General features: G+C 33.4%; 1 protein-coding gene and 1 pseudogene across 4 annotated transcripts; both read left to right on the forward strand.

The window, feature by feature from the left end:
* The first annotated feature begins 6,543 nt into the window (after positions 1 to 6,543).
* LOC120597226 (uncharacterized) lies at positions 6,544 to 6,662 on the forward strand (annotated as a pseudogene).
* Positions 6,663 to 8,864: 2,202 nt separating this feature from the next.
* Positions 8,865 to 118,253, forward strand: KYNU (kynureninase). Of its 4 annotated transcripts, none has more exons than XM_039855287.1 (14): positions 8,868 to 9,082; positions 14,636 to 14,817; positions 40,337 to 40,409; positions 48,769 to 48,851; positions 56,813 to 56,874; positions 58,445 to 58,516; positions 59,722 to 59,796; positions 62,132 to 62,278; positions 79,056 to 79,154; positions 79,940 to 80,013; positions 105,389 to 105,441; positions 107,268 to 107,353; positions 112,938 to 113,168; positions 115,098 to 118,253. In XM_039855287.1, exons 2-14 carry the CDS (start codon positions 14,649 to 14,651, stop codon positions 115,233 to 115,235), a joined length of 1,362 nt encoding a protein of 453 aa, XP_039711221.1. In that variant the 5' UTR covers positions 8,868 to 9,082; positions 14,636 to 14,648; the 3' UTR covers positions 115,236 to 118,253. The 4 variants fall into 4 exon arrangements, with proteins under 4 accessions (XP_039711222.1, XP_039711221.1, XP_039711220.1 ...); XM_039855286.1 differs by having other exon boundaries at positions 8,876 to 9,082; positions 40,289 to 40,409; XM_039855288.1 differs by lacking the exon at positions 58,445 to 58,516 and having other exon boundaries at positions 8,865 to 9,082; positions 40,289 to 40,409.
* Positions 118,254 to 144,179: the final 25,926 nt, after the last annotated feature.

A 144,179-nucleotide genomic window follows, 5' to 3' on the forward strand; every position in this document is an offset into this window, starting at 1 on the left:
TATTTCCATCCTGTGTTAGAGCAGTAAACTCAAAAGTCCATTCTTGAAGCACAATAAAGATACAGAGTTTTCATGTGAAAGGATTAATTACAAGGCATTTCTTAGAGAAATAATTGCAATGAAAAGTAGCAGTTAGAGGATATATAAACTGCCTTAGTGGAAAGTAGGTCCTTTGTAAACCACATAGGAAATGTAGCTAGTTGCTTACTACTCTACAACTAAAGAGCTGATGCTGCTGACCCCACAACAAACATCTAGACCATAAAACCCCTTTGTCATATAGAACAGCCTGTAGATGATCTAATCAATACAGTGAAGGCTATAGGGATCTGAACCTGCTTTTTGAAGCCTTTCTCAGATGAAGAATCATGAGAGTGGATATTTTAAATAGATGTTCTAGAGAATACAATATGGAGTCAACATATGAAGAGTAAATGGATTATTGAGCAGCAATTAGGGGCCAAAGTGAGAGAGGGGAAATTTGTATGGGAGCAATAATCATCTAATTGTTTGTTTATTTGTTTGTCTGTTCACTACTATTTAACCAGGATTGGGGGATTTATATTATGTATTAAAATGCAATAGACCACACGGTGATTAAAAATAAATAAATAAAGAGATTGATGCAATGGGAAGATTATTGTACAGTAAATACAAGAGGAAGTTAGAACTCAGTGATATTAACCAAAGTCCCCACAAGGATGCTAAAGAGAGAGCAAAAAGTTCATTTTAATTTCCTAGCAGCCAGAACAAAAACTAGCATAATTCGGCATAGTTTTCCAAAAACTAAAATCTGAATCATATTTCCCCTATGGTTTCTTAAAGCCGAATCATGTTTTGAGGTAGAATATGCATAAAGTGAAATTCATGTTTCTGCTTCTTTTGTTTCCCATGATTCACATCAAAGCAGAAAGTCAAATTGGAGTACTACAAGAGCCAAATTCATTGAAACAAAAGAAATGGTGTTCAAGTGTGCAATAAGTGTAAATCAAAAATCTTGAAAAGTCACCCAGATGTCCACTGATTTTGCCATGTTCTTTTAATTGCCAATAGTATCTGAGGATATTCGTCCTCAGAATGTCTTTCCTTGCTCCAAGGGTATGTGTGTGTGTGTGTGTGTGTGTGTGTGTAGTGGGGATGGGTGAGAACATACTTATCACTTCTTTCTTGAGTTCCTACTTCCACAAATTTATTTGAATTTATAGATTATCTCATTCTACTAGAGATTGACTCTTTTCCCCTTCAAATCATACTCTGCTGAACACCAACTCTATTATTTTATTCTCACCAAGTATAATATAGATACTAGACTTATAGCTGGGCATTTAGGCAGAAAAAACTCATATTGCAGTACAGTATCATGAATAAGCACCAACTTTCTTTGTCTCCACCTTCTTTTATCTCTTTGCCCATCACTTTCTACCTGCAGGAACCTTAACATTGTCTCGAATTTGAAATGGCAGAGAAATTTTTCTTTCTCTCAGTTCCACTCTAACATAGCTATATTCACTTTACAAAATGAGCTACTTGACAGTAAATTTGTGGTGTAAGTTTGAACTTTTCCCTCTGTACTCAAAGAATTGAGAGATCAGAAATTTACTTTAATCTCTTGAAGATGTTAAATTATTTCTGAGTCATTAAGTACAGTTTTTTGCCTCATCCAGAAGGGAATAGTAAGGTCCAGTTGAAACACTTATGGTATCTGCCCTTACCAATAAATGGATAGATAATTCCATGTTCAAGGAATAAGTTGTTTAAAGGGGTGTGTGTGTGTGTGTGTGTGTGTAAAGGTTTATTTTGTGTTTGAAAGTTCGAAATGTGTCTATATTATGTTTGAAGGTGTGTGTGTATGTGTATGTATACATAGAGAGAGATGTATTAAATAGAAGATACTTGGGCTTTGGGTTCATATGGTGGCAAACACTAAAGACAAACCTGTCTTCTCATTCAGCAATGGATCTGTTGGTGGAAATGACTGTACAAAACCAACAGAGAATGTCTGAGGCAGATCAAGCTTGTGCCAATACCCAAAAAGCACATTATAATAGAAAACTATGCCTTAGAGTCGCAGACACAGCCTACCAAGAGAAGATGCCACATATGCTTTCAAGATGTCCTTTTAAGAACTCGAGGTTGATATTCATTAATCTCCTTGGCCAGTGTGTACACAGAGCTCCTAAGAGTTACATCTCTGTGATAGGCCATTCAGGCCATGTGAGACTACCATCAATACTTCAACATGCCGTCATCCCAAGATATGCTGATTCCTGAATTTCTCTTCTAAAAACATCAAAATTTGACTAAAGATGAGATGGTTAATGTCCTCTTGAAAAGCAGATAGTCTTTGACCTTGCAATATAGATGGATAAATAAATATAAAATGGTATGTTGATATTTATTTAACTAAAAAGCTTTTAAAAGACAAACAAAATAATGTGACACTAAAAGGTTGAAAATAAGGGAAAAAATGTCAACAAAAAAGTGAGTTAACCATTATTAATATAAAAAATTAAATTCATGATAAGTATTAAATAATAAAAGGAAATATTTTCATTGAGTAATATAAACATGAATAATAATAGTTCTTTATATATTAGGAATATTAATCTATATGTATACTATATATTCCAATTATTTTTTCCCAGTTTGTTTTTTGTCTTCAATTATTGTGTGTGGGGCGGGGGAGTGTTTGTTTGCAATGTAAAGAAATTTTCAAAAATTACAAAATCAAATTTATCAAAAATCAAAAAAAAATTGATACTGCATTTTTAGAAACAACAAGGAATCCTTTCTCTTTATCCAAGTTTTAGAGAAAATCAAGGTAAGAAGCAAGTAAAAATTAATCAAATTATTTACCAGCTTTGAACTTAAAACTGCTCTAAAAAATAAAAGTTTACATAAAAATTTAAAAAAAATAGATAAATTCAAAAAGGAAACATTCAAAACCATATAAAACAGAACAAAATATGCTAAAATATGTAATGGAAAATAGCTATAACTTATCTTAAACAGAATTAATATATCCTGAGTAAAAATAAATGATTCTGGAGGAAAAAGATGTCATATTTTCTTATCATTTTTTTTTTAAATTGAAACAGATTTTTGTAGCTTAGACATCTACCCTTATCAAGTATTAGTATTTAAATTAGGATAATTTTAGAAAATGAACAGAAAAGTTCATCTTTTTCTATAGTCTGAAATAGTTTGAATAATATGGGAATCCCATACTCTTTAAAGTTGAGCTAGAACTCAACAATAATGCAAAACTATATGCTAATTCTTTAAACATATTTTCAATCTCTTCTTTAAAATTTGTTGTTTTCAAGTATTTAATTCAATTTTGAAAATATGTATTTTACTAAAAAATGATCTCTTTCTTCCAGATTACAAAACTAATTCTATAGAGTGGGATACAATTCCCATATCTAAGAAAACAAGTTAAAATTTCAATTTTATGGATATCTGTTTCCACTTCTCATTAGCTCTTACTCTTCTCTAATACAATATACTTTCCTTATCTAAAGGAGAGCCCCTTAAAATGATTTTCCTCTGGCTTTTGGGAATTTACCATAACGTTCTGTAGATTCCAGAGTAGTAAAATCTCTTCCTTTGTCTGTAGTGTGGGATTAAGAAAATTTGGGAATTTGCTACACATTGATGAATGTGTATCATCAATGTGGGAAATCACAAATGAATATGAACTGGCAAAACTGGTGTCCAGATACTAGACACACACACAGTGGGAAATTTTATAGCACTTATTAATGGTGCTAGAAACCACATTACTGGTCAATCACAGGAAGAAAGTCAAATGCCAGAGGAAGATCTTCAAGAAATATCTCTAAACAAACATCCGTCACTGCTTCTCTCGATAGTCATTTTTAATATTTTGAAAATTGTTTCGAGATATGAGTTTTTATGGTAAAAGGAGAACATTTGTATCTGTTCTTGTTTTCTACTGTGAAAAACTAGTGTGTAAAAGCTTCACCTTCTAATGGAAATTTGTATTTTGCAAAGAATCATCACAATGTCAATAATGTCATGAAGTCAATAATGTCAACATGGCTCAAGTCACTCTGTGCTTTGTGTTTTACAGGAAACTCAGGGGACCTCTAGTTATGCAGAGGATGATGATAACAGTAACAACATTACTTTGAGAAAAACTATATTATTAAATAAATAGTTAAAGCAACAACTATGACTATAAAATGGTTTGTTTGAAAGCTTACAATGAGAGCTTTACAATCTTTAATGGTCATTTCCTAATTAATCAAAGTTTCATGTATCCAGATGTGATAACTCATTGAAATAGGGCCAATAATGTTAAAAGCAATTGCTTATTTCAAAATTATTTTGAAAACTCTTTGTAGCTAAGCTCTGGTTCTTTTATCCACTTACTATTTAAATACAGAGAAAAATAGATTATTTTGTTAATTCCAACTCTTCGTGTAAACGATCAGACATTTGGGCAAATTGACATACGATTACGTGTAATAGAGAAGTATTTAAGTTCCTTTGCTAGAGTGCAACAGATAAATTACCTTAAATACCTTTATAAATTTAACAGTGAGAGAGAAATTCTGATCTAGGGAAAAGTAAATGTGTTACAGGAATTTTAGTTTCTAAATGAATTTTAATATTCAACTGAAAAATTGTCATTTGCTTATAATGAGCTTTTGTGTTTTTCTCAGAAAAACAGAAAATACTACTTATGGAGGAAAGCAAAGTCCCTGTCCATTACTGGAAAATTTTTCTAATAACCAAAATATATATCTCACGGGAAGGAGAGAACAGATTATCTAAGTATAGCCTAGCGATTTATTGGCACATTAAATTGCTTTGCTTTCTCTGTTATAGAAGTGAGGGAGAGGGAGAAGAGAGAAAAGGAGAGAAGTGGAAAAGAGTGAAGGAGAAGAGAGAGGAGACATGATGGGAGGAAATGGAGAAGAAGAAAGACAAGAAAGGGAGGGGGAGAGTTGGAAGGCAAGGGAAGGAAGAAATGGAGTGAAGAGGAGAGGACAAGGGGAGGGGAGGAAATGAGGAGGGGGATGGGAAGAAAAGGAAAGTGAAGGGAGTAGGGAAGGAAGGAGAGGGTGAAGAGAGGGAAAGTGGATAGTAGAGGAGGATTAGAGAAATGAAAGGGAAGGGAAAAGAGCAAAGGAGAATTTTAAATGTGCATTTGTTCTGTTCTTTATGTTTGTCCCTACCCGTATATAGAAGGTTCTGCATTCCTTGGCTTCGGAATAGAAATTGTTTGATGGGAAAGCCCTTACCTGGCTTTGGAGAAAGCATGTGCTAATCCCATGAGGAAAGGCAAAGAGTGCTGGGGTGTGCAGGGTGGTGAGGAGGGGTAAAGAAAGAGGTAGAAGGGAAGAAAGAGAAGGAAGCTAATTGGCCAGACCCACAGTATTTCGCTGTGAGTAAAATGGGAATTTTTCATCACCCTCTTGAAGAAGGAAGGAGAATCCCAATAATGACTCGGATTAAATTTCCTTCTACAAAAGTAAGAAATGAGCTCCTAAAACTTTTTTTTTTTTAATTTAATTTTAAAAATAGAAAAATGTGAAATTTTCTATATACTACAATGGAGGAAAAATAATTTTTCCTCTACTCATCTGGGTTTTTAGCTGGGGTCCCTGTAATAAAGAACAGATTAACAAGTAAAAAAAAAAAAAGAAGAAGAAGAAGTTTATTAACATGAGTAGGTCCCTCATGTATATAAGGGAGATATCCAGAGAAAATGATCACAGAGGTGTTTTATAATTCCAGCTTAAATCTCATTTTAGTAGAAAAAGGTGAGTGGGGATTAAAACCTCTCAGGGGAGATTAAATGACTTTTTAAAAAGAAAATGGGCCCTTGAAGAATAAAGAGAAGGTGTAAAGTTTGTGACAAAGTTCGTCTGTGTGCAGTGTCTACCTCCAGTCTTTTCTGAGATGAGTAAATCTTTCTTGGTTGATGAAACTCCTGGGAGAGGATTCACGACGACTGAGTTCCTTTAGGAGGCTCTGTCTTTAGGCATAATGGAGGAGTTCGAAGACAGCCTCTCCCTATATTTGCTGTTTTTCAAGTACCTACTGTTCAAAAATAATTAATATAACAAAGACACATATTTGGGGATGGCAACTCCTGAATTCTTACAGTCATATTTTGGGGTGATATATTTTCCTACCCTTCAGCACCTAAGTTTGAGAATGCAGCTTTGTATTTATCCTTTCTCAACTAGACCTTGAGGTTGCAGTTTTCTTTCACTTTTACAAAACACTTTTCATAGTGGGATCTCAATTGGCCACCAAGTTTCACCCATTTTTACTTATAGATCTCCTTACACATTTTCACTTATCAAACGTTTAGCGATAGAGTGTCGCAGTTGGATCTGCAGCCTTGGATTCTTACAGAAACATTGCGCTAAACTAAATTTAATTTGGTGAATATTGCAGCAAGCACGCATTGAAGTCTACTGTATATGCCAGCCACTGGGCTAGCTATAGAGAATTATCCCTGAAAAATAAGAATAAAATTCACGATTTAAGAATTACTTTTGGGTCTACGGCCATGCTACCCTGAACAAACCTGATCTCGACTGATCTCGGAAGCTAAGCAGGATCAGGCCTGGTTAGTACTTGGATGGGAGACCACCTAGAAAGACCAGGTGCTGTAGGCATAAAAAATAAAATAAAATAAATAAGAGATTGTAAGACGACAAGGTCCTTGCAATCTGTGAGGTCTGCGAAGGGTTGCCTCACCTAAAAAATAAATTAAAAAAGATAAAGAATTACTTTTGGGAGACCAGAACCTCCCTTATAACCCCAATTATTAATTTTAATGGCAGGAACTGAATCTTTTTTTTTTTTCAGTTTACTAATTTAACAAATATTTATTTAGCTGCATTCATGGACAAGGCTTTGAGGAAGATAAAATTGGTCTCTGCCACTCAGACATATCATGTTGCAAGTGAGATGATGTTCGTGGAAATTAATAGACAAATCTAAATTAGTACATATATTTATCTTAGCAACATGTTTCTTCTTTCTGTTTCCAAAAAAGAAAAAGGAGAAATAGAAACTTAACTCTGTTCTTTCTTCTCTCTCCACAGCTGGCCATTGAATCTTGCTTTTATCATTCCCCCTACAACTTACCATCTCACAATTCCTTTATATTTTTAGGAGCATATGTTAGTATTATAAAGATTTTGCTCACCATTATATCCCTGGCATTTAGCTTTGTACCTAGTGCAAAGAATATGCTTAGCACTTTTTTTTTTTTTAAATGAATGAAGGTAAAAATTAAAAAAAAGATTTCCAAAATACAAAAAATAGGAGTATAGCTTAGACCTCCAAACAAGTGCTTTAAAAGTGACTATGTTAAATAATAATTTTTGAGATAATATTTTAATGGAATGGTTTTTAACACTATCATAAAAGATTTTAGAAGAAATAGTGTAAAAGCAAGAACTCAGTATATTGATCTCTATCTCTATTTCTTTATCTATAACCATAGTCAGTAATTAAAAGGGTATAATTCTCTTACTAACAATGACATAGATTCCATCCTAGGCCCACTTCCTGGATATTCGAACTTGGTAAATCCTCCAAAGTTCTTACAGCACAAGGAATAAACAAAATAGAAAAAAAAGTACAAATTTCGAGACACCTTATTAAATTTAAAGTTTTACACTTCCAACTTAAAGAAATGAGGATATTCTATGTACTCTTAATAGGATTACTGTAAGGATAAGATTGATAAGATGAAATATATTTTCTTTTCACTGTTCAATTACTTGTATTAAAATAATTGCTTGTGTTTTATTCCCCTCTTTGAGAGACAAGAGGACAGTACTTTTGGTCTGCTTAATTAAAAAAGGAATCTGTCGCTTATTGACTTATGTGTTTTGGTACACTGAATTTCTGCATGCATTTTTTTTTTTTTTTAATATATTGGTAATCTTGTGAGGTAAGGTAATTTTATACCTCCATTTGAAAGACGTGATACTGAGCCTCATTACAGATTAAATGAATTGTCCAGGGTTATACAGTGAACACATGGTAGAAGATGATTAAATCGAATAATGCTTTACCTGGGGTGTAAATCAAATAATGCTTTACCAAGGTATAGGTAGACAAAAGTGATTCAATTATTCAGACCCAGTTTCTATATTTGGTCTTAATTCTGAAACTCTTTGTCCTTGGTTTTTATATCTAAAAGAATATTCACTAAAAGACCCAGGCATGGAAATAAGCAAAAAGAAATAATGGAGGTAGAACAACAGACACCTAACAGGTTTACAAAAATAATTTACATTATGAAGTTTCCCACGTTACTTTCCACTTGATATGCAATACTAACTCTTTCTTCCTTGGTTTTCTTGTTAACTGTCTATATTTATGATCTAAGAGTTTTAAAATTACACCTATTGGACAACAAAGTATATTCTATAACTGAGAGCTTATTTTAAACTTTTGACTGAAATGTTCAACCATTAAATGTCACTCTGCCTTTATACTGGAAACTCACAATGCATTTAACAGTGGTATACTGCCTCAAAATCCAAGGTTCCATTATGTGCAGAGTCGGGGGAAAAAGTTTCTTCAGTTCTTAGTCTATTCCAGGGCCCAAAGCAAGGAAGGGATGAGAATTTTGAAATGTTAGCTCCTGGACAAACTCATTGGTTCAGCTCACAGATGAATGAGGATACTCTACTTACTCTACAGGATTATATTATAGGATACAACTCACAGTTCTAGAGATCTGCATAGTTGGAGGGCAAGGAAGTGTTTACAGGAGTTTAAAGGACAGAGCCGCTTAGGGGAAAGTGGGAAAAGCAGAGCCCCTAGTGTTTGAAACAGAGCAAGAGCGGCATTTTGCTTAAGATGTTTGTAACTGGAGAGCTACAATTTCTTTAGATAGGGTGGGAGGGACTAGGACTAGCTCATGGCAGGAACTAGGTGGAGTCTGAGCAAGTCCCTTGAATTTCTTACTCTTGAGATCTAGCCTGTAAATCAACTAGGAACTCTTGAGAGGTTGCTTGGTTTGTTTTTTTTTAAACAAGACTGGGAGCTGTGAACCCCGTTGGAATCCTAGCCGGTAAGCACTGAGACACTGATCTACACTCTGTACACAAATATATATTCAGTGATTTTTCCAAAGTGATATTCACTTGGCTAGTATCCTTGTCACAATGCTTTAGAAGCTTCTTTTGCCAGTTTTCTTTTCTCTAAATTATATTCATAAAAGTAGTGTAACTCTTTAGTGCCTCCCTCCCCCACCTTTAAAATTTTGTTTCAAGACTATACTTCCAGGGATCATTTCCATAGTTCATAAAATTTTGTGTCAGATGAAGAGATCTTTACCATTGTAGTAAAAAATAATGTCAATAGTACACTGAATTCATCTACAAAAAGATGAACATTTTTGATCAATTAAAATTAATCCTGTGATTACTTGAATTTAAATGGTAATATTAGATCGAAATTAAAATCATTAAATAGGCTTTAAGTCTTTTATTTTCTGGTAACTCTCTAGTCATCCTATGGTGTTATTAATTGTATTAAATATTTATTTAGAGAAGTGAAAGTATCTATTTCTTAAGCAGGTTTTCTTCCCCTTTCATTTTATGAAATATTTGCCTAAGAATGAAAAGTTGATACATTTTTTTCTATATAGCTAAAAGAAGGGTTTCTTTTTTATCCTGCTTTTATTTTAAAGAGCGTGGGTGTTATTTAGATAGTAAATTGTAATAAATGCATTACTCTTATTAATGTGAAGCTCAGCATGTCATTAATATAATCTTAGATATGAAATACGCAGTTGTGACAATGATGTCACTCATTTATCAAATGATAGGTTTAAAGAATGTTGCTCTATGCACATATATTAAATGATGTCTTATTTCCCTCTTTCTCAATAAAAAAGCCACACATTTCCTTTATAATTTGCTTTTCTGGGTTCTAAACTTTGAACTCATGTGTATAATTAGTTCATTTTAGCATGAAACCTGAAACTGTATAAAGATTAACTGTATAAAGATATTAAACATAATCCTCTGAAGAAAGTACAATTTAACTTAATTTCATATAACATTACAGCACAAAAGTTTAGGTAACCTGTCCATATGTGTATATGCCCACCTTCTTAATCAGATTAGCACTAAATATGTAAACTATAAAATTTGGGGGTTTGTTTAACTTGGACTGAATATATTTCATAATAACAACATGCCAATTTACTTGCAAATGGTAAACTTAAACAAAATATAAAATTATATTAGCTGTGGGTTGAATGCAGAATTAAGCAACAATTCTTATGAGTTTATAAGTTGCTTCCTTAGAGTGAAGGCACTGTGGCATCATGGGCACTGACGATTGTGTTTATTTCTGTTTTGAGGCTGTGCATGGTGAAAAGGTGAGGGGAGTACTTGAAAGAATATTCCACCAGAAGGTATCTCACTATCAGTGCCAATGAGGTTGTAACACCTGGGCTGTGACAGGCCCAGAAGTGAAACCAGCTTCTTTAACTTTTGTGAGGCCAGGAAGAGGGAAGCGTTGATTAAAAAGAGTAGATGGATTCATAGCCTGTGGTGCTTTGCAGACTGAGTACAGGGCTGAAACAATAAAGGGAGATAAAGAGAATGGGTGAAAGAAATTTTAAAAAATAAAGAAATTTTTTAAATTTCTTTAGGAAGGAAAAGGCAAGTGGAAATAAATTGAGAGGTTCAAGTCTTGGGCCAGGAACTCTGCTCTGCATATTCCACTCACATGCCATGTCAAAGACAAGTGAAGCTGACTTAGGTCCTCAGGCAAAGTGTAGTGCCAAATAGTCAACTTTATTATGCTTTTTTTTTTTTTCTGTTTTTGTTTCTACTCTGTTTATTCCAGACTTTAGTCCCAAAATGGGGAAAATAATTCTGATCCCTTAGGATTATTACAAGGATTACATAAGAAACAAGTATAAGGAGGTTTATGAATTATTGTGACTATTTTTTAAAATAAGGAAAGTTGAATTTTACTGGAATATGATGGTACCAAAATAATCTGTATATTTATTTAGCAAGCAACCTTGTTTCGAGTTCAGAGTCAATCTCAATGAATTTTCAAAGAGCTGACTCTCCAAAGACATTCTCTTGATTCTGAGACTCACTGGAAATGCTTCTCTAATTAGTTGTCATGTGATTGGAATGAGAGAGCATATACCTCTAGTAACATGTCATTAGTCATATAAAATAATTTACCCAGCTGTTTTGTGTATTCTTATTCAGCTGCCATTTTGGGAGAACACTCGGTCTAAAGGGCACTGCTCAGCAATGGGGTGACTATAAAGATAAATTAAACAAGATTCTGGGCCCTCAGGTGAATAAAATTCAGTAGGATAGACCAGCAACTCAGTCAAGCTATCGTAAGTATTGGGCTTCTAGTGAAGACACACCTTACTGCCTACCAAGCAGGCAGCCTTCCAGTCTTACACATAGTTTGTTGCATGGACAGATTCAAAGATTCTCCAGATTGACTTGTCCTGTCACATTTTCAGAAACCACAGCTGTTCCATCCCTGGCTATTGTGTAACAGTGATTCTTACTTACTGTTGGAATTCATTTCATGCTTTAACAATCAGTGGTTCTGTTTGACTCTGAAAAAAAGAGTCACTCGTGACAATACCCTTCTTAGATTACTCCATTTTATTACCCTGTCTATGATTCTTTTAAAGTTTTGCTCTTATTTCTAAATAAATGAATAACTGTATCTCACAGGTCAGATTCCTGAAAGAATTTGATTATGTGCTCTGTTAAACACCATCATGATTGTTTGGTCTGAGCATTTACAGCAGGTCATTCCACAGACCATTGACAGAACCATTGCCTTCAGTGAGTCAAGGGTCAGGGAAAGATCTAATTAATGATGACCAGGTAACTGATAATGTCAAGTGGTAGAGTCACAGTCATCTCTATTCAGAAGGCAGTTTCCTTCATCAGAAAGTTATAGGTAGAAACCCATTTAGAATCAAATTGTTGGCATGGCAAGCATATTTGATTTTCCCCATCCACCTATGTATTTAAATAAATAGAATACCTGGCAGAATGTACTACTTATCACAAGTATGCTTACAATAAGATGTGTGCTCATAAATGTTACAGGTGTTCACAGGAGGAAAGATTACTTTTAACTGAGACATCATGACAAGCTTCGTGAAGAAAAGTCACATTTCAGTTAGGGCTTTGAATGATGGCTAAGATCTGAATATGTAGAAAGGGAAGCAGAACATTTTAGGTAAAGGGAGTGGCATGAGAAAAATCACAGAGATAAAATTTTGTGACAAAAATAAATAATTTAATATGGTCTGATATTGAAAAAGAACCATCAAGATCAATGTTGAAATCATTGACTTGTAAAAAGCACGATTGTAGCAATTGGAAGCCATTACTGGTATCAAAGCTAAAAAAACATGCTTAGATGAATCTCACTATCCTTATCTGGGAATATAAAGGATGGCTCATCAGGGGAGACCATTAGCAATTGAGAAAAGAAGAGGTCAAATAATCAGAAGAAATGAAGTTTAGCGGATAGGAAGAATGTCTGTTTTACTGGCATCGTGTAACACTCAGACAATTCTTTATTGCCTAATAATAGGTGTGTTGGGGTAAGAGAAAAAGAGGGGGGGGGTAGAGAAAAGATAATTAAATTTTGATTCTAGTGATGCACCTATGCCTGTTTTAGTTGGTCTCTAGGCATTCTAGGCTATGAGTTGAAAACTATCAAACTTATATCTTGTGATCCAATATTCCTGAGCTACAGACTTAAACATTCTATAGCCAATCTGATATTTCTACCCTGATGTTCAGTATTTATCTGAAACTTAACATGTCCTAAATGAACTCTAATTTCTCTCTTCAAAATGTTTATTCCTTGAGTATTTCTTATATCATTGCTTTTAACATAACTGCTCAAATCCCAAAGCTAAAAGTTACCTGCTTTCCTGTCTTCACCAGAGAATATCTAGTTTTTTCCAAAATATATTGTAAATCCAGACACTTTTCCCTCTCTACCTTTCCCTCACCATATTTAATCTACCATCATTTTCCCCCTGAATTACTAAAATAGCCTTAATTTACTTTTCTTTTTTAACTCAAAATCAGAGAGCAGGAAAAGTGACTTTTTTGTAATGTTAAATTATATCATATTATTTTCCTACTCAACATTCTCCAATGATTTCCCATTAAACTTAGAAAAATATCCAAACTCTTTTCTGGCCTTCGAAGTTCTTCATGACTAACTTCTGCCTCTACTGTTCTTACATTATAGTCTCTCACTCCTCCTCCTCCCCTCAGTGCATTAGTTGAACAGGCCAAGTTTATCTCTACCTTAGAGCTTTTGCAGGTGCTGGTATCTTCCTCCACGTTGATGTCTTCACCATAGCATGATTCAGAAATTATATACTCCTGCCTCAGAGAAATGCATGTGAGCCCCCAAGGTAGCTTATTCCATGTCCTAGTGACTCTGTCCCATTACTCTGCTCTGTTTACGCATAGTTCTTGGAACTATCTGAAATTATATAATTTAATTATTTTTTAATTCTTCTTAGTAAAAAGTAAATTCCACATGAGTCACTACTTTTAAATTATTATACATCGTTGTTCCATCGATGTATAATAATTTAAAAGTAGTGACTCATGTGTGCATGGTGCTACATGGTAGACGTGCAATAAAAATTTATTGAAAGAGTAAATGAATGGAGGAATGTAGAAGCAAAGCCAGCAAAAGTATTCATATGTATATCAAGTGAAAAATTTTTTTCTAATACTATTTTTACTCAATTTCAAAAAACTACAACTTTGAGAATTAGAAATGTGTATAAAACTTGAGTGAAGTTTAAAAATATGTATTTAAATCTCCATTGTTATTTATCCCCTTCAGAATGATTAAGTTTTTGTTCCCAAAAGATGTGAAATGTTGAAAGATTAGATGATGTAGGATGTGGTTTTAAGAAACACCAAAGCATCCTGCTTTGTTCTAAGATGTGTATATGATAGTGAAAGAAGTTTCTCATCATCAGCTGCAAGTAGATCTCTTCGGTCTTCATATGCCAAAAATTACTAACATTATTTAAAGTTCTCTTGTTCATCAATATTGTTTTCATTCACAGTAAAGTATGTTAAGGTTCTATTGCATATATCTTCATAATTTTAAAACTATAATCTAAGAACCATCCGGGATGGGACAGTGGAGTAGAGATAGCAAGAAGGACAAGCTAGATGGGGCATTGTTTTTCTATATTTTTCACAAAAGTATCTTTACTGTTATTTTTTAGTAAGGCATTTAGAGGAAGAGATGATAAAGATATATATTTGAAAGTCATTAATTTGGTTCATTTTTCAGAAAATAAAAATGAAAAGAGCTAACATTTATTGAGAGCTCCATTACCTAATTTAGTCCTTTCATCATCCCTAAGTGACTATTACTTTCTTCATTTTATACATAAGAAAAACTTAGGCATGGAGTTTAGTGCTGTTTGGTTAATTATATTATTTCTGAAGCTGAGAAGATGAGAATCTTAGTTAAAACAAAAGATATTTTACCTAAAATGTTAATTTTCTGCAGCAAAATGATGGTGGCTTTATTAATTTTTAATTTTTATCCTTATCTTCAGTGAACAACTTGTAATGGAGCCTTTACTCTTTGAGTTACCCACTAACACACTGCAACGTGTGGCATCTGAACTTAGATGCCATCCAACAGATGAGAGGGTTGCCCTACACCTTGATGAAGAAGATAAGCTGAGGCACTTCAGGGAGCATTTTTATATTCCCAAAATGCAGGATCTGCCTACAGGTGAGAATACTGGAAAGGGTTTTATTTTTTTGAATCAATTTATTAATTTATTTTTACTACTGCAAGTGCTTATTATAAATCTTTGAAAATCATAGTCCCATTCCATAACAGAGCCATTGTAATTGTGTCTGAAAAACAGCAGGTTCCCGGTGCTACTAAATCAACATGTCAGTCTACCTCAGCCTCAGATTCTGTTTCCTCTCTCCTGAATAAAATATTTACATGGTGCTTATACTGTCATCTACTTCTCTGAACAATAGAATGACTGATGGAAAATTATAGGCAGATGCATTTAGTTGTTCTTTAAACTTAGAGCTCAAAACGATTCCTTTTTAATACAGTATTAGAATATCTCCTATTTTGTGGTATCTAGTTTATGATAGCATGACATTTACCTTAGAGGAAATGTTATTTTGGAAGTTGGTATATTAGATTTTATGCAAATAGCCATTTTTTTGTGTGTTGTGAGTAAAGATAGCATGAATAAGACTAACCAAAAAAAAAAAAATTGATGATTGAGAAATGAATACTGCGTTAAAAAAAATAATGGAGTAAGCTGACTCTGTTCTTGGTTACGGGGATGTTCTGTTTAAAAAAGAAAAATAAAACCTAGTAGCACAGGTATAAAAGTATGAAAGAAATTTTCATATTTGGCTTTGCTCCATTTTACATCAATGAAAAAGGCTACCCGTCTGAATGAAATTGATCCACCAAAATGGATTCCACATATTTTGCAATAGAGTCTAATTTCCTCTCTTCTACAGATTAAGCAAGGCAGGTACAGTTTTGGATACTCACAATCTAAAAGAATCAGCTAATATGATTCTCAGATGAGACTGAGTCACATGATCATCTTAATTGGCTTATTTGTTATTGTGTAACATAGGATTCCACCCTGTAGAATTATAAAAGAATGAAATAAGAGAAAGCCCTATATCTAATTTAAAGTCATATAATATCAATTAAGAAATACACTGATACAAATGACAGCTTTATAAGACCAGATAAAATGGGGCTATAAGTGAAGTGATCTGAGATCACAGAAGAAAAATCGTCTAGGTCTTTCTAGAATCTAGAATGACAGGGTATTTTGATTTGAATTGTAAGTGATAAAAAGAAATATTAATATGTGAAAATGAGGAAATTAAGTCTAAGAATATTCTTTCAGTGATAAGAGTGGAAAGGCCAAGTGACATGCAGCATAGAGTGTAGAAGTCCTCAGAAATACTCATGACTCACTTGAGACAAGTCAGCTCTGGTGATCTTGCCCCAATGTACTCTCTAGCCCATAGGCTGCCTGGGAGATTTGCTGAGCTTCTACTTGAGGTATGAAAGCAGAACCCTGGAGTGCCACACAACTTTTGGTCTCTTTCTCAGCATGCAACAAGAACTATATCAGTAATCAGGGCTCTAGAGTTTTATAACATTTATTGGAAGTTGTAATTTCCTCACAATTTAAAGGAAAAAATTAGTTTTCATGAGTGATAAGAACATATACAACAAAGTAAGCAAGCAAAAATTACTAACAAAACCTTTCCAATGAGGGTGGATGGTGGTATTATAGAGAGAAAGAAGAACATAGCATAAACACTGAGGAGAGAAAGTGGTCAGTAGTCCACTGTTGTCTCAGTTTAGTGTGAGAGGTTTTGGGGAAGGATGCTAAATAAGGGCCACATCTAAACACACATTTATGAGCAATGGCTACTTCATGGACACTAGAGTTGATGCAATTAGGTGGGCTTGGTGTCTTTAACTTTGTTTTCTTAAGATGTCTTTATTTGATATAATAGCATTAGGGATTTGAGGTAGGATCCAACCTTGAATTTTCAGGAACAGTTCAAAAGAGACTGTTCAAATTAAGGAGTACACAGAAAGTTAAAATTTGTCGCTTTCTCTGTTACTGAACCTAACACTCATTAACTAATATAACTTTCATCCTCATGTTGCATCACTTCCATTCAGCAAATGTTTATTAGTTACCTTTCCACATTCCTCCACATGCTTTGAAACTTGCTTTCTAATCCATAACTCTCAATCCCAGCTCAATGGATTTGCAGCATAAACTAACAAAAGTCATAATGTGTGACTTAGGAGCCTCTGTGGTCTGAGACTGCTGTGAATTCCTGGTTCTAACTCTAGTTGGGTGAATTTTGGGAAAGAAGTAGCTGTTCAGAACCACAGTTATAGGTCTAACATTTGTTTTAATTAGATATCCAATGGAAAAATTTTTAAAAATTACAGTTTTAGATGTTATTGCTTATTTTTAAAGAAATGTAAAGGGAAAGAAGATGAATTGATTCAATAAAGAATTTAAACAATGTATTTGTTCAAAAAATACAGTTTTGAATGACACTAAAATTTACTTCACTAATCCCAAGCGTTCTTCTAAATTAGGTATTGTCAAAGTGTGTGGCCTCCTGACCAGCTGCATGAGGATTACTAGTGAATTTACTAGAACTTGCAAGTTCTTGGGCCCCACCCCAAAATGAGTAAATCAGAGATTCTGAGGGGAATCTGTTCTAGATGACAGAGTTGGATCAATTAATTCTTATTCTCATTCTTACACTCTGGGGTTTCATCCTTTCAAGAGATAATTTTTTAGACACTTATTCTGTTCAAGACACTATTTTTGAAACAGTTTATCAGTGAACTAAAAAGCTAGGTTGTGACATACCTGAACTTTTATTCTAATATAAAGAGACAGATGATAAACTTATAAACAGTAATATATATTCTACTCTCAAGTAGTGCTCAAAGGGTTATTAGGGTGGCTGGGAAAGTGGGAGAGTGTTGTTTTATCCAGGGTAGTCTGGGAAGGAAACACTGATGAGATGACATCTGATCAGAGATGAGAATAAAGTGAGCAAGTAAGCTCCATGGATATAGAAGGCAAGATGAACCTAGTGGTTGTTCAAGTTTATATTGCACAAGAGCATCAAGGACTCAAGGACAGTTGGTGTTTAAACCTCCTTTTTATTTTATGTTTTTTGAAGAAAGAATTCATCAAGAAATCAGTACTTTCCCTTATTAAAACCTTCCAAGAATATCTAAAAATGATATTGTATCTCAAATTATTATGAGGCTAGCATAATACCAAGAACAAATGTTCTTCAGCAACTGAATAATAAAAAGCAAAGAACATAAACAAGTTTTGAACAAATGAAAGGATCACAACTCCCAATATAGGCTTTAAAAAATACTAAAGAGAGGCTTTAGTTATAGCCTATGGTTTTCTGATATTTTTGATATTTTGCCATTAAGAACGAAGTTCGCTCTGGGTTTCTAATAGAAAGTTTTATCAAAATAAGTTTCTCTCTATTCCTAGATGGTTTCTGAGATGTTAGGGGAAAAGATTAAAATTATTTTTACTCAGCTGGTGTTCCACTTATGTTCGGCATTTTTCTAAAGACCATAGCTAAAAAATAAGAGAAGTTGGAGGGAGAGGACAGGAGATGGAAAGAAAGAAAACATGGAAGGAAGGGAGAGAGGGAAAGAGAAAAGTAAGGAATTCAAGATGAAAATATTGGAAAAAATCTGTCTAATTTTTTTGAAATTATAAATATTTTGTTTGTTTTGTTTCCTTGTAACTAAATCTCTGAGAACATATTGGATAGTCCCATAAGTATATTGCTTTTGCAGACACAAGACAAACAAGTAAATAGATGGTGTGGGTAAATAATAAATAGCAAGGTACATAACAGGGTAAATAGAAGAATAGGTAATTGGTACAGTTGGGTAAATAGAAAATAGATGGGTATGGGTAACTGGCAATAAGGCTGAAGAATTAAAAAGTTCCTTCTTTCCTTCCTTCCTTCCTTCCTTCCTCCCTCCTCTTCCCCTCCCCCTCCCTCCCTCGCTCCCTTCTTCCTTCCTTCTTTCCTTTTCTTAACCTACACTAAGTATTCGAAATGCATGCTGAGTTTATACATAGCTTTAGAAAATATTTAAGCTTGGGAAAACAAAATTATATATTTATGTTACGAATGTTATTTCATCAACAGTATAGAATGAAGGACAAAAATAGAATTAAGAAAGTGATATTGAATATTTTTGCAAAGATCCTAGAGGAATTATGAATGTTTTAGAGGTAAAAGAAAGAGAAGAGATTCAGAAATATTTGAAATACTTATTGAGTAAACCTGAATTCATTACTTATTGAATAAACTATTAAGTAGGAGAAACACAGCACGAGACAGACTTTCTAATTTAGGTAAATAGTGGTAACATTCACTAATATAATTAGCTTATTTGGAAACTGTTCATTTAAAGAGAACTCAGTTTTTTTTTTTCTCTCTTGTGGTCTGCCACTTGTGGCCTTGACCTCTGAGCTGAGAAGTTGGCAGCTGTGTTTCAAGAATTAGGAAGCAGGTGGGGTCAAAGAAGAAAATATAAAAAGTGCATGTGTGCTCTCTCTTGAGGAAGATTTCCAAAAGAAGCCTCATTATGTATCCACTTACATGCCATGAACCTATTGTTTTGTCACAGCCTTATCTCCGTGCAAAGAAGACTGAGTGTAAAATATTATTTTGTGCTTGGAAACCACATGCAAAGCTATCAATTCTGTTAGCATAGAAAGGAATGGAATCTAGGGCACAACTAGCACTGGATCTTAACGTGCAGTATCTCGTGCCTTCCTAGCTTGGCAAAATAATATTCTAATATCTCCAACTTATTATGCTGCTTTCTATCCTTGACTGACAGACTTGAATAGCAGAGTAGTGGGCAACCATGTGTCCTTCTCTAATCTCAGCTTGTCTTCTAACTTTTCAATTATTATTTATAATTGTTGCTTTTCAGTGAAAACAAGAAGCAGCAAATGTAAAATACCTATCATGTATTAGCATCCTGTGATAGATTAGACAACTTATAAATACATGTTTATTTTAGAGGTATATTCTTCTTCATAGTAATATTTTTAATGTGGCATACCTGAATATTTTTTGTTTCTCTGTAAAAATAATGAAAATCCAAAATTAGATATTTGAAAATAATTTAGCTATTCAATAAATGTCCATTACTTAGTTTAACTTAGTATACTTAGATATAAATTGTATACTTAGTACCCCTGCTTGCACACCCGACCTGTGGGTTGACAGGTAGTGAATAGGAGAAAAATAGACCTTTGTGTTTAAGACAGAATGAGAAATGGGATTTAGGGCTTAAAAACGCTGTACCTCTACATTTCAAGGCTGCTTAATTTGGGGTCTGCGTACCCCTGGCAGACCCAGCTGGCTGAATAAAGATGTGTTTCCTATAACTCACTAGTTTCTGGTGGTCCGTGTGTCTTTTGGGGGCTGGTGGCTACAACATTTGGAGGCCCCAGCAAGATCTCAGGGAGTGGCCCTGGGATCTAAGACCGGACTGGCCTCCGAAGCGGTTGCTGTCCCTGTTGCAGATTCAAAGGGATGGTCAACCTGAGACATTCCAGGGCCCTCGAATGCCATGACGGGGTCAGTACAATCGTTAAAGAATCAACCTTTAGGACACACTCCTTGTTCCTGGGCCCGAAGGGAATCTCTGAGGCCTCGACGTCTGGATAAAAGGTACCTTTCTGTTCCTGTTTCTGTTGACCGGTCACCGGGGGTCCGTGGAGAGATTGGATGCAGTCATATCTCCCGGACGGGATGCCGCATCCTGTGCCCTGTTTTCAGATTCTGTCTATTGTCTTTGGTCTTGCCTAGGTAGTAAGTGGCAGACTTCTCTGGGTCCACCTACACCCCAGTAATTGTTCTCATCTGAGTGTCTGTTTTGTGTTTGTGTTTTCTGCACAAGCGATAAGGGGAAGCCCGAGTTCACGAAAGACACCCTTGGGGTGTCTCCTACGACATTTCAAAGAAGGGTTTGTAGAGGGAGCTGACTATGGCATAAAGTTTTTTCCAGGCAGACTAAGACATTGTGTGAAGTTCAGTGGCCGTCTTTTTGATGTAAACTGGTCTCTGGAGGGTTCTTTTGACAGGGGTTTAGTGAGGAATGTTTGGAAGATTGTCACGGGAGACCCGGAACATCCCGATCAGTTTCCTTACATCGATCAATGGTTAAACCTTGTTCAGACATCCCCTCCTTGGCTCCGCCAGTGTGCTCTTTCTCTAGGAACGTGAGTCTTAGTTGTGGGCACCCCGAAACATGCAGCAACTGAATCTCCAAGACAGCCCAGTCCCTTAGTCCTCCAATCTCCACCGGAGGACAATGACTTTCCCCCACCCTATAATCCAGGACAACAGAGGCCAATAGCACCACCTCACCTCCTTGGACATGGGCAGGTAACCCCTATGGGCCTCCTGCTCCCACTCCGGGTGGGGCACCAGCCAATACCACCACCCTGGCTATCCTCTCCTTGCGAGAAGCACCACCCCAAGGGCATCACACAGACAGGCTAGTGACCTGTACAACTGGAAGGCACAGAATCTGCCTTTCTCTGAGAAACCCCAGGCATTAATAGGACTCTTAGAAAGTGTCTTTCAGACTCACTGCCTCACCTGGGACGATTGCCCACAGCTTTTAATTATCCTCTTCACCGAGGTAGAACACGGACACATTCAGACTGAAACACAAAAGATAGCTGTGAGAGGGAGGAGAGTTGAGGAAGCAGGGGAACAGATTGAGAAGGAATTTCCTTCCACCCACCCAGACAGGGGACACAATTCTCAGGCAGAGAGAACGGCATTAGATCGGTACCACCAGATTCTAATTGAGAGAATTAGGATGGCTGCTCGTCAGCCAACTAACCTTTCTAAGGTAACTGAAGTTATACAGGGACCTCAAGAATCCCCTGGAGCGTTTCTTGAACAAGGCATACCGGGTATACACTCCCATTGATCCTGAGGCCCCTGAGAACCAGCAGGCAATTAATATAGCCTTTGCTATTCAGGTAGCCCCTGATATCCGGTGTAAATTACAAAAAATTAGAAGGTTTTGCAGGGATGAACCTATCCCAACTTGTTGAGATAGCCTAGAAGGTGTTCAACAACAGGGAGGCACCGGATGACCCCAAACATATGGCTAAAATCCAAAGCTACTGTCATCAACCCAGCCAATCTGTTGCCAGACCCAGATCTCGAGACCCCCGTTCATGACTGCATAGATTTCACTGATGCTGTGTGTTCCTCGCGGCCAGACCTCAAAGACTTCCCTCTGCCTGAGGCCGATGAAGTTCTGTTCACGGACAGGAGCAACTTCATGCAGGAAGGAAAGATTCTTAACAGGTCCTTCAAAGTGCACAGAAGGAGATTTGGTCCCCGGTTCGTGCTGCCCACTCAGTCCAGGGGACCGACTTCCCCATCAGTTTCAGCCTTGGGACTCTGTGTGGATCCAGAAGTTCACTTCCAAGGGACTAGAACCCAAGTGGAAAGGATCTTTCATGTCTATCTGATGACACTCACTGCAGTTAAAGTAGATGGCATCCCATCATGGATTCATCACTCCCACGTCAAGGCAGCATGAGAGTAGGCAGCTCAGGAAGACGGGCCCTTAAGACTAAGACTCAAGGGTACATAAGTCTAACCCTCTGTTTCTTCCTTTTTTCCTCTTTAGCCCAGGCATTCGACCAGCCACAACTAGAACCAGAAGAACTATTAACGACAATACACAAGGTCATAAATAAGACCACCCCAGACATAGGACAAGATTGCTGGTTGTGACTAAACCCAAAACCCCCTTACTGTGTCGGGGCAGGAACTCCCCTAAACTTAACTGAGCTCAGCAGGCTAGAACTTCAAGTAGATTCACTAGCAGAAGTAGAAGAGGTTTAGATTTATTATTTTTTAAAACAAGATAGATTATGTTTGGCTCTAGGTGAAACCTGTTGCTTCTATGCTAATAACTCTGGAGTAATTAGAGAGAGCGTATGACGAGTACAGAAAAATTTAGATGCCAGGGAAAAACAGAGATTAGAATCAAATAACTGGTTTCATAGGATGTTCAGTTGGTCACCATGGCTAACAACTCTTCTATCTGCTGTAGCTGAACCTTTGTTCCTCCTCCTCCTCTTGTTAAATTTTGGTCCATGTTTCTTTAATTTCTTGTTTGCATATATAAGGAAGAGAATTAATTCTATTAAACTTTTAGTATTACAAAATAGAGGCTATGAGCAAATTCTGCATGAAGAATCAAGGATTTGATTTTCTTGCTAAGGCCAGTGGGGAATGTGCTGGCTGGAAAATTATTGCTTGGCTATTGCCCATGGGAACATAGGCTATCACCCATGGGAACATAGGCTATCACCTATGGGAACACAACATTCTAACAATAAGCTTTCTGCTTCTGTACCCCCGCTTGCACACCTGACCTGTGGGTTGACAGGTAGTGAATAGGAGAAAAATAGACCTTTGCGTTTAAGACAGAATGAGGAATGGGTTTTAGGGCTTAAAAACCTTGTATCTCTACATTTCGGGGCTGCTTAATTTGGGGTCTGCGTAACCCTGGCAGACTCAGCTGCCTGAATAAAGAGTGCGTTTCCTATAACTCACTGATTTCTGGTGGTCCATGTGTCTTTCGGGGGCGGGTGGCTACAACAAAGCCTGGAGACACAGGTGAGCTAGTACTCAAAGACCTGGCTCTCTGATGGCCTCTAGGAGATAGGTTCTATAGAGGAACTCATTAATCATGATGACTAAGGGAGTTGGGGTTGTGGACTCTACTGATTGATCAGAGCTAGGAGATGGTTGATCATTGCATCAAGTCCTGATGTCAGTCATGGAGTCTTTCTGTCTGATTTCATGGCGATGCTGATAGGGTCCTTCCTCCTTCATGGGTATGGAGCTGCAAGATGCTGTCTTTAGTTTGATCTAAACTCTGTTTCTGTGGCCAAGAGATCTGAGGCTTTGCTCCCAAAACTGTTTGATACAGACCTAAGGACAATGATTAAGGGAGTGGTGGGGCAGTATGCAGAAGGATTAGGAAAGAAAAGAAGCAAGTTAGCCCAAGGCCACTTTGAATCAAGGAAAAAGAGAAGAGAAAAAGTCATTTTAAAGAAATAAAAATTTGCTCGGTTATAGAAGCAAGTGTCCTTTCTCTTTTGGAGCTGAAGAGAGTGCAGTCTCATTTAATCAGTAACGATTTTGTTCAGTTTGTAAGCAACCCAACTAAAAGCCGAACTTAAAAGCAGCAATCCATTTTTTTTATCCTTTCTCTGAGTTATCTCAACCATTTCTAAAAACAGCTCTAATAAAGTCACAGCCTGCTACTTAAAGCAAAGAAGCCTGGAATTCCAAGAGAAGACTTACCCAAGTTCACCCAATGTGAAGCGGGGAGCTGGTAAGACACAATGTGCCCTTGTTTGTACCTGGCACCAGATCTGGGTCTGCAGGGTAGTCCTGGGTGGGCTTCTTTGGAATCCAGCTGTACTACACCAAGTAAATGTCACCGTAAGAAATGCGCAAACCTGTAGAGATTTTTTACAAGAGTTTATCTGAGCCAAACTGAGGACAGATGCCGGGGCGGGGGTGGGGATGGGGCAAGATCTTAAAAGCTCTGGTTTGCAGTTTCTTTTATGCTTTTGAAATTAAGGAGGGAACATAATAAAGATTACATAAAGATGGAAGAAAGCAAGGCAGGGATTGGATTACAGGATAGTTAAGATTATTTGTGCTCTTTAGGGTTAAAATTTAAAAGGAGGGGTTTTAAAAAGAGGCATTTCAAAAGAACTTTAACCTGGATGCAAAGAAACAAAGGACAGAGCTTGTTTGCAGGCAAAGATATAAACTATTCAGTAAGGAACTTGTATGCCTGAGGCATGACTACTCACCATGACCCGGTCTGTTAGTCAGATCTCCCTGTGGGGTTACTTTTCATAGAACCTCTTTTTTCATCCAAAATTATATCTTTTTTGGTAATTGATACATTTATCGTTATGTAATATCCTACTTTATCCCTGATAATTTGCTTGCTCTACAGCCTACTTACTTTGCCTGATGTTAATATACTGATCCAGTTTTATTTCGATCAGTGTTTGCATGGCATATCTTTTTCAACATTTTACTTTTAACTTACCTATATAATTGAAATTAAAATATAGATAGTATGCTCATAAGCTTGCTGTAGTTATGTCTCTTTGAATTTATTCTAGCAATCATTGTCTTTCAATTTCTGTATTTATATCATTGATATGATGTAATTATTGATATGTTTATAGGTAAGTCTACAATTTTATTATTTGTTTTCTGTTAACCACTTTTCGATTTCTCTGTCTTCCTTTCTTGTCTTCTCTTTAATCAAATGTTTTTGGTATAATTTTACGTTATATATTGAGTTGGATTATATCTCTTTGCGTAGTATTTTTTGTTGTTGTAATGATTACTCTATAGATTATAATATGATGTCATATGATATTGAAACTGAAGGGCAACCGAGTCCAGGGCTTGTGCTGTCTGCACTGCTCAGTCAATGTTGTAGCCGCCAGCCCCCGAAAGACACACGGACTACCATAAATCAGTGAGTTATAGGAAACATACTCTTTATTCAGCCAGCTGGGTCTGCCAGGGGTATGCAGACCCCAAATTAAGCAGCCCCAAAATGTAGAGATACAGAGTTTTTAAGCCCTAAATCCCATTCCTCATTCTGTCTTAAACGCAAAGGTCTATTTTTCTCCTATTCACTACCTGTCAACCCACAGGTCAGGTGTGCAAGCGGGGGTACAGAAGCAGAAAGCTTATTGTTAGAATGCTATGTTCTCATGGGTGATAGCCTATGTTCTCATGGGCAATAGCCAAGCAATAATTTTCCAGCCAGCACATTCCCCACTGGCCTTGGCAGAAAATCAAATCCTTGATTCCTCATGTGGAATTTGCTCATAGCCTCTATTTTGTAATACTAAAAGTTTAATAGAATTAATTCTCTTCCTTATATATGCAAACAAGAAATCGAGGAAACATGGGCCAAAATTTAACAAGAAGAGGAAGAAGATTAAAGGTCCAGCTATAGCAGATAGAAGAGTTGTTAACCATGGTGATCAATTGAACATCCTATGAAACCAGTTATCTGATTCTAGTCTTTGTTTTTCCCTGGCATCTAAATTTCTCTCTACTATTCGTATGCTCTCTCTAATTACTCCAGAGTTATTAGCGTACAAGCAACAGGTTTCACCTAGAGCCATACATAATCTATCTTGTTCTAAGAATAATAAATCTAAACCTCTTCTATTTTAGAGAACTACTTCTGCTAGTGAATTGACTTGAAGTTCTAGCTTGCTGAGCTCAGCTAAGTTTAAGGGAGTTCCTACCCCGACATAGTAAGGGGGTTTTTGGGTTTAGGCACAACCAGCAATCTTGTCCTATGTCTAGGGTGGTCTTATTTAAGACCTTGTGTATTGTCATTAGCAAAGTTATTAATGCTCCTTCTGATTTTGGTTGTGGCTGGTCGAATGCCTGGGCTAAAGAGATAAAAGGGAAGAAACAAAGGGTTAGAATTATGTATGTTTGAGTCTTAGTCTTAAGGGCTCGTCTTCCTGAGCTGTCTACTCTCGTGCTGCCTTGATGTGGGAATGATGAATCAATCCATGATGGGATGCTGTCTACTTTAACTGCAGTGGGTGTTGTCAGGTAGACAGTGAAGGGTTCTTTCCACTTGGGTTCTAGTCCCATGGAAGTGAACTTCTGGATCCACACAGAGTCCCCAGGCTGAAACTGGTGGGGAAGTCCATCCTCCGGAGCTGAGTGAACAGCACAAACCTGGGACCAAATCTCCTTCTGTATACTTTGAAGGGCCTGTAAAGACTTAAGTAAGACAAGGTTACATGGTTCTGCCTTTTTCTCATCTTCTATTCTAGGTACTAAAGGTGGAGGTTTTCCAAAGAAAATTTCATATGGGGTGAATCCTTTAATATATGGAGTACACCTGGCTTGGAGAAGAGCAAAGGGGAGAAGTTCTATCCGGGTCCCACCAGTTTCTGATCCTAACTGGACTAATGTCTTTTTTAGGGTCCAATTCATTCGCTCTACTTGGCCTGAACTTTTGGGGCCAGTAGGCGCAGTGGAGTTTCTATTGCAAATTTAGGTAGCTAGCCAATTGTTGTGATACCTTTGCTACAAAGGCTGGCCCATCATCCAACCCTAAAGTTCCAGGGAGACCAAATGAGGGAGAATTTCTTGTAGTAGCTTCTTAGTAACTACTAAGGCAGTTTCTTTCCTGGTGGGGAAGGCCTCTACCCATCCTGAAAAGGTGTCTATAAAAACAAGTAAATATTTGTAGCCCCCCACAGTCGGGGTTACTTCAGTAAAATTGACTTACCAGTGGTCCCCCGGATAAGTTCCTCTTTCCCTATGCCTAGGTTCTTCTATTTTCCCCTTCTTTGGATTCACTTGGGCACAAGCTGGGCATCGTGAGGCAATCTCCTCTGCAGTTCTTCTCCCTTCTGGAGCATCTTAGTTCACCCTAGGTATGTGGTCTGATGTAGTTGGTGGGGGAGAGTCCTTCCAAGGGCCCGTAAGAGCCTGATTTTTCCATCTGGGGTCATCCACCACCCCTGTTGGTTCCTAGTGGCTCCCTTGTCTTAAAAATATATGTTCTCTTCCGCTGTATAGGTTGGAGACAGACGCAGTTCTAGGTAAGGGACAACAGTCAGTAGATGTGGTGGGGGCCCCACTGGCCTTGTGGCCACTGTTTTTGTCTCTGCATTGGCTCTTTGGTTTTCTTCAGCCTCAGGGCTATTCCCTTTCTAATGCCCTTTATAAAGAGCAATAACAAGAGCCTTAGGCATCTATATGGCTTCAAGTAAGGCTAAGATCTCCTTGTTCTCAGTGTCCTTCCCAGCTGAAGTCAGAAGCCCTCTTTCCTTGTAGATCACTCTGAGTACATGTGCAGTAGCAGAGGTGTATCAGCTGTCAGTGTATATTGTGACTGCCTTAATCTTTCCCCATCTTAGTGCCTCAGTGAGGGCAATGAGTTCTGCTTTTTGAGCAGAAATCCTATGGAGAAAAGCCTGTGACCAGATGGTACCAGTTAGAGTTACGACCGCTGCCCCAGCATATCTCCTTCCTTCTTGCATGAAGTTGCTGCCGTCCATGAACAGAACTTCATCGGCCTCAGGCAGAGGGGAGTCTTTGAGGTCTGGCCCTGAGGATCACACAGCGTCAGTGAAATCTGTGCAGTCATGAACGGGGATCTCGGGGTCTGGGTCTGGGAACAGATTGGCTAGGTTGATGACAGTAGCTTTGGATTTTAGCCATATGTTTGGGGTCATCCGGTGCCTCCCTGTTGTTAAACACCTTCTGGGCTATCTCAACAAGTTGGGATAGGTTCATCCCTGCAAAACCTTCTAATTTTTTGTCATTTACGCTGGATATCAAGGGCTGCCTGAGTAGCAAAGGCTATATTAATTCCTGGCTGGTTTTCAGGGGCCTCAGGATCAATGAGGGTATATACCCGGTATGCCTCATTCAAGAAATGCTCCAGGGGATTCCTGAGGTCCCTCCTTGTATAACTTCAGTTACTTCAGAAAGATTAGTTGGCTGACGAGCAGCCATCCTAATTCCCCCAATTAGAATCTGGTGGTACTGATTTAATGCTGTTCTCTCTGCCTGAGAATTGTGTCCCCTATCTGGGCAGGTGGAGGGAAATTCCTCCTCAATCTGTTCCCCTGCTTCCTCAACTCTCCTCCCTCTCGCAGCTATCTTTTTTGTTTCAGTCCTAATGCCTCCGCGTTCTTCCTCCGTGAAGAGGGTAATTAAAAGCTGTGGGCAATCGTCCCAGGTGAGGCAGTGAGTCTGAAGGACACTTTCTGAGAGTCCTATTAGTGCTTGGGGTTTCTCAGAGAAAGGCAGATTCTGTGCCTTCCAGTTGTACAGGTCACTAGTTGAGAAAGGCACGTAAACCATCAAGGGCCTGTCTGTGTGATGCCCCTGGGGTGGTGCTTCTCGCAAGGAGAGGATGGCCGGGGTGGTGGTATTGGCTGATGCTCCGCCCAGAGCGGGAGCAGGAGGCCCATAGGGGTTACCTGCCCATGTCCGAGGAGGTGAGGCGGTGCTATTTGGCCTCTGTTGTCCTGGATTATAGGGTGGGGGAAGGTCGCTGTCCTTCAGTGGAGGACTGAGGGACTGGGCTGTCTTAGAGATTCAGTTGCTGCATGTTTCGGGGTGCCCACAACTAAGACTCGTGTTCCTAGAGAAAGGGCACACTGGTGGAGCCAAGGAGGGGGTGTGTAAACAAGATTTAACCATTAATTGATGTAAGGAAACTGATCAGAATGTCCCGGGCCTCCCATGACAATCTTCCAAACATCCCTTACTAAACCCCTGTCAAAAGAACCCTCTGGAGACTAGTTTACATCAAAACACAGCCACTCAACTTTACACAATGTTTTTAGTCTGCCTGGAGAAAACTTTATGCCATAGTCAGCTCCTTCTACAAACCCTTCTTTGAAATGTCATAGGAGAGAACCCAAGAGTGTCTTCTGTGAACTCAGGCTTCCCCCTATCGCTTGCGCAGAAAACACAAAACACACACTCAGACAAGCACAATCAGACACTCAGACAAGAACAATTACTGGGGTGTAGGTGGACCCAGAGAAGTCTGCCACCTACAACCTAGACAAGACCAGAGACAATAAACAGAACCCGACAACAGGGCACAGGAGGTGGCGTCCCACGGCCTGGCCATGGTCCAGGAGATATGACTGCGTCCAGTCTCTCCATAGTCCCCCATGGACCGTCAACAGAAACAGGAAGGTACCTTTTATCTAGACACTGAGGCCTCGGAGATTCCAGATTCCCGTTGGGACCAGGAACAAAGAGCATATCCTAAAGATTGCGTCCTTGAAGATTCTACTGACCCATCACAGCATTCAAGGGCCCTGGAACGTCTCAGGTTGGCCACTCCTTTGAATCTGTAACAGGGATAGCAACCACTTCAGAGGACAGTCTGGTCTTAGATCCCAGGGCCACTCCCTGAGATCTCGCTGGGGCCTCCAAATGTTGTAGCCGCCAGCCCCCGAAATCAGTGAGTTATAGGAAACATACTCTTTATTCAGCCAGCTGGGTCTGCCAGGGGTACGCAGACCCCAAATTAAGCAGCCCCGAAATGTAGAGGTACAGCGTTTTTAAGCCCTAAATCCTATTCCTCATTCTGTCTTAAACACAAAGGTCTATTTTTCTCCCATTCACTACCTGTCAACCCACAGGTCGGTTGTGCAAGTGGGGGTACAGAAGCAGAAAGCTTATTGTTAGAATGTTATGTTCCCATGGGTGATAGCCTATGTTCCCATGGGCGATGGCCAAGCAGTAATTTTCCAGCCAGCACATCAATAGACTGACACAGGAGGTGCGATATTCGGAATAAGCGTTTATTGTCAGAGCATCAGTCATCTGAGAAGGCAGCAGGTTAATACCTTCGAAAACAACTTTGCAGTCTCAGTCCAGCCTAGGGAAATTAAGGGAAAATCTGAGCATTATTCCAAGGGCTACATGGTGGTTCTGAGGGTCTGTCATGCTTCATGGTGGTTCTGAGGGTCTGTCATGCCGTCTCTCTGGCAACGTGGTCCTCAAGTGCATCCCAGGAACACAGATGGGAGTAGTATAGTATGGGAAGAATGCTAGACCAGAAGGATTGAGATCAGTAGGCATAAAGGTATTAAGTTCCAAGGCAATTTTCTATGGCAGAGACAATCTATTGTTAATCCATAAGGGCAAGGAAAAATGAAGCCGGGGATACTGTGAGGCCTGTACTATAGAGGTCCCAATTGAGCCTTTCTTCAATTTAATGTGATATAGACATAATATATTAATTAATAATTATTATAAAAATACATATAACTTTTTAGTCAATTTAACGGCAATATTCCATCACTTCGAATAGGTTGTAGAAACCTTAGCACTGTATAATTATATAATCAGTTCTCCTTATCTTCTCCTATGTTGAAGTTGTCATATGTTACATCTATTGTTAAGGGTGTGGTTCTGGGCAAAGATATGCTAAAGGCCAACTTCTGCTTTTGTAATCTGCTTGCTTGTTTGATGTTAACTAGGGTGTGGCTAGCCTTTATAAGCTGCCTCTTTTGGGTGCCGGAAGCTGATCTCCTCGAACCCTGCATGGTAGAGAGTTAGTAGCGGGACGGCTAATAAAGGCTCATAATTCATTTCAATTGGCTCCGTGGGTCTTAGAATTGATTGTGCCACAATACTATGAACACTAAAATCCCAATCGGATCATGTTAATTTTTCCTTTCAATATTTAAAACTGTATATCATACATATTTTAAAAAATTTAAGAGGAAAGATAGTCTGTTTTACATAGATATTTACTATTTCTTTATTTTGCTCTCCTAAATTTCAAATTATTCTCTAGTGTTATTTCTCTTCATCCTAAAGAACTACTTTTATTATTTCTTTTCTTAGCTTTTTTTTTTAATCTGAGAATGTCTTTATTATGCTTTTATTCCTGAAATATATTTTTGCCATATATAGAATTTTGTACTGCTAGTTATTTTATTTTAGTCGCTTCTTAAAACTTGTGTTCCATAGAGTTCTGGACTCCACAGTATTTAATGAGAAATGTGTAATTATTAGAATTTTGAGTCCCCTACAGGTAATAGGCTATTTTTCTCTGGCTGCTTTATTTTTTATTATTATTATTCTTTGTCTTTAAGTATCAACAGTTTGATTACAATGTGTCTTGGAATGAATTTATCTTCCTCAAAGTTTCCTGAGTTTTTTGAATGTGTGAGTTTAAGATTTTTTACAATTTGGGGGAGTTTTCAACCATTATTAAAACACTTTTTGCACCACACTATCCTTTCCTTCTGGTATTATAACTGGAGAGTGACTAAGTCTGGAGACTCATGCTGCCTATATCACTCAGCCAACAGACGGACACAGAAGTTAGGACATTTAGAACAAGCATTTATTGTCACCTTCAAAAACTGCCTTGCCTTCTCAGCCTAGTTTAGGGTATTTAAGGGAAAATCTAGGCATTCTTCCAGGAGCTAGCTACATCAAGTGTGCTGGTTGGGGTAGGGTGGCGGGGAGGGATCTGTTGTGCTTCAGGGAGCCCGTTCCTCTGGCAATGTGGTCCTCGGGTGACATTAGCAATATCAGGAATAAAGATGGGAGTAGTCTGGAAAGAATACTAGACCAGAAGGGTTGTGATCAGTAAGCATAAGGACATTAATCATAAGTTTCAGGGCAACTTTCTATGGCAGGGGACTTTCCATGCTCTGGGTCAAACTGTTAGCGGAGAGTGGGGATCTTTCCCCAGGTGTTGCCCAGGTTCTTGATGTCTCAAATAAAAAACTGAGCAAGACACTGGAATACAATAGAAAATAAAAGTTATATTAGAAAGGAAATTATACTTCCAGAAGTGAAAGTGGGCCTGAGCAAGAGAAGCGTGGCTCAAAAGGCCTGGTAACAAAGCTTTTGGGGTTTTTATCCTTATTTGCTGGGGGTGGGCTTCCTTGATTAACAACTAAGATTGACAAGACTCGGGGATTCATCATTTTGCTTTCTGAGCATGTTTGTTCCCAGAATTCAGTCTGTTATACTAATCAACTTCCGGGCATATGCATCATATTATAGTGATAGTATAATGAGGCTCAGGTGAGTTGAAGGTTGTTGGAGTCTTCATTGCGTAGGTGCAAGTGACTGGTTTAAACTGGTACCTAATTCTCTGCCTATTGGTTTCTTCGTGTGAGCTAAAAAATGCCTTCTGGTTTGCTTAATTGTGGTTGGATTAGGGCAGACCCCTTCTAGGAGAGGATGATCTCAGTGTCTTTGAAGGCAGACCTGAAACCTCCTAACTTTCCCGCCTAACTCTTTTCTAAGAGCAATGAACCCTCTTATTATTAATATGGATGTTTAGGGACGGGAGGTCTCTTCTTTATTATCTGCTTCCTGCTGAGATTGGCTGTAGTCCCTGCCTACAGGGGTTTCATGGAGCTCTTTCCCTTTCTTTCTCAGTCAGGGTGGGGTCTTGGGTTTCCTGCTGAAATGCCACCTCAGTCCCTAGACAAGGAAAAGAAGATACAAACTTATTATTTAAACCATATATCTATTAAAGAGTAAAAAAGACCTTTAGTCTAAAGTCCCCTCCTCTCTCAGACTCTAAGGGCCTTGTCTGACTTAACACTATTTCTGCTAACAATAGGCTAATGATCCTTCTCAATATCCAGAGGATCTGAGTTGCCAGAGCAATTATCAGGATTTCTTCCCTCCTTTTTACAAAGAAAGGAGGGAAGAAAACTTAACTAGGTTTACTAGAAAGATTAACTCTGCAAGAGATGTCCCATTTCATTTCTTGATAAAAGATTAAATATCTTACAAGTGATGTCCCTCTAAAAGTAGCTGGGGACAATCTATTATTAAGCTATAGGGCAAGGAAAAGTGAAGCTGGGGATGCTGTGAGGACTCTACCATGGGAATCTCAAACAGGCCCTTCTTCAGTATTCCAGTAATACAAATGTTATACCTTTTGGTATCGTCCTACGTATTGTTGAGGCCATGTTTATTATCTTTTGTTTGTTTGTTTTTTTTAATCTGATGCACATATTGGATAAGTTCTATTAATCCGTCTATAATTTCATTTCCTTTTTTTGTCTGCCATTGCCATTCTGCTTTGAGTCCTGGGAATTTCTAAAACTTACTTGTATTTTTTAGTTCTAAAGTTTTGATTTTTTTCTTTACAAATATTTTACTTCTCTGCTAAACTCTTTTTATTTGTTTCAAGAGTGTCTTCCTTTACATCTTAGATCATGGTTATGATACAGGAGGTATAGATGTTATTCAACTTTTTTTTTCTTCTGTAAATCTGTCTTTTATTATAGGAGGTGTCACAGCCAAGAACTCAGAAGGATAAAGGGCAAATTAGTTTTAATCCCCTACAGAATAATAGGCTATACCATATAGCCTAGGCGTGTAGTGGGCTATACTTTCTAGGTTTGTGTAAATGTACTCTATAATGTTTATAAAAGGACAAAATTGCCTAAGGATGCTTTTCTCAAAATGTATCCCCCTAGTTAAGTGGCACATGACTGTATTATGAGACATGGTATCTTTTCAAACTCTTTGATATTGCTTGTTTCCCTTGGTTCGTTTAGCAAGCAATGTACATAGATAAATTCAATTTACAAGGTCCTACCCAGCTACTGTGGATGATGGTTCCAATGTAAATTCAATTTTTAAAGCTTCTACAGTACTCTTTGGATCTGTCCTGTGTGTCTGTTACTTAATTACCAATGTGAGACCTGGCTTTAGCTCTTAACATTGTTACACCGTTTAGGTTTAGATCAACTTAGGCTCAGTACAGGGGTGAACTTAGGAGTTCATGTACAACTTTATACTTAAGCTCCCCCGTTGTAATAGGCTTAACACTTTTCTGATCTCAGGGGCCCACCTTCATTTTTCTTTGACTAGAAAACTAAAACTTTACCCATTTTGTTATACACTTCCTGTGACTCCGCTTGGTTCTAGTTCCCAGCAGCAAGAGGACGGAGGACAGAGAGAGAACAAATGTAGTCAGAATAACCCCATTTTTAAAGAGCCATCCTTTCTCTGATTAGAAAGAAGGGACTCCTTCCTAATCAATTTTGGTGTCTTTGATGCTGTTGCTGTTACAATTGTCACCACTGTGATAGGATTGACTGGTGACTACTATAATAAAAAAATAAATAAATAAAAATAAAATAAACAGAAAAAAAAATCCTACAGAACTTCCCTAGTCTCCTCTCTCTGATCCTTAGTGATTCTCTCTCTCACTCCGACCAGAAATAGGAATAGTGGACTTCTCTTGGAGTTCTTACAGTCCACACTCACCACATAGTTTGGGCTTTCTGGCTGTCTTTGAAAACAAGCCACAAGAAATTTTTTGGATGTGGTGAAAAAAAGAAACTCAATGACAGTTTGGTGGTATTTCAAATTCTGTTTTACTTCCCCAATATACTTGTTACCATTTATTGATTCTTCAGAGTCTAAAATGCTACTCTGCATTTTAGTTACATTCACTGTGTCAAAGTGGAGTGTACTTCTCTAGGTCAAGTTGTGTCTTAGACTTCTCTGAAGTGGAGAAGCAAGAAATGGTTTTCTGTGGTATAAGAAAAAATGCTTATTAAATCTAAACTATACTTTAAAATAAGAAACATTTATTTTAAAATATTTTATAAAGAAAAGAAAATGTTAATAAGCTAGTCTTTCATTCTAATGACCGGAACCAGAACTGGTCCTCAAAAGTATTGAGATGCAGTTCTCTACGTGCCATTTAATAAAGTGACAAGTTCTGATCCTGTTGGTTTGCTTCTGGAGATTATTTGTCTATTGATAAAATTTTGCCTCGTTCCTCAGAGGACTATGGTCTCAGAAATTTATAGACATAAACATCAATTCTAGTTAAGCAGTACTCCAAATTGCCAAAATTAATTCAATTTTGTCAGTGACAACCACCAAGATCTAATCACATTAGTAACTCAAGTATTACTATTGGGACAATTTTACAATTAGACAGTTGTTCTCTAAAAATTTATATTAGCTGCTTGTAAATTTTTTGGTATTAAAAAGACTCCAAATAATCATTATAAATGAAACAAACACAACTGGAATCTCTACGCTTTCCATTACTAATTATAATACCATCAGCAACAATTTTATGTTCACTAATCTGTGAAAACAATGTTTATCTTTGAGGAGGGTCTTTTCTTTTTCTTTCTCTTCTTCTTTCTTTTTATTAATTTAAGAACAGAATTCCTTGTTTTAAAAAACATTAGTTTGTATTTCTCAAAAGAATAATTATAGCATGTTGAAATTTTAGCCTAGGATTTCTAATCAGAAAAGCACTCTAATGATGCCCTAAGCCTCCTAATTACATGGCCTTTTAATGAGATTGGGGGGATTCATCTTTCGGTACATATATGGAAGAAATATTTCTTAAATATAAATTCTTTCAAAACAAATAAACGAACATATTTCTTGTAGGGGTTAACTTCCACAGAGATAGTTCAAAAAAATCACCATGAAAATCTAACAGTCAGTCACAGCAACCATTCCCTGGATATTGCTTACAAAGTAACTTTTGAGCAATAATACTCTTCCTTAGATCATTGGCTGAAGCTTTGATTCAGCTTTATTTCTTTATATTGAATTGTATCATAAGACTTTTTAAGTTTAACAGCCAAGTAGATTCCTTAAATTTGAGGTAAAAAAATCAATTAAAATTAAACTACATTTTAAAAAAAGGAATATTTATATATTTGTAATTAGAGAAAGATATGTAAACAAACTAGTGTTTAATTCTAATAAACAAATATCTAGTAATATTCCAACAAAAAAACGTAATTTTATGTAATAAATCAAAACATTTTTGAAATGCTGAAAGGAAATATTTAGATTTACTTCAAATAGTAACATTGCCATTTTATGTTGGTTTATATATATACAATATTCCCATAACATACATATCAAAAATACACACTGGCACCTGATAGATATAACCATTAACATTTGAGTTCCTATTTAAAACAATTTTATTTTAGAAAATATTCTTTAATTAACAAGTCATTTTTAAAACCTTTGAAACTCACCTTTATTTTTCAGTCAAGCCACAGGGTTACTTTTTGGTTTCCCCTTTTATGTAAAAAGAAAAAAAAAATAGAATTACTTCATTGTTCTGGGTTAATCTTGCAAAAACAAAACTGGATCCTGGTTAGACTTCGAACATATAACTAAACTAAAAGAGTAAGAAAATAAGGTCTAGAGTGACAGACACTTTTGATGCACTAAAATATTCCTCAAAAGCAGTCAATTGAATTTCCAGAATCATGAGCTCTATAGCAATCATGCTGCAACCTTTGTCGAGAGATGAGACCTCCAACCAAATGTCTCTAAAACTGTTGACTTAAGACCTAATTAAGGTGAGACCTGTTTGCAGAAAGCTGAAACTCTAGTTCCTAGACCATTTAAAGTCAAATGAACCTTTGAGGAAGGTGTTATAGGTTGAATTGTGTCCCCTAAAAATATGTATGTGCTGAATTCCTAAACCCTACTACAACAGAGAGTGCTCTTATTTGGAAAGAGTCTTTATAGACATAATCAGGTTAAAATGAGGTTGTTAGGGCAGACCCTAATCCAATACGACTTATTAAAAGGGAAAATTTGGAGACAAGCAAGGAGACATGCAAGGAGAATGTCTGTGAACATGAGTACAGCTATTTACAGGTCAAAAAACTTAGAACAGATCCTTTCCTCACAGCCCTCAGAAGCAATGAACCCTTTCAATAGGACTTCCAGCCCTTAGAATGATAGATAATATTTTTCGATTATTTAAGCACCTAGTTTGTGGGAATTTGTTACAGAAGCCTTCACAAACTAATACAGAGGGCCTATAACAAGAAATAAATATTCCCAACTCAGGGAAAACTTATAGGAGATGGAGACTTGACTGATAAAGGAAATTCATAAATTCTTTCCACATTCCCAACCTGTGCTAGAATTAAGAGAGTGACCCTAGGACAAGAGTCAGCAAACATTTTTTTGTAATAAAGTTTTATGAGAATGCAGGCACATTTATTTATTTACGCACTGTCCTATGGCAGTATGGTCTGGACAGTATGGGTTAAGAGGAAGAAACTGAGACATTTCATTTCATTTATTTTTTCATACCAAATGTGAAATGAAACCAAATACAAAAGATGAAGATCTTCTCAAATAAAAGAAGCAAAGGCACTAAAAAAGAGAAAGGTTGGCAAAAGAAGAGTTGGTCAGTCTTGAAGCATTATGACTTAACCAAGATTTTGGGACCCACCAAAATGATGTGTTAATCAAGCAGAAGTTTATTTTGAAAAAGGAGAAATTGTAGTAAGCTGCGTGTCCTTTGTGAAAAGGCTTTTAAACTAAGAGAGAAAACCAAAAAAGACTATTGAGAAATTATAATGGCTTATGCCCAAATTGGCATCTCTTACTTCAAAGAAAAGAAATATGAATACTATCATTTTAAAAATATATCTTTTAGAAGAACATCAAATCTTCTATATGTTAAAAAGTTGTCAACAGACAGAAAATACCCTAAAGAACAAGAATGACTGGTTTATGTCATTTTTGACTTGAATTTGGAAGAAAGAATAAATGCAGTGAATGTATTCATAAAGGGGATTCTTCCAAGGCCTTGAACACAAAATATTAAACAAGCCATCCAACAGAACCCACAAGATGTAGAATCGTGTAACAACCAGGCCACTGGCACTGAAATAGAAAGAAATATATTCTCATCTAGAGCTCAAACATTCTATATGTATTCTGGAAGACTCTAGACTTGAACTCTACCTGTAAAGAAGCAACGGGTGATTACCAGTAATGATTGATGTGACAATCAATAATAATTGACATTATTATGAATGGGAATACATAAGTCATTGTTGACCCCAAAGTCTAAAAAATAACTGGTATCCTAACCAAGGGGCTCCCCTTGGCACAAATGCAGAACAACCCCTAGACATTTGGGGAACACATGAAGAATCCTATATTTGAAGAAGATCCAGAAGCTGATCACAATTTGAGAATGCTATGTTCAACTTATTTCTCTTCCTCCTCATATATGGAATATGAAAAGAGTTGTTGGCTTGCAACAGACTAAGGAATAGAAGGGAGAGAAGGGGAAAAGGAAAAATAACTTTGAGCCGTATAATTATAAACATAATATCTATGTGCATGATATAATCTTTGTACAGCAGCTGTCTGAGGGCCCTCTCAATACCCTCAAGGGTCCTTTACTGCTGTCACTTGAGTTCTGTATCTCCTCCTCCACCCCAAGCTATCATAGCTATTATTTCTCAGGATTAGTTACTGACAGGGGAGTGGGGGAGGGTAGTGGGTGTACAGTAGGTATGAATGAAGGTAAGATGTGGTGCTTCCTACTTCAGGTACCAACTATCCTTCTCACGTTGCTAACTTATTCTCTTTTCTCTAAAGAAACATTCCATTCAAGAAAAGCTAAGGAGAGAGAGAGAGAGAGAGAGAGAGAGAGAGAGAGAGAGAGAGAAATGAGAATGAGAGTGAGGGGAAAGAGGCTGTGGGGAGGAGAAGGGAGGGAGAGAGAAGAAAATGAATCTGTAAAGAAAATAAATTTACAGGTATAGGGCCTGATGGAGATATCATACAGGTGATTGAATGAGTCTTAAGTGAAATTTATTTGACAAGCAGAAGTGTGATAAAAATAAAGCTAATTCATAATGAACCATATCTTGGGCTGTCATGGAACAAGATAATTTAGTTTACAATTCTGCTTTTCTTTCACATTGAACACCTTTTTAAAAAAATGACTTTCTAAATAAAAGCAACCCACTACCTATTTGTCTATAAAAGCATCAGCAATGAAAGAAAAAATAAGATAATGGGAATAAAGATCCAAGTTGTTGCCTCCTTATCCTAGATCATTGATAGGGCTGATACACCCAGAGAATATGTTTAGTTTTCAATATGTACTTATTTGAATGCTTAGTTGAAATTCGACCCATGATACACCAATTAAAAGCACAGAATTCTAAATAAAATCCTTCAATATTTGTTCTCTAGGTCTAAATGAATTGATTCATTGATTCAATATTTGTTCTCTAGGTCTAAATGAATTGATTCTAAATTGATTTATTAAGAACTTAATGAATCAATTTAAATGTGTGAACAATAATTACGTCTCTTTTATTGGGTCAGGCTTAAGAGATGCAATAAAAAAGATGCACAGTATCTATAAAAGAGATCAGGTTGAAATCGATGGTAGGTCTTTAAAGAGCCTGGAAAGGTTTAATTAGGTAGCCTAAAGTAAAGACAAATATATTACCAAATGATTCGAATGAAATATCAGCCAGGGGTATATTTTTCCCACAGAATTAAAAGAATATTTAGTAGAACACAATTATAAATGTATGCATTTCTGGACTATATTTTAAGCACATCGATTAGCTTGCTGATGAAACTTCATTCATTGCAGTCAGGGGAGAGTTATAAGATAGACAAATCACTAAAGTTCTGATTTATTTGACTAAGTAGATATAGAGAATGATCTTTGTCTATATATGTTTTAATATTATATGTATATAGATATATAGAATGAGAAAAGGTAATAATTCAATATATCTACTTTAGATGTATAAGTGATCAATTAGATTTCTTTAAAGATTGCCATATCTACAACACCAATTAATTCAGAAGGTTAGTACTTGCCTAAATTCTGATAACCTTCCACTCTGACTACATAGGCTGATATACTTCCTTTTTTTAATGCCTTTGGCTATTTATGATTCAGAGTAGTTGCTAATTTAGATTTTCTGGTGAAGGAAAATAAATATGAGCGATCTCGACAAAAGCTTCTATATATGTAAATTATATTTTAAAATATAAGTATAAAAAATTATTTTTTTTTCAGAGAACTTGATGTTATCCTTGGGAAGAATTAAGTTATTTATTATCCTTCTTGGAGTTAATCATATTAATTGTTTGTACTGGATTAACAATGCCAAATGGAAGAACGTGAATTAATTTAATAAGCATTTTTTAAATATTTTCTTCTGTTTCAGTTGATTTATCTTTAGTGAATAAGGATGAAAACGCCATTTATTTCTTAGGACATTCTCTTGGCCTTCAACCAAAAATGGTTAAAACATATCTGGAAGAAGAACTAGATAAGTGGGCCAAAATGTAAGTATGATTTCAAAAGCTATCATTCAACATCTCCTGTAAAAATTTTAAAAATCACACTAGGTTGTCTAATATTTGGAAACTTATGTAATGAAATGCTGGAATTTTAGGGCAGAAAGGAACCTTAGCAACCATGTTTTTCAATACTCTCGTGTCGTTGATGAAATAACTGAGGATCAATAAATAAGGTCATATGGCAAGTTAGTGGCAAGAGAAAAATTTTTAATTGTTTAAAAATTTCAGTCTTTCTCCTGAGTTGTTACTTTTAAAATACATGTAATCATTTTATTTTATTTCTTTAATGATTTAGAATGGAGTTAACATTTATGATTTAATTTAGCTGTTTCATGATTAGTTCTTGGCTAAACTCTATCACGCTAATTTTTATAAATAAAAATTGTGGTTTCTTTGGGTGGGGCAAAAGGTCTAATGGAGCAGAAGGCACGTTTCTTCCCAAACTGAACATGATTTCTGAGAAGATTCTCCACTTGGGCTTAACTAAGCAGATTCACTCCAGCAATGCAGAAATCTTAATTCAGGATCCATTCTTTTCTCTATTTCTTCTGTTCTAATTTTATCTTGCTGCCTACAAACCTTTCATACTCTCTAATTACCTGAATGCTTACTCTCTTTAATCCCAACCTTTTCGACCACATTGATAGCCGTCTCAAATGTCTATTGCATTAGTGGTCAATTTAGAGATGTTTATTTTCATTAAGTTCACTTTCTTAGTTGTATTATAAATCCCTAATCCTTTGTATATCTTATCTTTCCCCAGTAAGTACTGATAAAGCTGAAACTAGAAACATTTTCAAAATATTTTTAACTATTTAAAAAATTTTATATTATTAAACATGTTTACACATTTATAACTTAAAAATAAGTAGAAATATTTTTAAAATATTTTCTAATTATTAGAGTCTGAAAAGTAGTTATTAAGGGGGAGCCAAAACTGAAAGTCAGGAAAATATTTTCAGAAAAAATGAAAATAAGCCATGTAAGAATTCTAAAGGTAAGACATTTAGCTCTAATAGAAACTCAGAATGTCTTCTCTGTCTTTCTTTACTCTTTATGACACTGGTCTTTCATACTGGAAATAGTACCTTTTTAAAAAAGTTAGTTTACATTGACTCTGCAAATAACGACACTACTATTAAATAACTCTGCAAAGTTCTTAATTTTAGTTGTTAAAAGTATAAGTTCACAACTTAATACAAAGTTTATATAACTTCTTAAGCTCATTATAACTTTATCTGCATAACTTTTATACATACATTGGAAAATAAATATCACTGAATTTGGGAGCATATTCCAGTAGTAGGTTTCAGCATTTTAAAAATGAGGGCCATAGTTAATAAAAATGTTTAATATTCATTTCTGGCTTTAATGTAAAAGAGAACAGAGACTTAGATTAAATGAATTTAAACTTCAGAAAGTGTCCTTGCCTCTTGGATAGTCAACCAGCAAGGCTGTGCATTTTTATTATCTAGGCATTTTTAAAAATGCTGCTTTGCTATCCTATTCATATCCTAATTATTAAAAGACTGATTGATTATTTTCAAGACTTTGAAATTATATTCCAGGAAAGTACCTCCCTGTCATAACACTTACTTTTCTATTACCATTACCTTTCAATTTTATATTTTACCTTGTGACAACAGAACATTACATAATCTTAAACTCTCCCTCCACCTATTTTTCATTAGACAAATGATTTGGAAAGGAGGTATATTTTAATTCTTCAAGCAGTATAAACTAAAAAGACTTCTTCTGAGAAAAAGACTAAGTAGCTGGTTTGTTTTGTTTTACTTAGTCTATGTTGTATTTAGCCTTCTTGCTTTGTGTTGGGGTAGCCCAGTCAACATCATGGCTGATCAGTGTCAGTGGTGTTTGAGGTGAGTGATTATAATCCTGTTCTCTCCTATCCCACCCCCATATTTGATCTCAAAAGAGTTTTTCATTATTTCTTTGCTCTTACATATATAGTTTAAAATCCTCTTCTGGCCTTTTCCAGTTAAGGTTCTGTTGGGAGGAAAACTTTTCTTCTACCAATTTATACCCTTTGATTGGAGGTCTCTTAATTAATTAATGATTGCCAAATTAACAGGAGGAAAATTTTATTTTACTTGCATGCAGAAGCACTCTACAAGCAGTGGTTTACCGAATAGCCAAGGGTATAGGTTTATATACCAGCTTAACAAAAGGGAATAGTTTTAGAGCATCAGTAGGAAAGTATAGAAGGTTCCATTAGGCTTTTTCGTCCTAATGACAATGTGCACTATTATTCCTGGCTGGAAGCTCCCCAAGAGGGAGATTGATGGCAACTGAATTCAGAGAGTCATCCTCCCTCTGAGGGTGGGTCAATAGCAGCTGTATTTCCAGGGGGTTCTGCTTAAGTTTAGACACTGTTTCTTTCTTTGGCTGCTGTTTGTTCACATGCTCCAGTTTAAAGTATTCTTCATGCCACTGTTACCCTTCCTGGCACACTGGGAACATTGAGGGGCTTGGTCCTTTTCACCAATGCAGTAAAGAATTGCATATCAGCAAAGTTTAAGAAAAGCAAAATTTATTAAAGTATTTCAAGAAAGAAACAGGCTATGCCAGAGATGGCAGTAGCCCTGCAAAATTAGGGAGGTATACCTTATATTAACCCTTGATGGGTGGTTACAGGGGTAGTGCTAGATGATTGGCATGTGAGGTCAGTTGATTGACATTTAGCTATTATATAACCATTTGTCTATTGTGCATGCAGTTACCCAGAATTCAGTCTGCTATCATTAGATTCATGAACTTCCGGGCATATGTATGATATTATAATGCTGGTATAATGAGGCTATAGTCAAGGAAAGTCAATGTATATACTAACTGCACGAGCACTTGGGACCGGACCAAATCAGCAGTTATTTCTGAAGTTTTTATTTCTTTGTGTTCCAGGATGTAAAGGTAATGTTTAACTATAAAACAAGTGTTTCAGAGAGGTCCTAAGGGAAGTCTCTGGGTTGGGCCTTCATTCCCCCATCGCTCATGTGTATCTATCTACCTAACACCATTCTGGTGGGCTGTTGGTCCTCTTACTTCCCTTTCTGCTGCTTTACTTTTTGTACTAAATCTCCTCTGCATATGTTCAGTTTTCCTCTAGATCCAGTGCCTCCCATTATTTTGCTGTTTTATCTGATTGTCTGTTCCTCTTCACCTTCTCCTACCCAACTTTTGCCCTACTTCTTAGCAGATACCCAAGCCTGGCCAGTGCCTCTCTCTCTTCTTGACCAGTGGAAGATCTGAGGAAGGACTGAGTCAAAGAGAGCTACACGGCCACTAAATACTCTAATGCACATTGAAATTAGTTGCTTAACAGGAAAAAATAATATTAAAATGTTATAATATTAATAGTAACATAAAAATTAGAGTTCTTTCATTATGTAAGATATTGCTCTGATATATTGATATCAAGTCTCTAACTGGTCATCCAGAAGATAAGAAATGCCATTTGGCTCATGGTTGTCATTTTCCAGTCTTCATCTTTTATGGCCTATTGCATACATACTACCTACCTATTATAAAGCAAACCATCACTGGTTATAATGCAACTTGATCTTATAATTCATATGATATCATCTTTGATTACTTATACTAAAGGAAGGTCAAGAATGGAGGCATACTTAGAAGTATTTTAGGACCTGAATCATTTCTTCCAAACTTCAAGTTATTTAAGTCAAAACTGTGAAAATACAGCACTTACTTTTGCGCTTTTTTAAAAGTGCTTATTATTTCCTAATATCATTTTCAACTCTATGATTTCTAAAGCAGATTAATAACACTTTACTTTGAATACTATATTTGTTTTGTGAAATGACAATATTTAGGTAATATTCTAAAATAAAAAATATTTAGGATGATTTGACCCATTTGACATATAATGATAAATTTTCAGCAAAATAGTACTATAACAATAAGTAACAAGATCAGTATGTGGATCAGTTGAATAGATAGTCTATAAGCTTAAAATTTTTTCTGAGAGCATCTTTTATTAAATATTTACTAATGGCTCATATTATTTAAAGGCAAATAGCATGGGTTAATAATCATGTTGATAAAGCTCAGCTAGAAGAGAAAGATATGTCAATCCTAAAGAGCACATTGTAAGCTGAAAAATGTCCCTAAGATATAATCACAATATTTTGGGTCTTCGGTATTGTCATATCTGCTAGATATAGTTTTCTTTTTCATAGGAGTAAAAATTTGTCATAATTGTGTCTTTACAGGGATTCCTCTAAGAACTATAAAATTTTAGGTAGGATTACTTAAAGAGAAAAACAGCCCACTGAATTACATATTAGGAGCAAACATCTGATTTTCAGACAATGACTTACTTTATATAGCGTGTGCAGAAAGGGCACTGGTGAAACACCAGGGAAAGCTGTGCTGCTGCAGACACTGCATTTCTTTCAATTTAAATGATTATTTCTTTAAAAATATTCTCTGAGTGGGGAGGAAAGACTTTCCCTCTACTCTCTTAGGTCTGATAGCTGGACCTATGAAATAAACTGACAACAGGTAAATTATCAGGAGAAAAGACATACAAATTTATTAATTTTTAATATGTGCAGGAGGAAAAAAAAGACCCAAAAATACCCAAAAATACCCAACCATCACAGGAAAAGAAAAAATAAATACCCAAAAAAAGCAGTGAGATTTGAGAGCTTATATATCATCTTAATAGGGAAAAAGTAGGGAGATGTAGGCCTCTTAGGAGAGAATGAATGAGTTTTAAGAAGGCTGATGGACCCTTAGAAGAATGAATGCGGGGTAAGATAGTTTGTGACAGTACCGTCTGGGTGAGGTGTCGACTTATAGTCTCCTTCTGTGACAGAAGTCAATATTCCCTGGATGATGAAACTCCTGGGGAGGAGATTTAGGACAATGGAGTTTCTTTTGGAAGATCTGTCTTTAGACTGATAAGGGGAATTCAGAGACAGCCTCTCCCCGCATATGCTGTTTTTCAAGTGCCTATAGCTCAAAAGAATTCTTGTGTCATAGAGGAAAATTTTAGTGAGGCATATTCTGCCACCCTTCGAATAAGAAAGCAGATGGTATGACATGTTACAAAGATTTTTCTGAAATCTGTATTAGTTAATGATCTATTGGGTCACAGAAAAAAAAGTTGTGCTATCATGAAGGAATACTGTGAATTCTTATTTATCTACTTATTGAGGAGAGAGCTTTTAAAAGCAGAGCTACTTTTCATTTTGTAGGATAGTTAAAGTACAGCCCTATTTAAAGAGGAACCACATTTCTATTAAGCTCTTAATTAGATTTTATATCCCAAAATCTAATTTCATGAGCAAATACTGCTTCGTAGACATCTCAGAGAAAACTCCACTCATGGCAATGATTTATGCTATGGCAGAGAGTTAACTCTCTCCCATCCTCTCTTCCTTTCCAGTATTTGTAAATGAAGACTGCAACTATGCTGTAATTATATTAAGCAGTTTTGAAGGAGAACAATATAGTGTTTCTTAATACTAATATGAATGTTTATAAATGCACTGTGATCTACATCGACTTTTTCTAATGACAGGCTATTTTACTTTGAGTTTATTTGGTAATACTCTCTAAATACATTTCACTACCCCAGGCTAGTGGCATGACAAAATGAAGGAGCAGATTCTGTGTGTGATATTTTAAAGGAAAGGAGATGCCAAAAGCATTGCAGGAAGAAACATATCCTTAAAGATTATTACTACTACCACGGTGTCTACCAGAGTGAGAAGTAGGTGGCATAATATTCTGAGATATAAATTCTCTGAGGCAGAACATAGAATTTTACTACCTAAATGTAATAAGATGTATTGTGCTATCAGCAAAGGCCATGGAGCTCTATGTGATTAAAATAAAAAAGGAGCCAAGTATCTGCCTTTAACTACCATTTAATGATAATGATTTCTGACTTTAGCATTTATATTAGAAAGTCAAAAAATGAAGCAAGCTGCAGGCTATCTAATAATATGAATAATAATAACTAACAATTGCCCTTCTCTTCCTCTTTAGTTCTTATAGTTTACCTTTATTCTTAAAGAAAGTCCTCTTTCTTCATCTCAGTTTATATGGTAATTGAAATATTATTTTAAAGATTGTATTATATTCCACATGCCCATGAAAGGAGTGTTAGCCTTAGATTTACATTAAGAAAGAAGACTCAGAAAAGAGATACTGTATACCAGCCTTTTTTTACAGGTTATCTTATTTCACATCACTCCTTTAAAGTACATATTGTCACTCATTTACTTTTACAAAAGTGGAAAATTAGGTCCTATAAGCTTCTATTAATTATAGTCTCATAACCAGTAGTGAACTGGAACTGGCTCAGACCAGGTAATGAAAACCAATTGTTAAGTATTCATGATTTTTATCGATATGCTGAAATTGGCTACAATGGTAGTATTCACTTCACGAAAATAAGCAAAGGTTACAAAACCGGGCTCCTCTCCTCCAGTTCTTTTGCTGATCTCTAGGGAAAGAAAAGTAATTTCCCCCCACTCTTCTGAGTTCTTGGCTGAGACCACTATAATAAAAGACAGATTAACAAGAGAAAAACAAACAAGTTTATTATCATGTATCCCTCAGGTATACATGGAAGAGACCCAGGGAAAAATGAGTAACTATCCAAAGTGGCTTAGAATTCAGGCTTAAATATCATCTTAATATGGAAAAGAAGGAATGAAGGCCCTTTGGGGAAGAGTAAATGATTTTTAAGAAAGATGAATAGACCCGTGAATAACAAATGAGAGGCATGAAGTTTGTGTCAAAGTTTGTCTAAGCATGGTGTTGACATCTAATCTCTTTAGTGGTGAGTCAATCTTATAAGAAGAGATGAAATACTCCATGGACCTTGAGATAATCATGCTAAGCGAAATAAGCAAGACAGAAAAAGTTGAAAATCACATGATATCACTTATATGTGGGATATAAACCTAAAAGCAACAAATGAACGAGACAAACAAACAGAGACTCATAGATATGGACAATAGACTAGTGGTTACTAGAAGGTAGGGGGAAAGGGGAAGTAGACGGAGTAAAAAGGGTCGAATAAGTGGTGACAGAAATCTAACTATAGGAGATTTTATATTACATATTTAGATTGCATATTAACAATGTAAACATATGTATGCCCTATTGTTAGATGTACAGCTGAAACTTCTCGTATTTCATTAACCAATGCCACCATAAAAATAAATTAATTTAAAAAAAGAGTCGATCTTCCTTGATTGATGAAATTTATATGTCGGGGATTTACAAAAATTGAGTTTTTCTTGGAGGGTCTGTTTTTAAGCAGATAAGAGAGTTTAGAGAAAGACTTTCCCTGAATTTGATGTTTTTCAAGTCCCTACAGCTCAAGATAATATACCACAGAGACATATTATAGGGTGGCATATTCTGCTACCCTTTACCTCTGAGAACAGGTTCACCCACTACCAGTTTACTGAATTTCAGAGCATGGATTCAGTTTGCACTACACCAAAAACACATGCTTACCTTCTTTCCAAGTTTACATAGTTTCTGAATTCCTAAAGAATTAAAAGCAATCATATTCAGAGCTTCCTAAGATACAAGTTTGTAACAGCTCCCCTTTTGATCCTTTATTTAGTTTCTTCTATATTTTTCAAATGTATTTGCCTTCCTTGTTTGGTGGAAACTTTTTGAAAGTTTAATTCTCTTATGTATTTTATGTTTTTCCATTATGCCTACTGGGATATTTACTAGAATAATGAAATTAAGCTATAATATGATAGATGAAATTGCTAGAAAATAGAGCAAGATGTAGTATTGGCTTTGATTATTGGCAAGTTTATCTACTTAAAATGTCATCATGACTATAGTTACATTTTATATACTTTTATTTAATTTATAGATTATAGCAATGTATTAAAATTGAGTTTACAAGCAGTTTAATCTCTAGCCTCAAAAAATAGGTATGTTTTAGTATAGATACTCTATATGTTACAGGTATACAAGAAGAGTATTCATATAGTGTTGACATTTTCAAAATCAAAGAGAAAAAATAACAGCTTAGATTTTAAAAGATAATAATAATGAAGTAGTATATGGGTAATCTTCCCTAATCTTCAACATAAAAGAAGTCAAAGATATTTAAAAATTACAAATTAAAACACAGAGTTCTTAAGTATTACTTTGGTTTTAGAAAGCATGCTTTCATATAATTAGCAAAACATTACACAGACTAGAAATGTCCAGTTGCTAATGTTTATATTTAAAAAATCGTGTGCATGTACATACTCTCACACACACACACACCCGCCACACACAAGCTAAGAATATTTATGTTCCTTTTCAATTTCAGGGGAGGCTATGGTCTTGACGTAGGGAAACGTCCTTGGATTATAGGAGATGAGACTATTACAGGCCTCATGACTGACATTGTTGGTAAGTACAAAATTAATTTTTTCCAAAACAATTGTAAAGACATTATTATTTCGTTATAAATGTAGATTATAGGGTCAAAATCTTGTTGAAGAATATCTTGATTTTCTTCTATTTTAACCAATAAGAGTAAAGAGCAAGCATACCTTTATTTGAGACTTGATTGCTACAGAGAACATGATATTGTGTATTTTAAAATTAATATTTATTCCCCAATTAAAAACATAATCATTTGTTATAATTAAACAAATTTCATAAAAATCAACTTAAATTTCTAAGATTTCATTATATGGTAAAATAAACACTTACTTTCATATGCTAAAGGCCTAAAACATCAATCATTTTTTGTCTCATTTCAAAGTAATTCTTGGTGATCTATTTAAAACTAGGCTGAGCATTGTCGAAAATAATATAGTTTATGCTTTTTTTTCGGTCTATAATGTGTTTCTTAAAGTGAATGATTTGTACTCTTGGCGGTAGTCGAGCTAGTTTTAGAAGGTAAATGTGTTAACATTTTGAAAAATAATTATTTTTTTGAGTTGAACAAATATTCAATATTGCCAGAAATCTTATATGAAATTTAGAGTATTAAATACAAAAAATAATGACATTTAAGAGTTGGAGTGGTATTATTTGGAAATAAAAGGAGGACTTAGGAAAACTCTAACTTTCAAAATGGTTTTCATACCTCACTCTCTTATAGGCGTTTGTAAAAATATATTTATTGTTTCACCCCAATTGTATCCTGGCCAGTAATCAGGATCTAGAGGGAAAATAGAATTAGAGTGAAGAAAGTAGAACTTACACCCAGAAAGAATTATGGCAATTGACAATCACGAAAATCTAGGGAATATCTCATTTGTTAAAAAAATAATTATTGAACTCCTGCTGTGTGTCAGAACTTGTGGTAGACACTAAAGATAAAATCCTTACCAGCCTCATCCTCATGAGACTCCCATTAAAGATACAAAGAAATGTAAAATTAGTATATACACATCATCACATAATACAAAGAAATATAAAATTAATCATTGAGATTAGTGCTTCAAAAAAGAGGCAATTTTCAATTAATGACGGAGGACTGAACACATGCAGTTAAGCACTCTTTTTTTTAAATGTCACTAAACTACTCTTAATAGAATTAGAAAAAATAATGTGTAACCCCCAAAAGACAAATAGAATGGCAAAGGAAATGATAGCAACATTTTGGGAACTGAATAGCAAGCAAACAAACATTAAGTGTCTCTGTTTAAAAATAAATAAATAAATAAGCTAACCAAATTCTAATCACCCATTGATGGGTGAAAAATAAACTGCCACTTGCTTTACACTGCAGATCCCTCAAAAAGCTTGGGAATTACTCCCCGTAAGCAGCTCTGGAAGTGAGAGTGAAGATAGGAATAAAAACAGAAAGATTTGTTTTTGAAAGTCTGATTAAAATGCAGTTAGAGTACCAGATCCCCTTGTTTATTTCATGCAGCCAGGTGAATCCTTCCCCACCCTGCTCAGGAGACAACTGGGTGAGTCCGGAGAAGGGAGAAGAAAGGCTCTCAGGGAAGGACACACAATATACTGTCTCAGTCAGCCTGGGCTGCCATAACAAAGTACCACAGACTGCATGGCTTAACAGACATTTACTTTTTCGCAGTCCTGGAGGGAGGCTAGAAGTTCAACAGTGGTCGGTTTCTGGTTCGGCCTCTTTTTCTGGCTTGTAGATGCTGCATCCTGTGTCCTCACATGGCCTTTCTTCTGTGCACCTCAGAGAGAAAGAGATCTCTAGTGTGTCTTCTTCATCTTATTGATTGCCAGTCCTGTCAGATTAAGGCCTTACCCTTATGATGTCATTTAACCTTCATCACTTCTGTCATATTGGCGATTAGAGCTTCAACATACAAATTTTGAGAGGATACAATACAGTTCATAACATATTCCACAGTGAAAACAAAAGAGTTAAATAAATGTTTATCTTTTGTTCTAACTTAGACCCCAGAAACCATGCAGGAGACTGGAAAAGTCTTTGTGGTATTTGGACAACCTAAATAAAGATTCTGACATGCGTTTTCCCAGTACAATGATTCAATAATGTCACTTTACATCAAACCCCAACACATGTATAAAGAACACACTCATGTTTAAAGCAGCCCAAATTAATGGACTTTTAAGGAAAATTTATTTTTAATTTATTAACTATATGAATATGTTACCTATTCAAAATGTTTAAAAACAAAAACTACTTTATAGAAGGATTGCAAGCAAAAGCAAGAGCTATTTCCTACTACTTATTATTGAGTAATCATTACACTGTATACATTTCTGTTTTATATGATTATATTATAGGATCATAATGTGACTTCTAGTTTGAGATAGCATGATAAGTACAAACTAAAAATACTCCCTTCTATTTCAAACACAGAGAAATAATAGAAAAAATAAATTTACAAACATATAGTAACATTAAAAAAATAGAAATTTTTCACAGACCAGAAATATAGCCATTGCTGAAGAAAGGAGTGGCTGGAAGCATAGAAAGGCAGTATTTTGGGGGCCGCACATGCAGCCAGGTCGAGTGTGTAGGGCCTGAGTCCAGGACTCGCCCACAAAGCCCCAAGGCTAATCTGCTTGGCTCTGGGTACCTGGGGCTGGGATTCCGAGCCAGAATTTTTGTCTGCTGGGGCAGGTAAAGGCGAAAACCGAGCATCTCCTGACAGACCAGTGAGGGAACACAATGTTTGATGAGGCTGTCAGCATTAGTTAGAGGAGTGTGTATTTATTGGAGAAAATAACGACTTAAATAATCCTGGATTGAGTTTAAAGGTGTGCTAAATAGTTGTTTAATAATGCTTTCGTTTGTCTTCACTTTTTAGATGCCACTAATATTCATTCAAATGTCTAACATGTAAATAAAAATTTTGAAAAAAATCCTGGATTAATTTGACCTGAGGATATATATTTCCTTAGTTGTAGGTCTTATTTTTTTCTTTCCTGAGTTTGCTTTCAGAATATCAATTTTATTCTAATCCTGTTAATTTGTTCTTAATATTTATCATTCTCTAAAGAAGAGTTTGGAGGTTAATATACAGGCCAGGGAGTGGTAAGGTGATATTATTTAGTGAGATTTATTTATGAAGCAAATCAATCCTGTAAAAAGACTTCTTTTGACATTTAAGAGTTTATACCTCTATTGCTACTTATTAAATGTGCACGTGTTTTGGTGCCCGATAAATACATATATGTCACAATGATTCCTAAAATTTCAAACCAGCCACCTTTCATTATCTTTAATAAAGAAAATTAAAAAAAATTAAATATCCAAATTGGATGGATAAAGAGACCAAATATATTTAATTTTTTAAAGAATACTTATTAACTCTAGCTTTCAGAGGTTTTGTTTGTCTTTGAAATACCATACAAAGTTATAACACATATGGAACAAATTTCTTTTCATTTTCTGTGTTTTTATCATATTTCATTTCAAAATTGTCAATGAATGAAGGGAATCTAGTTTAATGGTTATTTTATTGTTTGTTTTGTTTTCTACAATTCATGTTTTATCAGGGAAAATATTTCTACTATTTGTTGACCAAAGGAATAAAAGTTGACAGTGTCTGAAAAAGTGTATTATAAGCAATATTTTAAAAGTTTGCTATTTTTCTTTAAATTTCAGCAACTATAACCCCCCAAATTTATTTATTTTAAAAATTATATATATTAGTCAGAGAAATGTTTCTTAAGTCGAGTTGAAAAATTAGAGTTCACTGTTTGCTTTAGTAGAAACTTTTTTTAGAAGATGTTTGTGTGTGTATTTGTGTTTATTTTCTTGGTTACAAATTCCATTCAGGTTCCCTTTTTGCCCTAGTTGCTAGGAAGTTCTAAGAAAATTTGGTCAAGTTTTAAGTAGAAAAACACTTAATAGATTCTAATTTGTTTCTCATCTGCATATATTGTACTCTGTACTTACTTTTTATCATTTTCCTCACGTGGTAATACAAGAAACCTGAAATCCTCTTTGAAAGTAGACATGCTATAAATCATAAAATAATTAAAATAACTATATGACAACTACAGTAAAGAGCAGCAGAAATCATATTTATTTTTGCTACTTTCTAAGCTATCTAATTGTGTTATGAACAAAAAGATAAGTTGTATATTTTAGGCTATGATTGAATCTTACAGGTTCTTAAAAAACACAGCCTTTATTTTACCATAAAATATCTCAAGAAGAAGTAACAGGAGAATAATAAAAATTACTATGTGTAAAATTGGTAGAGTGGATAGAGAGAAGGAAGAGACAATAAGCAACGATATTTATTCATGGACACAGAAAAGAATTTAAATTTTAGATGAGAAGAAAAGCTATTAAGAAAACATTTTATAGAGAGCCAACAGTTCTGCAAAACATAAAATAACTTTCTCTTATAATTAATTTCATATTATCACAATGCTAGAAATAGAATTGCTGAAGAGTATTATTAGCATTATTATTAAACTTACTTCTCCCTGGGTACATAAAAATCACAAAGGGATAGATACATGCATTCTAGCTTATAAAAAATTGTAATGTGAACATAAATTTGCTTTATGAAATTTGTGGTTGACCCTCAGAGAAGCAATAATCCCTGGAAACGCTCTCTAAAGAGTTTTCAATGCTCAGCCATACAGTAGCCACCTCTATAAGCCAAAGAAATTTGCTATTTGAAAAATAGAGTGGAAAGTTTTTGGACTTTGCCTAACTACAAACCTTATGACCAAATCCACAATAACATTTGCATCTGCTTAATAAAATGTACAGAAAATAGTATGGCAGTTGGAAGACCCATCATGAATCTCGTTATCAAATGCTAAGCAGCTGGGGGCTCTGTCATCTTCACTTTACAATATATTTGAAATTACAATTAGACGCAGAGGGAATTTGGTGATAAACATGGACCTCCTATATTTGACTTACAGGGAGTAAGCAGATAATGTAGACAACTCTTCCAAATGTAATTTGAACAAAAGATTTTAATTCTTTATTTTTTTTTCTACAAGAGAGTAAGTTTTTGTCTACTTTCTATCTGCAAGACTTTAGGCAAGTCAATTCATCTCTTTGGACATCAGTTTCCTCATTGATAAAATATGGAAAATCAAAGTAGATACCTTATCAGGTTACTGTGAAGACTACGTGAGATAATACAAGTCATATATTTAGAAGTATCGGCACATCATAAAGGTTCAGTAAACTTTAGCTTGCCAGACATTAGACAAAAGGGCAGAGCCTGCATCTAACTAAGTTTCACCTTCTGGTAAAGCAAAATATTATGTTCGTTAAGTAAATAATCAGGAAATCACTCCTCAAATGAGAGTCCTGGCTCACACTCATCTCAGGTGAAGTGATTCAAATCTTGGCATTTATTGCAATGAGTTCTGATGACCTTTAAAGTAAAGACTCTTTCAAAACCCGATAATATTTCTGGAAGTTTTTTTTTTTTTCTTTTTAATTTACTCCCCAATACTTATAGTTCTTGATGTAGCAACATTAATTTTAAAAAAGTTCTTAGGAAAAAGAAGAGAAACAAAGAAAAACAACATGAAAGAATTTCAGTTTACTTTTTTTTAAAGGTTTGTTTTCTTGTGGAATTCTGATATTAAAATACGTTGGTTTCAGAAATAGAAATTGAATTAAAAGAGAAGAAAAATGGGTAACTTTTCTTTTAAAAATACACTAAAAATTCGTCTGACTTATAGCACTTTGAAGTGAAAAATACTTCATTATTTGGTGCCTTTAGGTTATATTTAGAATAAACATTTCAGTTAATGTTCTATAACTTTAATATTAACACCACTCTCAGATACACATGTGTGTGCATGTTCACACAATAGATTGACCCAGTCTTTGATAAAATTCAGTAGCAGATGAGGAGAGCATTTTGTGAAGCACTTGGTGGAATTTAATTTAAAGTATTCTAATGTGAAATAATTTTTGTGCAAGTGGTCAGAGAAGCCATTCGAGGCAGCAAAGGATTATTTATAAAGAATTGGTTTGGTGTTAGCACGCCATGGAATGTGAGGGGAGGAAAGCACAATGCCAAGTGTGTCTCTACATTAATTCAGCCCCATACATCTAGTTCATCACATGTCCATGCAAGAGAAAATTTAGGTGATCCCAAATGAATGCTGTACTGTTGAGAGGACTAAAATTTTCCAGGAATCTATAATCATTTTAATCAGAATGTAAACATTAAGCAAAAATAGAATGTCTGAGCTTCTATAGAAAGTCTCCCTTACCCCTTTCCTACTCTTTCATTTCTTTGTTTTCATTTTGTGATAACATGTTTTCTTTTTATTTCTTTTCCTCATTATAGTACATTCTTTCAAATGATTCCCTTTCTAGTAATTCTGCTCACCCTTATATTACGTTTTCTTCCTTTCCTTCTTCCACTCTCCCTGCCAAAGTATTTTTTATTAAAATAAATGGTTTTCAGAAAAGATGCACATAAATAATTAACAGAATAATATCAGATTACATCTTAGATAATTTTTGTCTTATAAATAACAGTAAAAACTTATACTATAATGCAAATAAATAAATAAAATAAAGTTGGTATAATATATTTTACTATATTTCAAAAAGATATTTTTTTATATTGTAGAAGACATATACCACTGTATAAGTTTTTTGTATTCATATCTATCTAGTATGTTTAAGAGAAATTTTACTTAGTGCTAGGAATATAGAATGAGATTGTTCCTTTTGCCGCTTAAGTTCAGATACTGTACACCTTATAATGACCACAGATACAATCACCACTTGTTTACCTGCCTTGCACATTAAAGAGTAAAACCCATCTGCCAAATGCAACAAGAAGGGTTTTTTGTTTGTTTATTTGTTTATTTTTTGACTAGATAAAGACAAGGGCCCTTCCTTAAATGGCTATGTTGAAATCTACATTCCTAAGTTGTACACTTATTTCCAGTGGCCTCCCCTCAAGTCAACTTATCCTAGAATCTATTGATTAGGTTAATTATTCCATTTACTGTCTATTCTTTTAAAATGGGACTCTAGCAAAAGTATCTCTGTGGATACAAATATCAGACTTGTATTATACATTTTCCTTAACACTTAGTACAGCCTCACAAACATTAAAGCTCATAGCCCAGTTTCCTCAGTGATGGTAAAGAAACATTATTCTGATTCGCCAGTCTAATTTCCTTTAAAAGAAATCATAAGAACTAAAAATAGGGAAAGTAATATTATTATTGTTATTATGTGCTGTGTTCTTAAGTGTCCAATGTCTGCTTTTCTCTGGGTCTATTTCTAGTACCAAAATCTTCCGTAATAGGAATTAGATCAGGTTATAATTGTGTAGTGGGTATCTTAATTTTGCATATTTTCTCCATCAGACAATACATATCTATATTTTCTTACATTAATGTGTATGAATAAGCCCCAGATCTATTTAGCTATTTGCATTTTATTCTCTAGCTCTTTTGTCTTATAAGCTATTATATATCTTACTGTAATAACAATGAATTATGTTTGGCAAAGTAGCCTTCTTTTAGGTGCATTTTAATTTGATGTTAGAAACAACCAACTTTAAAAATGTTATTGGCCTTCATTCCTTTCAAGTTTTCTTTTGGAAATACACTTATCACAAAAATGTGCTCTGTGGGAATTTGACAAACTTGCTGATGCTAGTATAAATCATTTTTAGTTTACAGGAAAAAGCAAATGCTTCATTATTTTGTTGTTATTGTTTACTAAATTCAAAAGGAAATATAATTTTTAGCTAGCTATGTGCATATAAGTCCAAATATCATTTGATAAAATGAGTCAAGTGGGAAAACTTCATTTCTTTATGATGACATATCAAATATGCCCTTATCTCTAAAAACATTAAGAATGAAGGAGTGACATCACCCCACTTTATTTTTCTAAGTATCTTTAGCGCTAATAGAAAAATTTTAATAATGACATTTCTTTGCAGGAGCCAATGAGAAAGAAATAGCCCTAATGAATGGTTTAACTGTTAATTTACATCTTCTACTAGTAAGTTACCTTTCCCACTAATGTTTAATGTACACTCAATTTACAGAATCTAAAATTTTTCTATCTTTAATTCATGAGCATTTAGTGGTTAACTTATTTAAAATAAATTGTGAGGTTATTTTCACTTTTACCAGTAAATGCTGGACCATGATAGAATGGCTTCTTCATAATCATGATAGAGTTGACTCTTGCAAAGAGCTTTAGAATAATGAAGAGCTCTTATCGCAGAACATAAAAGAGTCATAGTGGGTAAAAAAGCAAAATCGCCTGCAAATACACAAAACAGTGTAGAAACGCTAGCAAATACCGAGCTTTTCAGTTTTTCAATGTGCTGGACTATAGCAGGGTAAGATTATGGATCACTATGTTTTTGTAGGTTAATTTTGGGAGATTAAGTTAAAAAATTTGAAAATAAAATTAAATTGGAGGAAAAGAACTTAGTACCTTAAATGACTTGTTTAAAATGATTCTTACATTCTAAGTATTTAATAAATGTTTATAACTTAAAATAAATATATTCTTGATTTGGAATATGGTGATTATAGTAATTGCTTGATGCTTTAAAAAATGTTTATTTTTTAAGTAAATTTTAAAAACATGTCTAGATGGCCAAGATACACAATGAAGATTTTATTTTATTTTATTTTATTTTATTTTATTTTATTTTATTTTATTTTATTTTAGTAAAATGGAAAAAATGATTTTTAAATATTACTGAAGAAACATACTTGTGCAGTACACTAAGTATCATGATAAACAACATAGTTTTAAGTTCAGACACCCCTGGATTTGACTCTCAGCTGTTATTTAATGCTGTTTGACTTTGGACAAGTTTTTTGGCATTTCTAAATCTTATTTTTCTTCTCTGTAAAAACGAGGACAAAATACCTACCTGGTAGGTATGTAAGAGTATGAAATGTAATAATATGTGAAAATTATTTTAGCATCCAGGTTGATGACCAACACCAATTAACAGTAGCAGTCATTTTCCTTGTTATCATTGTCGGTCTCATTCTGTAGGAAAAAATAAAAAGATCCCTCTAAACAAATGAGCCACTTCTCTCTGTTGCCTCTAGAAATGTCAAATATTTCATGTTAGGGCTAAGGTACTTTTTGTTGCACCTAAAATAAAATCCCATGAAATAATAAAGCAATGGAAATATTATTTACTAGGAACCAAATTGGCAGTGCAAGATAACTCATTATTAATAAGACATACATAAAACATGAGCTTTTCAGTCTTACAATAAAGAAATTGCCATTAAGTGCATTGGGAAGATAGTTTTTCAATTAAAATTTAAGTAAAGTTTGAGAATTTGTATTTATCTGATTTCCATTTTTTCCTGAATTTGCTTCTCCATCAATAAATGTAATGAGCCGATATCATCTTCTTCTTTATAATTCATCAGAAACAAGGCTAAATGGAAAGGGTACCTTTGACAGACATCTAGATTTGTAATTAATTAATGCCTTTAAATGCTGGAGATTATAAAATAAAAGTGTGGCGTAAAACAAATAAATGTAGAAATTGTGCATTAATGCTTTTCTCAATAAATCCATTTCATTACAGTTATCGTTTTTTAAGCCTACACCGAAACGGTATAAAATTCTTCTGGAAGCCAAAGCTTTCCCTTCAGATCATGTAAGGATTCTTCAAATTATATTTACATTCTTTCTGTTCTTCCCAGAGGAGCATATCATTTTTCTGACTTGAATATTTATTCACTAGTCATTTCTCAATAACCTCAGACTAAAAAGATCTGTCAAATGCTTTTGATTTAGGCATTTAAATAAATAAAGTGTAGCTTTATTTCTTTTGTTCAAGTAAAACATGTGCTGAGGAGGAAAGAATTGAATAGGAACATTGATTTATTAGTCTTTTTTAACTGCATTGAGCAAATTACTGGTCTAAAGCAAGTGCAGTTATAATGTTTTGTTAATTCTTGTTATTTTATTTTATGAAATCAAATCGATACATGCCCCAGTGCTAACCATTTAGCTACAGAGAATAGAAATATAAACTTTTATTTGTCCATTTGTTTTTATAACATGCTAGCATAATTACTGGTGCTTTAGTATTGAAAAAAATATATTTATAAGAGATTAAAAATATTTCTCATGGATCACTAAAAAATTCATGCTATTTTTTCAGCAATTCAGTCGATAAGAAATTTGATTGTTCTAGACACGGACACATAAAACTATATTACACGTTTCAGTTTTAGTGTTAGAGAAACCTGATTTTTGTCTTTATATTATCACTGTTAACTATTCTAGCTCACATCTTGTAATTTTAAGGCATTTCATTATGTCCAAATTAATAGTCATTATCTTACTAAAAAGGATCGAACCTTAATATCTTGAAAAAAACTCAGAGCCCCCATAATTGCTTGCTATCATTCACATCTTGTACTCTCAATGAAGGGAAATTTTTGGCGTTCTTTCCTTGTACTAGCTTACTCTTTCTAGAGTGAGTCATTTCTATATTCTAGTTCAAGTCTAGGAAGTCCATACTATTCACCTTGGAATTTTGTAAACTCCGGTGTTGACTTATATAGGTGATTTAATATTTAACTAAAAAAAATCTCTTGTAACTCCCTAAAGTCTAGATGACTCCTATGTTTCCATTTATCTCTGAAATTTAGTGTTTCAAGGAATATTCAGATTCTTGTATGCAAATTATATTAAACATTTCTTTTCTGATACATTATTTAGTCAGTTTTAATCTTGACCTTGAATTTTATATCATAAAATATTTTTATTCTTATTTTATTATTTATTTTCAGACCTATTTCAAAGTACTTCTGTGCATTGGACTTGATTTAATAAATCATCTTTCTTTTCCAGTATGCTATTGAATCACAGCTTCAACTTCATGGACTTGACATTGAGAAGAGTATGCGGATTATAAAGCCAAGAGAGGTACATGTGATAGAGAAATAAATAATAAACATTCAACATGCTTCTATTTGTATTTTTTTTCCTCATTTTTCTCAAATGTTTGTTATCTTTATTACTTTAATGGAATTCTCAAGAAAGTATAAAAGACCTATACTTCTGTTACTAGTAGGTCATTTTGCTTAAAATGGAGAATTAACTCAGAAGTGCATTTTCATTTTAAGGCTAGTCATATTATAAGCAAATTGTTTTTCTGTTAACAGCACTAGAGTCTGCTATACCCTTCATTGGGATGGGAAGAGATGACAAATTACATATATCATTTTCAATTTCAAATGCCATTGCCTGTGGATGCCATAAAAATTGTATTAAAGACTGGCGATATTTGTTGAAATTGCATGATACTTATCTTTTATGTCTTAATATAAGTATCAAGTGTTTTCCTTTGAGCTTAGACTAGAGTATAGAAAGGGAAGTGGTATAGTGGAAAAAGTTTGGGCTTTATACCTGGCTAATATATACCCTAGAGAAATCCCAGACCCACAACTTTCTGGTACTAAGAGACTTTGGGAAAGTCATTTGGTCTCTGTGATTCCTTCATCTTTAAATAGATAACAAAGGAAATACCTCATCAAACTTGACCTATGTTCAAAGTCTAAAACACTGCACAATTTACATTAACAGAGATATAAGACTACGTTGTATAAACTTTGACATCTAAACCCTGAAACTTGTGAAATATCACACCAAGAGATCCACGCAGAGTAAATTTTAGGTTTCACAAATGATGCTCCCAGGCTGTTAACTCAGTGTTTGAGGAATTATTTCTTTCAACCCAGAATACTTTGAGAAATTAAAATCTACTTCATTCACTTTTATTTGCCAAAATGTAATAAATCAATGAAGTAGAAAGTTCTCACACCTGTGAGAGGATACCTTTTTTATAGGTCATATATAAATTGCTAATTTCTAGCAAAAATGAATATAGTCACTGACATACTACAAGTCTTAATGTTAAAAGTGACAAGTGTTGTGGAACCTCATGAGTTAATCATAATCTTGGGAGCATTCTTCATCACTACTAGATTAGCACAAGTCAACATGAGAGAGGACTATATCTTACCTTTAAGAAATATATTTCTTATTTGCTTAATATTGAATTTCTTAAAGTTCTATATTAAATGTTAATATATATAGTACTTTCCCTAATGGTTTTTTTTTTTGAAATTTTGGTGGACAAATCATATTAGATTTTTCTAAGAAAAATTTTTGAATTACCATGTTATTTGTTTTACTTAGACTTTTTCTTAGAATTACCGAAATCCTTTCCTTCATACATAAAATGTACATCACTTAATAATTCAGAGATTTTAATATTAATACTGTTTTTATAGATTCCCATTTTGTAAACAAGTTTCAAGCTTCTAGTAGAAACTAGAATATTTGTGATATATATGTAATATATGCCGAACATGGGACACAGTATTGACAAGTAACAAGAATGATCAACAATTAAAAATAACTGAAGAAAAATTTATAAATGCCTTAATGAGCTTCCCTCAAATATTAATACATTTAATGATGGTTTGACCTCAAAATCATGTTAGATTTATCACTGGAAAAAATTCATGAGGACTTAATAAATAAATAAAAATTGTTAGGATACAAGAAGATACTTCATATTTAACTGATATCTTTTTGCTCATGTTGTTTGTAAGACCAAACCTAAATTTATTCACAATTTTTACTAAGTAACCAATCATTAGTCTTAGGTGAGAAGATGTGGAGAAAAATAATTGAGTTTTATTGATATTTTTCTTCATGTTTGGGCCTTGATCTTTAAATTGATGTGGAAGAGGTTTAATTCTTAAGTTAACAGGAGGTATTGCTTAGGTTGTATTCAGATGAAAGATGCATAGATGTTTTTATTCTGCAAAAAACAACATGATATTAGATTGATAGGTGAAATGCTAATTTTTAAGAAATTGTTCTTGCCATTTAATATTTCATGGACTTGTACTTTCTGATATTTTATTGGATGGAAATAAAGAAGAAACAATTTATAAGTATATAAATAGTAAAGATTAATTGAAAAACTGAAGAGTAAGTCAAGTAAAGTTTTGCAAAGACTTAATTTTATAAAACTCTAGTATTTTATTATCAGTACCTAATAATAACAAAAAGCATGCTCAAATGCCACTCTCTTGCCAAATTTTTGAAGATCATTGATCTGAAAAAAATTATCTTTGATTTTACTTATGGTGAGAAAGAGCTCACGGTGAATTTTAGATTGGGAAATATGAAGTGAGAAATTTAACATTGTGGATATAAATGTAACTTATGCCTAACTCTACTTTAGGGAGAAGAAATCTTGAGAACAGAAGATATTCTTGAAGTAATAGAGAAGGAAGGAGACTCGATTGCAGTGATCTTGTTCTGTGGGCTGCATTTTTATACTGGACAGCTCTTTAATATACACGCCATCACACAAGCTGGGCAAGCAAAGGTATGCACTTCATTTGCTCCTTCCCACCTCATCACAAATATCACTCTAATGAGGAGTATTTGAACTTCTAGTGAAATATCTTTGTTTGTGCCTATGTAAAATTACTTAAAGAGTTAAAAAAAAAAAGAGTAAGCTTTACACTTAAGAAACCTGTACTCTTTTTTTCCTTAAGCTATTTCTCTATTTAAACCTCTTTTTATCAATTCTGTAGTCTCACCTACTTACTAGTGTCTGTTTTCTCAGTGTTTACCTCTGGTCGGCAGGACAGGTGAGCTTCCAGTAGGTGATGTCATTAGTACTGAGCTGCTCATTCAGCAGGACACAGACAGAATATTTAGGATAGTAACTACATGTTAGGACTGTTAGAAACTCAAGTCTGGTATTTTGTTATACTATATCTCATTTTAATATAATTCAGTTCTCACTTAACCCTAGGTACCTGAAGAAGGAGAGGTGCAGAATAAAAGTTGATCAGTAGATTGAGTTTCACACAGTTTATTTTAAGGAAGCTATTTTTTCCCCAAGAATCTTAAGAAATTATTATACTTCCTATAATGAGAGATTTCCTTACATATCACTAAATCACACTTAAATTGGTTACCATTTTGAAATCGTGTCTCTTTATATGTGTATTTGTAAAACACTGATTTTAATATTTGTATGGAAAAAGAAATTAGAGAGGAGCAACAGTCAACAGTGACAATTTGGATTTAAAATCCTTAACTAATAGTTCTATTTGAATCAGCAATCAAGTCATGTATTTAAAAGATGACCATCGAATTTTGTTCTGAACATTAATAAGTCATGGGATTAATGTATGTGTGAGGTCTAGTTAATATACTCAGTTATTGAAGCTAATGAATGGAACTAATGAAAAGAAATTTAGCACCATTATCAGCAGTCTCTAGGAATTTGCAGCCACGACTTCCAACTGATTTGATGGATAACTGTGAAAGTGGTACATTCAAAAGATATAAAGATAATATCTTCTTAATTTAGATATTAAATGTTAAGCATCAAAATAAAGGGAAGCCAATAAAAAGTCATATTTTAAAATGTTATGCAAGTAATCAGCAGTCTCTGAATCCCTCAGTATACATGTACGTCTCATTAACCTTCATAGAAATGAGGCAGGAAGATAGAGGAAAGACGGCGGGTTTTGGAATCAATCATACAATCTGAGGTTCAAATCTTGGCTACATAATTTAATTGTTATATGATCTCAAACAAGTTGCTTAACTTTTCTACGTCTCTTTTTAAAAGTGTTTTCTTTGGCGGGGATAACAAGACCTGGTTCATAAATTCAATGTAGAGATAAGAGTATAAAATATCTACTGGAGTGTACAGATTCAGCTGTTAAGTGATAGTTGCCTCCTCTGCCTTCTACTGTCCAATAAATATGCAGTTTTAGAAAGTGACTCAGATGGAAATAATCCTTTATTTCTCATTAAAAAGCATTAAAAAGCAAAATATATTTGTTTACTTAGTTATATATATAATTCTTTCTTAACTACTTTGGTTGGTAAAACCATTCTCTCAGCACTTTGCATGCTTTCTTTCACTTAAAAAAATATATAAGTGCCTACCAACTGAAACTCTCTTGTAGCTTTCAGTCAAATAAAGGAAGGTAAGAATGAGCAGTTCCATTTAAATTTAACCACACAGAAGTGATGGATACCATGGAAGATAAATGGTGATATAGCAGACTTAGATATATCCATTATAAAGTTATTCTAACAAACATTTATACTCTTGCTAGACAATCCCATCCCCCTGCCCCCCCGCCCCAGCCTCAATGAAAGTTGAGAAAAATTCTTTAACATGTAGATTTACATTGCTATCTTGTGTGATCTATGAAGATAAATCTCAATGAGAGGCAGAGAATATATTAAAGTAGTAAAATTAAGAAAGAGTTTGGAAATTGTAGGCAAGAAAATGCTGTTAGAAATGGCTAAATGAAATAAAAAAGAAGAAAAGTTTCAGAAATGAAGTATGGTAGGAATCAAAAATAGTGTTGGGATGGAGCAAGGTACATCAACAAGAGTAGATTTTGAAATAGAACTTTAAAATTACGTAAAAGAGAAGCGAGGACAAGAATTTTGAAAACTATATTAAAGAAAATCATGACTACGAAAAAGAGCACAAATCATAAGTGATTTGATGAGTTATTTTGAACCCTTAAAACCACACACCTACATCAAGAAACTTCTAGGACATTCATAACACTCAGAATCCTCAAGTGTGTGTTCTCCAAAATACTGCCTGTTACCTCTCTTCAAAAAGTACCACTCTCCTGACTTATGACCATATATATTAGCTTTGTCCATTTCTGAACTTTATATAAATGGATTAATATGTATTCTTTTGAGTCTGGCTTATTTGCTTACTATTGTATTTGTGAGATTCATCCATGTTGTATGTACTAGTAGTTTTGTTTTTCTTTCCATTTCAGTATATTATTATAGTATGCAAACAGATCACAATTTATTTATTTATTTTTTTCTATTCTAATCTGGATAGGTATTTGGGTTTTATTTCTACTTGAGGATTAATAACATAAATGTTCCTCTGAACATTCTTATACATTTCTTTGGCTAAGCATTCATAGACATTTCTATTAAGTATATAGTTAGAAGTGGATTCTTCAAGCATAAGGTATGTGTATGTTCATACCTTATTAACTTTCCAAAGGGTTGTATCAATTAGGCATACACTCCTATCAGCATATATGAGAGTTTCTGTCACTCTCCAACTTCATTAAAAGCCTGTCTAGTTAGTTTGTAATGGTAATGTACTTTTTGTTTTTTTTTTTATTGATATGTAATTAATATACAATATCCTGTTAGTTTCATGTGTACATCATAGTGATTTTTTTATTTGTATACATTATAAAATGATCCCCACAATAAGTCTAGTTACCATCTGTCACCATAAAAAATATTACAACATTATTGACTGTATTCTCTATACTTTATAGTATATCCCCATGACTTATTATTTTGTAACTGTAAGTTTGTACTGCTTAATCCCCTTTATCTATTTTATCCACCCCTCCCCCAACCCCTCTTCTCTCTGGTAACCACTACTTTGTTTTCTGGATTTTTGAGTCTGTTAAGGTTTTGTTTTGTTTGTTCATTTGTTTTGTTTTTTAGATTCCACTTATAAGTGAAATCATACGGTATTTGTCTTTACCTGACATTTCATTTAGCATAATACCCTCTACCTAGGTCCATTCATGTTGTCACAAATGTCAAGATTTCATTCTTTGTTATGCCTGAGTAATTTTCCATGATTGATATATATCACACTTGAGTTGTGTCCATATTTTGGCTATTGTAAATAATGTCACAATGAACACAAAGGTACATACATCTCTTCAAATCAGTGTTTTGAATTTGGATAAATACCCAGGAGAGGAATTGGATAAATACCCAGGAGAGGAATTGCTAGATTATATGGTATCTAATTTTTAATTTTTTGAGGAACTTCCATACTGTTTTCCATAGTGGCTGCCCCATTTTACATTCCTACCAAAAATGTATGAAGAATCACATTTCTGCACATCCTCACCTATATTTGTTATTTTTTGTCTTTTTGATAATAGCCATTCTGACAGATGTGATGTGATATCCCATTTTGGTTTTGATTTGTATTTCCCTGATGATTAGTGATGTCAAGCATCTTTTCATATGCTTGTTGGCCATCTATATGTCTGTCCTCTTGGGAGCAATATCTATTCAGGTCATCTTCCTTTTTTTTTAATTGGATTGTTTTGTTTTGTTTTGTTTTGTTTTACGAATTCTTTGTATATTTTAGATATTTACCCTTTATTGGCTTTTTCAAGTATCTTTTTCTATTCAGTAGGTTGTCCTTTCAGTTTGTTAATGACATCTTTCGCTGTACAAAAACTTGTTAGTTTGATGTAATCCCATTTGTTTATTTTTGCTTTCATTGCCTTTGCCTGTGGAGACTAGTCCCTTAAAAATATTGCTAAGCCCAATGTCAAAGAGTATACTGCCTGTTTTCTTGTAGGAAGTTTGTGGTTTTAGGTTTTATGTTCAAGTCATTAATCTATTTTGAATTTATTTTTTTTATGTGGTGTAAGATAGTGGTCCAGTTTTATTCTTTTGCATTTAATTGTCCAGTTTTTTCAACACCGTTTATTAAACAGACTGTCTTTTCCCCATTGTATAATCTTATCTCTTTTCTCATAGGATAATTGACCATATATATGAAAGTTTTTTTCTGGCTCTCTGATTCTATTGATCTATGTGTCTATGTTAGATTGGCATAGAAACCACTAAAAATATATTTTAGAAAAGAGTATATTTTGTCTCACATCTAAATGGGTCTCTCTCCTAAGTATTATTACCATATAATTGATAAACTAGATAGTTGCTTTAAGTCCACTTTGTAACAGGACAGACAGATAAAAATAGATAAGTAAAAGTCAAAAGTCACCACACATCCAAGAAGTCAACTACATATTGTTGAGAAGATTGTGATTGGACTTGTATATCTCCTATTTGATGCCCTATCTTGCATTTCTACCATATAACGACTATTACTCTTCTACCATTTATGGAAAAGAGTCTAAATCACTTTAGCCTTTTCTGATTTTACATACTAAATTATCAATATCACAGTTTCCTTTGCTCACTGCATAACTTATTTTGCAGCTAAACTAAGCACTTAATATGTTCCCTGCCCAGATATCATATTCTCTCTGTGTGTGCTTTTATTATTAGTTTTCCCTCCACCTACAATTACCATATGTAATTCTCTTCCTCCACTCCAGCTGTACCACTACCTGCCTCTAGGACAGTTTACAATCTGTCCTAGAGATTTGCTTTGTTTAACCCTCTTTGTATACATAAATATTGTATGTTTAAAAGTTTTTAAGCAAACGCCAACATAGAATATCAGGACCTTTCTTATAAAAACTTCTATTTCCAGATATATTCTGAAAAATTAGAAGTTTGTCAACACTGGACCGTCATTCCTGGAGAATAATGCATGGCAAGGCTGAGTAACAGCTCTGCCCATTAGCTAGAATTCAAGCAATCCAAAACAACTCCACTCGTACCTATCGAACCCAACATTGAAGCATAGTGACAGCTGACATATATATTTGCTTATGTTGCAGTATTCTTACAATAAAAGGTGAAGTGAAGTATTTCTTAGAGACCAAACTCGTATGTTACTTGACTAACTCGTGTAGAACCATGAATGTACAATCCTTGAACTTCATCAAAATTTTTGTGCTCTCTGTGTCAGGCTAAATCTGTCTTTCTGTTGTATTTTTTTATAGCATGCTGGGGAATGTATTATTGGCTATCTTTTGTACTGTCTTATAATTATTTCTATGCCTATCTTAACTCTCTAATTTAAAAAGCTTATGTCAGTAGATTGTTCAATGACCGATTGAGGCTAGTGCCTTACACACTGTCATATCTTTAAACACAAACATGTGAATAGTGTTTGTGCATCAGCAAAAGTGGATCAGGCTAATTTTTTGGCTCACATATTGCACAAAAAGCACAACTCTGTTCCCATTTAAATAGAATCAGAAAAAAATTGAAGAATTACTTATAGAAGAATTGAAGAATTACTTAATTTTTAGTTACTGTAAAAATTAAAATACTTTTTTTGTAAATTTTGACTTAGGACATGCAGACTGCTTCATTAAGTCATTAAATATTAAATGAACTAAATTAAGTTGGAAAAATTACTTTGAGTTGTTTTTCTCATCTTGGGTATCTGGAATAAATTAAACAAACAATATTTTGTGTGAGATCTTTGCCAACTGGAGAAAGACTCTAAAAGAGAACACTGCTACTTGATTTGTTTGGTTCTCCCCCTTTACTTTTGTGCTTACTACTGACAATAAATAGAAAAGATGGTCACTGTTTTTCATGTAAAAAAAAAAAAACCTGAAATTTGCTCTTGAAAACACACTCTTAGATAGCAGGATATTTTCACTTGCAAATCACTCAATTCTTTGGGGTCTTAAGATCTTTTTGCTTTTCCTCTCTCCCAAATATCTCACTCTTTCTGTCCATGTAGCAGTTAGCTCTGAGTCATACCTTCTTAACTAACAAATTCCCCTTAAGTTTTATTAGCAAAATATCCCATGCTCCCCACCTCCTATCTCATCTCTGGATTTACCAGTCTAATGAATATCTACTTTAAGAAAGCCAGGCTAAAAGGGTAAATCTAGCTTCTGCAATAGTGTTTTGTACAAATGTGAACAATTATATGTACTGTTGATGGGCTTCTGGGCTTCAATCACTCGACATGTAATATTTCCAATCTTCTCAGCAATGCTGACAGTAAGCTCGAACTATGGCTTAGTTGAGGAAATTGAGTCTGAGAGACGTTAAACTCTTGCGGAAGGTGTCTTAGCCAGCCAATAAAGGCTAGAATTGGAGTCTAGTTTCTGGCTGGCACCACACCTTTCTTTCCACCATATTGTTTATTTTTATATATGTAAACTAACTATGTAATGGCAAAGAGGTCGCAACACATAGAAAAGTAAAAAAAAAACCCACATATTTGCATACATAGCCCTCTTTTTTTGGTCATTTCTTTTCTTGGGTACCTGAGATCTTTGTCTTTAGAGTTGATGCAATTGTCTCTTCACTTCAAAGAATACCAAAAATCCACAATTTTTACTTTGCCCATAGATGTCAAAGGTAGGAATCAGAATTATTGCCGATTGGGATTCTGTTTAGTGCCAGCATTCAGCAGTGCCACATCTTAGAGCCTCGAACCCACTCCTTCCAACTGCTCATTTTAAGAGATACCCCTAGACACCGGCTTCCCTAGACCTCTTTCTGGTGGGTCTCTCGGGCAGTTGCTCCACTGACAATAGTGCCCACCAGTGATGGCCCCATTATCATTCCTTTTAGTAGCTCTTCAATGGCCTACAAGTATTCACAGGAGGTCTCCCTCTAATTAGAAGAGGTTACAAACTCCTATATGACTGGGAAACTAATCTACATGACATGAGAGAATTTCAGCAGGAAGTTCAGTGAGCTCTCTAATGGTAGCTGAGTTGCAGATTATTCTCAAGAAATTGTATTGTCTCCTCTGTAAATACATATTGATATAAATGCCTTCAATCAATAGCTCTAGGACAATGTGGGAATTTTCTTAACTTATGTAGGGTAAGGGTTACTTGTGATATCATCCTTCCTATACACTTGCACTTTAAAAAATATTTCGATAGAAAATACATTTGAAATTATCAGACTTTAATCTTGCAGTAATTCAACAAATGGCCTAGGATAACCCTCTCGGTTTTCCTTGTTTCTGTTCCCGTTTGCTGTTGAACTTTAATATGAACATTTAGATTTGATTATCAGATGGCTAGCTTCTGGATTGGAATATTTTGTGTATTTTTTTTTTCGTACATATGCTGATTATTCATTTTTCTGGTCAGGACTAAAATAACTTTGAGTAGCATTCAGGTTCTGCTCTGCAAAAAATTTTAAACTTTGATTCTGATTGCCACGCTATTTGATTTCTGAAAAAATTTCTTGTTGCTCTAGTTGAAAGATTACATCTTGTTCCTTTTTATGTGTATGTTTCTTGTCATTTTGTATTGTCTTAAGTTTTAATAATGAGGAACTGCTATTTTCATTAAACTATTGGCACAAATAAGTGAAGACTTACCATACTACTTCAAAAAAGAGTAGATAACTGTTTTATAGAATTTTTGGAAGGAAATTGTGATACAAATAATGTTGACTTTAAGTACAGAATGAACATAATACAAGAAATAATGCTTAGTTCCTGCTTATAACTATGGAGTTAAATGAAAAGAAAAAAAAAGTGAAAACCATAATAAATTTAGGCTGGACAAAAGGAAGAACTTCTAGAATTAAAGTTCACTCTAGAATGAAATATTGACAGGAGAGTACAGGCTTTTATTATAAAGATCTTTTTTAGATAATATTTTTTTCTAACTTAGCATCTATGCATGTTTTTGAATCATAGTACTTGAATGAATTTTGAAAGTTAAGTGCTTCAAGACTGTGGAAAGAAACTCTACCAGCTTTCATATTCCTTTTTTTTATTCTCACCTGCCCCAAGTATTATTCAACAACTCCATAATTAAGAATTTTTTTGGAAAATCCTAAGATCAGATGAGAACTAACTATTCAACCTATTATTGTTAGTCCACCATTTGTTTATACCATCTATATAGAGTTAACCAACACACACACACACACACACACACACACACACACACACACACACACACACACACACACGTACATGTACAGAGTTATACTATAACTATTTTTGTTCACTTTCTTCACATTTTTCTATCGTTTTTTCTTTTTAAGGTGATATAAATTTATAGCACTTCAGTTCTTTGATTATTTCCTATGGCATTTGTATCAAAACAGGAGCAATGTTGAGAATACTTAAAGATCTGAATGATGTGGTGTGGAAACTGTAGTTCCCACAAACAGCCATGACAAGGCCACACTCATTACCAGACTTGAAGGGACATAGAGGCACTTATAATTTACAGGCCGTGATGCTAGTGCCACTGCCAAGGGCATCCACTAGAGTCTGGATCTTTACTGAGCAGGGAAGTTGCAGAGGCTAGTATTTATGAATGGACCTAGAGTAGTTAGCGGGCACCTCTTGCAGGAACCTCCCAGGTTCCGTGGGGCCTGCAACCATGGGTGGTTTACTCAAGTGGCTCAGGACAAAGGCTACTTACCTCCCTTAAGTATTTTATTATTTTAACAATTATATGAGCATACCAATGCATACCAGCTGACTATCAGCTTTGTGCATAACTACAACTATCTTATCTTGTATAATTATCCTTTTTAACACCAAATCTGCTACTTACTGATGATTTCTATAATTTATAACATTTTTTTGGTGAAGAAAGAACAAACTAAAATATCAGTTCAAAGTCAATCTGTTATAGAATGAATCAATAAAGTAATCAGGATTTTAATACCACTTGGAAAAACATTAAACTGTACTTTTCCATATTTAATAGACAAATAATGAATCAAATTTGAGAGTTAGTGAGCTAGCATTTCACCTGGAAATCTCAGCACAGGCCCTCTGTGTAATAATATTCCACTGCTCAAAAATAAATGTTTATTATTGTACTAAAGAAGGTGGCAAAGACAAAAACATGATATTTCTTGCTTTATTGAGTGGGATTTTGAACATTTTTAAACTACTGTTAATTGTCCAAGAAACTTCATTGTAAAAGCTGTCTGAACGAATAGCTTATGTAATAAAATTACAACAGAAACAAAAGACCTCAAATAATATTCTTTTGAGATTTAACATCAGTTTAGAGAATATGTATTAACAATTATATGACATTATTTGTTCTTGATTTATTTATTCAACAATTATTTAGGTTCATATTGTGTAAAAGTAGAAGATAATTAATTGGAAAATTGCTTCAAGAGATCTATACAAATAGGTCTGGAAGATGAGAAAGAAGAGTGTTTGGCAAAGAAATTTTTCTATAGAAGTTATCCTGTAATCAAAATCTGAGCTATCTAGGCAAATGAGGAGGGACAGAATACCCTAGAAAGAAAGGTTTATGCAAACAGAGAGAGGTAGATATGAGGCACCTGAGACAAGAAAGTCGAAAAAGACCAGATCATAAAGTCATACCAAGGAAAATAAGTTACATTCCGAAGTTAAAGGGAGGATCTTTGGAGGAACACAGGGAGTCTTATAATTAATTGAATGTGTGATTTTAGAAAGCTCATTGGAGGCAGGCAGGCTGGAAATATTCAGAATGAAATAAACCACTGGACGCAGACTATTAGACTATTTTAATAGTTTAGGGATTGACTCTAAAGCAAAGTGACTGAACACTGCTATCTATGGTTCTATGTGGTTGTAGCAATATGAGTGTGAGCTCTTGTGGATAATTTTAATAAAAATCTGTTAAAAATATTTGTTAATATAAAATTTTTCATAAAGTAGATACTCATGTTTGGAATTTATATTTTTTCCTAATCATATTGTTTTACCTACTTTTACAAATAAAATACTAAAAATATTAACTGGATGGCCATAGAGAAGTTAGGGAATTATTAGTTATTTCTTTATTTTTATGATGCTGCCATCTAGTGAAACATTTGTAAAATCACTTTGTGGTGAGATCAAGTTTGTATCTTCTAGGGCTTTCCTAAAAATGGTTACATTTTAATAATTAACGTTTTCTGCTATCCATGGGGAAAGAATTGTACATGCATTAAAACATTATAGGAGCCGCAGGAATTTTTTTTTTTTTTTTTGATGTGGTACCACAGATGTGACCACAGGGCTTTTAATAACAAGATAAGGTAGGTAAAGTTTCATGGTTCATTGCATCATTCTTTATAAATAATTGATAATAAAATGAAAGTGCTGCCTTTTCTATTCCTTGATTTTTCTAAGAAATTCTGAGTTGTAAATAAATATCTATTAAAAATTAAGTTGTAAAAATTGTTTCATAAAAAATCAATGCTTTAATTAAAAATGTTGAGAAAAAATTTTCAAATTCAGAATTTTCTTTCTGAAATAGGATTTCACTATTAAAACTGTATCTTAAAATATAAACAAACAGGAGACCATTCAAGAGTATATAGAAGATAGATGCTGTGCATGCCTCCTCTCACGACCATAGCAAAATTATAATGAAACTACAGAGCAACCATCACTGGGAGTCTCCTGAGGTCTGGCTGAACAGAAGTCCTACAACTGAGGACACAAATAAGAGGTCACCCCAAGATTTGTAGGAGGGAGTGGAGATATAAAATGACCCAGTCCCACAACCACGTGTGACAGTTGAGAATAGAGTTATCTTGGCTACAGAGCCCCCACCTTTCCCCTGAGGAGCAAGGAGTTTTGGACCTACACTGGGCTTCTCAGAGCAGAGTTCCAGTGTCAGGATAAAAAGTCCCCACAACCTCTGGCTGTGAAAACCAGCAAGGGTTGTGGCTGAGTGAGATGGAGGGCTGCAGGAGTTGCCGACATTCCTTTTAAAGGGCCATGCCTGGACTTACTAACAGATTCACTCGCTCTGGGCTCTCACACTGGGGCAGCTGCTCTAGGAGTGACAGTGACATACAGAGAGACCCTGAGTTGTTGGGTTTCAGGTTGAGGCTGGAAGGGCAGCTTTCTCCTGGACAGAAGTGCTAGCAGTACTCACTGTTCCTTTGTTGAGCCCTCCTCACTCCCAGCACGAAGACACAGGCAGCCTCTATACCTCAGTCTTCATCAACCTGGATAACACAGGTCACTTCACCTAGGTAATTCCCTAAGACTCTTGCGATTCCACTCAAGCTGCATCCAGTGGTTTATTTCATACAAATAGCCTGCCTTGGCTCATGCTGCAGACTTTCTCAAAATCTATCAAAGGCTCATAAAACCCAAAGAAACAGCTTCTGGCTTCAATGTACCCTGTACCTTTTGCTGAGCAGCTCCAAGTTTGACACTAGCAGCAGCCAGCCTCAGTTCCTGGCTTGGCCTCTTGAGATGCCTATAAGCCCAGAATGGGTGGCAACCATCTGCGGTTTGCCTTGTGACTCTTACTAGGTAGCTCTGGCTGTGCACAGGCTGTGGTTGAACTTAGCCTGCATCTGGGACCCTCGTAGGAGGCCCTTGGGCCAGCATATCCAGTGGCTGGCTTTACCAGAGCTAGACACCACCTAGGGCTGCATCTGTGGAGGACATATCTAAATAGCAGACTGAGCAGGCACCAGAGCCCTGATGAACTGAATCTTGCTCCATAGACTCAATCCCTCACTGGCCAATTCTCACAAGCAATCAGCCCAAGGGCAAATCTCTCCCATCGTTGTGCAAACAGCAACGAAGTCTCAACTACAATAGAAAGGCACATACAACCCACACAAGGGACACACCTTTAGCACATGGCTCAGGTGACCAGGGAAGACTGTGGCAGTGGACCCCACAGAACATTTATTACATAAAGCCACTCTACTAAGACCGGAAGATTAAGGAGCCCTACTTAACACAGAAGCAAACACAGGAAGGTAGCCAAAATGAGGAGACAAAGAAACATGTCCCACATAAAAGAATAGAACAAAGTTCCAGAAAAAGAACCAAACAAAATGGAGGTAAGCAATCTACTGGATACAGAGTTCAACACTGGTTATAAGGATGTTCAATGAATTTAGGGGTAGATCGGATGAACTCGGTGAGAACTTTAAAAAAAAGATAGACAAAATAAAAATAGATATGGAAAACATAAAAGAGAACCAGTCAGAAATGAAGAATACAATATCTGAGATGAAGAGTACATTAGAGGGAATCAACAGATTGGATGAAACGGAGGATCAAATCAGTAACATAGAGGATGGGGTAGCAGAGGACACCCAATCAGAACAGCGACAGGAAAGAAGAATCCAAAAAAAAATGAGGATAGTTTAATGGGCCTCTGGGACAACATTAAGGGTAACAACATTTATATCATAGGAGTACCAGAAAGAGAAGAGAGAGAACAAGAAAATGAAAACCAATTTAAAGGAATAATGATGGAAAACTGCCCTAACTTTATGAAGGAAATAGACATACAACCCCAAGAAGTTCAGAGAGATCCCAAACAAGATGATTCTAAAGAGGTCCATGCCAAGACACATCATAAGTAAAATGCCAAAGGTTAAAAACAAACAGAATCTTAAAAGCCAAAAGAGAAAAACAATTTGTTACCTACAAGGGAGATCCCATAAGACTGCCAAGTGATTTCTCAGCAGAAATTTTGTAAGCCAGAAGAGACTGGTAGGAAATATTCAAAGTGATGAAAAGAAAGGATCTACAGCTAAGATTACTATACCCAGTAAAGCTATTATTTAAAATCAAAGGACAAATAAAGAGCTTCCCAGACAAGAAAACGCTAAAGGAGTTCATCACCACCAAGCCAGTATTACAGGACATGTTGGAAGGACTTCTTTAAGAAGAAGAAAAAATATGTATCAAAAATATGAATAAAGAATGATAATAATTACATATCTATTAAAAATACTTCAAGTGAAAAATTATTAAATGCTCCAATCAAAAGAGGGTACCCAAATGGTTAAGAAAACAAGACCCTTACATATGCTGCCTACAAAAGACTCATTTCAGATTAAAAGACACACACAAACTGAAAGTAAATTCAGTTAATAGTGAATATTTCATGATGGACCTAGAGGGTATTGTGCTGAGTGGAGTAAGTCAGATAGAGAAAGACAAATGCCATACAATTTCACATACATGTGAAATCTAAAGAACAAAATCAACAACAACAACAACAAAAAAAAACAGAAACAAACTCATACATACAGAGAACATTTTTGAGGATTATCAGATGGGAGAGTGGCTGGAGGTCAGTGAAAAAGGGAAAGGATGAAGAAGTACAAATTGGTAGTTACAAAATAGTCATGGAGATATAAAGTATAGCATAAGGAACATAGTCAATAATATTGTAATAACTATGTACAGTGTCAGATGGGTACTAGACTTATTGAGGTGATCATTTTGTGAGTTATATGGATGTCTAATCACTATATTGTACACTTGAAACTAATATAATATTGCATGTCAACTATAATTGAAAAATAAAAAATATTATTAAAAAAATCCATATATTTGGATGAGGGTAACTTTCCTCTTGCCAGTATTTCAAACATATATATAAACAAATGTGTGCGTGTGTATGCGCGCGCGCGTGTGTGTATTGAACCTAAACATTAGTCTGCAAACCCAGGTTTTGATAATCTCTAAATTTTGATAGAGATTAATTGTATTTCTTTCCTATCACTCACAAAACTTCTTTTAGTATGGAACATCTGTTGTATTTTTATGATATGTATTGCTTGCTTATTTTTTTGTGAGAAACAGTCAAAAAAACTAATTAATTATGTAGTAGTAGTAAAAACTTTTTTAATGCGATGCTAGCTCTGACAACATTATAATGAGCAAGGTTTCCAATTAACTGACTCTTCAATATATTGAGTTTTCTTTACAGAAACTAAGCTATAGGGTAGGGGTCAGTAAATCTTTTCTGCAACAGGTGATATTAAATATTTTAGACTTGTCAGACATATAGTCTGTATTGCAACTACTCAATTCTGCTTATAAAAGTAGACATAGACAATATTTAAACAAAGGAGATTGTTGTGTTCATATGTAACTTTATATTAGAAAGAGATCATAGTTTATATCCTTCTGTTCTAGGGAAAATACCTGTAATAGCAATTTGGAGTTAGTTAATGTTAAGAGGTAAAACAATCTAAAACTGATCTCTCTGCAATTGCTTCCCTCAAAAGCTTCAATCGATAGACATGTTTCTTCAAAGCTGCAGGAAATTTAAAATTTTGAGAATGCAATTATTATCTGTGTACTTAGTAAGCTAAGAATAGAATTTAGAGGTAAAACATTTTTGCAAAGTAAAGTATCATCCTCATTTAATGATAAGTTTATTTTTTAATTCATGTTCATGGACAAAGTTGTCAATGTGGAATGAATCACTATGTTCTCTAAGTAAAACTTTTAAAATTGTGATATGCAGAAAGCTAAATGGTTTGACAGTAAGCCATTAAATTAGAAAGTTGCTACTTGGGTACACTTGGGAGAATAAAAATTTACTGCTCCAGGTTATCCTTATGGAAACTTAGTGGAAACAGAGGATCAGTTTCTAAAACACTGACTTCTACTAGGCAGAGATACAAAACATGTGAAGCCATACAAATAAATAGCTAAAACAGAATAGAGTTAGATAGTAAGAGACTGTTCATGTCTCACATCAGTAGGGAGAACACAGTGTAGAATCAAAAACAGCATCGTATCTTATTGGTCAACTTTGTGTCGGCTGATCTTGGCAGGAGTTGGTCTCAGGGATCCTGCTAGTCTCAGCTGAGCTCCCTTATGCACCTCTAGCTAACTAAAGGGAGATGGGGAGACCAGCAGAGCTATGCTGAGTTCAGGAATGGTGATTTTAATTCACATTTTTTTCTTTTTCCATCTGGGCCAGCCAGTTGGCCCAGACTAGTTATTTTCACGGAAATGGCAAAGGGAAAGAGAAGGCAAGCACTCAAAAGCTTTGGGGATTCTGCTTGCATGCATTACATGTGCTGACATTACACTGATCAAAATAATTCATCCGGATGATCACAGAGGCAGAGAATTGAGCCCTGCCCACAGTGGGTGGAACTGAAGTGACATGGCAAAGGACAAGGATACAAAAAAAGACAAAGAACTAAAACCATTAAGGCAATTTACCACAGCACGTGTACACTTGAATTGATTAAATTAAATATGGACGTGACATGTGATTAAGTGATAAACTGCAAACTTCTATTAATTCTTTCAGGTTGATAGGATACACTAAAGCAGATGTTCTCGAACTTTTTAGTAATGCAAAACTTTTACACTCTTAAAAATCATAGAGGACCTGTGTTTGTAATTAAAACAGAATTTTAACATGCATGTATTTGTTTTATTTTAGAATAGCAATAACAAACCCATTACACATTAACATAAATAATATATTGTTAGAGAGACAAAACTATATTTTCTGAAATAAACAAAATAATATTTTATGTTTAGCAAATCTGTTTACTGTTTTATTTAACAGAAGACAGCTGATTTTTTATATCTACTTCTGCATTCAATCTCTTAATTTTCTTTTTCTTTGTGAAGAATAAAGAAAATTAGCCCTTGTGCCGATATATAGTCAGAAAAAGCAGAAGTAGTTCAACAGGCTTTTCAGTTAATTGTGAATATTTTTTGATAATACTCAAAATTTAACAAGTAAGAACTTAGGAGTTATAGTGTGGAATGTAAAACCATATTACTAAACTTTCTGTACTTTCTTACATTAAAATCCATTGGTTGGTTTTGCATTTTGAAGAGCTCTTTTATCCATGATATGTAACATCAAGCAATTGTCATTTGGAAAATATTGGTTCACTAAGTATGAATATTTTTCAAATATTTACATAACTTATTATACATTATTTTAAAATTAGATATTACTACTAAGCTCATCAGAAATATCTTTAAATCTTGGGAAGGGGTCATCCTCATAGAAATGAATACAAATTTTCCAAGTTCTAATTTCTCTTGGAAACTACTTTTTTTCTTTGTTTTCCTTGACTTGACAGACTCATGCGGCTCACACTACTGTCTATCAGTTTCTCTTTCATTAAAAAAAAAAAAAAATTATCAAGTAACAGTGGCTTGTTCAGCTTGCAACTCAAATAATATCATAAGTGCATTATGTTGAGACAACCATCTTACTTCGGAATGTAATCAAATGTTTTATGCATAAATCCCATCTTAAATCTTAAAAATATGAGAATTTAGGTATTGAGATTTAATAAAAATTTATCATGTTACAGCTTTACCAAGGAGACTTTTAAATGAAATTATTTTTTTTCCCTGCAACTGAATGGCTTTGATATGCAATGACTACCAGTACTATTTGGTGCCACCGCCTTGATTTATGCTAAGTTGCCGGTAGTTTTACCTGTCACTACCTTTGCATTATCAGTGCAAATGTCAACACAGTGACAAAGGCAAATAATGTCTTTATATTATGAAAACTATTTAGACCTAAGAGGGTCTTGGGAATGCCCAATGTTTGTGATTTACACATAGTAAACCACTGCACTAACGGGTGAACCATATTTACGGTACAGCAGTTTGTCAAAGATTTTCTTAAAGATATTTGTACTTACTATTTTAATCATTAAGCAAATTTAAAACTTGGTATTATGTTCCCCCCCAGGGTTGTTTCATTGGCTTTGATCTAGCACATGCAGTTGGAAATGTTGAACTCCACTTACATGACTGGGGAGTTGATTTTGCCTGCTGGTGCTCCTACAAGGTACAAACTGGTTAATATATTTACATCCTTTTATTCCACATTAACTTTAACCTAAATAAAAAAATGAATAGGTGACCATTTTTAACTATTTGAATTACTTTTCTCCATTTCTTTTATTAGGATATTTTGTGGTTTTAGTTCATTGTAGAGTCATACAATAGAATTGTATGATTAAATTCTGGTGTTTCTATTCCCTATAGAGTACTTATTCCTTCAATTCCCTGGCTGCTATTTAAAAAAAAAAATTTTTTTTAAGTTAGGGGGTTCTGGAAAAGAGCTCCACACTTAAAACTTAATTCAAATTGATTAGGTTCTGAGTTTATTTTGTTTTGTTTTTGATACTTTGTGAAATGTCTACATATGTAAGATAATTCTTATTTGTAGACAATTTAATTGACAAGGAGCATGAAAATGAAACTAATTTTATTTTAATTTAAGTGTTTTTAAAATATAATACTTTGATTATTATTTAAATATTTTTGTGACAAAATAATTGAAAGTATTGTGTTTTGAAATTAGATTAACTTCAGTAAAACCATTATCTACTAGTTAGGACAAAATTTGGCCAAAAAGTAATAGCTATTTATACTCAATTAATAATGCTATGTTTCATTTGTTTTTCTTTAAACAAAGTAACCCAAAATTTTGTTTAATCATAAATGCTCAAATAATCATACATTTGGATCTGGCTAAAGGTCAGTTTCATAAGAAAAAGTATGATTACATTGTTAGTTTTTGTTGTATATTCAGATAAACCCATACAACTTAATGTATTTTCAATCCAGTATTTAAATTCAGGAGCAGGAGGCCTTGCTGGTGCCTTTGTCCATGAAAAGCACGCCCACACAATTAAACCTGCGTGAGTATCATCTTTTGATTATTCTTTCATGATGATTAAATTAATTTTCATTAATAATATGCTAAATTTACATAAATTCTTTAAGGAGCTACCATTAAGAATCTGAATTGATTATAATTATTTTACTACTTTATTAACAATGATTTGTTTATCAGAAATAAATGCTTTCCAAAGGATTCAACTGGTTGAACAAGAAATTTAATCACAAAAATGAAAGCTTTGAGGCTAAAAAAGTCATATAATCATGTAGAGGAAGGAGATGGTTTAATGCAAAGAGACTACTTAATTTTTTCCAAAAATTAAACTTTAGAAAATTTCAGATTTCTAACATTAATGAGTAAATCAAAGGCAACTAGAAATGTGCCTAATTAAATGTGATGTGTTGTTATTTTTAAATGTGATGTGTTATTATTTTTAAAAATCTCATCTGCCTCTAAAGCTAGAAACATAATATGATGGTCTTGTAAGGAACATCTCCTGTCCTAAAAGATTTTATAACCTATTAAAACTGAAGAAGCTGAACACTGAGCAATACACTGACTATATAAAAAACAATACTTTTCTATTTTATGTAACTTTCTTCATTTTTATAGAGCAAGTATAAATGCAAATGTAATACACCAACAAATTTACACATTTTTATTTGAGGAACTCATAGTATTTCTTTTATTTTTGTCTGGTATGGCGATAAAGAAATAATATTCTGGGGGAAAAGAATCTTCCATAGTTGTTGTTGCACAGTATGTAGTATAAGGAGAATGTCTAGACTCTTAATAGGTAACGTAATGAAGTTTGATTAGTTTTCTGAATCTTCTCAGCCACTGGCTTAGTGTTATATAATCTTCACAAGAATTAAAGCTGAATTAGTAATAACACTTGGAGCGCTTCACGTTTCTGAGGTTCTACACATATAAATCCTAGAAATTTAAGATTATTTTCTATAGTTTATTTAATTATGTTTAAAAATTCTTCAAGATTTTAAAGTTTTAAAATTAAACAGAGCATTCTCTTTAGATAGGTATTTGTCAGGCAGAAATCTCCCTCTCATAACTGTCAGTACATTAGATTTCTCCCCTTGTCCTAAATTCTCTGAAAAAAATATAAAACATATATTGTAGGAATACTAGGCATTTTTTAAAAGTTCTCTTTTTTATTTTTCACAAACTTCATTGATGTTATACCTAGCATATTTGTTTTCCATACAGACTGTATATAGATATTACTGGCTTTTGTGTGGTGATTCATCCTGACTGATTCCCACTCTTCACTTATTTAAATTGTAAAAGAGGATTTGATGTATTATATCAACCCAAAAGATGAGCCAGTGCGGGTAGCACGAGCCAGTGGGGGTAGCAAGGTTATCTTAAGTAATCTATACAAATTCTAGAGAATGCAAGTTTTGACAGTTAAGCTCTGGTCTTACAGCATCAGTCTATTGCTCTCGAGATTTCTTTCATCATTATTTGCCCTTTATGGCTAAGAAGCAGAAGAGGGTGAAGGGGTTATAGTGTGCTTGCATATGCCTTATCTTATAGAACTCCGACATGTTCTAGATGCTGTAATTGTTAAGTTTATGATCTTAGAAGAAAGACCATCTAGGCAGACAAGATTCACATTCAGTATGACCACTTGCTGATCTATAACCTGAAGAATGTTCCTTGACATCTCAGCGTTCTAGCCCCTAAATAAAGACAGTATCAGTACCTACCTGTAGTCAATTATTACGAGAATAAAATAAGATGATGCATGTAAAGCACTAAGTACAGCCACTTACGCATTATATGTGATCCATACATGTAAGCTAAGTACTTTGTTAACTCATTGTGAAGTTTCATTTGTAACTTGCAGATTTTTGCCTAGTAGAGATCATTTCTCTCAAACAGGAAACATAACCCCAAAGGTTATGTTTTGTCACCTTTAGGATATTAAGCAGTTTTGTACCTATCACCAAGTTCATTTCAGCAGGCCTTTGACACAGACTGACTTTGTAAGTCTCCATAGCTTGAATTCTCTCTAGTACCAGACTTACCATCTTACTGGTTTCTTCACTAATTAATGAGTTGAATGAGATCTTTGTGTATGTTCATTTGATATTTGTACAAAAAACATGCTTTTAACTTTTTTGAAAATTGTACATTACTAACTATTATTGCATTTTAACTAACTGGCTTTAGAGACTAACAAGACTCAAATTAAACTTGACTCACAAAACCCTCCTTCAAAAAACTGATTGTTTGTTTGTTTGTTTATTGTTAAAGCTTCTTTTTATATTCCATCAGAATGACTAATTCCAATGGTACTACCTTCTACACTATAGTGGAATATAACTGATAATGATGTTGCAGACTTTGTTGCTTAAAAAAGGATGACATCTAGTGGCTAACCATGTTATTTCAAATAAATAGTATCCAAATAACATTTCTTTTCCTGGTCAGCATACATTCTTTATCAAGGATTCTTAAAGTATATGTACTTAAATTATTTTTAATTTTATATCATTTGACTATATATTTATACGGCAATAATTGTGTAGTCAAAGCCTTTGAAAAAGAGGTAGAACAGGATGAAGGAGGAAGTCAAGGTGGGAGGTGTTCTAGGTGCAAGGTTAAAAAGCACGCATAAACGTGGGGAAGAAGAGTATTATGGAAGTGGTTGGCCTACGTGGTGTAGAGAGCAGATTCCAGGATATATAATTCTGAATTCTAAAAGTTTAATATTTAGTATGTAAATTTAAAATATCTTTTGTATGATGTTTCCATAAGCAACAGGTAAATTACATTTCTACCAAGATATTTCACTTCGTTTTGTTTGTTTGTTTGTTTGTTTAAATAGGCATTTTGGCCAAACTGATGACCTAAGAGTTTTTCTAAGAACTCTTTGCCAATAAAGAAAATGAGTAGGAATCAGAGTCAATCCACTGCATTAAACATCATAACTGAAGCTATTATTTACAGCTAGAATTTGACCTTTCCCTAGTTTATCATCACTTTTTCTCTCCGGTGACATATGCTAAACTTCATTTGTAGCTAAGAATTATACTAAATAAGGATTGATAGTGAGTAAACACCATCTTGTACATTTTTTTTTTTTTCCTTTTAGGGCTGACTTCAATTCAGTCTATAAAGTTGTTAGTTGTTGCTCTGAATATGAAAAGAAATATTTTCATATGTAAAAATTTGACAGAAATGTATCACTAAAAAAGTACTTAAAATACCTTTGAATTTTTCTTTTTAACTTTATAAATGTTGACTTTTTTGGTACATTTTAAGTTAATATTTAACCTTTTGATTTTAGTGGTTTCAAAAATATCCAAAGCTCATAAAAAGATTCTTCTGTAAGAACCCATAGACTGCAATTCAAGGTTCTCTTCTCCTGCACTTTTTTAAAGAGAGATTCTAACATGAATATAGGAATGGATTATATGAGCTGTTAAGATTCCTTCTATAATTTACTTTTTCACACTGTCCAGTGTAATCATACATACTGGAAAACTGCTCTTCCTTACTTTCCATGGTGGTATAATAAACCTCCAAGTATTTCCATGTGCTAGATCTCTTGAGTGCTCATTTATCCTAGATTTTTTTTTTTTTTAAGCTTTCTGAGTGGCTAGTAATGGGGCTTAGTAATAACTTTGATGAAAATGCTAGAATTTCAAGTCATGCCAATACATTTCCATAATCAACTAGAGGTGTTTGATTGAAGACTTTAATAGGGATGACATTTTAAAGACTTCATTAAGGGCTTGAGTCATCTCCTTTATTGTAATAAGTAATTTGCAGGTTAAAAGGAACCAGTGAAAGAGGTTAGTTGACTTCAGTGCATGGTTCAGACAAATTTTAGAACTCAGAAATGTAGGTTATTATTATCATTTGGCAACTTGAAAAAAAAAAAAGAGAAGACACATTAAACAATAGTCAAAAAGTCTAAGAAAAGATAAAAATAAGTATTAAGAATTTTGGCAAAAAAAGACTTAAAAAATTATAAGCGTATACCATGCTTGGCTCAACTAACTGCACAATTAATGTTATAAAAGGAGAACATCTAATGCGCCTTTCTTCTGGGCAGTGCTGAGTTGATTTAATTCCACATACTTCAGACAGTGGTGGAGAATGCCATAGCCCAAAACTTATCTACAATTTAAAATTCGTTTTGGTTTCTTAGTGATCCTTTCTGACTTACTACTTTTCACATCCTTGTCTAGTGTCTGCGTAATGTCTCCTTGTTAAAGACTGAAAGAACGAGGACGTGTAGGTGGCAGTAACAAAATGTGTAAATTCACAAGACTCCAGGCACTTTCAATTGGGATAGGCCAATATCAGTAGGTTTCTAAGCGAGTGTTTCCCCCGAATCTCTATTTGAAATATGACCTAGCCCTCCCAGGTCACATGTTTTATTTACCTCTTCAGCCTGTTACTGGAGTTGGGTATTCAGCATTAATGTGGATAACTTCTCAGCAACAACTTCTTGACCTCTCAGCCATGTTAGGTATACTTGTCCATCCTCTTTGTCATTAACGTTGACCTCCCACAGTCCTAAGCTTCCAGTGTACCATTTTGTCTTGATTCTGCACCAATGTTAATGATTACTTTATTTCACAAGGTTTACTCTTTCACTGTTTCATGGATTCTCTCAATGTCCTCTTCTCTGGGAGTATGTCATCCACAGTCATGATTTCAACAATTGACATTTGTAGAAGACACCGATTTGTATTTCCAGCTTTACCACTTGCTCAATTTTTGGCCTTTATTTTCATCTGATTATATATTGCAAGAGTTCTTGATTATCAAAGGGTTACTTCAGTCCCCGAAGATACATGGTAATGTAGAAAAACAAAGGTTGTCATGATAAGAAATATTCACAAATGAGCTACTCACTTATAAAATTTGCCCTTACCTAACACCTTTTCTCAATTAGTATTAGTACTTATCTCTGAGTTATTATTTTAAAAAATCTTAGTCATTTGCTGATTATAAAATGTTTTAATATCAAATAACACAATGAAAACATGATGAAATTGGGTTATAAAGTAAATTTTTTTTAAGAGATTCAAGATTTCATGAGGCAAGTGATGTTCAAGAACTGCTGAATTACAAAATCATGAAAAATGAGAATCTTTCAGAGTTGGAATCATTAACAGATGAAGTAGAGGAAATTAGACACGGTACTTCAAAAGCAAATGACTTGAATATCAGGGATTAAAAGGAAATGAATGCTTCAAAAACTTTTGTAAAAATGGTCATTTTTATTGTCATGCTAAAGAAGTTAAATGTAATATAAAAGAGATTCATTTTTGCTATTATAACATTTATTAAAATACACCAAAAAATCAAAACTAGATTTATTATGTATTCTTTTTAATAATTATCATATTATAATTTTAATCTAAGTATTGTAAAAAATTTTTGAGAATTTTTATGTTTATTTGAGCCAAACTGCTGGCACATGCCCATGAGCAAGATCTCAAACGCTCCTTAAAGATTATAAAATTATAAGTTTAAGTTTTTAGGTAATGTTAAATTGTTTTCGAGAACATCTCAAACAAATATTTCATTTTTTCTTCAAAAATTACTAAAAAGTATGATTATAAATATACTAATTTATAATAATAAATTATGATACACTAATATATTAATATACTAATTTATACTAATATACTAATATATTAATATACTAATATACTAGTTTAAATATACTAATTTATGATTATAAATATACTAATTTACACTAATTTATAATAATTATAAAGAGTATGATTACTAGTATAGATTTATTTTAAATGGCTTTTTTCCAGTATTTCATTTGTCATCAACTAATAAGGACTTTCAATATATCCATACACCTTTTTAATCTCAGGAATTAAACATGATGAAATTTCTATTTTATCTTACTCCAACAAAATTGTGTTTTTTCTAAGTTGCTCATTGCTTTTCATGTAAAGAGAATGATCCTGAGTTAATTAAAGAGACAGAAGAAATATAACCAACACATACTTTTGTGTAAGAAACTTTCATAGGCAGAAACAAATATAGAATATCGCCTATGATTTTAAAATCTTACAATTTGTTTGGAGAGATATCATTTAATAGGCAAAAAAATGATTTAAATAACAAGTAACACAAAATTAAAATATATGTCATAAGGCAACTTCTTAATAATTGCTAGGTGAGTTCTCAGACACTGCTATAGTAGCCGTGAAGGGATGCATGACTTTAACTCAGAGCTGCTTCGAAAATCTTGAGCAAGGTGGTGGGGAAACTTAGGAATATATATCCTTCGAAAAATGAAATGCTATGTTAACAAAGTGAATAAATTTACTCTGTTACTCTGAAAGCTGAAAATGTTGCCTATGAGAAAGATTTCACTTGATTAATTTCATAAATTTAAGGAAATATAAAGAAGAAGAAAGCATTACTTAAATGATGTTTCTTAAAGGGATATAGCAAGTGATCTTTTCCTTTTTAAATTACTCAGTAAAAATTTTATGGAATCTGAGTTATTGACTTAACATTGAAATGTCTGCTTCTTATCATAAAATTGTTCTTCATCTCTTTTCTACAATATTTAAAAAATTATAAACAGTAGTAAAATCGAATTTGCTTTAGGCTCACACTTAGTTCCAAAACCATGCTCATGGAGTGGGTTATACATGCCATAACTCCTAGTCTCCAAATCTTCACTTGTAAGGGATCCAAAAGAAGACAGACTGATTAAAGAAAACTCATTTATGGAATAATTGTATATAACCTACACCTGTTTTCATTTAAAAACCACTTTAGGTCAATAATTCTAAAAGAATCCCTCACCTTCTTTGCCTTACAATTTTTCTATGCAAAATTTTCCAGATAATCTTCACATGTGGTGAATTTAAGCTGTGATCATAAAAATAACATTTATATACTGAGGAATGATCACAGTTAAAACTAAGTTCAGTAAATAATCTGATTTTTTAAAAAGTTATACAGGCTCTTAAAAGAAAGCTGAAATAGTAATTATCAGTATAAAAAGATGAATTAAAGCCATTGTTGCTTGAAAATCATTACTCTTAAATAATGATAACATAATCATTAATTTGGGAATATTGAAATCTTTTGAAATCTTAAAATTTGTTTTCTAGAATTTCCATCTAGTGTCTCTAAAGGTATATGAGGTCAATGAATCTTTCAGCCACAAATAGTATAATTTGTCAAAGAGCTTCAGCTCTTGTTTAATTGTTTCAAATTTTATCTCTAAAGTGACCTTTGAAATCTGCATTTTTTAAATATTAACTATGAGGAGTAATTGCTAAACTTTTATTGTTCTTCTTGAGAAAATACACGTGTTCATCCAGCTCTTTATGATTGCCAAAACAGCCTTGGTACAATGACACATGTTGTGTGGGGCTCATCACACACAGATTCGCTGGGTCCTGGGGCTTCCAGACTGGAAGGTTAACTTCACACACCACAAGAACACTGGTAATACATTGCACAGAACCGAGGTCTGAACAACTCTGATCCATTTTTGCCTTTGTTCACTTGTTTTTACTCTACTCCAGAGAAGAAGATTTGATTGAATGAAAGTTTCCCTTTTCTCTAGAACTGAATTCTGTCTTCATCATGACCAGTTCATGTATAGATAGCTTTCGTTGGTCCCCATATCAAATCCTGCTCTAATCATCTTTGGTCAAGGCCACGGACGATTTGGCACAAGCCATGACAACTTAAGCAGAAAATGGCCATTTGACTTTTTTTTTTAAGAAAAAAATTAAAAATTGATTATAAATTAATTCTAAATTGAGTACAGGGCCATTGTATTCTTTTTTTTCTTCTTTTTTTTTTTTTAATCTTTCTTTACTTCCATAGTCCAGGAAACTCTAGAAAATATATATATATTTTAATTTTGTTGTTGAATATATAGCTCTTTCTTTACTCCCAGCATAATAGAAAAACCATCTTCTAGCATATGGAAGCATTTCTATTTTCCAAGTTATTCTGAAGGGGGTATGATTTGTAAAATACTGTCAAATTAAATATGTATTTCCATATGTTTCTACAAAGACCAAATATAGCCATGAAAACTAGCTGCAGACAACTCAAAAAAAAAAAAATTCCTTCATGAGTATTTTAATTAACATTGCAAAAATTTCTTCTAAAGTCTTAAATTCAGACATATTCTCTATGTTTTGGGGCTTTTAATATCAATATAACCTCATAGGATTCTGAATCAATATTTCAAAATAATATATTTCAATAAGTATATGCAGAAAATGTTCAGAGACTTTATTTAATAAAGCTTTCACAACAAGGAAATACTGACTTAGCTCTTTTAAATACAATATATTATTCTGGATTGTCAGGAAACAGTTTTCGATAACTAAAAGTCATGATGTCAGGAAGTGCTTAATAACTATGGTTATCACATTGTTAGCACTCTGGACATATTTGAACCAGCCTCATGTTGAGTAAGATTTGAAGATGTAATTGAATATGTAACAGAACCAACAGAAGCACTGTATCTTAGCAATATTTAAAGATGAGTTAGCAAATGAGAGGAGAAAAGGAATAACTTTGTGATACCTTCTCAAACTATTTTTCAGGGTATTGTTAAATCATTTTACTTAGAACAGAGCAGAGAGACTGTAAACAGATGCATGTTTTTTGTTTGTTTGTTTTTGTTTTTGCTTTTAAATCAGAATTGAACGTCTTTACTAAGTTTGAGTTGATAGTATTCTACCTGTAATCCTAATATCATGGCCATGTCAAGTCTTACAATAGTCATACTTGGGGACTGATTGCTGGCATCAAGGGATAAATGTACCATTTACATGTTGAAGCAACTTCTTTTGTCAGTTTTCAAGATTTTTATTTGTCATTAGCACCTTTGAATCTGCTTCTGTCACTTAGTCATGCATTTATTTTTCCTACAAATGTGCTGGTCACCAACTGCCTGGATTTAGATTCCCCTTACTCTTTGTCTCTTTTTCAGTTGGGTTTCTTGGGGGCCTCTTGTTATAATTTATATCTACTGCTTTCTTTGCTGCTTATTCCTGTTCACTAACTTCACTTTGCCTGAACTACAGTTATTTTTGGATTCTAATATCGACTTGAACTGTAGCAACTGTAGCAACTGTAGCAACTGTGTTTCTGTTTCCCAAGCCTTTCTTCTCACTCTGTGTGGTACTTAAGCAACAATTATGTTCTGCTGTGAGAAAAGACCTAAAAAATTTACTGAGACCTATGTATCCGCTGCAACCATATCCAAATCCTACCAAATCGATCTTACTTCCTCGTGGGCAGAGTTTTAATAAAGTCAAGCCCAACCTTTTTTCTCATTTGGTCATCCAAATTGGATTGATTGGTTAGTAAAGACTGTCAGTGGAGGCTGGACGAAACATTTTTACTGATGATAGATGCATAAAACTTCAAACAACCAAAAGTAAAGAACAAAAATGTCTATAATTGTTTGTGAAAGTAAGTTAATATTTTCAGTGAACATTGTGGAAGAATTTTGACTTCCAATCCTGAAGGAACAACTGCAAAAGCATCTGTATGACATTTGCACTCATTAAAAATATATATATTTATTGAGCATCTGCTATAATCTAGGCAATTTTTAAGGTATTCAGATAGACAGCAAAGATCCCTGTCCTCATAGAGCTTACATCCAGGAAGGGAAGATAGACCGTACACCTAACAAAGAGCAAATTAAATATATTTGAAGTTGATAGGTCCTGTAAACAATTGGAAAAGTAAGACAGGAAAAAAGAGATATAGGAATACTCTATGTGAGATCCTTAGCAAGGTGCAGTATTAAAAAGGGATTCAAGAAAGCCCATGTTGGGAAAATAAGATGTGGATGAAGAGGCGAAGGAGGGAGGGATCACCAAACAGTTATCTGGTGAAGAGAGTTTCAAACAGAGGGACTATTTTATCAAGGGCTTCAAGACAGGATTGTGTTTGAGGAACAGCAAGAAGGCTCCCATGGCTGGAATAAATTGAGCAAGCTGGAGATTAGTAGATGAAATTAGAGAGAAAAAGAGGTCCATAAAATGCAGTTTATTATAAGGCAATAAAGACTTGACAACCATTGGCCGTTTTGCCATAACATTGACATGACATAGCAACTTTTAAAATGTTCACTCTGGTGGCTTCGTTGGGAATGGATTGTAAGAGGGTAAGGGTGGATGTTGAAAGACTGCTGGAGAACCATTACATGAAGTAGGTAATAAGTGACAATTCAAAGCAGAGACGTAGCAGAGGAGGTGATAAGAAGTTGTAGGATTCTGGATCTATTATAAAAGATAGGTTGCATCACTGTAAAAGAGGTCAAGAATAGAAACATGAATATTAGTTAAGAATTGTTTGCAATCATAAAGAAATGAGTTGCTCACTATCTAAAATATGATAATGCAAATGAGAAGGACAGAGTTAACAGAAAACTGAATCAGAAAGACACATATTTGGATAGAGGGCAAGAATCAGGGGGAAGGCAAAGATTAACGATGTTTGGGCAAAAGGATGCTAAATCATTAATCAAATGTCATACAGTTTTTTTTTTTCATTTATCAACCAAAGAAAAACTTCTCGAGCATATACTATAAGCAGAAGCAGTATGCAAAGCATTGGGGTTACAGACCTAAATGAAATCTCATTGCCTGGAATGTACCATTCAGTAGGAGTAGCCAAAAGAAAGAGAGAGGTTAGAGAATCTTCTGCTGAGGAGATAGTTGAGCTGACTGGATAAATCATCCTCTTAGACTAAAAGGCAACAGCCAATGGTGGGTGTTCTATGCAAGACAGCTTTACGTGCATTTCAGTCAGGGGCCAGCACACAAGTCTTTGAGTTCCAAGCAAGGAATTCTGATCGTATCTTAAAGACAAGAGCGAGCCATTGATCGATTGTTCATGTGGAGCAAAATTTATGTCTCTTCACCTTACCAGGTCTTGATTTGCTCAAAGGGAGAAAAAAACAGCTATGCCTGGGACATCTCTAAGGTTCCCTTCCATATTTTAAACTCTTTGATTCTCAGGTGATGAAAATGAGGCATAGGAATAACAATCTAAAACCAACCTGATGAAAATCTGTATGTCATTGACCATATCGATGACTTTGGTGATTCTCTTCCGCTCTACCTTTTTGTAATAGATACAATCAAACGCAATAACGCAGGAGATTTGTAACAAACTTTATTATAATTTTCTCTTCTTTTTTCTTTTCTCAAGTATGAGAAAGTACTATGCACATATTTCTTAAAATTTGGCTGCCAAAATTTTATTATGAAAATATTAAGAAAAATATATAAAAGCTAATTGAATTAATACCTTTCTCCTTACTATCTGAATAAAACAACCTTTATGGAACTTTTGATTCTATTAAAAATGATTATTTGATGAGTATCATAAGTAATATACTTTTACTTGAGGTTAGGTTATAGAGGACATTAGGATGTAAGATGACAATCAACGTTATCCCCAATGTCTATTACAGATTTTGTTTATAAATGAACAATTATGCTGTACCCCGAATGTCCCATGTTTTTGCAATGCAATAACAGTTTGATTGAACACATTTTTGAAGCTACATAAATGGTAAGACAATTGTATTTAGTTCTAAGTTGTGACCTTAAGAAAGAGAGAGAGAGCATAAGGAAAGAGAACAAAAAGAAAAGAGAAGAGGAAGAGGAAAAGAAAAAGGAAAAACAAAGTTTACTTCTAATCAGGTACATATTTCTAAGCACAGACTTAAATTATTAAATATCTGGTGATAAATATTCAAATTAAAGGACATTATGAAAGCACTCTTTTATGCAAATGTACCTTAGAAAAGACTGTGATCTCATTTCTTTATATGTTGGATTTTGCTCCGATGATGAACTGCATATTTAACATAGGCTAAGAAAACTGGGATAAGTTTTTTTGTTTAGTTTTAGTGAGATATGGGGTGAGGAGAGGTAAAGGGTTTGCAGAATAATTTAAATTAATTCAGTGCATAAAATATTTAGGGATTTATACTGGAGCTTCTGCCACAAAAGGCTTGTTAAGGAGATCAAGGAGAGTTTGGATATTTCATTTCCTAATTCTTAGCATCCAAAATCATCTAAGTGGATCCCTAGTGACTTTCTCTTACTGAATCTGAATATCATGCCTCAAGATGCCTTTATAATAAGTGATGCTTTCCATTTGATTATACTTATTTGAAACTCCTTTTAGGAAATTTATGATGTTCAAAGAACATAAAGCATATTAAAATCTTTACTTTTTATTATTTATTGGATCTTTTCCAACACCTTCTCTCAAAATTCTGTTAATATCTTCATTCTAAGTAAATTAACTCCCTGCTCAATTTTTAATTTTTGATGGCAAAAGGTTCAAATTTTCAGTCCAAGTACAATGAGATTGCATCTTAATTGTTATTGTTCATATTCAGTTTGTAGGAATGATTTATGAGCTTGTTGTGATAATAGCTACTTATAAACTAATTTAATGGCTTTTACTTCATTAGCTGTAGAATTTTTTTTTTTTTTTAGAATTCCTGCCAAGATTTTATTTAGATTACATTTTCATTATACTTAGTTTTACCTTTCCTGTGTTCCAAGTGGTGGGATCTTAAAATGAATTTAATGTTTCCCTAAGTTCTTTGTGATGTATTTTGAGTTTGAATGAATAATTTCTGAAAAAGTAATTTATTTGACTTTATATAGCCCCTTATCCATTTGTAAAGATTTCAAATTATAATATATGAGTAATCTGCTTACCTAAATTCCTTAAATTAGATGTCTAGGTTCGTGCATTTTGAAAAAGAGGAACTGAGTATAGAAATTATAAAAGAATGGAGAAAATCAAAAGAACAGTTTTTAAAGGAGAAAGAAAGCATTGCATATATAAAGAATGTGGCTGTTATCTGCCAGCTCAGAATCCTAAGTGGTATGTTTAAGGAACCTGAGGAGTATTGCTTTTATAGAATTTCTTTTTTAAAAAATATCTGCAGCAGGTGATTTTGCATTTGTTTGTCTATATCCTTGATCATTCTGCATTTGGTCTTCAAGGACTAATGATTGTGTTATCTTGAGCTATTTACAAAGGTTCCTGGAACCTCATTGTCCCTATCTATGCAATGAGGATAATAATAGTATATACTTCATGGGATTATTTTCAAGATTAAGCCATTGCTTAAAATAATGACTCATAACAAAAGTTTAATTAACATTTGTTCTCATTGCTCTCAAAATTATAAAAACAACTGCAAGAACTTAATCAGAAAAAACTATATATTCCTAAATTAAATTTATTTGACTATTTTTACAAGACATGTGCTAAATGTCTTTCTATCAATTGGAAGATAATATGGGGAGCATACTTTATCTCTCTAATGTATTATTTTAGTAAATAGAAATCTGTTTTTTTTCTTTAAATTTTTAATCTAGTTATATTAGCATGGTTCTTATATTAAAAATATATCATTGATGTTGTTTTTCATGAAAATATCTAAATAACCTGAAAAACATCAGATATTAAAGAAGAGATCTAAAGACTTTTTTACTTTACAAGGGTTATGAGCAAAAATAAATTTTAATAAGATTAAAATGTCATTCTCTTATTATAATGCCTCATTTAAATTATTAAATTTCTTTTTATCAAGTGAAAGTGTAGAACAGTTAGTTTTGAAAAGTTGCAATTATTTCCGGAAGAAATAACATTTAGAATTTCATTTAGATTGAAGATAGATAGCACTAATGATTAAAAGAACATAGTAATTATTAATACTTTATGTAAGAATACAATGCAAAGGAAGAAAAATACCATATGAAAAATCATTGACAGTTTGAAGCAATTAACCACTACTAGCTCCAGGACTTTGAAGCACATACAACATGGAATATCTCGTCCCATTTTTTTAATGGCTACATGGCAGAAACTGTAAGAGAGTTTGTATTTATGATTTGTTGAGTTGTCTTGATGAATACTTTTTTCAAGTAATTGCTTTGATAACTGAATTCATTGACATCACTGTCACCTCTAGATATTAGACTTCCTGCTCTGGTACTATGACCTCATTTACTACTAGTTGTTGGGGAATTATGGTGTAACTAATCTCTATAAAGAGCTGCTGTTTTCTTCTGTTTCTCTAAGTCTACTTTCCTTCTTTTAATAAATTCGATATTCATATTGATGAAACTAAAACTTCTCATCTTCCCGAGTCTCTAGTTTTATTTCTTTCAGAGTTTCAATACACTCACTGTCTTACTCCTAATGAAACATGCCAGCAACTCTGTCTTCGTTGCTATTGTTTGATATAAAACAGGTATCCATTTTCCTTCTATTTTTTCCACCTCACTATGCCCCCTGAATTATTGCTTTTTGATGAAGTATGGAAGGAAAGGGGTAACTCAAAGTCATGAACACTAGGAGGCAGAGATGGGGGAGAACTGACCACCCTTTCGTTGAATTAATATTTGTTTATTTCCTACCCCCAGCCACACCTTGTGGGCAGGGACCATATCTTTTTAGCTTACTTTTGTACTGCATCTCTAGTTTCTAGCAAAGTGTCTCATTAGCTATTTTTGAAGAAATAATAATAAGCCTCAAAAAGGAAGGTAGTTTAATTAGGAATATAAAAAACAGAAAAAGAGTCACTAATAACAATTTTCAGCTGCTCTAACTTTCTTCTCACTTCTATTAAACTATCTTACTTTACACAGGTTTACTTTTAACTTCTGTTCTTCTACTAAGCTTCCAGGGATTCTATTCACTTATTGGCTTGTTAAAACATTGGCTTTAAAACACATTCTTTTAACTTCCTTTATAGTGCCATCTAAGCCACAGCTTCCTGTTTTGTGGCAGTGTTCCTGCTTACTTACTCAGCAGGATGTGGGTTTAACTAGCTATGTTCCTTTGGATGATCATTCATTTCTGGAAGTCTTATTTTTCTCAATCTAAAGTGCTGGAAATAATACCTATCTCAGAGTGTTGCAAAGATTAAGTGAAATGACATGAAACTATCATACCCATTTCCCAGGAAATGTGTTTTAGTTTCCATCCTTTTTTCCATAGCAGTCCCCTATGCAAAAGATTTGCTCAATCATATCTTTTGAATAGGATTCCCTACCGGCATGAGAATCAATAATTTGATTAGCTAGAACACTCTTAAACATTCTTTGAAATTATATAACTTCCATTCAGGTGATATAGATGTGATAGTGGAAGATGATCGATGGCAAACAATTAGAATATCCATTGGGGCTGGTCCAGGGAGTGGTCTCTCAGTGTCCTTTGTATTAAGCTGTGGGATAGCAAAAAAAATAATTTCTTTAGTGAATAAATGCAAAAGAAGCATATCATCACCAAATAATGTGGTAAACAATGTGGAAACAATTATAATATCATATTTGTACTTTTTCAGATGTAAAGTTAAAGTACTTTTATCAATTCAGTAAATAAAGCATAAAAAAATGGTGCTTTGACCTCCATTATAAAATCACTTCCAAGTTTGTTTGTTTTTCTCTAAGAACGGATTCTTCTTTCCATGGAGTCACTTGTTTCTTTCATAGTTGGGTTATGAACATATCATCGGTACATTCAAGTAGAAGCTATTATTTTTTCCTATGATACTAGGCCTTTGATGTTTCTGTCAGATAAACCCAGTAGTCATCACAGCTCATATTCTTGAAGTTTTAATATCACTCCACAAATAGAAATGACAAATACCTAGTCCTTTAATGAATACACAAAAAATGAAAGAAAAATTGCTAAGTAAGAACAATATATTAAAATAGTCTCCAAATTTTTATTTTGATCCCTTTAAAAAGAAATGAGGGTAGGGGAAAGGAACATGTCACCATTTTGTATCACAACCACTGTATTTTCTCCTGATTTAAAAAGAAAAATGCCAAGGATAAATTTTGAATATGTTTCTACAGAAAGCATTCTGTGTAAAAGAGCTAATCTATTAGTTTTGATATGTAACTATGGAAGAAATAATTCTCTTTAATATATTTAATATACTGCAGCATTGTTTTTTTCTTCCAAAAGATAAAAAATAAAATAGTCTACTCATGATATAGCTCAGGTATGTGTTCAGATTTACTCAAGATAGGTTCTCATTCTGATATTTAATACAAAAACATTTCAGAACTTTGATAAATATATTTTTAATTTTATTCATCCCAGTTGTCATCTGAAATTTGATAATTTTTTTAAGCTATATATGTAAATGTCACCAGGCTATAAACTTAGGTGGGCAAAATACTTTCATTTTCTTCATTTTTTATCTATCAATTTGTCTGATGCAGTAAATTCTTTCTTGAAACTTCCAGGTAAGCTTAGTGACTTCTGTGATTTTTCTAAGTAAATTCATAGTTTAAACTGTCAGCACAAAGTTCTTTTCTTATCCTTTTCACTTATGATGACATCTAAGGTTGCAGGGGTGAGTGATGTACAGAGTACTCAGACATAGGTAAGGGAGAGGCATCTGGCTCACAACCTTCTCCTGGAATCCATTAAAATGTACCTGACATCTCCTTGGGCATCTGCTTCCTACTGCTGCATGCTCCAAAATGTCTCTGGAGCTATCCTGATCCCTTGCCCTTTATCTCAACCTTCCAGCTCCATTGGAGATGCTGAGTTTCTCAGTCATATCTACTTTCTTCCCAGGGGGCAGGATCTCAGGATACACTCTTGGGTCTCTTGAGTTAGTGTAATATTAATGGAAATCTCAGGTCCATTCTGCTAACATTTTTCTATGAAGACTATGGCACCACTCTGGCAAAGAGGGAGTCCATACAAACCCTTCGGATTGCCACATAGGGATGAGCGAACATGACTCAAGTGATTTTTATCATCGGGTCCTTCCAAATGTATCTGGAGTTCCCACTGACCTCTCAACCATCCCAACTCACATCCCCTAGAACTTAACTGGGGGAAGTGAGTGCAGCTGGATTCAGTATTAGGAATCTAAATCTAATGGTTTTTTTTGTTTGTTTGTTTGTTTTCATTTCTGAAGCTTCTTTTTCATTAGCACAAGGAAACTATATTATTAATAGGTTAGGTTTATTGCTTCTATTCTCTTTTCTCTTTGCCTTTTACAGCATGAACTTTGTACTGGGCTATATGAGAAATGTGGCAACTAGAATTCCAAAATGTCTTATCTATTGCAAATCAGAAGCCTTGGCTTTTAAAGATTACTGTCTCTGCTGCAAGTTGCAAAACCTCATTTTGGAACTCAAAGCTGAAAAGGGTTTTGCTATTGTCTTTGGTGGTCTCCACTTAACAAATGGCTCTGAAGCAATAAAATTTTTTAATTCACTGTGAAAAAGAATAAAGTTTAGGAAATTATGTAAGTAATGAGAACAAATTTTAATTTATATTTTCAAAGTTTTTACTACCCAAAACATTTTTTTCAAATAATATTATATCAATAGTTGTCCTTGAATCCATAGATTTTTTTTAATTGGCAGAGAAAATTGGCAATTAACATGTAACTAAAAATGGCATAAGTAGCAGGAGCAGAACCCAAACTGCATATCAGTTTTCTAATCAGATTTAGTAATTTATTCTGTAAAAATCACTTGACAACAATTCTGAAGTTGAATATTAAGTGCACATCTAGAAATTCAGTAAACTTAACTTAAAAAATTAGTAGAATTCATTTAAGGTCAAACAATATAGTATACGCACACACATGTGTGCATAAACACACATACACACAGACACACACACACATTCCACACACGAGTGGAAAAGGAGGTGGGGTCGGGGAATTGTCCCACATGGTCTATATGTGTGTTGGAGGAGTAGGACAGATAAGGGATAAGCAAAATGCTCAGTGAGCCAAACAATATTTTGTGATTATTCATGTATACAACTGAAAATCTGATCAGATTTCAAATGCTAGATATTTCATGACTGGTGACTAGATAAAGAACAAACAATAAACTTTTAATACCCCTAAACTTTCTCATGTTCTTTAGAGGCACAAAGACATGCTAAATGTATGCTTAAATATTTGTTCATTTACTTACGTCAAGAATACCCTTTCTTAGTTCCTAGGTAGGTGTTTTTCCTTCCTCCTCTCTCTGTTTTGTTCTTTAGTTTGTTTGTTTGTTTGTAGAGATGAAGGTTGGTAATATGTAAGATTACTGAAATGTAATCACAGATTTTTGAACATATAAATGAAACCATCCAAAACATTTCCCCTTAAAGCAAAACTTTTGGGATGAACAGGAATAAGTCTTACAGAACTGGAAATTCAGATTTTACTAGTAAATGTTAGTGTAGTTTAAATAGAATGTCAACTTTAAACAGTGAGAAATTCATTGATGGGCTCTTTGGATTAAACTCAGTGGCCCGAGTTGAATTTAGAGTAACGCCAAATGAATATTTTTACCTAAACTGAAGGATTGAATTTCCTATTTTCTCCTATTTCCTCTACTTTTACCTATGGACCATTCAAAATCTATTGTTTAGCTATCAGTCTAAACATCGACCAATTCTAGAATGTACTTTGCTCTCAAAGTTTACTCTGTTGAAATATTTGGCAAATTAACTTTTAAAGTAAAGTTTGCCTTGAGGCTTTTAAAAGTGAAAATAGATGTCTGTATAAAGTATTAAATTAATTGCCATTATATGAAATTTCATAAAGTTAATGATTATTTCAGTCAGAATGAGATATGTTCTTTACATCTGAGACAGGACTTCATATGCAGCCATAATTCAAATTCTGTCTTGTTAGATGCATCTTTCCATATGTGAATATGTAATTTATAAAAAAAGTTCTAAATATTTTTATTTAGAATTTCTATTAGAATTATTATATTCTTCCTTTTTTCTATACAAGTTTAAAATGTTTACGTGTATGCGGATTTTATAAATCACTACCAGAAAAGTCTCGAGTATTTTTTTATAACTCTTTTAAATTAATTCTTAATGTTTTTCAAAATATATGTCCATTATGATAAACTTCAGCATCTAATTTAAAACTTTGGGTCATGAATTTTTTTCTCTCAGTTTACCCCATTGATGGTTATCAGAATGTTATATAAGCTCATATTTATATTAGACTTGAGAAAGTTCTGACTTGTATTCCAATCATTAAAAATTATAACTAATAATTATGCTTTCACAGTTTGTTTCCAGTTTGTGAGACAAATTAAAAGACAGTTAAAAGACTAATAGCTTTTAAAATGTTAAATTCATTTTAGATAACACCTCTTCAGTGCATACCAGCTATATCTCAAATGATTGACTAATTGTCAATTGTACAACATGGAGTAGTCTACTTTGGGAAAGTCATTAACTCTCAAAGAGCCTTGTCATTTCTCAGCTATGGGCCTCTGTATGCATTGCTTTGACTATCTCTTTCCTTTCTCTTTTGCTAAGAGACCCCCCTTCTGACTATTCCCATGCTGATTCAGTTGCCCTAATTGGGGCTTCACCTATCAACAATTCATCATACATTACATCACTCACATTACAAATACTCTTCCATAAGCACAGAGAAACAAGTTTCTGATCTCTTGAGATTACATTGAAGTTGAGAGAAAAAAACAAAAATAAGCAAGTGATATTTGATATGTGTAATAGATAATACACATTTTGTTCATCGTAATTTTCTGGTTCCATGTCTCTTATAATCATTTCCTTTCAGGACATAGAATTTTTCTTCATTCACTTTTAATTTGAAACCCAAGTGGTATTTTATAATATAGATTTACCATAATTTATGAAACCAGCTTCCTATTGAAGGAATTTTACATTCTTTTCAATCTTGGATTATTACTAAAAAGGATGCAGTGATTACAATGATACATCATTCACTTCATACTTGTACAAATTCTGATGAATAAATTTCTAGAAGTGAATTTGCTAGGTCAAAAGGTATATGTATTTACAACTTTTATAGCTATTATTCATTTGTTTTCCAGAGGGGTACCTTGACTTATACTCCCACAATACATAAGAACTATTCTTTATCCATGTTAATACCAGTAAAGTTCATAATTAAACTTGAATTTTTGCCAGTCTAAGAGGTGAGCTATGGTGTCTCAATGTAGTTCTAATATGTATTTTCCTTATTATTACTTTTTAACTTTTAAGAGTCATTTTTCTTTTCTATATGATTTATTCACATCTTTTGGTCATTTTCTTGGGTTGTTATTTTTGCATTATTGACTTTTAGATATTTTCATTCTGAGAAGATTAACTAACGTCTTGTGACATGAGTTGCGAATGATTTTTTAAAAATAGGTTGTTGCTTGATAGAACTTTCTCTTATGATTCATTAGTTTATGGAGATGATCCTTTGACTCTCTCTTTAGCTTTGTTAATATAATGAATTGTATACTAATTGACCTATTAACGTAGTACAACGTTGTTTTCATTTTGAACTTTTGAAATGTAGTGATATTTTGTAGGAATATTCAACATCATTGCTCTTATTTTTTTCATAGCTCCACTGTCTACTGTCTTGCGTTTTCTCAATTAATTGGTATCCCTCTCCTCCACCAAAATTGATTTTTTATATATACATGTAACTTATTTTATGTATTCTAATTGTTAATTTTAGCTTTTATCTTTATTAATAGCACACTACTGCTTTATTTCAGTTTATTTTCATGTTCTTTATAACATTTTTGGTCTTATTGATTTATTTGCTTTCATTTAATTTTTTTTATTAATCTGAAATCTAAAGCTATGAATTTTTCTTTATGCCCTATTCTAGTAGTATTCAGAAGATACTATTATATCTATATAGTATTTTCATTATTCTTAAAACAAAAAATTCTACCCATTCAGTTTGACCCTAAAAGTAATTTGAGACATATTTTATTTGAATTTTTCAGGTAATTGAGTCTTTCTTTGGTTTTCTGAGTTTCTTATTAATTCCTAGTTTTACTGGATTATAATCAGAAAATACAGTCAGCAATATATCCATTTTAGAAATATTAAGATTTTATTGTAGTTAGTTTTAGTCAGTATTTTATGAACACTTCTTAAAAAGTTATAATCTTTGTTTCAGAGGAAAGCATTAAATATTTACCACATTTCCCTTTTTAATTGATATTTTTGTCCACTTGATCTGTCATAGACTCAGAGACGTTAAAATGCTTCTAACACAGGATATTTCTACCTCTCCTGTAGCTTCTGTATTGTCTGCTCTATGAATGCTCCTATCTTGTAATGTGATGTCTAGAAACTCATGTTTTATCTTTATTGTGAATTATCTTAATTAACATTTTAAAATGTCCTTATTCAAATCATTTCATTGTTTAACTGAATTTCTTCTTGTTTGATATAAAGATTATATCCAAAATTGCTTTATTTTTGAATTTTTCATTTATTCTTGTTTATCTTTTTATTCTTTTTGTTTCTGAATCACTTATTTTAACAAAACCTATTTGTAGTATAATATGATAGTTTTTATCTTTTGATGTATGAATTAAACCTTTTGACATTTATTGTTTTGTCAGCTATGTCTGGTCTTCATTAAATGTCATTTAATGTCATATTTTCTGTTTCTAGAGCTTTTTAATGTTTTTCAACGTGAGCTTGTTTTTGTCTGTTATTTTTTAGTTAATACCTGTTCTGATATTTATAAAGATTTTAATTTAAAATTTTATCTTTCTTTTTTTTTTCTATTTGTTTCCTTCCATGAGCAATAATAGATTTAACAGGTTTTCTCTTCTTTCTAACTAGTCTTTTATTACCCCATGATTTAGTCAGTTTTGACTTTCTTGGTGTTTATTTTATATTCTTAGATCTGATTTTACTTCTATTTGACTTATCAGGTTTAAATTATAGATGATCAGTGAAATTACTTTACTTCTCCCCATTTTGCCATTTGTTCATTTTTACATTGCCATATAACATTTTCTTTCAATATATTCCCACATTTGTTTAATCTGAATCCCATAATTAAATACATTCAATAGTCACAGCATATCTTTTTGTCACAATTTCCTCAGTCATTTCTTGGCTGACTTAAGTTTACCCTCAAGTAGGTTTCATGAAGAATCCATGGTAAAAATATTAGCTGTACTCTTGCTTGATCAACACCAGTAACATTTATATAGTTCGGCTTATCCAAACATAATATTTTACATTATTCTTTCTTTCTCTTTCTTTGAGTATTATATAGGTAAATTTAAAGTCAATCTGATGTTTTTTCCTTTATTTTGTCTTCATTTTTTTTGGCCTAGAACCATAAATTTTTGTCTTCACCCTTAAAATCCAATAACTTTAATAAGCTATAAATAAAATTGACACTTGGGGTTAATTCTCCCCAAATCATTCAGACAATGTTATATTTTTTTCTATATGTAGATTCAAATCATTTTTTATTTAATCAAAGTTGTCTTGAATCACAACTTTTTAAAAAGTTTATTCGTTTGCTTTTCTTCTTTTGAAACTCACTTTGGTTATGACAGAACTTTCTTGTCAGCTTATTAAATTTATCATTTTGTCTGTATACTATTTTAAATCTCTTTTCTCTTTCTGTTTTTATTTTTTCTCACAGCTATCCTCTGCCCTTTGCTGTCTTTTCCATAGTTTCTTGACTTCCTTGAATTCCTTCTAAATTCTTCTTTATTTTTGTGTTTATTTTTGTTTTCTAACTTTTTTTTTTTTCTGATTTCTGCAAGCTTGTTTTTATTCTTTCTATTGTCAAGCTATATCAGTATTATTCTTGCATTTCTACTTGGTATTTTTCCATTGTCTGGAATATTATTTCCTCTTGCTTTATTTATTTATTCCCTCACTTTACATTTTTTATCAGCTTTCTGGCAAACTTCTGGTACACGTTTTTCACCTATGGACAGATCTTGCTATTTTTACAGTTTTTATGTAGAGTCCTTGTGGCAGTTCAATACCTATTTTCTTTTTCATTGTTCATTGTTGAATGAGTTGAATTTTTCTGGATCAGCAATTTGGGAGAGACATCTAAACTTGAGCTTAGGCGAAGAAACAGGGTAGCCTTTAAAGTGTCTCATTCCCTCACTACTTCCAACTTTTATGGTTCCTCCTGATTCTTTATAGGCTTCTTCTCCTTTTCTGCATAAGAGCTAATATAGCAGCCATTCTGAAAATGACTCTTCCCACCCCCTGTTCTTTACCTATGGTCGCATCAAAGGTGTAGCTTTTGAAATTCAAATTAGAAAAGCTTGCCTTCACTTTAGAAAGTATATTTTCACTGGAACTTCCTTAGATGTTATATCACTTGGGCTTTCATCCATCTGCTCACCACTCTAATTCTTTTCTTTAATTTTTCCTGTGCAGCTTCTACTCATGTCAGCATTTCAAGCAGAAAAATCAGGGTGTTGGGGCCAGTATTTGATAGGTTTTAAGAATGAATAATTTAAAATGAGAAAAGAAATATTAAAAATGAGGTTTGAAAGGTATGGTTGAGCTGATAGGCTGTGAATTTTCTCTTTAAGGGTAGCCATGTAATATTTTTAAGTGGTAAAGTAAAAAGTTTAATCATCTTACATAATTAATCAAACTTTGCTGACTAATTCTTTATTTATATATATACAAAAATATACAAACTATGCTATTTTCATAGAATTTTTAAAAGTTTGGACTAATGAATATGGGTTAAAATTATAATTGAAACTTTTCTCTGATGTAAAAACAACACATGCTCTAGAAAATTTTGGAAAACACAGATATGAATAAAGCAAATTTTTTTTTATTTTAACATTTTGGCCAGAGTTACATATAAATGCACATTTTATATTTGATATTTCTTAAATTGGAATAACACTTTAAATATTGTAATCTCTATTTTTAATTTTTTTGAATATTCTTTTAAATAGAATTTTTATAATGGTTACACAGTATCCCATCATATAAAAGTAAGATAATCTACTTTATTAATTCTCTATTATAAGATATTTAGATTGCTTTGACACTTAAACAATATTGTGCTAATTGTACAGAAATCATAGTGTCCTTTGCATAAATTGAAAAGAGTGAAAGAACTAGGACAGAAAATTATACATGTTTTTCATGTATATTCTCAAACTGTACTCTACTAAGATTTTATTACTTTACTATTTTCTTAATTAGACAAAGGGTTCAGTTCTTTATATTTGATTCATTGATGAAAATAGGAATCATAATTTTAAAATGACTTTGCCAATTTGGTATATTAAGTATGGGTTCATATTTATGTTATTTCATATTTTTAATTAAGGATTTATTTTTCTGAATTTGTGGGGCATTTGTACTTCTCCTTTTAAAAATGCCCTTTCCATGCTTTATAGCTGTGTAACTTTGGAGGCATTGCTCTTTTTCTGATGAAAAACTTGGTGAAAACTCTTTTACATCAAGCAAATAGCACCATTCCCCCATCATTGGTTTGTTTTTTTTATTTTTCCGGTCTTTTTTATACAGAATTTTAGATATTTATGTATCTATTGATAGGTTTCTGTATATTTTATTTCTTTTCATAGTTAGAAAGTAATTTTTCTTATAAAAAACATATAAATATGTGAATGTTTTCTTCACCTTTGCATTTTTTGAAATGTCACAATTACTATTTGTTAAACTGATGTATGATCTGAGGACTCTTATATTTTCTGTCATGTTCTGTTTGTCTCCCTGATGCTTCTTTACCAGTACTATGTTCATTTATTGAATGAATTTTGTAATATGCTATATAAAATATAACATAATAAACTTTATACTCTTCTACTTCAAAATGTATTTATTTATTTATTTATTTTGCTCATATAAACTGTATAAACTTAAAAACATTTGCTGAGTTCCAAAGAAAACTGCCTTAGAATTTTTTTTTTTTTTTGGTAACATTAGACTAAAATATGTATTTAGGGAGAATTGATTATCAAGAATAGTGTATTACTCTTTCTCAAATTTTTCTTTAAACTATTTTGTATTTTTTTCATCACACGTGCATACATAATTTTGCCTTCATATTTTTCATTTTATCTCTGGCCAAGTAACATTCTTATTAAAATATGAAGGTAACCAATTTCTTTAGAAATTTATTTAAAATTTTTCAACAATTATATAGGTTATTTTTATACCATTTCTCTTTAGGGATACTATTGTGAAAATATATTATATTAATTGATTTTTCTTGTTCAGCTTTTACCTTTGTTTTAAAATCTAAAAAAAAAAGTTTTTGTTCATTTTATTTTAAATAAGAAAAATCATAATTATATATAGCTCTTCAGATGACCTAACTTCACAAAACAATATAACTAGTAATATGAATAAATTGATTTTATCCTCATTCTTGATAAGGTTATAAAAATTGTCTTAGGATATCATATAGAATTTAAGTATTTGATGACTTGTATCACAAATGATTTCAATATGATTTCTATATTAATTGTGATTATTTTTATAGACTACAGTATCTAATGTTATCTATATTTTAGGTTAGTGGGATGGTTTGGCCATGAACTCAGCACCAGATTTAAAATGGATTGCAGTAAGTGTATTCAATTTTACTTCACAAGTCATTTTATTTTAACTTCATTTTACTTTTCATCTGTCTTTGTATGATGTGTAATATACATGCCTCATGAAGAGAGCACTTTGAAAATGCCACTGAGAATTTTTAAAATAAGAAGTGACATTTCCAGAGTGTAAGACTAAGTGTTTATAGATTTTAGCATGATTTTGAGTCTATCCCTTTGTCGAGAGATAAGAAGAAGTGAAATCTAACATAAGGGACCCAGATCTCATCAATATGGAGTACTCAAAACAGTGGGCAGTGAGGACGAGAAAGAACTTTTGGCTAGCAGTTAGACTCAGAGGGATTTAAGTGTCAGTCCCACTGCTTAATAGTTTTGTGATGCTGCACAAGTTATATCACCTTTGTTTTTCTTCTCACATATTTAACGTGAATAATGTCTGTTTCAGGATTTGATTTAAAGGTAAGACAAGTTCAAAGCCATAAACCAAGTAGCACAGAGCAGTGCTATTTAAGAAATGTTCATTTTTATCTTTCTCTTCTCCCAAATTTTCCTCCTTTTGTAGCTTTGCCACATACTAAACAGTAGCAGTTACACCCCAGTTGGGAAGAAATGAAAGTACACCACGCACAGGATGCTCCTAAAGTTTCCTAATTCTTTTCCTCAGTTACTCTATCTCTAATCATATGGGATGCAGAAATCTTCGTAGTTTGAAAGTTCAACATAAACAAACGCGATCCTATTTTAAATATATTCACATTTGCAACAACCGAGATGCAAAGAATCAAGATGAGCTCTTCTAGTCCAATAAGGAAACTAGTATTTTATCTAGGTTGCTAAAATAATTAACTCTGTTATTATGCAAGTTACTTAAATTCTTTGTGCTGAGTTTTCTATCTGTAAATGAAGGAATTGGATTTGATCAGAGAGCAAAGTTTTTCTGCGAAGGACCAGACAGAAGATATTTTAAGCTTTGGGGGCTATACTATCTCCATGGTATATACTCAACTATGCCATTGTAGTGCTAAAGCATAGACATACATAATGAATAAGTGTGACTATGATCCAATAAAACTTTATTTATAAAAATGAGTAGTGGGCCTATTTGGCCCATAGGACATAGTTTGCCTAATCCTAGATTAGATAAATCTCTAGAGACCCAGAATATTTTGAAATTCTCTCAGTCAGTCTTAGTTTTAATTTGATCTCTAACAACTCTATTGGATTTAACTTTCTATTATTCAATCTAATTAATTCTAGTTAGGATAATATCTGTATTAATTCATCTTTTTCATATTTCATACTTAGCAAGATTACTTTTTATGCCTCCCTCTTTTCTTTCCCTAAGAAAAGCCACTCAACCTAATAATTCTAGTGCTAAAAGTCACCTTCATAGGTCATTTCATTTATATGCATGCCTTTGGGCAATGTTACAATTATAAGCCATTTAAATTCTGATATTTTCCTCTCATTGACATGGTTTCATAATAGAAAAAAAGCAAAGCATGGAGTAGAACAAGGAATACTGGTTTAGGAATGAAAGAGCAGAAGGTGGAGTCTAGAAAAGCTTCTAGGAGAGGTCATTTTTATTTTATGTCTAATGGCTCTAGTGTTTGGTAGTCTGTTGAAATGTGAGGCAGGAGAGACGGACAATGTAGGTGAAGAGGAAATATGCCAGTATTTTAGGTCCATAGAGTTTCTCTTAAATATCTCAGAAATTTTAGGAATAAAAGTTTTAAAATCTTATCTTTTTCTCTACAACTTTATTAGCATTTTTAAAAAATCTATAAAGGTCATTTTATGATACATTATATAAAATAACATGATATTAATTTTTCAGAATTGCAGTTAATCTCTGGGGCCAATGGATTTCGAATTTCAAATCCTCCCATTTTGTTGGTTTGTGCCTTACAAGCTAGTTTAGAGGTAAGTAATTTATGGTTCAACCTTCCCACATCTTTACCTTTTTCTTTATCTGGTTGTGACATATTTTAGTACTTTCTCTGCTAATCATCAAGATTATAATTATTCACTATGCACAAACAATGTGCCAAGGATAGTGTTCTCTTTTAGATAGTGACCATGTGCTAATTGTCACCTTTTATTTATATCTCCAGCCCCAGCAAAATGCTTGGCACATTGTTGGAACTTAATAAAGATTAAATAGAACAGACCTGTGGAGACGTATTTTTAGTTCCACTTAGAATTTATGTGAACTTGAATAAGTTATTTAATTTTCTATTGGTCTCTCTGTATACAAAATATGTATGCAATATTTAGTTCTTGATTCAATCATTCACCATTTATTTATTAAGAAAGTACTATGTGCTAGACATTGTTGTGATTACTGGGGACTCTGCTTCTATTCCATGAATCGGTGAACTGACAAAGTATCATGTGACAAAGTTAAAGGAAGATCAACTTTAAGGAGGGGAAAATAAAACTATCTCATGAGGTAGGGTGGATTTATTTTTTAAACTCAGGTTTCTATGTCATTGTATTCATGTATAATCTCTACTCTTACTGAATCAATATTTTTCTTTAAATTCATTAATATTTTTACTTAAAAAAGTTAGTCTCACCTGAATAATAATATCCAAGGAATCGGTTTTTATAGACTACAGTATTTCTAGATATTTATATCAGTCTATTTCTATAAATCTAAATACTTATCCATATCTGTATTTACCTATCTTTGTATTCTAATTATTTAAATATTAATTAATTTTTGGGTGAGACTAAAGTTGTTAAATCTATTTTTAATAATTACATACTATATGATAACAATATTAATATATTTAAGAAAAATATATCTTATATACACATATTTAAGTAAAATATATTTTAAGTAAATATACATATATATTTTAATAGAGATTTAAAATATATAGCTATTCAAATAAAAAATCAATATTTTTAAGTTTAAAAAGCTAGTTTATAATATTTTGGAGTATTCCAGCATGACTGGATAAAGACTTCCAAAATCTCTTCTAAACCTGTGTGTATTCTAGGATTGTGATCACTTATAGCAGTTTCTCATTTCGGCCACTGGATGGCATTGTCAAGTTCCTCTGTTTTTATACAACTTCACCACTACTAGGTCGTGGGAATCAACTCATTTCATTTCATCTCAGTTTAAAGAGCACCTACTCAGTATGACCACTAGATGGAGCTTGTGCTGTTTTTACTTTTTGGCAGTGTTTTGTTTTGTTTGTTTTTAAGTTGAAATAGACCCAGTAACAAGATTTTTCAATCAGTGATATATTTTTTTGGGGGGGAGGGGGGAGAAGGCAATCTGCTTAAAAAATTGATAATGCCTTTTGAGTTGTTCTTACAATATGTAGAGAGACTCTTGTTAAACATTTTAAAACAAAATAAAGTTTTGCTTACTCTGCAAATTTATATCAGGGAGAAGATTACATTATCAAAAAAGGCACCAAGGAATACCTTAGAAAGAGCTAGAACCTAAAGCTATTTCTCCTGAATTTCCTTATCTTTGCAAATGACTTCTCAATCATATCTAGAAATTTTCTTTTTAACACTCTCACTTTGGTATATTTGCTGCAGTGAGCAGGCTCTTCTCCAGTATTCACTCCTCTGCCATGGGAAGAGTCAGATTATTATTCTCCTCACCACTAGTTTCCTACTACACTGTATTATAGTCATCTAAATAAGATTTTATTCTCAGCTGGAATCTGAAGACTGATTTATTATTTTTTTTTAATATCTAAATTTAAACTTAGCAAAAAGATCCTAAGAGCCACAAGAAGAGAGATATACACTTCTCTGGAGTTTCTTATCACCTAAGTATTTCTCTAGAGTGTCTTGAAAATACCTCACTTAAGTAACTCACTGTTGAGGCTATGCTCTAACCGAAATTATATTTAGGTAATCAAACATTATGTTGAAGAAAGTGTTTTAAGGAATTCTTCCTTCCCATTATAACTCGTAAAATTCTGAAATTACAAAATAATACATTTCATTGCTTTCCATTCTCTACCTGTTAAAATGTCCTACTTTCTAGATCTTTCTGAGTTTTCTATATGGTAAATTAATTATGGTAAATTTCTTTATATTGCTGCCTCGTAATCATTTATACAATACTTTTAAAAAATATTGTGGATCAAGGTAAAGAGCACTAGGGTACAAACTAAGTGGCAAATATTCCATCCCTATGGGGAGACTGTATCTTACACAAGTGACAATTACTCTTTAATTCATTCGCTTCAATTTTTAAATGAAGATGTTTGAAACAGATTATTTTAGAGGTACCCTCAATCATTCAATTACTAACCTGAAATTAAATAATACTTATATTGTGTTTTGGTCACTTTTTTTTTTTATGTAGTAATATGCAGACAATTTTCAGACCCTTTCAGTACAGGCATTTATAATGAAATAAATAGCATCAAAGTACAAAATTAGAGGATTCAACTAAAATACATGGTAAATCAGAAGAAATGTAGTATGTATTTCTTCAAAAAGTTTTTAGGGAGCCAATTTTAAGAATTTAAGAGAAAAAAATATAACAATTGAAAACAGCATTCTATACTTATTTTTCCTTTTTAAATTTAACTTTTCTAGCTTTGTATTCATTTTACTCAGTAAGAAAAATAATCCAAGTAGTTGAAACTCTGCCAAGAATCAAAGCTGAATATTTTCAAACTACACTTTTTAATTTTTTACATTTTTTAAAAAAATATTCTTTTTCAGTACTGAAAGCACAGAAATAATGAGAAGCAAAAAAAAAAAAAAAGATATTTACTCCATTTTCCTGTTAACTCCTTCTATCAGCCCCTCTTAATGTTTTTACATTAGACCTCAGAAGAGACTTTGACGCTTTATGAGAAGAATTTAAGAGTACTTCCGAATGCAGCTGCCCTTGTTATGGTTGTATGTGAAAAATAGTTTTACATTTAAAAGTTATTTTATTGTTATCAAAGAGTAACTATGTTAAATTGAGATATTTGTCATAAAAATTTGATATCTAGTTATTAAAAGACATTTGTAAGAGCAAAGCCTCCTGTAAAAAATCTATGAACTTAAATAATATTCCCCAAAGTCCTCTGAACCTACAAATGTAAACTGACATATCATTAAAAGTATTAGTTCACACATTATCCCCATCTGCATCTTGTGCGGCTCATATCAGAACCAGAAAATTTTCTAGAATTATATGGTAATTAAAATTCCTTTAAATAATTATTAATTTCCAAAGAGAAGCTTGGAGAAAAGATTTATCTTATATTTTTAATTCTAAATTTGATAGTCAAAACACTGATTGGCAGCACCTTGCCTGTCCCTGCTCCTGTCTTCTGTAAGTACACTAACTCTTGATCTGGATCGCTTGTCCCAAAACTTGGAGGTGTTCCTTTGAGTCCTCATTGTGCCAGATGTGCTTACATTCTGTTTTACAAAAGAAAATGAAGAGATGCCTTTTACCAAAACTTATATAACTGAGGTTACTTGAGTCCTAGAACTGTACAGTAATCCCCCCTTATCTGCAGGGGTTACATTTTAAGACCTTCAGGGATGCCTGAAACCACAGATAGTATCAAACCCTATATATACTATTTTTTCTTATACATACATACCTGCAATAAAGTTTAATTTATAAATTAGGCACAGTAAGAGATAAATAATAACGTCTAAAAATAGAATAATTATAACATTATATATTATAATAAAAGTTATGTGAATATGGTCTCTCTCTCAAAATGTCTTGTACAATAGTCATCCTTGTTCACACTTTTTTTCACAGTTTCACAGATAGAAGATTCATTTTTCTGTAGATCTTAGCAACCTCAGCATACAATTCTTTTTATTTCTTTATTAAGTTGAGAACCTTCAGCTTTTCACTTAAAGGAAGCACTTTACAGGTTCTCTTTGACATATCTGAATTGTCAGCATCACTACTCTTGTGCTTTGGGGTTGCTATTAAGTAAAATAAGTGTGACTTGAATACAAGCACTGTGATACTGTAATAGTCGATCTGATAACCTAGACCTCTACTAAGAGACTAAGGAGTAGGAGCATATACAAGTAGAGATGCTAGGCAAAGGGGTGATTCAGGTCCCAGGCAGGATGGAACTGAACTGTGAAAGATTTCATCACACTGCTCAGAATAGTGCACAGTTTAAAACTTATGAATTGTTTATTTCTGGAATTTTCCATTTAGTATTTTCAAACTTACTTTGACAGAGGGCAACCAAAACTGTGGAAAATGAAACTACAAATGAGGGGAGACTACCATATTATTTACACTGCAGACCTCAGATGCCTTCTGAAACAAAGCTTTCAGCTTCTACTGGCAGCTGATCTCTTCCCCAACGGCAGACATAGTCTGTGAGGTCTGGGTGGCAAAGGGAGACAGATACCACTCTATCCTCTGCTTCTTCTCTCCTCCTTAGATACTATTACTTTCACTACAACTCCCTTCCTCTCCTTCAGCCAAATGTACAGCCTCCATGCAATAAAGGTAAAGAAAATGTATGCCCAGATGGCTTGCGTTCTATTAGAATGCCTGCCCACACTTGGATACATATATACAGAAATAACTGTTTTCATAGGCTTTATAGTCTAGATATCACCAAATGGCCCTATCTTTGCTCTGTGGCATAACATGATACAGAAAATGAACATTAAGTGAACATCGCACTCTGCAGTTCATTCAGTTCTTATATGTAGGATATATTTTCAAACTCTATTTGACCTTAAGAGATAAGCTAGAAAAGCATGTCTGTTCTGACCTCTAATGTTCCAACGCCGGTGATTGTGTGCCCTTGTCATTCATCTTACTATAAGACACTTCAGGCAGAAAACAGCAGTATTCTCAGACCCATGCTAGAATTTAGCATGGAAAAAAAATGATATAAGAAGAAAGATAGAAAAAAAAGAAAGAAAGCCTAAACGTTTCAGCACTCATAAATGTGTTGTCTAACATTTTTCGCTTCCTTGTCTGACAAAACTTAGATTTATTATTTAACTGCTTGTTTTCTTACTGTTAAACTGGGGAAGATTTAGGAATTATAAGTAATATTGGGAATACTGCCTTTTACATATGCATTTACATTTAGTTCTTATTGCATTATTTTGTGAACCAAACAAATTTTACATCAAAATAGAAAAAAGACTTCTTGATTATGATTGTAAAAAGTGGTTTTGGAGAAAAAGCTTAAATTTTACGTATTTAAATGTACTTATTAAGGGATATTTATACTAATTATACTAAGCTAACCTGAGAAACATTATATCAACTTTTTTCTTCTTTTACAAGTATTGTTTAAATCACATTTTTACAGTTTTTCTGACATGGAAACTTTGCATTCAGTTTTTAATGGCAAAGAATATATAAGAGGACATGTTTTTACAAAAAGACTCTTTAAAATGAGATTATTATTGGAGAGATTAAAAATGGTCATTTCTCTTTTTTATGCATGATTTATAGTTAATTTTTGCTTCTTTGTAAATCAACAAGATATTGTAAATCTGATTGTTTCTCATTCTACAGATCTTTAGGGAAGCAACTATGAAAGCACTGAGAAGAAAATCTATTTTGCTAACTGGTTATCTGGAATACATGATTAAACATTACTATGGAAAAGATAAAACAGAAACCAAGAAACCAGTTGTGAACATAATTACTCCATCTCATATAGAGGACCGTGGCTGCCTGCTAACATTGACATTTTCTGTTCCAGTAAAATATATATTGGAAGAACTAGAAAAAAGAGGAGTAGTTGTAAGTAATCTCTTGCTTTGCTACCATGTTTTCTCTATTAGTTGCATGTTAGGGATAAAATTTGGATTCTTTGGTTTATTCACTGTTGCATGTTATTTCACATCAATCAGTCAGTTAGTAAGGATAAATTAAGTGCCAACTAAATATTCAGCACTTGCTAATTGAAGGCATAGAGATCTGTCATTTTTGATAAAAGAGAAGAAACCACAAATTTTGGATATATGAAACAGTTTTATGTCATGTATTCATTCTTTTCATTACAGTTTGGGCAGAAAATATTGTTTCATCATAATCAGTTAAGACACATTTTCATTAGTTTTCATTAATTAAAGCTCCAATATGTACTTATTGAATAAATAAAATTTTAAAATCATATAAGTATGGTGGAGGTGGAGAGAAGTCAGTCTTATTTAGTTGTTTGATTGAACTGTTATTTCACTAGTTTCACTGAAATCATAAAAGATACAGAGATACATCTCAGGAGTGTTAACATTGTATGGAATAATTTTTATTTTTAACCATTGGGCATGACTAGCCTTCTTAGTCTTCTGAAGGGAACTAATAAGTGTTAATGAAATAATTTCAGGGAAAAATGGCAATAACATATCCATTGCCAGTGGTAATGTATTCTAGGAACTTCTCCACTCATGTGGTCCTCTAAAACTTTAGAAGAGATAACAGTAGCTTCTGGAGGAACAAATCAGAATATCAGCATTCTAAATCAAACTCTATGTCCAAGCTATATGCTCTCAGGGAAATTAGTTAACATCTATTGGCTTGAGACTTCTTATCTGTTTTTTGGGTGTAAAAATACTTACCTCAAAAAGTTGTTATGGGAATCAAATGGACCAGCATACATAAACCATTTACTATATTGTCCAGCCTATACTGTGTGTTTCTTAAGATAGTCTTAGTGATCATCAGGCTAGGCCAAACTATCTAGGCCCAATTCATAACATTTCAGCATTCCCACTGTAAATCAAAACTAATTTTAGACTTTAATAACGAAAAAAAGTATTTATTTGAGCAAAAAGGACTGTAACCTGGGAGACATAGGTTCAAGTAGCAACCTAAATTGTTTCCCCTAGAAACAAAGGGGAGGTTACTGCCCAGGTTCCAAATTATGTCCATTTTATGCAAATGAGGTATCCAAATGATACAGTTCTGATTGGTCAGTATAGGTGCAAATGAAGATATAATTTGTTTAGTTCTGATTGGATGTGACAAGTTTCAGTCTATTGGTAAAAAGATGAAACCAGGGTTTCTCTGAAGTTGTTCACTCAGAGGGCATAACTAAGTGGGACAGAGTGCCAGAAACCAAGGATTTGGTCTGAGGTTTTTCCTGGTATACAGAGTACATGAGGAGCCCTTGTTAGCACAAGGCCTCTAGACTTTTATTATTCACAATTTGGAACCTCAGTTGACCATGGGAGTTCATCTCCGCAAATGGTTTCACATCAAATAAATTTTTTTTCTTAGGGTCTACACCAGGAATACAGCTAACTCCTCACCTGCAAGATTAGGGATTAAAGAATTAAATGTAAGAATAATTGACTAAAACTGTCCAGAACAGTCTGAGGTTGTCATTCATTTAAACGTGTCCAAGAGTCCAGGCTTTTCAGAGTCTCCCCACAGACAAATTATACATATGATCTATTGAATGCTTAAAGAAGATCATTGCTGAGTGGACTTCAGGAAAATGCTTTTGGATATTCATTAAACAACCCACTAATGTTTTAATTAATTAAAATTATGAAGAGAACTTCAAATAATCTAGAAACACTATATTTTACTTAAAGTGAAAAAATTTGCTTATATATTAGTTTTTAGGGAAATTGACATGATTGTTTCAGTAAGTTAATCTTGAATATAGATTTTTATTGTGGAATAATGCTGACATTTTTGTGGCTTTATTTTTTTCCCCCACAGTGTGACAAGCGAGAAAATGGCATACGAGTGGCTCCAGTTCCTCTCTACAATTCTTTCCATGATGTTTATAAATTTATCAATCTGCTCAATTCTGTACTTGAATCTGCAGAAATAAAAAGAAAAATGAATGTCGTCTAGAACAAATTAAGCAAATAATACTTAAAACTGCTGTGATTATTTTATTATTATTATTATTATTCAAGTTTTAATAAGTGGAAGCATTTTAAAAACTGATTACATGTAACTGGCCATGAATTGTATACTTCACAAAAAAAAAAACTGATACAATTTTTCTGAAAATCTAGGTCTCTGAGGAATCTACATGGCTGTCCAATTTTTTGGTATTTTACGGATCAAGGTCTTCATTGGTTCAAATATTATGTATATAGTCTTGATTAGCCTATTACATTTCATAGTCAGTGAAATGTTTTTGTTAGTTAATTTATAATTTGGCAATTTTATAATATATGTAAAATTTTTGTGTCAATTTTAGAAATATTATTATAGTTTTAATTTACCAGTTTCTTATAAACACTATAGTTGAAAAGTCTGATATATGTATAATTTTGCAATATTTCCCCCAACTCTAATCTAAGGAACAGAAAATAAATTTTCTAGGTCAATGGTTTTCAAATTTTTTTGGCTACAATCCAAACTGAGAAATATATCTAATATCAGAGACCTGTATATTAGATATATACAGGTGCATGTGCTTTATTTCATTTATCTTAATATTTTAACATCTGTGAAAGAAAAATCTTTCAATTTTCAATCAACAGCTTCTCACAGCTGCCTGCCATTGGCCAGTTTTTGCCATTACTATACCTGAAATTAGCATGTTTTTCACAGTGAATAGATAACATTTTACAGTCTATTTAAAATGACGTACATAGCAAAAACAAAGTTTCTTAAATTATTTAGCTGTGATCTGTTATTTATTATTCTAATTTATCTCATTAAAACAAATGTTGGTTGCAACTCATTAAATTGACTTCTCCACCCACCCTTGAGTCCTAATCCGTTTTTCAGTTGGGCTCCCTTTATATAATGTTATCAGAATCTCTCTTTTTTTTTTTAATGGGAACTTCCCCTGATTAAAAAAACAAAACAAACAAACAAACAAAAAACTTTGAATGTTGCTCTATCACTAAAATAATAAAACAACTCACTCCAAGATACTTGCATTTGAAGATTAGAATTAGGAAATGAGAGCTTCATCTCTTGACTTCTATCTCAAATCTATGGACCTTCCCTTACCCGCTATGAAAACCACAGTTACATTCAGCCCTGAGGGACTTCCCTAGTTTTCAGCTGTTGATGTCATAACCACTATTCATGGATTAGCAAAATAGTCTACATTTGTATATATTAGCATCAAGAAAGAGTCACTATGGCATAATTATTACTCTATTGAAACAAATTTGAATGAAATTAACTTGAGCAACTTTGGATGATAGAGTTAAATAAAAAGATACTACAGAACTCCTTTACCAAGACCAATAACTACTAATATTTATTGAGAACCTACCATGTACTATGTACTGTGCTACTCTATATGTTATCTTGAGTGATTGCATAATTGCTTTAGCAAAGCTTCCCACTCTAACTTTTGCCAAAGTTTATCCTCATAGATGAAAAAGTTCTAAAAAACTTAAAATTCAACCATATATGAGGTCATGTAGAAGGAATTGTTTTTGAACCTCACAATAAAAGTGGTAAAAAAAAATAAAAAAATAAAAGTCACAGTTTCAGCTCTCACGGAACATATAGCTTAATGGGAAAACAGATAGTGTGTGTGTGTGTGTGTGTATCCAAGTAAATATATAATTATAAGCTAACTTCTATAAAAGACAGACATGATACTATAAAAGAAAAATCTCAGGGATATTAATTAGTTGGCAAGGGAAGGTGTATGAAGGTATTCATAGTTGAGGCTCTAAAATATTTCATGCTAATCACATTAAAATTACATAGAATTATACCATATATACAAACCATTCAAAGCATAATTGGCACTGTGTCCTCATCACTAACATTATGAAATAGAGCATTAGAAATTCCCTTTCACCCAGCTTGCATTCCTCTCCCTTCCCAATTGAGAAATAATTATCAAATTATATTTTGAGTTAATCATTTTCTTACTTTCTTTAAAGTTTTATACCTTTGTATGTACCCATAAAAATATATTAGCTAATTTTGCCTGTGTGTGGGCTTTGTATAAAGGTAATCATACTGTATATGTTCTTCTGCTTCTTTTGCTCAACTTCATATTTTTCGAGATTCATTCGTTGCATATTCTCTTTTCATTCATTTCCATTGCCACTCGCTATTTTTTATATAATTGGAATTATTAATTCATTCTACAACTGATGAACATATGAGTTATTCCAAATATTTTTTAAGATTGCAATAATGCTGCTCTTACATCCATTCAAAAGTTTTTCTAGGACATAGAACTGTGAAAATGCTGAATCATAGGGCATACACATGCTTAACTTTACTATGTAGTGGTTAAACTATTTTCCAAAGTGGTTGCATCAGTTTCCACTCTAAACAGTAGAATATGATAGAGAATAAATTTATAACTTCACACAAGTAGAAGGGAAAAACACAATGAGAACACACACACACACACACTGCAGTTAATGCTTCAGAAACCATCATTAAGCTGTATATTAAGCCAAGACTAGAATTTTACACTTGCTCAGTTCTTTCTGCCTTCATAGTCTCCTGAATTCTCCCCCTCATAGTTTTCTTCCTGATGAGCACTTCTTCAATAAAACATACTTATCTAAATCCCCATCTCAAGCTCTACATTTAGGGACCTCAATCTAAGACAGCATTTCCTTTATCAAGTCTTAATAATCATAAGTATTTTCTATTCTATATTTAATGTATGATAAATATACAGTTCTGTTTCTGTTGGTTTTTACATATAATACTGTCTCCCCATGAATATTGTAATTTTTAACTTTAAACTGCTCATTTACCTTAATCTTTTTGGAATTTTTGGGAATGCGTTGAAGTATGTTTCTCCAAAGATATTCATGTTTGTTTTTGACAGTTGTCCAGGATTATTTCTGACACAAGAACATTTTAAGTTCTTGTTTTAAGGATTTTCAGATCATATGAATAGTACGAAACTAGATGTATTAATCCATGCTTTCTCAATAACTCAAGCACATTTATATAAATACTAATTCTTTTATAATGATCCCCTGAGAGGTATTAGAATACATAGGGTTGTTTGCATATCACTAAATTATACTTATTATACAAAACTGACTGCAGAATATGCTAGGTGTGAGGTCAATGACTTAATTTCAAATTTAAAAAATTAACTTTTACTGCAGCTATTTTCTGCTCAATAACATTTTACTTACTCTTAAGTTCAAAACTATATGGGTATATATTCAAAGTGTGTTATGTCTGTTTCATACACTAAAATTAATAGAGCACTGATTTTTAACTAAATGGATTTTTTTCATAATCTTAAGAAAGAAACACGCAAAAACTGTGGAAGCATCACATCATAAAGCACAACATGGAAATCACTGGATTAGGGCACCCTATTACTGAGATGATAAATTTGATATTTGTATGGGCCATTAGCATGTGCATTATGTGTTTGAGAAAGATAAATAGTATGTTTCTTGCCCTCTGATAATGTTTAAGCTCAGCAAGATATATTCTCAAAGAAAAAAATAATAAAGAGGATCATTATAAAACAGATTTGAATATTTGTGATGTGTTTATTGCAATAATTATTTTTATTAATGCTCTGGTTTTTCAATTTTTGACTTTGTAAGGTATCTTCTGAGGTCTTTTGATATTACCTCAACTATTTTTTGATAACTTTATTGCTTTTAGATCGACAAGATGTCTTACCTTGTATATTTTCTACCTCAAATTTCACAGCACTCAATCTTCTAACAATACCCAATTCCTTTTGAGAGAGGTGGTATTTAGAAACCATAATCTAAACAGCAAGAATACTCATTGTAATTGTGTTGATTATTGTTTACAGGCTTTTCAGTTAACAGACTTGGAAAATACTTATTTTTCAGAGAAAATATATCTTCATTTTATATTTATATCTTAAATTCAATTAATAATAATAAGATTTATTATTTAACCTAATTGATTCATATTTTATCTTTTATGCTGATAAAAATCTTGGTTCTAATAATAGTAATTACTAGTTTTATCATATGTGTGTGTATATATACATTTAGTTTTAGAATTAGAAATATCAAAACTATTATGAATGATGTGATTAAAAGAGTTTAAATTTTTTTGAAGCTTTTTTTGTTTTGTTTTAAGAGTACATCTTATTAGAAATAGTAAGTCGAATTACTGTGATTTAAAGGTACTTGTAATAACTCTCCTCTGAGTAGTTACAACACCAAAATTACATACATCTTTGGGTTAACTACTTTGGAATTTTTTTTTAATCTTCATAAAATTCTTTAAAATTTTAAAATGCATTTCAGAATTGCATAAAATATTTAGATAATTCCAATTTTAAATCTGCAAAACAAAATACACTCAAAAAAGCTTGGATTGTGTTTCTATCCCCTTCACCCTATTCCCTCCCACTATCTGTATTTTTTTATGTTTTGCTTTATCCTATTACTTTATGTGTATTTATACATATATATAATTTCTAAATTTATATAAAATATAGGTAAATATATCTACATATATATGTAAAGGTCTTTCCAAAGTGGATAAATATATACACATACATGTTTCTTTTTCTTAGACATAAAAAAAATTGTAGAACATTTTCTCTACAGAAAATTACAGTTAATACTTAAGGAAGGAATAACAGAATTAGAAAATAATTATTTTCAACTCGTAATAGCATCATTGATTCAGGCAAAGGTGAAACATTAAAAATAAAGTTGATGAGAAACTAAACAGATGGGACATCAGATTGTTACCACCTGAACTCATTGATCAACATTAGTACCTCTAAAAATGGATCAACCTGTAACTATGTCCCTGATGTAATGCAATACGAAATACCATCACTTATGTAATATTCTCAATAAATAATACACCTAAATCCATTTGAACTTTTAGAATTATTTTCGGTCTATAAAAACTATGAAAAATGAAGGAAAAAGTTATATAACCCAACAAAGAAGAAAAAATGGGACATACTTCATGGCAGTTCATTGAGTTTTTCTTATAACAAGTCAATGGCACAAATAAAACAGGACAGGTGATGGAAAAGGAACAATGCTGGATTATGAGACTAAAGAAAAATAATAAGTAAATGCAATATGTGGACTTAGTTTGGGTCTCGATTCAAGGTTGGAGATAATTCTAAAATTTTCAGAATCAAGAGCATCTAATGTACTGGTTATGCCATTTACAACAACCTCCTTGGCCTTAAAAGGGCCTCAAAAACCCTCTCCCAGTGTCCCACCCAGGACCAAAATTGAGAATAACTTCATTGTCCTAAATCAAATGAAAATAATGCATTAAAGCCTAACTCCTCATAAAAGACAAACTAACATTAAATTCCTGGGCTTCGGTTGAAATTTCAAAAGCGTATATTCACAATATTATTTTAGATGAAGAAAACTACTGCATTTTTATGCCAATATTTACTAAACAGTGGTCTTAATTTTCTTTTCCTCAATAAGTAGAATTTTCACTTCATGCAACCCTCCTTGCATTCTACTGTGTTAAAACAACAAACTTGTCAAGAATGGAGACATTGCAGTGATATATATGGAATCTATGGGAGATGTTTTCTCTATGGGTTAAAGTAAGTAGTTGGATGAAAGTCAGTACATAGATGCTACAGCTGGTCTGGGGGAAAAATGGCAATTAAAGGGAAAAAAAAGGAACAAAAAGAGAGAATCACAGACATTCTTTTTTTAGGTGACAACAACAGAACCAAACTGTTTGAAACTGGTAACTGACTCCAAATGTCACATTTTTCACTGAATTCTAAGTAATATTGCTATTTCATAACTGTTATTTGGTTGTATTGATGGCCATATTAACTTATTTTATAACAAACTTGTTACATATATTTGTATACACTATATTTGTTACCTTTCTCTTACGTTTCTTTCCTTTAACAATACTTAGGATGACTGGAGGAAAAACCTGTTAAATGTTAGAGAACAGCCTTTTGAATGGTTTTTTGTCTTGCCACAGCCGACACATCCATTGTGATCAATTCATGCACTTCTCTGCAGTTTAACATTCAGTGCCCATGCGTTTAGCTATTCATTAGGAAATGTCATCTCCTTTAAAGATTTAAATGTATACTTGAGAAAGTAAAAAATAAAATAAGAAAACAAGAAAACAAAAGCTTTTAAAGTAGTTTCCCTGAGAAAGTTGGCTAACTTATAATCATTTTAAGGGAGCAAAATTACTGTATCCTGATCTATATTTCCAGGTAATATTAGTTATCTATCTCACAAAAAATAGTAGTAAGTAAATAAAGGTGGCATAAACATAGAAAGACCTCCAAATGATAAGGAACAAGAGTATGTGAAAGATGTCAGCGCACTTTCAAAGCTGGAAAGTAGAAGGAACCGACAGCAGGATGAAGAAAGCCAAAATATAATCCTCTTCTGAGAGAGGAAGATATCAAAGGGTAGCAATCTGATTCAGGTCAAAGAACCATTGAAATGTTTAGGAATTGGAGGTACCAGTTATTTCTGAAGGTCAGGATGCCTGGTCAGATGGAAAATAGGTGATTGAAAGCCTCAAATTAGCAGTTAGACCCCAGATCCCTCCCTTCAGCCTGTGCAACTGAAATATTGCATCTTCCCCACTTTAGAAAGTAAACTCTAGATTTACTGTAGTTCTAGATTTAGGGATGAGGACAGCCAGGGAGATCGATGAGCCATTTGACTGAAAATAGAATGACTTAGCAAAATTTTGCATTCTAAATGATGAAAGCCCTAATTCTCTTCCCTCCTTAACTCCCAAGAAATTATACATGCACAGAGGCTCATACCCACCTTCCTCCTTCCCTCTGAGAAAACGATCCAAATCCAATTGATAAGAACTGCAGATCTTTATATGTATCTCATGGTGGTATAATTCTGACCACCAATCAAAAATTTCTGCTCCTGCACAAAACGCTTGCACCTGGTTTTTAGAGTTCAGTTTTTAAAATGAATGGGCACAAAGTGTTACCAGACATTTGACAATAATATTTAAATTATATAATAGAATTAAAAAAAAAACTAAAGGAAACAAATAATATATTGGGACAAAAAGGAAAAAAAGGAGAAAAAAGAAACAAAAGCTATAATTAATATCTTCCAAGAGAAGAGAAAAACCATGAAAGAAAAATAAACTAGACACTTAAAAGGGTACAGAGAACAAGAAAAAAAACTCAAAAATTAAAAAGATATCAGAAATAAAAATTCAAAGGAAATTTTAGAACAATGCAACTGAGGAACTACCTTAAAAGCGAAACAAAAAAGATTAGATGATTAAAAAATTTATATGAGGTCAGCATTTGTGAGAGAATAGATAAAATAGAAAGGAGGAAATTATCAAAAATAAAAATCGCCCCATGAACTCTTCCCAACAGAAGGAAGTACTTTCAGAAGAGCCTCAATGAGTACTAAACATAATGCTTATTTTAAAAAACAAATCACATTATGGGAAAAACATAAGACGCTAAGGATAAAAAGAAAATTCTGAAAACTTTTACAGAGAAAATCAAATTACATTAAAAATATCAACTATCACAATGATATAGAGATTCTTACCACCAAATCTGAAAGATAGAGAACAACAGAGAACATCTGAGATTCGGATGAAAAATTATTTCCAATCGAGAAGTCTGTGGTAAGCCATGCTATCAATTGAATGTGAAATAATATAAAGATATGTTCAGATTAGCAAAGTTTTAGAATGTTTTCTTCCCATGTACTACTTCTCAGAAATTACTGGAAAAAACTAAGCAGCCAAATAAAATAAATAAATAAATAAATAAATAAATAAATAAATAAATAAATAAATAAATAAATAGATGGCAATGAAATTTTCAAATTGAGCCTGAAGAGAAATTCCATGACAACAGCAGTCCATCAACCCTAGAAAGGAACTACATCAGACTGGAACAAATGCTCCAGAAAATAAATTTATTTCCCGGAGGGCTCCGGGAAATAAATTTCTGTCTCTGTCTCTCTCTCTCTCTCTGTCTCTTCCTCTCTCTCTCTCTATCACACACACACACACACACACACACACACACACACACACACACACAAATTGATGAAATACCTAATGCCTGAATTGTTTCAATATTCTGAGAAGAGTTTTAAATTTTCTCAGAATTAATTTGAGGATCCAAATTAATACAAAGACAATAATAATATCGAACAAATGTAAAGGAAGGAAATTATTAACTCTAAAAAATAAGACTGTACAATAAAATAAACATTATCAGAGTAAACCGTTTAGCATAGAAGATATACTCTCAATTTCTCAATTTAATGTTAAAAAATGCTGTTTGCATTATATTTTAACATATGTTCCTATTCTTTTACTTACACACAACACCAGCTGTAAATAATATTTCTGTGGTTATAAACATGCAAACAATGAATATTGATGTAATCTAAATCTTGATTTCAGTATATTTGGAGGATGAGGGAAGAGAAAGTGTGTTCATGTGTAAGTGTTTGTAGGCCATGGGGGAGAAGGAGATCTGTAACAACTAAATCTTTAATTCCCACAATAGATCTACCGTCATGCCACCCTAAACAAGCCCAGTTCTGTCTGATCTCGGAAGCTAACCAGGGTCGGGCCTGGTTAGTACTTGGATGGGAGACCACCTAGGAAGACCAGGTACTGTATGCGTAAAAAAAATAAAAAATAAGAGATTGTAAGCTGACGAAGTCCTTGCAATCTGTGAGGTCAACCAAAGGTTGCCTTGCTTAAATAATAATAATAATAATAATAATAATTATTATTATTATTATTATTATTATGTTATAATAATAATTATGATGATGATGATGATGATTATTATTTCCACAGTAGATAGAAAAATAATGTTGCAAATTTGAAGTTAAGGAAACTGCAAGAAATTCATATAATTTAAAATATGAAGATAAATATACTCAGAAATAGCTAAAATAATTGAGAGCCATTGGCTCAATTAGAAAGAATTAAAGGCTAAAAGCAAGTGTGGACTACCGTTTGGTTCACAAAAATTAAAACATGCAAAGCACTCAGTAAAGGTTAAGTTCACAGACTCTGAAACCAAAATACAAGGTGCAAATACTGGCTCTAGTACCTACTAGTCCTGTGATCTTATGACTTAAATGCTCAACACCTTCATTTCTTTGTTTGTATAATTAGGCAATAATAGTAATATCTCATAGGGTTGTCTTGCAGATTAAATAGTTCCACAAAATCATTTTTATAATATGTGGCACATATTACTAGTACTGGCAATACTATATACATGAATAACTTTGCTAAAAAGTTAAAAAGAAAATCCAACACATGGGATACATAGAAAATAGTCAAGAAATAAGAAGAATCATTATATTTAAAAACTAAAAATTGATGGTCATCAATGAAATAAAGTCAGCTCAAACTACTAAAGTATGTTTCTTATTAGCTAATATATAAATAAAAACATTTAATTATTTATGCTTACTCATGAAAGATTAATTTGCATCCATTGTAATTATCAATATATGAACATATTGCCTAAGATATAAATTAAAATAGGCTTCTATAAGAGCAGAATCTCATTCACTGAAAAGAATAAAGACGGTAACATTGATTTGAAACTAATAATTAATGTTTGTCAGAGGCTGATTAATACTTACGCAATCTTCTTTTCTGCTGAACATTAGTCATATCTGCTTCAGACAGCCTCACATAGTAGCAGGTATGCCTTCTATGTTCCAAATTAATATTAAGAAAATCCTAAATTCTCAACATGTTTTAACATACTCTTTCATGTATAGTGAATCCAAAATTGCAGCAAAACTGATACTGAGTGTTGTTTTTACTTCAATAGAAGTCGAAGACATATATATATATATATATATATATCTATATACTTTTTTTTTTAATCAACTATGTTTAAAGAGATGCTGTTAAGTTGAGGAGGAAGACAATGTTTTGATTGCAGTGTTTTATTAATTGTAACATGCAGTAAATCATGTTTGTGTTTTTATTCATAATTTCAACATACATGTAAATAAGAAAACCTTCAGATATTCTTTTGGCAGGCACAAAAGCTGTTTATTTAACAGATGATATAGACAAAAATGTATGGCTTATAATTAGAGGGAAAGCTGTAACTTAAGAAGTTCTAATGTCATTAAGTTTGTGTGCAACTAAACTAAGGCTGTTAATGAATTGCAGCATTAAAACATTTTAAACATGTAGACAAAAAAAATTGAATTTTTATTATTGTAACTGAAAAAAGATTTCTGATAAGTTAGACAACTGTAATCCAGGCTTGAGCAAGTCGAAGAGATATGGTGTCATATAAATAGAAACCTGCTCTTCCCTTTATGTAAATAACATACGTAAACTGAGAAAGAGGAGAGCTATCAGATGACAATGCACAACATCTTACATCTAGTGAAGACATAGCAGTGTTTTAATTCTGAGTATCAGAAACACACAAAAAAGACACAAACATATTTATCTCTGCAAATCTAGGTACATCATAGAAATTTTGAAAAATATACATTTTATAAGAAAATATTTAAGCTAATGAGCTAAGGCATATACGTGTGTGTTGACTAAAGGAGAGAAGTTATCTGTAGGACAAAGCTTATTTCAATCATTGCTATCAGGTACATGACAACATTTAAAAACATTTCTAGAAAAGGGAGTTTGAGTTTAGAGAAACTATACAATAAAGAAAAATTATCTTCACAGTCCTCTGTTCATCCAACTTAAATTATATTTAGTTATTTATTTGTTGTTTGCAGCTTAGAAAATATTTTAAAATTATATTTATAGTTTTTTCATAAGAGAAAATTTTAAAAAATATATAGAAAGGAAGAAAGAATTAGTAAGACTAAGGTGCATTGCTGCTTTCCTTTTGAAACATTTGGCATAAAAAAAATAGAACTACATTAGAGCAATGTTTTTATATGTTATTAAAATTAAGTTGATGATAATCCAAACTAGAGTGTTTGAGTTAAGATGTTACTTGTATTCCTCAGGGCAACCATTAATAACATTACTTAAAAAAGCTAAGTGTTTCTTCTAAAATCATGAACAAAACCAAGATGTCTACTGTTGCATTTTTATTTAACATAGTATTGGAAGTCCTAGCCATAGCAATTAGGTAAGAAAAAGAAATAAAGTTCACTCAAATTGGAAAGGAAGAAGTAACACTCACTATTTGCAGATGACATAATATTATATGTAGAAATTCCCAAAGATTCCATCAAAAACTATTAGAACTAATAAACAAATTCAGTAATGCTGTGTGATACAGACTCGACACACAATAACCTATGCATTTCTATGCACTAATAACAAACTATTAGACAAGTTAAGAAAACAATTCAATTTATAATCAATTTTTAAAAAATAGTAAAATATCTAGGAATAAATTTAACCAAGTAGGTGAAAAGCCTGTAAACTTAAAAGTACAAGACATCAAGAAAGGAAAATAAAGAAAACACAAATAAATATAAAAATATTGCATGCTCACAGATTAGAAAAATTAATACTGTTAAAATATCCATATTACCAAAGCTGTCCACAGATTCGATGCAACTCTATCTAAATTCCAGTGGCATTTTTCACAGAAATAAAATAAACAATTCTATAATTTGTGTGGAACCACGAAAGACTCCAAACAGCCAAAGCAATCTGGAGAAAGAAGAACAACGCTGAAGGCATCACACTCCCTGATTTCAAACTCTATTATAAAGCTATGGTAAATATATAGTATGGCATTTGCATAAAAACAGATAATTTGATCAGTGGAACAGAGTAGAGAGTTCATGTTAAATCCATGCACAAATAGTCATTTAATTTACTATGAAGGAGCCAAAAATATACAATGGGGGAAGAACAGCCTCTTCAATAAACGATATTAGGAAAACTGGACAGCCACATGCCAAAGCGTGAACTGGATCACTATCTTACACCACACAAAAGATTAACTCAAAATAGATTAAACACTAAACATAAAACCTGAAGCTATAAAACTCTTAGAAGAAAACATAGACAGTAAACTCTTTGACATGTGTCTTGACAATAATTGTTTTAACCTGAAAGCAAAAGCCACAAAAGCAAATATAAACAAATGGGACTACATCAAACTAAAAAAGCTTCTGCATAGCAAATGAAACCAGCAATAGCATTTTAAAAAGCAACCTACCGAATGGGAGAAAACATTTGTAAATCATATATCTAATAAGGAGTCAATATCCAAAGTATATTTAAGAACTCATACAACTCAATAGCAAAACAAAACAATGCAAAACACCCAAACAATTTGATTTAAAAATGGGCAGAGGATCTAACGAGCTATTCTCAAAAAAAGACATACAGATGGCCAACAGGTACATGAAAAGATGTTCCACATCATTAGTCATCAAGGAAATGCAAATCAAAACCAAGATAAGATGTCACCTCATACTTCTTAAAATGGCTGTTATTAAAAAGATAAGAAATAATTGGCAAAGATGTAAAGAAAAGGAAACCCTTGTGCATAGTTGGTGGTAATGTAAATTGATGCAGCTACTATGAAAAACAACATGGAGTTTTCTCAAAAAATCAAAAATAGAACTTCTATATAATCCAGCAATTCCACTCTTGGATATTTATCAGATGAAAATGCAAATATTAACTTGAAAAGATATGTGCACCTCTGTGTTCTTTGCAACAGTGTTTACAATAGCCAAGATATAAAAGCAAACTTAAGTGCTAACTATTCGTCAATGAATGAATGTAGAAGAAGACGTAGTATACATATATATCAGAGAAATGAATACCTAGATAATGCAAAAACCTGTATAAATATTCATAACAACTTTAATCATAATTGATAAAAAATGAAAACAACTAAAATTTCTTTCAATGAATGAATGGTTAAACAAACTGGTATAGACATACCATAAAATATTGCTCTTAAATATAAAGAAAGAAACTATTAATACAGCTACTTAGTTGAACCAAGATCAAATAGCTAGAAAGTAGGAGAGTTGAAGTCCAAATCTGGCAGTCTGTCTCTAGAGCTCACATATTTCTAAATGGTTGATTTTTTTTTTAATTTAATGACATTTGATAATTATATGAAATTCAAATTTTATTGCCAACTTTTTTATTCATTTAGGTATTATCTATGGCTTTTTTCATGCTATTAGGTCAGAATTGTGTGGTTGTGATAGACCTTATAATCCACAAACTCTAAAATATTTACTCTTTGTTCTTTGACAGAAAATGTTTACTGGCCCTACGTTAAAACATTAGTGTGTTGAGATGTTGTCAATAACACTCTTATGCCACCAATCTTCAATTCAGTTGTGTGCCATGAATTTATTGTAAACTTTAAATGTATATGAACTGTTTTATCTACCTTTAATTTTTCAGATATATTATCCCATTAACACCAGACAATCAAATAACGAAGTTTGTTTTGAAAAACTATAAGATTTTTTTTTTCTTAACCTTATTTCTTTAGTTGCTTCCTAAATTCTATTTTGGGATATTGAAACAACTTTTCTGAAATTATATTACAAAAAGTTAACATTAGGTGTCAGTATTTAACATATTATTTAATAAGTGTGTGTCAATGAAGAAAACGTAGTGGATTATTACAGACAGCCTTTTCACTGGAACATTTCACCCTTGGTTATAGTGTTGACTCTACTGTTTTTTTTTTGTTTTCTTTGCGGGGCACGGTGGGGGGTTGTATTATTGAAATGTTCTTTATGATACCTACAAAGCACATTTTTTAAACTCTTCATTTTTTTAGTTATCTGGTTCTATACTTTTGTCATATGTTTGAGAATAGGAATATACATTGACATAGTACTAACAAGTGTCTTTTAAATCTCCTCTATAATGATCTGAATGAAGTTTCAGACAATAAACAAACAAACAAAACTTTAGTGGCAGGGTGGTTTTAAGGGAGAAATACCAGGAAGGCATTATAGGGAAATGGAAAAGATATTGAGTTTGAATTCCTACTTGTGATATGCAGCAATTTCCTTATTTATCATTTATAACATATTGAAGGTTATTCCTTAACCTTCTAATTTATAACATTATGGGTGAAATGAGTACTCATTTAGTTTCTACTCTGCAGAGTTTCTGTGAGGATTAAATATCCTAACATTTTTTTCATAAGCCACTTGTCTAAGTAACCAGTTCAATGGATAACTCACAAATGTTAGCACTTTCTCTCCACCATCTTTGATATTTCTTTCATCTTTAAAATTATTTTGAATAAAATTATTTTGAATTAATATGAAAAAGATCTAGAACATGGCTTTCAAGAAATAGAAAATTTTATCTCTATTTAATCATAACTTCGTGCGTGGGTGTGTGTGTCTTGAGTATGTTTCACAGGCCTTTTATTTGTTCATATCACTAAGCTTGAAATAATTTCCCAAAGAATCACTCTCTCAAGGGGACACTGACTACCATGGAAGAAGTCTCTCTACCTTCAGAGTGCCATGCTGGAGAAAGCATGCAGGCACTCCAACCAGCAGACCCAGTTGAACCCAGTCATCTCCTGATTCCCACTAAAGTGGCAGATATGTGAATAAAGAAATCTTGGCCCCTCCAGACCAATTCAATTGCCAGCTAAATACAGTTGATTTCAAATAGAGCAGAAGAATCACTAAGCTAAGCCCTACTCAAATTCTGAACCCAAAATTCATGAAATGTATTGATTGTAGCCTCTAAGTGTTGGGGTAATTTTTTAAACAGCAAGAAATAATCAGAACAACTGGGACAATACCCAATGCTGCGAACAGAGAAAATGGAGAAAATAACAGAAACCTTAAATTTCCATTTAACTTATAACTTAGTGATAAGGTAAAAGAGTAAGAATTGAAACATTACTACTCAATTAAGCAAAAAATAACCTCTTTGCCCCCGCTCCTGATAAATCTGTTGTTCTGAAGCCTTGTGAAATAATTGGGACTAGGGTAGGGATGGGACCCAAACTTGCTAAATATAGATATTCTTAATTCATTTGATGGCAAAATCTGATCTGGCTTAAATTCATTTGATGTGAATTTGCACATTGCTTTTATTTATTATACTTAGCAAGCTTATCCAAATATTATTTATAAAGGTAGAAAACTAGAATTAACTTAAATTCAAAACTATAAAGGACAGGTTTATTATGTCATCATTAGAAATTTTGCTTTAGGATTTTTAAATGTTTTTAAATGCACTATACCCAATATTATAAATAGATGTTGGAACAGAGAAAACACAATTTCTACTCCAAAATGACAAAAACCAGAAATATACATTAATATTAAATCTAAGTGAGAATGAGCTAAATAGAGACATATTTACCAGGTTTTATGAAAGCGAAGAGATAGGAGAGTTTTAATCCCAACTAAGATGAAGCCGTCCTCTTTTTTTTCAGTTGCTTGAAATTCTCAGAAGTCCCAATTTAATAGATTTTTCCTTAAGAGAAGGCGTGGCTGAGTCAGAGAGGAAGCGGTATCACCTAAGTTCAGTGGCATTGCTGCATATAGCAGGTTTCACTTCAAAAAATCAACTAAACATGCACAATCAAAAAAGATTAAAAAAAAAAAAAAACAGCCTAAATTATGTGGGCAACTGATGCAGCCCTCCATTCTACTAAATGACCTGAGGACCAGGTGGAATTAGACAAGGTTGTCACAAATTTCTCACTACTTCCCAGGTACCTTTCAAGACACTAGTATGACCCACACCAAATGAGATTCTAGGGTTTTAAAACTGAAGTCTGTTTTTTAATAACATAATTTTCCAAAATACAAGCTAGAGTCTTTAGTGTGGTATTAACCAAAGCATCCTGGTTTTCTAATAATGGAGGAATAACTATTTATATTGGACTTATTTAAAGAATATGAGTTCCAATATGACACCTCCTTTGTAGATTTTTGGTTTGCTTAGGTATCACTGGGACCTTAAATTCTACATCCCTATATCTTAAGATGTAGAAACTCGGGACTAATGCAGTTGAGCTCTAGAACCCTTAAATTCTCACTCTCTCAGTGTAACTTTTCCCTCTCTCTTCTACACTGTGCTACACAAGCCCTCTCTTGGGATAACAAGTAGGAATTATTAATGATTCTGTTAGCTGCTAAAGTGTCTTCGTAAACCTGCTTTTCTCTTGTCAGAATACAGAATAGTATCTCAAATGATTCTCTGGCTTCAATCACTACACGCTTATTTTAAATATGGGAGACTCAGCATTGAAAACAAGATCTATTCACTGATATGTAGTAAACACATGAGCAACTTTTTCCTTTACTAACCTCGATCCCAGGCAGGAAGGGATGGTCTCACCTGTGGGAGAGCTGGCTTTCTTCTCTTCCCGCAACTGTTTCCGCTGCTCTCACACTAACTTTGAGGAGAAGAAAATAATAATCTAAACATTATGTCATCTAAAATATTTTATCTTAACCTAGGCCCATCTCCTGCAACCTACAGAGAAGGGGAGATATTTTATGGGTACCAGTACCTACTCGACCTTAAATTCTCTAAGTCAAAACCCTCCTCAGCCCTGAGGGACACACTGGTCAGTTTTTTTCTGCTATTCCAGCAAGTTTTGAAACAAATGTATAGGCAGGAAATCAGGGGAAACAGAGTAACCTTACTCTACCCACAAACTTTCATCTAATCTATATTAATAGATTATTAATTAATATTAAGTAATATTTATAATACAAAACATTTTTTTTCATTATTTAGCATCTTTAGGTTACATGTTTGCCTGTGTGTCTAGACATAACCCTTTCTACTAACTGGAGAATCAGGTTTCGTCACATATTTTAATAATCTGCCAGCATCAGAAATGTGGAAGAGTCTTCTCACATCTTTCATAAGCAGCCAGCCGAGGATAAACAAATGATTATCTAATGACAAACACTGCTGTTCTCCAACCTCTGGGATGTTGCTTACATGAGAACTAACTTTTATTCCCCAAATTGTTGCTCCTTCTTCCAAGATGCTTTAGGTTTCTGTTACTATAATTCACCACATCCTTAATGAGTCTTTGTTTTCTTCAAGTTCTTCCCTAGGTTGATGTACTAGTTTTCTATTGCTGCTGTAACAAATTACTACAAATTTAGTGCCTTAAAACAACTTATAGTTCTATACATCAGAAATCCAACACAGGTCTCACTGTGCTAATATCAAGATGTTGGCAAGGCTGCATTCCTTTCTCCAGAATGTATTTCCTTACCTCTTGTAGTTTCGAGAGGCTGCACATAGGTTTTGGCTCATGACCCTTTCTCCCATCTTCAAAGCTAGAATTATTGCATCCAGAGTCTGTTCATTGCTCTGGAGACTCTGGCCATAGCCAGGAAAAGCTCTCATCTTTTAAAGAGTCATGCGATTGGGCTCAAGTGAATAATCCAGTGTAATTTTCCCATGTCTAGGTTCTTAACCTTATTCACACTTGCAAGGTAATTTTGCCACGTAATAGTAATTATACAAAAAAATATAGTTTCAGGGGCATAGGGCATAGACACCTTTGGGATTCATTAGATCACCTACCATAGTTGATTTTTGACCATTTCCCCTTGTCTCCTCTTACTTTTACTTTGCTGCCATGTAGAATTGCTATTCCCTTTTTACCCTGTAACACTTTTCCTTCATCTTCTACTAGATGTCAATGACCAAAGACAGATTTTTCTCTGGAAGATAGGCTTTCGGATGATTCTTTTATGTTCTCTTTGAAGTTCATAGCTGCAGGAAGCAGACTCAATGAAAATTTGTGTGCCAGAGGTTTATTGGGAAATGCTCTTGAGATCAACATGTGTCTGCATGGAGAGGATGGTGAAGGAAGCAGGACCGTACTGATGGAAGGAGATGAACTTTAATATAGGTCACAAAAAAGTTCTCAGCCACTCTTACAGGGAGTTCCTGTTGAGACAGTCCAGAATTGCCCTCCAGTTGAGTTTCTTTGTATGGGGCTGCAATGTCCTCTCCATAAATGCAAGACGTGGGTTGGGGTGGTGTGCAGGCATAACCTCAGGATAAACACAGAAATTCACTGAAAGAGATCAGTCCCCAACACTCCCAGCAATAAGTGCTTTGAGAAATGAGTATTTTAGGAGTGAAGGGTAAGAAATGGGCATCAAAGTCAGAGAACAAAAACAAAAGACTGAAATCAGAAAAACAAAATCAAAGATTTAGGATCAAATTGTGATGGGGACAATTATTTCTATACTGATCATTTCTACTTGCTGTGAGTTGTACATCCAGGTCTATGTGAGATGTCAGGCTTAGCTAACAAGAAAGGAACAGGGGTAATTATTTTATTACTGCTACTTTAACATGGATTCCCCTTTTCCCTGAATGGTTTCTCATCTTTAATCTAATGAGCTTGGGTGCATATGTCTATGCATGAATTTTATTACAAGCCATATCAAATTCATGTTTAATGTAGAAATGCTATAAAATATAAACTAACCATGACATATATTTATATACATATGCAGTATATACAAATACACACACACTCGTATTCAGAAATATGTGAAAACAGCTAATCTTGCTTGATAAATGTATGTGGTTTTGTGGGGTGGGGAGTATCCTTGAAGGTGATTTTGGGGTAACTAAAAGTCTAATCTTAAGTTGTTTTTGTTACCAAAAAAAAAAGTGAAAAACCCAGTTCTTTTTTAACTATTAGAATCAGCTCACAAAATTTATTTTTTATGTATGTTTATAAAATTTAATAAATTTAATAATTAAAAAGAGTTACAAAGAAAAAATTATCCCCAAACTAGTCTGGGAAGACCTTTTAATTCATAATAGCCTTCTAGGAAGAAAATAGCATTCTTGATAAACTGCTTAAGAGATTTGCAGATAGACTTTTAATGGTATTAAGACTCACTCAGCTGAATGATATTTATGAGTTCAATGATCTTCATCAGACTGATTTTTTTCCTTTTAGCATATGGTCTAAAAAAGATTTTACTACTCTTCCGTATGTGCATGCACATGCGCATGAAAGAGAGAAAGAGAGACAGACAGACAGAGGCAGAGACAGAGAAAGACAGAGAGACAGAGACAGACAGAAAGACAGAAAGAGAGAAAATTGAAGTTGTCCAAATTAAGATTTCTAACAATTTGGAAATAAAATTTAATTAGTGCATATCACTAAATTTTCTTGGAAAAAAAAAAATTCCTTTCAAATAGAAAGTATTTTATCGGTATTTAGAAACATAAGATTCTCTAAACATTTTAAAGTATAGTTGTGAATTTCATATTTGGTTGTCATTTATTATATTTTTACTTTGTTCAAAAATTTTTCAAAGTACTTCTGTAATTCTTATAAGTTTACTAAATTAAATTTAAAAATAGAATAAGCCTATACTATAAATAAACTTATTGAGATTTCAAGTTAATATCTCAAGTTGAAATCAATTTCATAATTGCATATTTTAAACTAGTTATAGGCCTGACTTATTATTCTAATATGCTAAAGTCCCCTAAATATTTCAGATATTTAAAATATCATCTATGCATAGTTTGCTTACAATGACAAAATAATAACAATAATAATAATAATAATAATAATATCATGCATGTGATTCTCTTAAACATCTTAATACTTAGTTTTAAATCTTCCCAGTTTAAAAAAAATGCTAAGCATCATGAACCAATTATCATGCCCAACACAGTTTGGGGGATTACCTTCTCATGAAATTTTTGGAATTGTCTTTTTATTTTTCTGATTCTTAGAGAACACACAATATCGACCAAGAAACAATGGATTCTTATCTGGAATTCTGATGCATATATGATGTGTATTTGTAGGATCCAACAGAGACTTCTTAACATAAAATGAGTGGACATTTGGAAGTTTTCTTAAACTTGAGTCACATCATTACTAAATTTTTAAATGAAACAAGTCTGTAATCCTCACTGAAGAAATAAATTTGATTAGATTTTCATTTTTTATTTATGGAAATATGTTTTCATAGTAGGTCTAAAGACCCATGAGTTTGTAGGAATTTTTACGTTATCTTAGTATCATATAACTGTAGCAGATATGAAAATAATATCAAAATAATTTTTATACATCTCTTGGCTCTGTCTTATTATTCAGTCATAAATTTCAAGGTCATTTTGTGAACATTATCCTTTCTCCTAAGCTCTTAAATTCCTTGCTTTCCTTATCTGAAAATAATGCCATAAAACCTTATTTTGCTCACTACAAAATAAGAATAATAATATCCAACTAACAGGTTTGTTGTGAACACTAAATTAGATGATATTTGTAAAATTTCTTTGCAATGAAATTACTGTTTCTCTTTTTCACCACAACTACTAACTACCCTTTGTTGAATTTTCATTATAGGTCAGATACCACAGTAGGGACTTTATTACCCATTTAAACTTCTAAAAAATGTTGGGTGATGGATAATAGCAACCTTCAATTCAAAACCAGGACTTTGATCCTCTAAGTTATTAATTAGTTATCACCTATTACTAGGTTATGCCAATAGTTAGTTTGCTAATACTGGTGGAACCAGTTAAAGCATATCTAATGGACTATGAGAGTAGCACTTATAACCTCTATTCTATGTGAGCACTGGCTTCAGAGAGATTGCCTAAGTGTCGTAGGCAACCAGAAATGGGGTAATCAGTATAGACTGGACCAATCAGATCTCGTTATAAAGGAGGGCCACTGTTTCTTTCACCATCTTTTTTCTTTGACCTCCGCAAACAATTTCTTGTAGCTGTTTTACTGTTTGGTCTTTGCACGGCTTATAGTATAGAGTATATAATAAGCTGTTCCAAGACAGGGAATATGTTTTACGTTGTTTGGAGTTCCTTGGTGACATGCAGCATTACTCCATACACGTGGTAGGTGCTACAAAAGTATCTGTTGAATAAATGGGGCAAACAGTAAAAAAGGGAGAGACACAGATTTATGTTATTTAGTATTCAAAGCAGAAGAGATACTTTTTGGGGGGAAAATAAACCTATTAAAATGTTTTTTTTGTTTTTTGTTGTTTTTTTTTTAGTTCTGCTATATCCTAAACTTTAGTTAATACAATAGGCATTTACATATACTTTATTTCATTCAAGCCTTTCAATAACCTGCCAAGATAGGTTGCATTTTCCACTATCTATTATTATTGTGGTACTTGTGAGGACAGTAAAGAAGTTAAGGAAACTGTCAAAGGATAAAAATCAAGTAAATGTCAGGACCAGACTTTTCAGTCTTTCTCTTGATCATAAAGTGAATACTGAAAGCTGTTTATTGTCAAAAGTATTTTCTACCAAGATGCTGAGCATTCTTAGTAGGACGCTTTTTAAAAAGTTTCTGTATTCCTTTACTAAATTGACTTAAACATAATACCCCTAATTCTGGGCCAGTCATTTGAGAAAATGTAAAATATGTCAAATTGATTTCAATGACCTCCCACCCCACTTTTAACACACCTTTTACTCTCCAAGCGAATATGGGCTTTTTAATACACAATGGGCCCTTAGAATTTTCCTGTGATACCTTTACCATCCTCCTTAAACAAGTCTCTAGGGAAACTTTATTGACATCTCAATGTCAACATGGTTGAAATTAAACTCACTGTCTTCCTAACTGCCCTAAATAAATCTTGTTCCTGATCTTCCTCTTTCAGTCTCTATGTCATTTAATAATCTTGCCATTTATTCATTTGCCCAAGCCAGATAATGGTTTATTGACTGTCCCCTCCTCTCAAGCTCCCACATATAATCAGTGACCAAATTTTATTGACACGTGTTCCTTCTACCCCAAGAATTGGTTCATTTTTTTTTTCCCCATTTCTATTATCAGGATCATGATTCAGTCAATATCATTTTATTGCCTTGGATTAATGAAAAAAGGACGTCTTATAAATACTTCTCTGTTTGGGGCTATATTCTACCTACACTTTGAGTTCTCTACATTACAGTTAAAAATATTTTCTAACAGGCAAATATGTTCTGATTGGAAGCCTTTTTTAAACTCACTCTTTCCAGGAATTTGGGGGCAGAATACATATCTGTCTCTGTTACCCTTTCAAGCCTCATGTTTTACTATTCACCTGCTCCTCCAAACAGCTCTTTGACCAGAATTCACCAAGTTTTCTCTTGCTTTGTGGTATTTGCCATTCTCTGCTTAGAAGACATTTCTCACTCCTTGTCCCTAGTTACATTCTATTCTTCCTTCAAATCTCAGCTAAGTCTTAACTTGCTAACGAAATCCTTGCTGTTGGGTATTATCATCCTTCCCTCCCACAGCAGAGTTACATGAGCTATCTAAATATTCTCACAGCAAAATTTGAATACTCCTTTATGGTTCCCTTATAGTTTTGTACTTTTTTGATTTATCCTTATCTATTGAATTGATCTACATATAGTAAGCACTGAACAGAGATCTAAAACGGTAGGTATTCATAGTACACTTGTTTATTTGAAATATTAAATTTAAGCATCATATTTATTAAATTTAATGTAAGAAAATTTAGATAACTAATACACAAATTTTTAATAGATCCTTTCTGTGTCAGAAAACATATATGTAAAGCAAAAAATAAAAGGATAACAAATCATACTAGTTAAAAATAAGACATTATGCTTATGTGAGTTTGACAAGCATGTACATTTCAAATTAATGTTGAAATTTTTTTAATAAAAGTGTGTTGAATTAATGGAAGAATAGTTGAAGTAAAACATTTTTGTAAAATTCTTATATGACAAATGCTGTATATTTTACTTTTCCTCTTTTTCTACCTCTTTTTAGAACACATTCTACTGGATGACATTTTGGGTCAATTCAATTAATTTAAACAAGTGGAATAATGAAATTTAGATTTATAAAAAGGAAATACTAAAGTTAAAGATAACAGAGAAAGAGTTATAAAATAGTGAAGTTGGTTCAGTGAGGGAATGTAAAATGTTTAATTCAGAATAAAACAAAATAAAAAAAGTTTATTTGCTTGATATTGTGGCATGCATCTTTTACTGCATTTAACTAATCTTTTCTAAAAAAAAAAGTCACATAGGTTTGATACGGGACATCACCTGTAAAATTCTTAATCTTTTAGCAGGAAATGATATGGGACATCTCTTGCAGAGTTCTTAATTTTTTGGTAAACCTAGTTAAGTTTTCTTCCCTCTTTTCTTTGGGAAAAAGGTCCTCTCCCCCACATCCAGATAATGCCCCTGAAACTAGTAACTCAGGTCCTCTTGCTTTTGATAAGGATCATGGGACCATCATGCAGGAATGGCCCTAGGCCAGTCAGAGTCCTTAGAGTCTAGAGGGAAGGGGACTTTGGGCTAAAGGTTTTTTATTCTTTAAGAAATGTATTAACCAAGTCCGTTTTCCTTTACTTGCTTAGTAGGCAGATCAATAATAGAAATTAATAGATATATGATTTAAATAACAAGTTTATATCTTCTTCTCCTTGTCTAGGGTCTGAGGCAGCACTTCAGCAGGAAACCCAAGACCTTACCCTGACTGAGGCAGAAAAGGAAAGAGCTCCATGAAACCCCTGTAGGCAGGGAAGAGGACCCTTCTCAGCAGCAGATAGGAAGAAGAGATCTCCCATCCCTCAACATCAATATTAATAATAAGGGAGTTCATTGCTCTTAGAAAAGAGTTAGGCAGGAAAATTAGATAAGGGTTTTCGGATCTGCCTACAAAGACACTGAGGTCATCCTATTCTAGGACGGGTCACCTCAGCCCATCCACAATTAAGCAAGCCAGAGGCATTTTGGGGCTAAAAGTAACTAATACCAGGAAACAAGTAGGCAGAAAATTGGGTACCAGTTTTAGCTAGTCACTTGCATTTGCACAACGAAGACCTCAACAACATTCAACTCACCTGAGCCTCTTTATACCATCATTATAATATGATGCATATGCCCGGAAGTTCATTAATATCATTATAACAGACTGAATTCTGGGAACAAACATGTGCAGAAAGCAAACAATATATCACTGAGTCCTGTCAATCTTAATTGTCAATCAAGGATGCCTACCTCTCTAAGAAAAGTAACCACCCACAGCAAATAGGGATAAAAACCCCAAAGACTTTGTCACCAGGCCTTTTGAGCCATGCTTCTCCTGTTCAGGCCCACTTTCCCTTCTAATAAAGCTTTTCTTCTCTACTGTATTTCGGTGTCTTGCTTAATTCTTTGTTTGAGACATCAAGAACCTGGACAACTGCCAGGAGAGGATCCCCACTCTCCGGTAACATCATCATTGAGTTTTATACTGAGTAGGTGTGATATGTTGTTAAAACATTAATATTCTACAAGATTTCTGGTGGGTAACATAGTTTTAGGCACTAGTTTGATCAGTTAAGTAATAGATAGGGTTTTGTGAAGTTTTGTGGGGGCGGGGATTTTGTTTTGTTTTGTTTTTATCATGCACCAAACTTTCACTCACTATTGGTGACACATTTTATTTACATACCCTGAAACCTCTACAAATGACTTGGCTATAGATCAGTAATTCATGCTTTTTTATTCTTCAGTTTTATTACCTAAACTTACTCTTCTAAGCATCGTTTTATGTTTCTAGTTAAATATAAGTGAAAATTGATTGGAGTATTTCTCAATGGAATTCTATCTTTATTTCATCATAATTGCTTCATATTTGAATAATGACAGATGAACTGCCTCATTCAATTGCAGTTTTAAGGCTTTGAAGTCACAATAACAGTACAGGATTTAAATCCGCAAGCCATTATATTAGCAGAAAAGACATTGAGGAAAATGAAAACTTATGGTGCTATAATTTCCAGTAGGGGAAAACAGACTCCAATGGTAAAAACATATTATTTCTAATGCAATTTCTAACCCAAGACATTATGACATAAGAGTGAACTGGACAGTTACATTGTGGTCCTACCTTCCTAAATTACTTCTTGAACAATATTTGATAACTATTGAGCCAAAATTCACATAGCAAGTAAATGACACTGCAATTACTTTGCTTCAGGATGAAGCATTATCTCAGTGGCGTTTATAAGTCTATTCAGCAACAATTCAGGATTTCACCAACGGAGAGTTCATCAGATCTCTGTCTTTTTTCTTTGGCATTTACATGAAGAACTTAGTACTTGCTAATACTCTGAGGTATGCATTTCAAAGTTTTCTTTGTCTTTGTATTCAGTTTTAAGTAATGAATCAAACAACATGCAAAAAGCTAAAAGTAAAATATAGATCCTGCATTTAAAATCTAATTAAATATGGCTAATTTATCTTGCAGTAGCTGATTTATACATACAACACTTTTCTTTCTTGATTAAGACACGTTTCTACCAGTGTGGCATCAAAGGATTTTTAGACCTCAGTATACAGTGGCATGAGATGTAAACAGGATAAATGAGAAAATGAAACACATGCTTAGCATAATTCATAACACATAAAATAACATAAGAAGGAATATTTATAAAGGACTACAGTGAAAACATGAACATGAAAATGACTCCCTTTTAAATTACAGAAAAACCTCTTCTTAATGGAGATTTTCTTTAGCTATTTACAAAAGCAAGTTGATACTTCTATTAAGTGAATGCTTTTCTTTAAGAATAAAATTATAAGTAATAAAATTATGTTATAAAAATTTTATTTTGTGCTAACACTAAATTTTGTGACATTAGAAAACTCAGTATATATCAGTTTCTAGTCAAAGAGAAAGATCATTAGATATTTCTGATATAAAAGATCATGACACACTATGGACTGGCGCCTCAGAGTCCAGCAAAATATATAATATTTCTCTGATTGCATAGATGTTTTCAATACTAATGGAGTTTGTTTGAACTCTTGCTTGTTTACAGTTAATGTTATATAACTACTCAGATGTTTTATGTCATTTGGGCTCTAGAGGAGAAGTGAGATTGAGTACTCAAGTTTCTCTGTGTGTCACAGACCACTAAAGAGATCACAATGTCTTTTGGATCTTGGGAATGAGACTAAAATTTGAGAAAACATTTTATAACATACCATGACAAAACCCATATACATATAACCTTAATTGACTATTAGTTAATTTCCAAAAAATATTATTATGTTTCATTTTAGCCTTTCCATTCTGTCTTTCTTCAATAGTTTTAGGTTCCTGCCTGAGCTGAGAAGAACTTCATTTGGTACATTTTATCTTTGAATTGAATGTGGCCACGTTTCATCAAATTTATTAATTCTAAACATGCGTCTCAATTTATTGTGATTCAAACCTCCATTTGCTAACTTCTCTTTTTTGAGCTTCTTTCTTTAGAAAAGATCAGGCACTTAGTAGTAAAAGTTTACAGCAATTGTTGAGATCTAAACTGTCAAGAAAGATGAAGAAGAACTGTACAGAAATAAATTAAAGGTCATTTATCTTTCTATGCCCAAATTCACAAGATGGCATCTGATATCATAGATCTAGAAAAATATTTTTGTAAAAAAAAACTATTCCCATGACATATTCACATTGGACTTTCTGAACCCAGTTCTTAAGTTCTGGAGACTTTCTACCCTGTCTTTCAACTGTGGTGCATGTCTTTCTATTTCCAAAATCCTCCACTGAAATACCTCTTTGATCTCACTGCTCCATCATCAAAATAATAATCCTTTCCTCCAATCTTTCCTCCATTTGCAGGGCCCAGGGCAGAAGTACAAATAGAGACCTGCATATCACATTATTAAATATTTAAAAGTTATAAAACAAATTATTCATAAACTGTTAAATAATATCTAGTTCTATTTTCCTATCTTGGCATATATTCCTTTATAATGACTTGGAAAACCAGATCCAAAGTTTGAATTCTTGTGCTCCTCAGAGTCTACCTGGAAATGAAGGTATAGGAGAGCCAACCCCTTGCTCTTGATCTTTGGTTTGAGCTCTTTTCTATTTTCCCACCCTCAGCTCCACCCCACAGCTGAAGGGACCTCATTGGCATTCATGGTCAGCTTCGTCCAACCCTCTCCCCAAAACAGCTCTCTCTTAGCCATGTTTGGGGCCTTGTTGTGCACACATCTGGCAGTGTGGCCAACTCTTGAAAAGATGAAGCAGGAAAGAGGTTTGAATAAGATCTGGAAGGAGGCTCAGGTCTTTTTTGGGCAGAAAATTTCCAAATCTTAGTATTTGTAGATAGTGGAGTAGTATCTAAAGGGCCAGAGACATGACTCCACCCGGGCACACATTCCTGGTCCTGTGGACTCCTCACTCATGGGGAGGAGCACTACTGGAAGAAAATCAGAGAAAGAATCTCTAAAATGTGGCTCTCATTTCCAGGTAGAGACTTCTCTAGTCTTAGCTGCAGGTTGGAGAAGAAGAAACCTAAGATATCACTCATATTAACATCTGAAATGTCAATGACAATAATCTTTCTGCAGGGTTTGAAAGGGCTCTCTATTTCTGAAATAAATGAGACTACCAACTTTGCATTTTAGAAATCAATTTGTAATGTCATTGTTTGAAACTTAGAATCCTGTTGTCAAATGGGGCAGCAAAAACTTGCTTACTTTATAACATACTTGATATACTGTTGAAAAGGAAATGAGAGACCACACTTATCTTGCAACATTAGTTAATTAAATTACATATAAACACATAAAGGGAAAATAAACCCAGAAGTCTTTCAACTTCCTGTAATTCTTCATAAAATTTCAAGTCTCTGAGTAATAAACTATTCGTCACGACTATATCCTGAGACCATTCAGATCACAGAGTCTCCTTAACTCAAGGAACATTATAATTCAAAAAAGAACTTAAAGAATAAGGAGTTGGCCTTATATTGTTCTGTCAGTTTGAACCTGGAGCATTGCCTTTGGGTATGGCTGGCACTTAGCCAGTATAGGTGCAAGGCTGTATCTGCTATTTATGGGCGATATCTACTAATATCAATGATCAATAATCAATAGTTAATGTCTATGCCTTACCTCTATTTAAATATTTTAAAAATCATCCTTGCTCTCTGGATCTGTTCATTGTCCTTGGGGAAAATGAAACCTAAAACATAATCTTAAACAACTACAGAGTAACTGAGGTTTTTTCAATCTACCAGAACTATACAGAAAATCTCCAAAATGCTGCCCATCTATATTTAAGCCAAAGCAAATAAGTGCCATGAGGCGGCACCAAACCACAGATGAGACCAACATGGATTTGGATCTTGTTGGTAGATGCATCTCACAGAACTTCCAGCTTGCTGGACAACAGCAGAGCCCCTGCCCTTTCATTAACCTCAGAATAATACAATCCTGATTTTTACATGATATATTATTGTTTGGATCTCATTTATCTTGACTTAGAGAGATTTTGCTCTACAAATAAATAAAACAAGAAGGAGAGAAGTTGGAGACAGCAATCCATTAGTAAAGCCCAACAGAAAATTCTGCATAAAAGAGACATCACGAGTTTGAGTTTGGACGGCAGAATGTCTAACGACTGACTGTAAAGGATACCTGTATGTAATTCTAGAAACTAGAGAAGTACTCAATTCCGTTGGAACTAGCTATGGAAACTGCAGAAGGTGGGCATGGAAAGGGAGGGCAGAGCCTCTGAGGCAAAGCAGACAGCTAGAATAAAATCTTCCAGAAGAAAAGAACATAGCAATTTAAGAACCTTGTTGTGCACACATCTGGCAGTGTGGCCAACTCTTGAAAAGATCAGTGGGGATAGAGTAATGTACAAAGTAGAATGTGCCTAACGTGTCATAAATAGTCAAGAAATATTTGTTGATAGATGTTATATCTACTGTGAAATAATTCTATCAGTATAATTAATCAATGATAATTAGTACTAAACTGAAATCTAAAAAATGACATGCTAAAATAACTCAATTTTAAAACTTTAATCTGTAACTTATGGTCTACTGACCACATTCTCCTTATTATGAACTAAAATGTATTAACTAGATAACAGCAAAAGGGCTCATCGAT

The sequence above is a fragment of the Pteropus medius genome, unplaced genomic scaffold (genome assembly GCF_902729225.1).
Source record: "Pteropus medius unplaced genomic scaffold, Ma_sr-lr_union100, whole genome shotgun sequence".
NCBI lineage: Eukaryota > Metazoa > Chordata > Mammalia > Chiroptera > Pteropodidae > Pteropus > Pteropus medius.

Coding starts and splice junctions, on each gene's coding strand:
- KYNU (XM_039855286.1), top strand. CDS start 14,649: ATGGAGCCTTTACTCTTTGAGTTACCCACTAACACACTGCAACGTGTG. Junction 48,852..56,812: donor CCTCATGACTGACATTGTTG/GTAAGTACAAAA, acceptor ATTTCTTTGCAG/GAGCCAATGAGAAAGAAATA. Junction 62,279..79,055: donor CACAAGCTGGGCAAGCAAAG/GTATGCACTTCA, acceptor GTTCCCCCCCAG/GGTTGTTTCATTGGCTTTGA.